This window comes from Panthera pardus, unplaced genomic scaffold, assembly GCF_024362965.1.
Source record: "Panthera pardus isolate Hobbes unplaced genomic scaffold, ASM2436296v1 HiC_scaffold_13, whole genome shotgun sequence".
In the NCBI taxonomy this organism is placed as follows: domain Eukaryota; kingdom Metazoa; phylum Chordata; class Mammalia; order Carnivora; family Felidae; genus Panthera; species Panthera pardus.
In genome coordinates this window covers 161,159,166-161,303,344 of record NW_026526688.1, presented here as the reverse complement: position 1 = coordinate 161,303,344, position 144,179 = coordinate 161,159,166, and the positions used below count along the sequence as shown (strand labels likewise).

Genomic DNA, 144,179 nt, shown 5'->3' with positions numbered 1-144,179 from the left:
GTCGTCAAACACTGCTCTCTTCCTTCTTGCCCCCCTCCCCACCTACCGTCTGCTTTTGGTCTCCAGTTGAGCATAAATGCTGTACTTTGGAATAAGACCGTAGCATCTGGACATTGCCTGAGGATGGAAGAAGGAGCTCTTTGGACGTGTATTAGTTAGGATAAGCTGCAGTAACAAATAGACCCAAACAGGTCATGGGGTCAATACAACAGAAGCTTGTTTCTTGCTCACACAGTCCAGAGTGGTCCAGTTGGGGGAAGCAGAGGGTGGCACCAGGGACTCTTCAATTACTCAGGAACCTAGAACCTGGTGCCAGCTCTGCTACCTTTAGCATATACCTTCTAAGGCCATTCAGAGGACTTTCATCTCAGGGCGTTGGAGGAGACACGCAGAAACTTATGAACTAGATTGGGAGGAGTACACATCACTTTCGCTCCACTCCCATTGGCTAGAGCTCAGTTACGTGGTCACTAGAGAGGCTGGGAAGTGAAGTTCAGCTGTGAAACAGAGAAAGAGAAGAAAGGTATTTTGGCGAACAGGATCTTTGACCCTCGTCGTCCCATGAACTTATGAAGCTCGGGGATTTAAGATATCAGCTTTCCCATGTGTAAGTGCGAGTTACAGAGAAGGAAGACAACCGGTTTCCTTGGTGTCTTTTCCTGTTTTTCACTTCCTAGTGTTGCTGGCACAACACTGGTTGGCTGGTTGGTATTTAGGATCAAAACTGGTAAAAGCTGAGAGTAAATTTCAAAGTCTTATAGGTTCCAATAGCCCCTCTTCCTTCCCCTCCATTTTGTGAATGAAAGGTAAGGGCTGGATACTAGAAAGCCTGCTGGTGTAACAGACAGAAGGTTTGGGTTCAAACCCTTCCACTTCCTAGCTGTATGACCTAGAGCAGCTCAGTGAACCACCCGGAGCCCTCGTGTCCCTGAACTGCAAACTGAAAATGCACCTATCAGTTCCACCAAGATGTCTGGTCCCAGAAGGTATAGATGTCTCCTCCATCATTTCCCATACACGTGCATACGGGACTGCTTCTTGGAGGATTTGATTCAGGGATGAGTTGGGATTATTCACACAGAGTGACCGGCGCTGTTTTGGGGCTGGTGTCGGGGGAGGGGGAGGAAGGCTAACTGAAACACATGGTCAAAGTGTCACATTTGAATAGGGCCATTTCAGCCAGTCATCTATCTCTCCTTGAAAGTTCGTTGAAGGACAAATGTTTCTATACATTTTATATATACGTTTTGCCATTTTCCAAGCCACTGGTGGTCTATCTGAATTTAGACTCATTTTGTGTTTCAGTTAGTTCTTAAATTAAGGTACGATGTAGGCCATGGATTTGGGGAACAGGATTATGCGTGGAAAAATCCACGCAGCTGGTGAAATACCATGAACTAGAGATATATTCTTATTTCCCAAGATAGGCCAAAATTCTGGATAATTGCTTTTTTGCACTTGTGGGGTCAGTGATTATTATTTTTTTTCGTATTAAATATACAGCACTGATTGAATACAAATAAATACTTTAAATATTATTTTCACGTCCTCAGACATCCTAGTGGGAATTGAGAGGAAAGGGTATGATAAGACTGCTATACTAACACAGTGCCTTTCTCCCAGTAGATTCTAAGAATTGCGCTCATAATGCAGTTTGTCCTGGACAAAGTGAGCCGATGTCCAAACTATCTCAACTTCATAAATGGAAAACCTAAAGCCCAAAAGATTTTTGTAGTTTATCAAATATTATGTGTTGAAAAGCCATAACACAAGACTCAGATTTTCTGACTTCCATTCTGTAGTTTCTGACTCATTTACTGGTTCATGCACTCAGTCACTCTCTTACTTTTTCATTCATTCATCACATCCGACGGACACAGGGGCTCTGGAGGACGCCAGAGAGACAGAAGACAATTCTTGGAGTCGAGGATTATGCTCTAGTTGGAGGGACAAAACCAACACAGCAAAAGCAAAAAGTAACAACAAACCAAGTCGGAGGGATTAAGTGCCTGGTACCCCGGGTCAGAGAAGTGCCCGAGGAGTTCCGCGTGCCCCCCACACGCGTGAGCTGGCCTGTCAAAGGCGTTTTGCAAAAAAGGTGGAACTTGGTCTCAGAAATCAAGACAGGGTTTGTTGTTGTTGCTGTTTCCAGTGGGGACAGGAGGGTGGCAGGGTTACATCTGTCAAAGAGGAAAATGATGAGCCAGACAGTAGAAAAGGCAGAAATGAACAGGCTTTATTAAAAGACAGCGGGAACTGGTTTAGACGAATCAACATTTCTCCTGTGATAGCAGCCGCCGAGAGAAGGGAGAGAAGGTCAGGAGAGGGAACCTAGAAGGGGAAAGGAGACAAGGGTCTGCTGCATCTACCCTTGACTGGCATTCAGAATTCACGTTTGTTGCCTCCTACCAGACACACGGTACAGCAACAGCTGGGCGCCAAGACCAACATTCCCACACATTTTCCCTTTTCTGGAAGGCACGGTTGTGGATGTGGACGGGGCTCCAGCAGCCGGGCCAGCTTCTGGGTCTGGAACCCGTGCCCTCGCCTACATCCCTCGCTCAGAAGGCCCCCAGGTTTGGTTTCATGCTCTTTGGTTGCAGTCTTGAGACCCTGAATAATTTTCGCTTTGAGTTTGTGTTTTGTAAGTGAAGCCCGATGGGATGATGGGGCAGGTGCATGAGCAGAGGAGACACCCACGATAGGAGGGTCTGCTGCTGTTCCTTGCCACCCCACTCCCATGTGGGCACCCCACATGCACAGAATCCCGTAGGACAAACATCCACACGTGGGAGCTCAACAAAACTCAAAACTAGCACGGCGGGTTGCGGGGGGGGGGGGGGGGTTGGGGCGCCTGGGTGGCTCAGTCGGTTGAACTTCTGACTTTGGTTCTGGTCACGATCAAACCGTCTGTGAGTTCGAGCCCCATGTCAGGCTCTGTGCTGACAGCTCGGAGCTTGGAGCCTGCTTCAGATTCTGTGTCTCCCTCTCTCTCGGCCCCACGCTCTGTCTCTGTCTCTCAAAAATAAACATTGAAAAAACTTTTTCTTTTAAACTAGTACACGGTAAGTATGCTACCTGTACGACTGAATACAGAGTGCAGCCCCGAGAGACCACACTTCCCACTTGAGACAGAACCTTTCTTAGAACACAGACAGAAAGTAAAGACATTTAAAAAAAAAATTTTTTTTTTAACGTTTATTTATTTTTGAGACAGAGAGAGACAGAGCATGAATGGGGGAGGGTCAGAGAGAGGGAGACACAGAATCTGAAACAGGCTCCAGGCTCTGAGCTGTCAGCACAGAGCCCGACGCGGGGCTCGAACTCCCGGACCGCGAGATCGTGACCTGAGCCGAAGTCGGCCGCTTAACCGACTGAGCCATCCAGGCGCCCCTAAAGACATTTTTAAAACCATAAAACCCCAAGGTACCTTCATCATATCTTTTTTTTACTTGCATATTTTTTAATTCCCTGTATTTAGCCAACCACTTATGCTGAAAATGAAGACATGGAAGGAAGGGGAAGGGCAGGGCAGCCCGAAGCTCCTTTCTTTTTCTGTTCTTCCTCGTTCATCAGCAAGCTGAAGGCTCAGAATATAGGTGGGGTATGTGCGTATCCAAAAGTGAAATAAAACCAGATGAGTTAGTTGTGTGCAGTGTTTCCATTATTCTGGTAAGAACAAAATACACATGCATATCCAAGCTACAAAATACAAATTGTAGGATTTCGCTGATTCTACATGCAAATTAAGTGCTGTTATATTTGTATTGGAAACTGGCATTGCACAATGTAAAGATAAATGGTAAAACTCACGCTAATAATTTAAATTTTTAATTTTATCCTCTCTGAGGAAGGCATTAAATAGCAAATAAAAAACACTGTAAGTTGAAAGAGAGACCGCGGAAGAAAGGAAAAAGCTTTATTGTTAGTACCTCTACTAACACTTTTTTCCTTCTTTTTGAACGAAGGGTCCCCCCATTTTGCGCTGGGGCCCACGTATTGTGTAGCAGGCCCTGTCCCTCAGTGTGAGTCCCTCGTGTGAGATCAGAAAGGCAAACGTAGAGTGGGCGCCATCTTCCTTCATTGACTCAACTGCCACTCACTGCCTGAGGCCCGCCCCGTGGCTCTGCTCCGGCTAATAATGTAAATGATGAAGTTTAAATTAGGTGAGGTTCCCTACCCATCTCAAAGGCAATTCAAGGTTTTGGGTTTAATAGTATATTTTAAATAATTTTAATTCTTGGGGCGCCTGGGTGGCTCAGTCGGTTAAACGTCCGACTTCAGCTCAGGTCATGATCTCGCGGTCCAGGAGTTCGAGCCCCGCCTTGGGCTCTGTGCTGACAGCTCAGAGCCTGGAGCCTGTTTCAGATTCTGTGTCTCCCTCTCTCTCTGACCCTCCCCCATTCATGCTCTGTCTCTCCCTCTCTCACAAATAAATAAATGTTAAAAAAAAATTTTTTTAAATAAATAATTAATTTTAATTCTTACTGAGGCAATACATGTGTATAAATTAATATTTCAAAGAGTGTATGGTTTTAAAAATTATGTGTAGGGCGCCTGGGTGGCTCAGTCGGTTAAGCGTCCGACTTCGGCTCAGGTCACGATCTCGCGGTCCGCGGGTTCGAGCCCCGCGTCGGGCTCTGGGCTGACAGCTCAGAGCCTGGAGCCTGTTTCAGATTCTGTGTCTCCCTCTCTCTCTGACCCTCCCCCATTCATGCTCTGTCTCTCCCTGTCTCAAAAATAAATAAACGTTAAAAAAAAAAAATTAAAAAAAAAATTATTTTAATTCTTACTGAGGCAATACATGTGTATAATTTAATATTTTGAAGAGTGTATGGTTTTCAAAATTATGTGTAAATAATTTGCCTGCCATAAAATTCACCTTTTCGAAGTGTACAATTCAATAGTTTTAGTTTCACGAGGTTGTACAACCATCAACCGTCTAATTCCAGGATATTTTCATCACCTGAAAAAGAAATCCTGTACCTATTATTGGCCGTCCCTCCATATTTCTTTCTTCCCTAAGCCCCCGGCAACCACTAATCTGCTTTCTGTCTCTGGCTTTGCTTATCCTGCGTATTTTCTATAAACGGAATCATACAACATGTGGCCTTTTGTGTCTGGCCTCTTTCACTTACCATAATGTGTCAAGGCTTCTATTTGGGGCAGCACGGCATTCCTTTTTATGGCTGAATAATATTTCATTCTATGGGTATGCCACCTTTTGTTCCTCTACTCATCCTTTGAAGTACGATTGAGCCTCGAACGGCATGGGTTTGAACAGCACGTGTCCACTTATACACGGATTTATTTCAGTAAAAATAGTACAGTGCTGTACTTATGATGTTCTTGACAACGCTTTTCTCTAGCTTGCTTCAGGCTAAGAATCCAGCATATAATACATATAACAATCAAAGTTGTGCTCGTTGACTGTGTATGTCAGCAGTAAGGCTTCCGGTCAAGAGCAGGCTCTTCGTAGTTAAGTTTTGGGGGAGTCCAAAGTTGTATGCGGATTTTCAGCTGCTCGGGGAGTCAGGTATCCTGACCCTCCATGTCGTTCAAAGGTCAACTGTATAGAATTTAATTTTTTTTTACGTTTATTTATTTTTGATAGAGACAGAGCACAAGTGGGGGAGGGGGAGAGAGAGAGGGAGACACAGAATCCCAAGCAGGCTCCGGGCTCCGAGCTGTCAGCACAGAGCCCGACACGGGGCTCGAACTCACAAACCGTGATCCTGACCTGAGCCGAAGTCGGACGCTCAACCAACTGAGCCACCCAGGTGCCCCTCAACTGTATAGAATTTAAATGAAGAGGGATGGTTGGCTCCATTCTTTCCTTCTGCACCCTCCTACCCACTCCCCCCCGCAAAGAGGCCATTTTATACCATTTCAGTTATTTCTCGTGGTATGTGCCTTCCTGTTTCCATATATCATCTTTATAATTTGAGATATTTATTCTATTCCTACTTTGGAAGATGATCACGTGTCACTTTGATAACCCCACACATGCCTAGTCTTCCTTCTTCGTTTCCCTTAATACAGTTAATAACGGACAGTTATTGATGAAACCGAGAGTGAGCAGATTATTGTGACCATGTAAAATACCATTCACCCGCTGAGCCAAGAATTATACCATCATCACTTTTCCTTTTCTGAACCAGCAGAATCAGCTCTTTCTTTTTTTTTTTTTTTTTAATTTTTTTTTTCCAACGTTTTTAATTTTATTTTTGCGACAGAGAGAGACAGAGCATGAATTGGGGAGGGGCAGAGAGAGAGGGAGACACAGAATTGGAAACAGGCTCCAGGCTCCGAGCCATCAGCCCAGAGCCTGATGCGGGGCTCGAACTCACGGACCGCGAGATCGTGACCTGGCTGAAGTCGGACGCTTAACCGACTGCGCCACCCAGGCGCCCCATCAGCTCTCTTTCTGATCTTCCCCTGCTGCAGTGCCCCAGGGCCCTGGGGCCTTGGGGAACTTTTGGAATCTATTTACGACTATTTCCGAGCCATCCCCGTGGCTCTAAATGTTACCCAGTCGCTGTGACTCCCAAACTTATATGGCCAGCCTTGTCTTCAAGAAATTCTAGACTCCTGTCATCCACTGCTGACTTGAGATTTCTACTTGGATATCCAGCAGGCGCCATATACTTAACTTGTCCAAAACAGAACCTCCCCCCCTCCCCCTCCTCTGGAGCCACAACCACCCCCATCTCGGGAAATGGCACTTTGCTCTTCCAGCTGGTTAGGCCCCACATCTTGGAATTATCCCTCTCTCTTCCTCTTTCATGCCCTATATCCAATCCACAGAAAATCTGGTCAACTCGTCCATCGAAATCGATCCAAAATCCACCCACTTCTCACGGGCTCTGTTCCTACCACCCCAGGTACAGGATGCCATCGTCTCTCAGCCACAGTAACCTCCTGACTGGTCTCCCTGCTTCCATTCAATTTACACAGTAAATTGTCCAAACAGCAGCTGGAATTGTCCTTTTCGAACATGAGTCCTATCCTGTTATGTCGCTGCTCAGATCTCTCCAGTGGTTTCCTATCTCACTCAGATAAAAAGGTACTATAAGACCCGGCCCTGGGGCGCCAGTCGTTGAGTGTCCGACTTCGGCTCAGGTCATGATCTTCCAATTCATGAGTTCGAGCCCCACATTGGGCTCACTGCTATTGGCGCAGAGCCTGCTTGGGATTCTCTCTCTCTGCTCCTCCCCTGCTCACATGCACACACACATTCTCTCTCTCAAAAATAAACATAAAAAAAAAAAAGACCTGGCCCTGCTATGTCTTTGACCTCATCTTCTTTCAGTCTTTCCCTACTTACTCTGTTCCATCACTATTGGCTTCCTTGACATACATTGAACCCTCTAAGTTCAGCCTATAACCTCAGGACCTTTGCACTTGCTGTTTCCACACCTAGAATGCTTTGCTCCCACATAGCAGCACGGCTTGCTCCTTTACTTCTCTAGTGTCTTTCCTGCTCCAATGTCACCTTACTGGGGTGGCGATGCCTGATCAGCCTGTAGAAATCAATACCCTACTCTACTCCTTATCTTGCTTTACTTTTTTCACGGTATTATTGTCACCTGACACATTATATATTTATTTGTTTATTGCCTATTGTCTTCTCCTTGGAAGGCAGGGATTATCTTGATAGGTACTACTGTATCTCCATTGTGCAGAGTGCCTGGAATACGGTCAGCGCTCAATAAATATTTGATGGCGGAAAGAATTAATTTGAGTCAATAAATGCATGTATTCAATCCACAGGTTGAATTCGGAAGCAGAAGTTCATGTTCTGCATTAAAAATTCTATGTAGCTTCCCATCACAAGCTCCTGAGAGGAATTCTGAGCGTCTGGCACAGGGGTTGACCCCGAGTAAAATGTCTGTGGGACCGTAACAGCTTAGGGATTGAAAGAACTAACGGGTAGGGCTGCTCCCCGAGGTAACATGCGTACATCCCTCAAATATATTCAGGAGTGAACCCAATACATTTAAGACAGAGGACTCCACAACCCCATTCATCCATCCATCCATCCATCCATCCAAGCTTTTGATACGTATAGAGCACCTTCTCTTTGGAAGCTTCCAGTTCCTAAACACTTTTTGTTCTCGTCTCTAAATGACCTGCCCTCCCCCATCCCGGTCTGAAATGTTCTTTTTTGTTCTGCTGGGGAACAGCTGGGCACCAGCCTCTATTTCACCCTTCATCCCTTGGCAACAAGAGGGGTAGGGAACATTTTATGTACGGAACCTGAATTCTCTTCAGCCAGTATGGAGTAACAAAACAGGCGGGGGGAAAACATGAGGCCCAAATTGAAAGCAAAGCCACCGAATCACACAGGAAGGCTGTTTTGTAGTCTCGGGTCTTTGGGATGTCTCCACAAAGTCCCTGGGCTTGCCATACATTCTTCCAGACTCCTTGCTTTCCTTGGAACGAAAAAGCGTCCTTGGAGTGAGTTTCCTGAAACTGTGCTGTGTTATGTAAATAAACCTGTTTTACAACAAAGTGGGGGGGGGGACATTTTACTGGAGGGCTTTGTTTTCAGGTCAGAGGTCAAGAAAGAAGGGCAGTTACCTCTCAATATTGTTTTGCAACAATTATTCGCTGTGTTTTGTTAGCATCATTTTTTTTTTCTCCTAGAAGCAGAGCACTTAGCAGCGTGAGGGTACGTTTCACTCCAGGAAACAGGAGGCAAAAATTCATTCTAAAACAAAACCAAACAAAACAAAAACCCGAACCTAAGTCCTTTATCCCGAGAGGGGAGTCTTGGAAGCTGCAGGCTCTCCTATTGTATTTAAAACAATTCAGTTTGCACCAATGGGTATGCACACGCTCTCTCACTTACAATTTGATTTACCACCAGGTTTTTGTTTTTATTTTTATTTTTTTTATTTTTGCCACCTGGCTCGTCGCTGGTGCGTACAAGGAAACTCTAGCCACCCATTTGCACAAGGACATTAGTAGGGGAAATTGGCTCATCCCCTCTCGGAATAGCGAACAGGGATCTCAGGATATAAAACTGATTTGACCTGATTCCTATCGGGTGCATTTGCCTGTGAAGTGACCCATTCAGCTGTAATGAGGTGTGGCTATTGCCCGGGACGTTGGGAGACCGCCCGGGGAGTCCTCTGCACCCGCAGGTGGGGGGCGGGGGTGGGGCCGGTTTCTGGTAAGGCTCCTGGGTTAGGCTTCTTTTGTTTTCCTCTGGGAGGTTGGCTCCAGCCTCCAGAAACTTGCCTGTGGCTGGTTCTCCTGCCTGGTGACTCTGTCCTTGGGAAGGTGTGGGCTATGAATACAGGGACAGTTCAGTTAAGACACACGGTGTGTAATATTTAAGTGATGTTGAATTTCTTCAGATATACAGAGCCTTTCTCCAAAATCACTCTTTCCCCTTGACCTCAATCATAGAAGTGACTCTCTTGTGCGCTCTTTCAGGTATCCTGAGCTCATTCGTCTAACTTCCCAGCTTTTACCCTGTTGCCCATCTTACCCATAAGCCCCAGAGCAGAGTCTTCTACCCACCGGAGTCCTCAGTTTCCGTCGGAGCCCCACTTCCTCTTAGCGAGGATGTAAGGGGGTTTGGGAATCTTGTGGACCGAGTCCCTCAAAGCACGTGCCCGGTCCAGTCACCCATCGATGCCCAGGTAAACAAGCACTATGTCCGTGTTCGATGGGGTTAAATGATCAGGATTGGATAGAAAAAGCAAATTTCAGGGAGTGCAAATTCCTCTCTTAATTCCATCGTCAACTCCTTCTGTGACCTCCCGTTTCTAAGACTTATCACAACTACAGAGAACCTCAGATAACTTCCCGGGGCTGTTTTGAGTAATACACATTAACTGGTTAAGTAGTGCAGTGATTACAAATCATTTTGCAAATACAAAGCTTTCTATATACTAAGGAATTCTTGTATATAGATTTGATATATACAAGTGATATACCAAATTGCCTGGGTTGAAAACAATGGAGGGAAGTCCACGTTGTTCTAGAATAATATATAAAATGTATAATATATATAATAAATACCTTACCAAATTGCCTGGGCTGAAAACAATGGAGGGAAGTCCACGTTGTTCTAGAAGAATATATAAAATGTATAATATATATAATAAATACCTTATCATATGGTAAGAGCTAACAAATTGCCTGGGCTGAAAACAATGGAGGGAAGTCCACGTTGTTCTAGAATAATATATAAAATGTATAATATATATAATAAATACCTTATCATATGGTAAGAGCTAACAAATCTTAAGTCTTTATGTACCAGGTGCTGAGCTTAGATGATCTCTTAGTTTCCCCAACAACCCTTGCTGATCAGTACTTTCATTTTCCCCATTTTAGCAATGAGGACCCTGAGGCCCAAAGAAGTTAAATAATTTCCCAAGTCTTGCAGGCAGAAAAAGCCAGAACCAAGGTATGGACTCCGACATTTCACTTCCATGGGTCTTCTTGCTTACTCGGCGGTATAATACCCACCTGTGTCTGGAAGTCTCTCAAACCACCGTAGAAAAGTTTGGTAATTCTGTTTCGTTAAAATCTTCAGTTGCATTGGATGAAAATAATAATGAATAATTGACATGTCTTGAACAATGGCCTTGGATAATTACATATATTAAACCACTTAACGCTCACGTCAGCCCTGTGAAGTTGGTACTTGTATCATTCCCAGCTTATGAATGAAACAAAGAGAAGTAGAGAAGCTCGTGCACAGTCACGCAGTTAGCGAGTGGCAGAGGCTGGCTTTGAACTCTGGGCAGTCTGGATCCAGAGTCTGCGTTCTTCACCAATGAGGAGCCCGGTCAATGACTGAAAGCGTAGAGCAGCTTGTAGAATCCTACTAGGGGCCCAAGGAGTAGACTTGTGCGATCTTGGGCCTCAGTGTCTGCCAGCCCTGGAATTCTTCACGTTCTTCACAGCCCGTAAGACTTTCAATGTCTGCGCTTCTTTAAAAGTTTTTTTTTTAACGTTTATTTATTTTTGAGACAGAGAGAGACAGAGCATGAACGGGGGACGGTCAGAGAGAGAGAGGGAGACACAGAATCTGAAACAGGCTCCAGGCTCTGAGCTGTCAGCACAGAGCCCGACGCGGGGCTCGAACTCACGAACTGCGAGATCGTGACCTGAGCTGAAGTCGGACGCTTAACCGACTGAGCCACCCAGGCGCCCCTGTCTGCGCTTCTTAATAGGGGTCTGGAGCACAGTCACTGCAGCTTCAGGAGCAAGTGGATGGCCGACATTGAGGTTTTAGGAATTTGAAAAGAGACAGGAAGTCTGTGAAAGCTTGGGTTTTACTCAGGAGCCCTGGGACACTTGAATCCAGAGGTGCTGGTGAGACCCACAGGAGATAAAAGCACTTGGCAAGAGAATGGTGGTGTGATTCCAGGAAAAGTGAGAGCCGATGTGGGGTGTCGACGTGGTATACAGGGGCCCTGGGGTAGTCACCTGTAGAAGGAGGTGGGCATATGGTTTTTAAATATATATATATATATATATATATATATATATATATACACACATATTGACCTTGGCATTTTGTGAATTTGGACATATACTGGAAAAGGACAAGAAATGACAATTGTATCATTTTTAAAGTACAAGTCTTATAGTGAGGGCAGCAGGTAAATCGTAAGCCGGAGCGCTTGGAATGAAACCAATGTGGGTTTGTATCTGCCTCTGCCACCTTTTAGCAGATCCTGAGTAAGTGCCTTCCTCTCCTCCTTGATAAAACGGAGCTCGGACTAACACCGAGCAGAGACTCCATAAATGTTCCTTTTCCTTCCGGCAGGCCACAATTGCTTCTCTTCCCAGCTTCACCCCAAACCTAAGAAAGTCAATACTCAATTAACTCTTAGCCATGATGAAACGCTCTGATCTTAAAGAGGGATAAGGATGTCATACCTGCCCTGTTTTTCCTTTCAAGTTGCTTTTGGCTTCTCAAAGAGCTTGACCCTGATCCCAGAGAGAGGGGGGGCGGAACATGGTGGAAAGCAGCAAACCAAGCGCCCCCAGATCAGAGGTGACCACCTGGCTCCCCAGGGGAATGCAGTAGGGCTCCACTAGAAAAGTCACAATCGGAATGTGCCCTCCTCAGTCCCATGTCCTCACCTCCACCCTGGGTAGGGCCTGGTGTAGGAGCACCTAACTGACCTGCTGGACTGAGAGCTAACAATGTCCACTACTGTGCCCTGCACGGCCTGAGGACACAGGCGGTGTCACTCCCTCCCCATTCTCAGCACACGCTGGACAGGCATTATGGGGTGAGGGTTGGGAGAGGGGGGTGGGACACTTGGTGGCCACCACGGGTTGGATTCGTGGGAAGACAGACTTTGAGATTTGAGTGCAGGAAGTCCATTGGGCAGGGGTCTTAGGATCAACACCTGTGGGGGTGTGATGGGGGCAGGAAGCAGGACTAGGAGGAGGTGGACTGTGACTGCAGATGCAGCAAAGGCCTCAGCCTACCCACTGGGGGACTCACGGTTGACTCAAGGTAGGAACTTTCATACCTTTTTTTTTTTTTTTAAGTTTATTTATTTTTGACAGACAGAGAGAGAGAGAATGAGTGTGAGCCTGGGAGGGGCAGAGAGAGAGGGAGACACAGAATCCGAAGCAGGCTCCAGGCTCCAAGCTGTGAGCACAGAGCCCGACGTGGGGCTCGAACTCACGAACCGCGAGATCGTGACCTGAGCCGAAGTCGGACACTCAACCGACTGAGCCACCCCAGGGGCCCCCGAAACTTTCATTACTTTACATCCTTGTAAATGGGTTGTCTGGGAAGGGGCACGACATTGGCCTAGGTGGCTCTCTCTCCGGCCAAGGAAGAGATATTGGTAGTCACCAACCGGTCCAGCAGCTGGGAGGACAGATCCAAATCCTGCAGTGGGGACCCAGGGAGTGTATCACGGCATCCGCTACAGCAGCTAACCCTCTTGTCTTAATGAGTGAAGACCAGAGAGGAAACAGATGATGAGTCCTCGTGGGGCGTGTAGCTCGCAGGCTAAGAGACTGACAGCTGGTGCTCCCAAGAAAGTCAGCCTGACTTCCAATCTGACTTCTTCGTGTCCGGTGATTTGGAGACGTCACTTAACCTTGCTGTGTCTCAGCTCCCTCATGTCTCAGTTGAGGGTCATGCTATCGATCCCTGAGAATTGTCGCAAGGATTGAACGGAGAGTAAATGCAGAATTCTTAGCACATCTGATGGGTCCCCTACCTGTTAGATGTTGTGGTGAATACTATTCTCACGATCTCATCCCTACATCATCCCTTTGACACAAACCCAAAGGTGTAAGGCGTGAGCTGGAAAAGAGAGGGAAGGATCCTATAATAATTCTCATCATGACTTAACATACATGTCAGGAAAGCCAGCATGGGGCAGGGATTGAGGGGGTAGAGGGTAGGAGGAGGGGCGTTAAAGGCAGACACCTGCAGGCTTGCTGCTTAAGCGAGCAGCACTAAACCAGCTGTTTGACGTTGCAGGGCCATTGTGAGAACTAAAAGACGGAGTGTCAGGAAGCTGCTGGCCACCATAGGCATGTTATGCTTTTGCGATTCTCATCCTTAAACTGTCATGTCCACAGAGGCAACACTGAGGGAAGAAGCCGTTGATTCAGACCTTACAGGTTTCCCAGGATGTGTAAAACACCGGGGAACGTACAAGTTGAATTCCTAAAGTTGGCTACACGCTGTTTCAACTGTTAGGAGGTTAGCCTATACTAGCCTGGATTCCCAGGATTAAGCGTTGCATCATTTACAGTTGTAACAGGATGGTCAGAGGGGCTGGTGGTGTTTTCTTTGGTCTGACGTGGGATTGGCTGGAGAAGAGAGCTTTGGGACCAAGGACTCCGGAGATCGGCTAAAGGAAGTGGTGTTCTTTGAGAATCGTGGGCCTCCCTGCAAGGTAACACAAGGTATGGTAAGGTAGGCTGCACTCTTTATGCATTTACAACCTTTTCTTCATTCTTTCTTTCACCGGAGAAGTTAAAAACTTGAGGAATTTCAAACATCTCAACCCTAATAAATCTGCCATATTCTCTTGCATCAGATACTCCCCAATTTTCCTTTTTTAAAAATTTCTTTAAGTTTATTTATTTTTGAGAGAGAGAGAGAGAAAGCATGAGCATGAGCATGAGTGGGGGAGGGGGAGGGGCAGAGAGAACGGGAGATACAGCATCCCAAACAGGCTCCCCACTGTCAGCACAGAGCCCAGTGCGGGGCTCGAACTCATGAACTGTGAGATTATGACCTGAGCCAAGATCAAGAGTTGGACGCTTCACAGACTGAGCCACCCAAGCATCCCAGACACTCCCCCGTTTTCCTTCTCCCCAGCTGACACTTGTGCTGGGAGGGGTTGCAGACGACGGGAATGGTCAGGATGAAGTGGGGTTTGGAGGCAGAGAGAGTGGGTTTAGGAGAACATTCCCCACGCCGAGGGCCTGGGCTCCAGGCTCCAAGCCATCCTCCCCTTCCTCGTATCAAGTTGGAAAAAAAAAAACACCAGATATTTACTTTGATTTATCTTTCAATTGTGATTGATTTTCAAGCCCACCTTGCTGGGAATACCGGGCCAGGCTGGCTTGACTGAGTTCTTGCCACATGGAGTAAAAAAATAAGCCATGGGAATCCCAAGTCCCAGAGTGAGCCAGTCTGATGGACTTACTTAAACTTTCTCCAAGGCGAATTCCCCATTCCTTTTGTTTGGTTAAGAGTCACAGTGAAGTTTCTTCTGCAATTATGGTGTCAGATATTTTTTAAACAAGTAAGCAATAAAACAAACACATAAAATATCTTGAGAAGAGAGATAATCAGGCTGTTTGTATCTTTCAGAATCCCAAGAACTCCTAATGACCCAAGTTTTTGGCTTCAAGGGAGATATTTAGACAGGATCATGCCCTTGATTTTTATCTTTGTGGACTTAAAGGCGGGGCAACTCAGTTCACAGAGATGTCATTGCTAGGCCAGAATGGACCATCCGTTTCCTGCACCAGCTTTTCATATCAGAAAGCATAGTTGACTTTAAGCTTTTTTTATTTCTCGGAAGAAAATAAGAATAGGCCAACAGAGAGAGTCTTGGGACTTAAGGGGAACCCCCTTAAACCAAATGTATCTGAAATCTGTGTCCTTCTGTGTCCAATGACACTATCTTAGGGCACTCAACCATTATCTCTAACAGAGACTACTACTTATAATGGCCTCCAAATTGATCTCCCTGTGTCAGTGTTTGCCCAACTTCTGTGAGTTTTTTGCACACACAATGGCCATGGTGATTTTCAAAAAGTGTAAATCAGATCATGTCACTCCCCCAGCCAAAACTGTAGAGTAATTTCCCTTGCACCTAGAGCAAACTCGAAGTTCTTATTGAAGATACATGGCCCTGCTTTTTCCTCCAGGTTCAACCCCCTATCTGCTAGCCTCACTAGACTTCAGTTCTTTGAGTAAGCTCTTTCAGGCCGCAGGACCTTTGCACATGCCGTTTTCTCTATTTAGAAATCTTCACCCTACCCTCTCCTTTCAAGTGACTTTCTCTTCTCATTCTTCAGACCTCACCTTAAATGTTACTTCCTCAGGCAGAACTTCCCTGACTGTCTTCTCTAAACAAGGCTTCTCACTCTGGTCATTGGTCTCTATTTTATCATAGCATTTATCACGATTTGTCATTATTTTTACTTATTGTTACTAATTATTTTTCTTTTTTCCGATTTATTTTCTGCTTCTGACACTTGTCCACAGATGGCTAAAGTCATGTTTCTCTTGTTCACCATTGCACCCTTTCTGTCCAGCAAGGCACTTGGCACAAAGTAGGGACCCCACGGATACCTGTTGAATGAAGAGATACTTTATACTGATAGGGGGTTTTAAACGTGGCTGCATTTTCCATGAAGTAGTTTGCTTTTAGAGTTTTAATCTTATTGAACTCTATATGACATGCTAAAGTCTCTGATAAAAATCACCTAATTCTAAATCCCATTGCGACTGTCTCCATCATTCCATTTCTCATGTTTCGTTGTCTTGTCCTTTATGAGTTCCATGAAGATGAATGTATGCTAGAATGTAAGCTTCCTTTTGTCTGTTTTGTTCACTGCTTGTATGGTTAACAGTGTTTGGCACGTAGTAGGCATTATATACGTACAGCTGTTACTTAAGAGCCATCCAGGCTGCAATCTATAAGCTGATTTAGCATTAAGACCATAAATCCACAGAGCAATGGTTCTTGTAATAGAGAATTTGCAAAGTGGCAATATATTAGCTAGAGGTGTCTTAGAGAAGCATATTCTTTGACTCGGATAGTATTTTAAATCCTTTTAAGCCAGTTGCCTATGTTTTGAAACTGAGATTTCATATCAATATCCCAACGTCAACTTTTCTGGAAAAACCAGACGATCTAGCCACACAGGGGCTTTTTTGCCACATGGCATAGTGGGCAGAAGCTGCATAGCAGCTGCCTCTTATGGAGGTACACATCCCCTCTGTCTGCTTTTTCTACCAGTTTGTGTTGATGCAAGGATCCTGCCCCATTACCATTACCCTGAAAATAATAGTGGGGGGGGTTTTCAAAGTAGGTAAATACAGGGTTTCATCAGAAAGCCCACCGGAAACAAAGCACCAACTTAGGGAATATTTGTGCAAGATCGCGATGGAGTTAGGCCTGATTAGTCCTTCAGAGATTTGTTCAAAGCTCTCTGTAAGTGGTGTAGTAGGTAGTGGCTGGCATAGAAATGATTTGCCCTTGAGATCTTCTGTGTTGTTAAATTCTGGGCATGGAGTAAGAAGTTAAACTGGTTTCTTTATCTTAGGACCCAGCTAACTCAGTTCATAGAAATTATTCAAGGACGTCATGCCTCCAACCTGCATAGAAAGGAGGAAATGACTATAGGCATTATTTAAATCTGTTACTGGGCCACAGGCGTTGAAAACTGGCCAGCAGCTGGTGCCTGGAGAAGATAAGTCAAAGTGCATATTTTATCAATTGATGATGAGTTAGCAGCAGCAGAGTACTGACATCATCAGATCCTCACCAATGAAATCTGAGCGTTTATCTGGGCATTTGGAAACAAGCAAAGCCCCCATACAATACGAGCAACTGTTTGAACTCGCTATAAAGAGGCTCAAGTTACATTTCATCAGGAAACACTCGGGCTGTGCTGGCAATAAGGGTCAAAACAGCAAATGATTTTTTTGAGACCTAGAAAGGAGCAATTGGCCGAAGTCAATCTGGGCTGATTTTCCAAGTGATAATTAAGTTAATTATAAGCATTTTGTCTTTGGAATTTAATTTTTTGCCTCTATTCCCTTATCATTTTGGTCACTCTGGGGAAAAAAAAAAAATAGGCCTGATGAGGGCAAAAACATTCAAGTACCATGGAGTTTGATTTAGTCTAGCAATTAGATAGATTTTTACAAGTGCTACTAATTGTCCCTTAAAATAAACTGGAATGCTATGAAAATGGATGTTGCAGTCTAAAATTACTCATCTATTTTGAAATCTAATTCACAGCTTCCACTCAAATGTTTACAGATTATGGTTTAAAAAAAAAAAGAACTATTAAAATTATAAAATGTGTACGTATAATTTATGAGGAATCTATCATTTATGATTTAATTAAGTAGTTCATCACAGCTGTTCAGGTTCACGCTGGATTAAAAATATCTTGCACCCAGAAGTACTATTGAAAACCGAAAGTTTTACCACAACCGAACTAGCTTTTCTTTTTCTTCCTAAAAGTGTAAGACACAAGAATCTAGGAAATTGGAAAAGAACGCTTTTTAAAATATGCAAGAGGGGTGCCTGGGTGGCTCAGTTGGTTAAGCATTTGACTTCGGCTCAGGTCATGATCTCACGGATCGTGAGTTCACGCCCCGCGTCGGGCTCTGTGCTGACAGCTTGGAGCCTGGGGGCTGCTTTGGATTCTGTGTCTCCCTCGCTCTCTGCCCCTCCCCCACTCATGCTCTGTCTCTGTCTTTCTCAAAAATAAATAAACGTTAAAACATGGAAGAAATGAGTGTGTAGTCATTCATTGAAAGAGTCACGCTGCTCCAGGCTCAAGGGCTACAGGCTTGGAATGGGATCAATCTGGAATTCCTGGTCTGGTTCAGAGTTGACTCCCCTCCTAGTGTGGCCAAGCTTTAGACTCCTAGAAAATCACCAATGGACCTTAGTAAAGATATGCACGTCCCCAGAGCTTCTGATCACTCAGTTCTAGGAACCTGCAAATCTATCATTCTGAAGATTCCCTGGGTCTATCTGATGGTCGGCCACATTAGGGAAGGGCTGGTCTAGTTCCAGAGGATTTGAGAGACAATAGAGGGGCCTGAAATGGATCAGTCATCCTGTTGTCTTTCAAACTGAGTGAATTCTGAACCATGTTCTGAACCAGGCAAGAACCCTCCAGGCTGATTTGATCCTTACACTGCAATTGTCTCAGATTGAAGTGACTGATCAGAGGTGAATGATGTAGGGGGATTGACAATCAGAGGGCTGGGGTTCTAGTCATCCTTTCGCTCCCAACCAGCCGCGTGAAATTTCTCTCTCTTGTAGCATTACCGTCCGTAAAATGAGGGAGGTGGGCTCAATGGTCTCTAAGACGAGGATTGCCATCCGGGGGCCACAGGCCACATCTAGCCTGCAGACTGATTTTACTCTGACCTACGTGATGTTTGAAAATAAATTTCAGTTAGTTTCCCAATAGGGAGATTTCCCTCCAAATCTAGATTTTCAGCTTCTCTTGGAAAATTGGAAAATCTGGGCATCAAGGGGTCCCTTCATTCTTACCCAGCAGCTGTCACTGGGAAAAGTAGGGTTTGTTCCTTAATTTTTTTTTTTTTTTCCATTTATTTTTCAGAGACAGAGAGAGCACAAGTGGGGAGGGGCAGAGAGAAAAGAAGACAGAATCCCAAGCAGGCTCCAGGCTCTGAGCAGTCAGCACAGAGCCCAACGCGGGGCGTGAACTCACAAACTGTGAGATCGTGACCTGAGCCGAAGTCGGACGCTTAAGCTTAACCGACAGAGCCACCCAGACGCCCCACGGTTTGTTCCTTTTAAAAGGGCCACCAGGGGCGCCTGGGTGGCTTGGTCGGTTAAGCGTCCAACTTCGGCTCAGGTCATGATCTCACGGTCTGTGAGTTCGAGCCCCGCGTCGGGCTCTGTGCTGACCGCTCAGAGCCCGGAGCCTGTTTCAGATTCTGTGTCTCCCTCTCTCTCTGCCCCTCCCCTGTTCATGCTCTGTCTCAAAAATAAATAAATGTTTAAAAAAATAAATAAATAAAAAAATAAAAGGGCCACCAGCTCTTGTATTCCTACAGTAGTCATGTTTCCTACTGACCAGCCTGCTCCTAGATCGATGTTTCTGCCTGACACCCAGTGATGGTCTCACAGGTGGCTCTTGCAAAGGTCATTTGCCACACTACCACCCTTTGATTCTCTAGGTTACGTCGTAGGGGTGGATCCTTTATCCAGGCCTGTGCCTGCCTGACACCTCAGCAGCCGCTCACTCCCCCCTAATTTTTGAGTCAGGAAAGCAATTTCTGCTATTCCAGTTTTGGGGCCCAGGGGTCTTTAAGGAAGGAGCAAGGGAGTAGGAGCCTTGAAGGAATGTGGTGACTGCTTCTCCAGAAAGGAGCCGAAGAACTAAAATTTTTGTGTTTACAAATTCCTAAGTACAATATACCCAAGTGGGCCTTAATTTAGGCCAAATGTTTGTATCACTGGTTATGGGCAGTTCCAGCAAGAGTAAAGACATTGCTAAATTGCCAGGTTTTTGCAAATTGTAATGAAAATTGTATGGCACTGAGTCCAAAATCCTTGTATCAATATAATAATTACTGGAAGACTGGAATTACTGAAAGGAAGTGGCTTTTCTGGGAAAACACAAGTGGGAAAAATTCTTTTAGGTTTCACAGAAGCATCTTCAGCCTAAAGGTGGGCAGCTGGGATTGGGGGTCTCAGCAGAGGCCTTTGAACGGAAATAAACGTGATTATGGATTACTCAGATCTCACGGTTATCGGAGGGTCTGCCCTATTTGCTATGTGGTTTTCCCACCGCTTCTACCTGAATCCTTTCAAAATACACCAAATGTGAACAATGGCCAGTGTAGGGGCTCCTGGGTGGCTCAGGTAAGCATCTGGCTCTTGGTTTCAGTTCAGGTCAACATCTCATGGTTGGTGAGTTCAAGCCCCTGTGCTGACACAGCCTGCTTGGGATCCTTCCTGTTTCTCCCTCTCTGCCCTTCCCTCACTCGTTTCTCTCTCTCTCTCTCTCTCTCTCTCTCAATAAATAAGTACCCTTTTTTTTTTTTTAATTTTTTTTTTAACGTTTATTTATTTTTGAGACAGAGAGAGACACAGCATGAACGGGGGAGGGGCAGAGAGAGAGGGAGACACAGAATCGGAAGCAAGCTCCAGGCTCTGAGCCATCAGCCCAGAGCCCGACGCGGGGCTCGAACTCGCGGACCGCGAGATGGTGACCTGAGCTGAAGTTGGACGCTTAACCGACTGAGCCACCAGGCGCCCCAAATAAGTACCCTTTTAAGAAAAAGAAAAAAAAAAAAAAAAAAAAAAAAAGAGTGGCCGGTGTAGATCTCATTCTCAGCTTGCCAAGGCAAATTAGTGCCAAAAGCATACTGCCTATGGTCACTTGACTCAATTCACATTATGCACATGATTCTAGGTTACAAGGGATGAATCCCACTTAAACCGGGAAGCCGTTGTATGTTACAGGTAGCTGTGCAAGTGAGAAAAATTCCTATTGGCTGTTTTAGAGGACTCTATTGCTGGGAAAAGAGCAACAGGGAGGAGGGCAGCATTTAGGTTCCGCCTCAGAGGATGGGTTGAGTTGGGTGGTGAAGGGACAAGGAGCATTTAGGCAAAGGGCCTGTCAATAGGAACACGTGTCTGGGGAACCCGGGGGGGTCTGCTACCACCGGAGGGGAAACTTCCTGAATGATGAGATAAAAAGACGTGAGAACTGGCCGGAAATAAGGCTAGAAAGCTATAAGGCAGTCAGATCGAGAAGGGCATGCTGAAGCCTTGGATCATGATTTTTAGGTAATGGTGAAATGGTGAAAGCTTTCTGAGATGGGCATGGGAGGGATCACATGATCCCTTTTATTTTAGAAAAAAATAACTCTCTGCAGTGTGCAGCATGAATTGGAGGGGTTGGGGTTTGGGCCAGGGAGAGTCACAGTTATTTCAAGGGTGCTGAGTTGGGCTTGTTTCTATCTTCTGCCTTCAATCTAAACGAGAAAACGTATTAATTTACACTTGTTCAGTGCTGTGGCTTAATGTCAATTGAACGTTGTGTTTGCGTGAAAGCCCTAGCGAACTGAATTATTTTGTTCAAGGATACACGCATTATTTTGTTCCACTACACTCTTTCATGAAAAAGTAGTGTACGTGGAAAACAGAACTACAGTTCAGTTATTGAAAGTTATCCCTTCTTCTTCATGACTTTTCTAGGGTCTTTACCGCTGCCTCCTCTTTCCCCCTTCGCTGTGTTCTACTCAGTTTTGTGGTTTCTCTGGGGTAGAACAGCAAAGCCTGGGCACTGAAGCAGGGAGGGTCATGTTTCACATACAGTTTGGGTGTCTGAATGGCCCTCAGTGTCCCTGTTCTCGTTCGCTACAGAGAGGGGAGAGCATCAGAAGGTGTATGGGATGGAAACTATCAAATCAAACGAGGTAGTGAGCCAATAAACAAGAAGTCAGATTATGACAAGAAGGAGGAATGAAAAAGAAGCATAGCCTGCTGAGAAGGGGAAAAACATAACACACATACTAATATTTCTAATACGTTTTATATTGGTCTATTACGTATGGAACCTGTTTCGGCCTCATGGAAAATGGATGATTTTCGGTGGAGTCCACCAAGGACAGGCCTTTGGGGGTTTTGAAGAGAAAAGGGAGCCCTCCCGTATAAAATACAATTACAACCGTGTGAAATACCTTATTGCTGGGTCTGGTATTATTACCCTGCACTAGTAGAGACATACTTTAATGTTCAATTCTCGTAAAATATGGAAAATGACAGCTGATAAGGACTATAAGGCCGTTTCATGAATTTCACATAACTTGGGACACATTCTGCCCACTGATATGCATGGCTGAAGAAAAATCCCATGGAATGAGGAAAGGCTGAATTTAATATTTCCGGGTTTTTTTTTTAAGTTTATTTATTTATTTTGAGAGAGAGAGAGAGCACATGGGAGGGGCAGAGAGAGAGAGAGAGAGGGAGAGAGAGAATCCCAAGCAGGCTCTGCACTGTCAGCACAGAGCCCTACATGGGGGCTCAAACCCACAAACTGTGAGATCACGACCTGAGCTGAAATCAAGCATCAGATGCTCAACCGACTGAGCCCCCCCCCGCCCCCCCCGCACCCTTGAATTTAATATTTCATTACTTTGCCAGCCTTTCTATTATTTTAGAGAACTATTCGCTTTCTTAATGTTTTTATTAACTAGCGTTATTACTAACGATAACTCATTATCTTAATAAAAAATAATACAATGTCAGAATGTTTCAGTCGAAAGATGGTAAAGAGAGTAAGTACACTCACAGAGTTCACATTTTGGGCCAAGAGAAGAGTTGGAGCTTCGGTGTTCCTAAGGAGCGTCAGTGATGGATCTGTTATGCAATCGTAAAATCCACAGGGAATCCGACATTTTCTGCTTCTTTCCCACCAATATACAGTGTCAGGGTGAGGTCCTCCAGAGTCGGACAGGCCTGGGCTGAACAGTCGCCCTGCTGCTTACAGAGCTGCGTGGCTAGAAAGAGCTACCTAGCCTGCCCGTGCCTCAGTTTCCCCATCTGTAAAATGGAGACTGTACTGTCCTAGGGCCGTTTTTGAATGTTACATGAGATAACTCATCTAAAGCAGTTTATGAACAGTTTATTAACCTTAGCCCTGTTGACATTTTGAGCTGGATAACTCTTTGTCATGGGAAGGTAGTCCTGTGCAGCGCGAGATGTTTAGCAGCATTCCTGACCTCCATCCACCAACTGCCCATATCACTTTTCTTGCCCCACCCCCCCCTCGGTTGTGACAGTGAATATCTCCAGGCATTGCCAAATGTTCCCTGTTGGGCAGAACCACCCTCACCCCTCAACCAGTGATCTTGGTAAAGTACTTGACGCATAGCAAGGGCTCAAAAGACATTCTCTATTATTATTATTATCATTTTGTATTGCTTTTAAAGAGCAGCAACTTCGGCTTACAACATCTCTTTGTTTCTTTGGGCTCCGTGACAATGTGCAGAAAAACGGCCAAATGCAAGGAGTCGGAAAGGATGGGCTACAAACTAATCAGCTCCTGACAGTTTTGTTAAATGCAGTGATTTCTTTTTTTTCTTTCTCTTTTTCTTTTTTTTTTTTTTCTGCCACTAAGGAGAAGAAGGTGACGGAACCCTCGGATCCTCCCTGATATTTTCCAGATTTTATCAGATGCTTGAGTAAAGAGAACGCCGTCACTTTACCGGGGCCTGCCGTATGAGAAAAGGGAAGAAGATAATATGGTTAAGTCACTAGCATGCTATTATATGAGTTGAGCTCTGGTGCTGTCCCCGAAAGTAATTTCCATATATTTCTTCACCTCTCGCCTTCCAGCGTCGCTATTACTTAACCCACTGACCCAGATAGCTGCTTATTAACATTTAATACATGTTGAAGTGTTAGTGGGCTTTGAACAAAACATGAAGAAGTTTCTGACTTGCTTTTAGCTCTTTGCCCTTGAACCATTACATGAGTAATTCTTTAAAGCTCTGCTCTGCCATTGCTATAACGGTGGCATGGATTTTCTTTGAGATACAAATGAACAATTTATGAAAGTTTATCCCCCGGATGCATGCAAGCTTTCGTCCGTTCAACGAATGTTGATGAGCCCCCCATGTGCCGACCACCGTGCGCGAGGGAGGGAGGGCTCACAAACAGATGTGGTGGTTGTGTTCTTGTTCTTTATGGTGGTGAAGGCAGGGAGCAGAATGCTGGGAGACACAGGCAGGTATTCACAGAGAGTGAGAAGTGTGGGGACACAGACGTGTCACCGATGAAAGCACGTGGTGGGGCCCCGAACTTAGTCTTTAGGGGTTAGAAATGTGGCCTCCATTTAAAAACATATGAAAAGGGGCGCCTGGGTGCCTCAGTCGGTTAAGTGTCCGACTTTGGCTCGGGTCATGATCTCGTGGTTCACGGGTTCGAGCCCTGCGTCGGGCTCTGTGCTGACAGCTCAGAGCCTGGAGCCTGCTTCTGAGTCTGTCTCTCCCTCTCTCTCTGACCCTCCCCCCATTCATGCTCTGTCTCTCTCTGTCTCAAAAATAAAATAAACATTAAAAACATATGAAAAGAAAATTATCCCCACTATCCTTTCCTCCTAAATGAAGTCACACCAGTGAGAAAAAGACAAAATTCAGTCAAGGCAGGAAAACTGGAAGTTTGTGACATCTGAAGGGTGCAGCCCTGATCTATGCAAAATGCAAAAATATTTGAGAATAGGAATGTTTACCCTGACATAATAAATATTTATTAGTTCGTAAATTCATTCCAGAAGTTACTTGACGTAGCTAAATGTGGCCAAAAAAGCCCCACCTTCTTTCATTTTTATTTTTTTTTAAATTTCATTTCATTTTTTTATGTTTATTTTTGAGAGAGAGAGAGAGAGAGAGAGAGAGAGAGAGAGAGAGCATGGGCAGGGAAGGGGCAGAGCAAGAGGGGGACAGAGGATCTGAAGCAGGCTCTGTGCGGACAGCCGCAAGCCGGTGGTGGGTCTGGAACTCACCAACCGTGAGCTCATGACCTGAGCCAAAGTCACATGCTTAACGGACTGAGCCCCTTGTTTCATGTTTAACTTATAAAAGTAATACATGAGCGTACTTGGAGAAAAGTTCCAGCGGCACGGAAAGAAAAGGGACGAGGGAGTGAACTCGCCCACTTACCCTCTCTCTTTCCCAAATCCACCCCCCTTGCCAAAGACACTTGATGGTTTGGTGTGCATCCTTGAAGAGATAACAGTTACACGTATTATAAACCACGTGAAACCGCTGGTTTTACGGGTCACAATGGTCAAATGTGCACCACCTTTGTATATTTCCACCTAATATTTGATGTGCTTTGCGGATCCCACACACATCATTCCGCGACTCCCTCTTTAACCCCAGATCTTTCCTCTCCACGTGCGCACGTGGAGATCGCTTTTCCTTTTTTGGCAAGTAACCTTTCTAAAAGCGTTAAGAAAATAATCTCGAGAAGATAAATTAAGGCCCCAGAGAAGTGGAGAGGCTGACGATGGGAGAGCTGCTGGAAAAATTACTCATCCTATGCTGTCGGGAAAAGAAACTGGTCACTTCAGGTCAGCCTGCCCAGAAGGCTCGATTCTTTCCAAGGGGGGCTGTGTACATGGTGGCAAACAGAAGCTCCCTCGCGACCGCCCCCCCCCCTCCCCCGGGGTCCATTGCACTGTGCTGCCTGACTCCTGCTGCTTCAATTTACCTCTCAGCCACCCAGCCTCTCCGACGGCCCTGTGCCGGGCTCCAGGCTGTCTGGGAGAAGCCGCTGGCTGGCTCCAAGACCCAGAGGCCACGGGCTGCAACTCACGCTAAGTTTCTGTGTTAACAATAAATGTTAACTTAGTTTCTGATGACTGCTGGAGTCTTCGGGTAGTACCTGATCCGCCCAGATTGTTGTTTAGTATAATTTTTCATAATTGCTATTTTTCATAATAATGGCCTCGGAGGGCAATTTGAAAAGCGGGGAGCGGGGTTGGATTTACGGTCAGAAAACTTGCCTTTGTAAATGTCTGCTCCGTTGTTTATGAAAACCGAGGCACTGACTAAATCACTTCTCCTCACTGGACCACAATTAGTTTTAATAGCTATAAAATTAAGATTATAAAGAATATCTTACCGTTTGTTGGGTGTTCACTGTGTCCTGGGCACTGCTTCTAGCACTTTCCATATATTAACTCATGCAATTGTCATCGCAGCCCTGGGGGGTGACCCCATTCTTACCCCATTTTATAGGCGAGGAAACTGAGGTGCAGATGTTAAATGACTTCCCCAAAGTCACCCAGCCAGGGAGGAAGATGAATGGAAGCAAGAGGCACTGTGCTTGAAGGTTAAAGAGGAATGAATGGTTTGGGCATCTCTGTGTGGCCACCAGGGCAAGAAGTTGGTGACTTTTTTTCCTTCCACTATTGCCTCCGAATCAGAGAATCTGTAAACATTTTGGAGCTGGAGCGGGACCTCAGAAATTGTCGAGGGCATGGGGCACCTGGGTGGCTCAGTCAGTTAAGCGTCCGACTCTTGATTTTGGCTCAGGTCACAATCTCACAGTTCATGAGTTCGAGCCCCCGTGTCAGGCTCTGCATTGACAGCATGGAGCCTGCTTAGGATTCTCTCTCCCTCTCTCCCTGTCCCTACCCTGCTCACGCTTTCTCTCTCTCTCTGTCTCAAAATAAAGAAATAAAAACTTAAAAAAAATTTTTTTTTTAATTGTCAAGGGCAAACTTTTCCTTTCAAGAGAGGAAGACATAGGCCCAGAGCATTTAAGGGAGTTGGGCAAAGTTTGAGCTAATGAGCACGAGGGGGCATAGATTTTGCCTACTACCCTCAGTCATTCCCATGGTTTTCCCATTGGATTAAATATTGCAAGCAAGTTTTAAAAACCGTTTGTTGTGGATAAGGTTATACGTCAACAATAATGGAGGGGAACTCCTTGTCCCACATTCCAGCTTCAACAACAATCAACCACTCGGCCGATCTAGCTTTTTCTATGTTCCTGCCCACTCCTTGCTTTCCAACCCCCTCTGGATAATTTTGAAGGGACTTAGAGGTATCATACTCAGTATAAATCTAAACTGTAAGGGCTCTCTTTTTAATATCAGCACAATACTATCGTCGCATCTCAAAAATAACAATATTGCTTAATATCATCAAATAGCTTGGCAGTGTTTAAATTGCTCCCTTTACCACACACTTTGTTTTTATAGTTGGTTTGCAGCAAGCAAGCTTTGAACTTTTTTTCTTTTAAGGTTTATTTACTTTGAGAGAGAGAGAGCAGGGTAGGGGCAGAGAGAGAGGGAGAGAGAGGAATCCCAGGCACGCTCTGTGCTGTCCAAGTAGGGCTTGAACTCACGAACCAGGAGACCATGACCTGAGCCAAAATGGAGAGGCAGATGCTCAACCTGACTGAGCCACCGAGGCACCCCAAGCTTTGAACTTGTTAGCAAGTGTGAGACACTGTGGGGGACACAGGGATGGTTTAAAAAATGCCCACCCTTGGGTTCTGAATAGTCAGGAATGAATCTGAAAACCTATTAAGGGGGAACCAATGTGCACTGGGGTGCCAGAGAAAGCAGTACAGGATCGGCTGCCTGGGCCTAAGCCCACCTTCACCACCTCTTCACCAGGTAAGGCACATGGCCTATCGATGCCCACCTCTCCTTACCTGTTAGATGGGGCTGATAATAGACCGACCTCAAAGCGCTGTTTGGAGAAGAAACGCAACTGTACAGGCAAATACTTACGTCAGCACATGAGACACCATAATTATGCACTAAACACTAGATATTATTATGATATCCCACCATGGTTACGATGCACTAGGTCTTAAAGGCGCTTTGTAGTAGCAGGGTGGATAGTTTGGCTATTATGCCATGAATAATAATACGTAATAATAATTATTGTGGATGATGATGGTGATGGTGATGATGATGATTTTGGCCAGGATTTATTTTTTTAATGTGCAAGTCAATTAAAATTAATTGACTTTAACTGTCAATTACAAGTAATGTTCGAGTGTTTTTGCACTCATACTCCCTCTCCTCTCTCTCTCTCTCTCTCTCTCTCTCTCTCTCGATCTCTCTCTGTTCACACCTTCCTCCAAGTTGAGGTCATAAGGTCCATCCCCGAAGCCACATCTCCAAGGCATTTCTTCCCTAAAGGGCCTAAGGTATACAAAAGATCTGATTCCTAACTGGGATGGGGTAGCAGCAAAGAGGGTGCCATAATCCCCGTGGTCAGGATAACCATTCATCCTGGATTGCTTGGTTTGTGCCTGTTGTCCCCTTGCACTCCCCAAACCGGCTCAGTTCGGATGATAAATTATATGATCACCCCACCTATACCTAAAGCAGAACATCAGGCGTGTTTTACAGAACATATGGTTTGAAGTCAACCTTCTCCTATTCACATCCTTGCTCTCCGCCCCCGCCCCTGCCCAGTGCACCTGCCATCCCCACCCTGCCCTGCGTGCGTGCCCTGGTCTCTGCCGTCACCTTAACCCCTGGAGGCCTGTGGACAAGCTATGACCAGAGCAACTTTGTCCTATCACTGGGAATGGTTTGTGCTACAGTTTGGGGCCATGCTTCTGTTGCTATCCTTTCAATTATGGAAATAGTTTCTATCAACCAAGAATGAGGGGTGGGTCCCTATGAGGTCATTTAGTTGCAAATTTTAGGAGTCCCAAGCAGATTGAGAAAATTCTGTTTCCCCCTCCCTTACTAATCAAGAGAATTGATTCATATGTACTGTATGTCAAGCACTTTTTTTACTCCTTGTATTTACTAAACCATTTAATGCTTTTAATCTTCATTTACTTTTATTTTTTATTTTCTTATTATTATTTTTTTTTTTTTGAGGAAGGGAGAGAGAGTGCGAGCACGGGAGGGGCAGAGAGGGAGGGAGAGAAAGAATCCCAAGCAGGTGCTGTCAGCACAGAGCCCAAGCCGGGGCTCAAATTCAGAAACGTGTGAGATCATGACCTGAGCTGAAATCAAGAGTCTGATGCTTAACTGACTGAGCAATGCAGGCGCCCCTAATACTTTTAATCTTTCTCTTTAAAACGAATTTTTTTAATGTTTATTTATCCTAATACTTTTAATCTTAAAGCAAGTTTGTCTTACTCTGCAACTGGACTTCTTTATCAGATCCTTTGAAAAATGTAGAAAAGGTGAAAAGGTCATGGTACTCAGTATGAGGGTAAGGCAGATTTGGATTTCCACATTTATGACAACCATAATAAGGTGTTTTTTAAAGTTGAATTTCTTGGAACCAGAACAAATCCCGATAAAATAAAAATCATAGGAAAAAGCACCCAGGTGCATAATTTGTCAGTAATTCCATTTTGGAGACACGCAGTGTCTGCTGTGTGCACCGTGGCTTTGCGTGGGGCAAGCCCTTCGGCGAGCTCCACAGCGGAATTGTCGCACGGTTCCTTAAAGAATGTGTTATTGAGTGGAGAGGCTGTGGCAAGGTTACAAATGATCCTGTTACAAAGCGATGAAAGATATATGACTTAAGAGTTGTCTGAACCGTGGGCTGGGGGGATTTATGGAATACAGACAGGACTCTGAAGTTTAGAAACACTCCTAATTCTGGGAAGTAGCATGGATTTAGATAAGAGGTCCTACCGTGTTGTTTTTCTGTTTCTTTATTTTTGTACAGTGGCCCAGGCCTAGGAAGTTCTCAGCAGTGGTTGTTGATAATTACAGTAAAGTAATCTTGTGGTGTCGTATTTTAAGTACTATATGTAGAGTCATATAAGTTATACACATACGTGTAATACATGTACATATAATATATATGTATATATATATACATGTATATATATACAAATATAATATATATTATACATTCTGTATATGCATATATATATATATACTTGTATATATAGTACGTATAAGGTACTAGGTGCTATATAAATATATATACAGAAAACCTTGGATCGTGAGTAACTTGTTCTGTGAGCGTTCTGCAAGACCGGCAAACATTTCTAGTATTAATTTTAACTTGATAAACGAGTGATGTCTTGAAATACCAGTAGTACGAGATCCTGAACGTCGCATGATCATAACTGAGCCTATGGTTCTTCTTCCTCTCCCTCTCCCTCCCTCCCTCTCTCTCTCTGTGGGATTGTGGGTGATCATCTCCTATGCACAGATGCTCGGTGTTCGGCAGAAATCAGTGATGTTTCAGAACATTGGAAGGTGACTGCGACTGGCACTAGAGTATTTTTTGTCACTTCAGAGCACCTGTGGACAGTCCTTTACTTTTCCATACAAGAGTAAGCTTAGGGAATGTTCTACTTCCTTCTGGGTCATTGGATAGGTTCCTTGTTAAAGTTGCGCGAAAAGAAAAAGATTCCATTGAGCCAACAGATAGGAGTGATTCCGTTAGTGATAGTGGAAGTCGTCCTACCCAATAACCCTCCTCTCTCTTGTCTCCCTCACATCAGCCACCAAAGGTTTCAAAGGTAAGTGCAGGTTAATTTATTTTTCTTTATATTTATTATTTTCTTGATTATTTTGTATTATATTATAGTATTGTAATCATTTTTATATGAATATGTTTGGGTTGGGGAACGAATCATCTGAGTTACCATGATTTCTTATGGGGAAATTCGCTTTGATATACAAGTGCCTTGGATTACAAGCATGTTTCCGGAACGAATTATGCTCGCAAACCAAGGTTTCACTGTGTGTGTGTGTGTGTGTGTGTGTGTGTGTGTGTGTGTGTGTGTGTATACATGCATATATATATAAATATATATGTGTGTATACATATATATACATATGTGTGTGTGTTTGTGTACACACATATGTATAAATATATATATACATATAATATATATATGTGTATATATATATATATATATATGTATATATATATATATATACATACACACACCTCCTTGGCTTTAAATTGTTTCCACTTCCCCTTTCTAATCATCCTCCCCTGCCAGCTGAATCTTCAATATCTTTCCCTTCTGGTGCTTTCATCTCAGCCTAGGAACAGCTCCAGGCCCCCAGTCTCCCCTCAGTCTCTCACCCCATCCCCTCCTTTCTTATAACATTTCATTTCTATTTTTTTAGGTTAACTTATTTTGAGAGAGAGCGCGCAGGCTTGCACTCACTCGTGGGGGTAAGAGAGGGAGAGAATCCCAAGCAGACTCCCTGCTGTCAGTGCAAAGCCGGATGGGGGCTCAAAGTCAGGAACCTTGAGATCATGACCTGAGCCAAAACCAGGAGTCCGATGCTTAACCAACTGAGATACCCAAGCACCCCACCATTACATCCGCCTCTTTATTTTTATTTATTTATTTATTTATTTATTTATTTATTTATTTATTTTAATGTTTATTTATTTTTGAGAGGGAAAGACAGAGACTGTGAGCAGGGGAGGGGCAGAGAAAGAGGGAGACACAGGATCCCAGGCAGGCTCCAGGCCCTGAGCTGTCAGCACAGAGCCTGACACGGGGCTTGAACTCACGATCCTCAGGGTTGATGTGGGGCCGAGCTCACAAACCTGGAGATCGTGAGCTGACCCAAAGTCGGATGCTCACCACTGAGCCACCCAGGCGCCCCTGCACCTCTTTACTTTAAATGAATTGCTACATTCACTGCAGCCCTGATTCTGGCCCTGCAAACTCCGTGTGTCTGTGAGTACATGTGTGAGTGAGTGTGAGAGTATGTATTTAGTCACCAAAGACCTCTAGGTTAACCAGAAAAGTGAGTTATCACAGTGATTAAGCACAGGGACCATGGACTCAGCCGACCACGGGTTCAAATCCTGGTGCAAGTTATCTAACTTCCTTGTGCCTTGGTTTCCTCAACTGTATAGTGGGAAGGTCTTGTCTGGAAGAGTTACCGGGAAGATTAAGTGATTTAGTGTATACAAAGAATTCAGAATTGGCAAGGCATTGTCAGTTCCTATTATGGTTACAAATGCCACTGGAGACTTTTCTGTCCTTATCTTATTTGACCTCCCAAAGGGACAGATTACCCCCGAATGCTCCTACTTTCCTGAAAATCTCCTTTTGCCACTGCCCTCTCTGTTCTGGCCTTTCCGACCCCTGCTTATCAGGTTCCTTTGTGGAATCCTCTTTTTCTGCCTGTCTCTTAAATGTGGGTGGTTCCCCAGGGGCTGACCTCAGCCCTCCGCTTTCCTGGTGGGGTGCACCGTCTAGGGGGGCCTCATCTAGTCCTTGGCTGCAGCCACCTCCCTACAGCCTGGTCCCGTCTGAGCTCCAGGCCTGCATCTCTAGCTTTCAGGAAGTCCGCAAGCACCTTGAACCCGACAGGCTCAACCACCAGACCTTCACCTGCCATTCAAACCTGCTTCCAGGAAGCACACTATAGTTGACAAGGGAAACTGCGCTCACTTTCCTCAGCACTCTGATGGGGTCTCTTACTTTCCTTCTCCCTTGTCCGTGTCCCCTCTCACATTCTCCCTTCCACAAATTTGATTCAGCTCACTTTATCGCGACTCTTCAGAGTTCAGAGGATGAAGTTCACGTTTCTCGTTTCCCGGCATGGATGGATCTTTATCTCTTAAACAAGCTGTGCTGGGCCGCGTGACTTGGGGTTCTTCAGATTCCGGGTGCTCTTTCACGCCTCCGGCCCCTTTCACACCTGTGCTTTCTACTGTTGGAAACTTCTCCCCTCTCTGCTTCGTCTTCCTCTCCTTCTGATGCCTCAGAATCCAAGTGCTACCTGGGCGCCTGGGTGGCTCAGTTGGTTCAGCCACGGACTCTTGATTTCAGGTCATGATCTCACGGCTGATGGCTTCAAGTCCCACATCGGGCTCTGCATTGACGTGCGGAGCCTGCTTGGGATTCTCTGTCTTCCTCTGTCTCTGCCCCTCCCCCACTCATGTGCGCGTGCCCTCTCTCCGTCTCAAAAATGAACAAACATTTAAACATTAAAAAAAAAGGGATCTAAGAGCTACCTCTTTGGGGGAGCCTCACTCTACGACATGAGGTAGATGCTCATCTGTGTTCAAACATCACTCTGTGCATACCTCCCTTAGAGTACGAATAACGGTTAATCTTTGACCCCTTTACAGTGCGTGTCCCTCCTTTCTCTCCAAGTCCCATGAGGGCCACATCTGTGTCTTCTCTAACTTTGCATTCCTAGTGCCTCTGTAGCACATCTTGCACCCTGAGGGTGTTCAATAAGTACTCAATGAAAGCTGAGCCAACAACATATATTATTTTCTTTAGGTTTCATAAACTACGGGGTGGTTACTGTTAGAATAGAGTTGACCAATGAGGATCATATGTTCATTTCTTCCATTTTATGGACAAAAGACTTTTAAATAGTTACTGGAAAAGCAAGGACTATTAAGTAGCAACCTCAAAAAGGATTATACCCCATGGGTAGCAATTCCACATCTAGGAGTCCCTCCGAAATAGTCAGAGGCAGAAAAGCTTTATTTACCAAGATGCTCATTGCCAAGTAATCTATTTGTGATAGAAACAAAAATGGAAAAAAGAGACATAATGAAACACCCAGAATTGTGGTAGATAATACAATTAAAATTATACTGCCATTATACACTGTTTCCAAAGAATTTTTAATCATCTGGGACAATGCTTATGGTATGATTAGTAAAAAAGATGGATAGAAAACTAACAAACATTGTAAAATCTTAAATTGCATAAAGGAAAAACATTTTATAAAGAACAGAGAAAAAAGACTTAAAGGAAACATACCAAAATGAACTCTTCAGTAATTATATATCGGGTGATTTTTGTTTTTTATGGTCTTTTGTATTTCCTAAATTTTCTTTTAAAAAAAATTTTTTTAACTAATTTTTTTTAATGTTTATTTATTTTTGAGACAGAGAGAGACAGAGCATGAATGGCGGAGGGTCAGAGAGAGAGGGAGACACAGAATCTGAAGCAGGCTCCAGGCTGTGAGCTGTCAGCACAGAGCCTGACATGGGGCTCGAACTCACGGACCGTGAGATCATGACTTGAGCCGAAGTCTGACGCTTAACTGACTGAGCCACCCAGGCGCCCCTTAAAAAAAAATTTTTAATGTTTACTTATTTTTGAGAGACAGAGACAGAGCATGAGAAGGGGAGGGGCAGAGAGAGAGAGAAGGAGACACAGAATCCGCAGCAGGCTCCAGGCTCTGAGCCGTCAGCTCAGAGCCCGACGCAGGGCTCGAACCCACAAACCATGAGATCATGACCTGAGCCGGATGCTCAACCGACTGAGCCACTCAGGCACCACTGGTATTTCCTAAATTTTCTAGGATAGACATCTTTACTTTTACAATCAGAAATATAAAAATTTTCAAGTTAGAGATTTTGACTGTGTGACTATAATAAACATCTTTTGTTCTATTTGTGCAGTGTTAGTACTTTTTCCTGTGAGAATAGCTCAGTTTTTCTTTGGGGACACATCCTTCTTCATTCTTAGACCTCATAATGTGGATGAAATCCACTTCCAACCCCTGGCTCCAGGGATGGGCATGTGATCCAGACCTGGCCAATCATCATATTCTATTGGTCAGGCCTCAGCAACTGGTTCCAGATCGGCATGTGACTTAAATCGGGGCAGACCTTTCATAGGAGGGTTTCATGGGGGCAGAGAAGCTCTGCTCACACTGGAAATAATAAGCTGTAGGTCTGAGTGCACGGAAAGTACTGCTGAAGGATGGATACGGAGGAAAATGCATGTGTATGCACACACACGCACATACTCCACACCACCTTCAAGTTGATGACTCTGAATTCTTGACTCTAGCAAAGTCTAAGATGCTATCGTCACTGGACTTTGCAGTTATAAGAACCATTAAGGTTTAGGTTTCTTTGTTTTTTGCTTAGGTCAGTTCGAGTTGGGTTTCTACAGGTTGCAATCCAGAGTCCTCACTAATACAGTTATGAAAACAATAAAATATGTAAAGTATAATTTATAAGAGGCTCCAGGGCTGTCACAAAAAAAGAGTACAGAATCGGTCCTATGTATCCTACCTGACAATGTAAAACGTTTCCATTGCTGTGTTTCTACTGGACATGATCTAAGAAATACAGTTTATTCCCATAGCACATCACTTAGAGCACCTTCTACGTGCCTCCTTTTAGTACATAGCTGCCATGAGGTATTACTAAAAATAGCTAGTAACCCTGGAGGCACAGGGATGGAGGCTCTTTACTATGCCCGACATTAAGCCTTTAGTTGCTGGATCTGAGGAGATTTGGGGGTATCTCAAGAAAGGAACTGGAATGAAGGGGCACTTAGGTGTTTAGGGGCGTGGCTTTTTTTCCAATCAGTACAGAAGGATTTCAATATTCTCTCAACCAGCGTGGCCAACTTGACGTGTATTGGTTGAACACAAATCCTGTTAGTAAATATTAGAATATCTTTTTGGGTATCTGCTTACCCTCTCAGACTGTGAATCCGCCTAGGCAAGGACTTCGTCTTTATGATTTTTGTAGGTCTTGTGCCTACCAAGGTGCTCAGCAGATATTTATTTGTTGGATGGTAAACATGACTGACAGTCCAGCATTATGGAATTCTCTATTCTGCCTTTTTTTTTTTTTTAAGAAGTTTCCTGCCTAGAATTAAATTGCAATATGGTGTCTTTTCACCCACTCTCCTGAAGACTTGTTATCCTCTCCAATATCAGTTGATTGAAGAAGAAAATTGTAAATTTTCTCCCAGGCATAATGTTGATATTTTAACTCACAGTGACTTTTTTCCTTACTACAAAATGGATTTTAGAAATAAATCAAGATCCCAGAAACTTATGATTGCTCTGAGTGGTAGCTTTTATCTCTGTCATCCTAAGAAAAAGACATGGTCAGTCTGATGGCCCAGAGCACAGAGACCTTTGAATTTCAGTTTTCCCATAGCTATATGACTTGACACATTTCCTAGGACATTTGGGTGGGGGTTCCCACTTGACCATAAGGATTGTGGCAGGGCCCATATCTGTCTATTAGCAATGGTACTCCCAGTCCCTGGAGTAGATACTTAAATGCTTGTTGAATGAATACATAAATTTAAGGAGAGGCAATCATACGTATTGATCTAAGTGACCGGCTTTAAAAATAATTTAAAAAACTAACTCAGGTCCTAATAGGTCAATGTTAAACAGGGGAGCTTTCAATATTAAATAAAGCGGAGTGTCGGAGCTGATTAATTATAAATTTTGAATGCAATTTTAGAGAAGAGTCGAGGTGTATCTATATTATTCCACTGCTTTTTCTGATGGGCTCCTCCTATTTATTTTCCACTCTTAAGCTCTCTGGTAAAGTGTTTTAGTGGTTTATTAGAATGCATAGGGAAAGGTCATCATACCTGGAGTCAGTCTTAAAATGACTGGTTCTCCCCTCTATTTGCTGTGCTATCTTGGGCCACTTTTAAAACTCAAATAATACACATTAGGCTCTACCTACCGCACAAAGCTGCTGTTGTGAGCATGAAATAATATTCAGAGTAAGGAATAACTATAAAACCCTATACAGATACTGTTGTTACCTTGGATAAAGCACTTCCCAGGGAGTGGAACCTGTTTTAAGAGAATAATTTTCCTATAATTTTGCTCCTGGTACAGGCTAGGGCAGCTAAGAGGACGGCCGAGACCCTACCGCCTCCCCCCCCCCCCCCCCCCCCCCCCGTAACTGTTCCCTGATACAGGGGAAGAGAAACCTTACAGGGGGTGGGGGTGGGTACGTTCCCAGAGGGCTTAGCACAACGATTCTGGCGCAAATGGGTTTTTAAAAAACTCGAGCTCCCAGAGCAAACTTCACTAGGCTCTCTTCCCCACTCGAATGCCAAGCCCGGTTCTCCAGGAAAGTCTCAGCAGGAGCTTCTTTGGCGGAGACCACGCCAACCAATAGAAACCAATTGTGTTATTACGGTTAAGAGCAGGTGGAGGAACTGAGCATAAAGAATTACCTACAGTCCGGCTCAGCATTTTACCATGGTGCCAGGCGCCTCTCTTGGGCCACTCGATTAACAGAAATGGAGAATGTGGGGGCCTAATTCGTAATCCCCGCGCCCCAATTCCGGTGGGTTTCCGCACCACCTCCGCCACCAGCGGCGTCCCTTCTCTTCCCTCGGGAGCGTGCTCGAGGGCCTTGCGTTGGACCTTTATTGTCTGGGGAGCACCTGCCAGGTGGCGGGCTCGTGCCCTAATGTGCACTGGGTGCCGGGCTTCACAAAGCGCTCGGGCAGCACCTCCCTCGTCCGGGAACCGCCTCTGATCGCCAGACCACATCACAGGGGAGCAGGAGAGGTGGAGAGATGAAGGGGCTCCGGGGTCAGGAACTGGCGGCGAGGGCCAGCGTGCCCTCCTCCTCCCCGCCGGCTCAGCCCCCGGGGATTAGCACGTCGAAAGAGCAGAAGCCAGACGCCGCCAGGAGGGAGCGAGACCCAGGAGGGAGGGAAGGAGGGGAGGCAAGGAGGGGCGCGGAGAAGGGGCGTGGCCGGCGCGCAGGGGGAGGGCGCTGGGAGGAGGGGCCGCTGCTCCGCGCTCGCGGCTCTGGGGGCTCGGCTTTGCCGCGCTCCGTGCACTTGGGCGAGAGCAGGAACGTGGAACGGACCTCCGATCCCAGCGCAGCCACCGCGATGAGAGGCGCTCGCGGCGCCTGGGATTTTCTCTGCGTCCTGCTCCTCCTGCTCCGCGTCCAGACAGGTGGGAGAGCGCCGCGGACAGTGGGGCCGCGCCCCCCCCACCCCCCGCCCCGGAGCAGCCTGTGCCCCCCAGGGCTCGAACCCGCAGGGGTTCGTCGGCAGAGGTGGCTGACGGCCCTCCGGTGCCCTTGTTTTTCAGCCTCCGGGAAGATTCGAGGCGTCCCCAGGACTCTCCTGCGCCCTGCCTCGCTCACCTGTGCAAGGAGCCCCTGCCGCTGGTGGCGGGGGCGCTGAGCTGGGGGTCTTCCGGGAAGGAGGGCAGCTAGGGGGCTCAAGAGTGGGTGAGGTGCGGCCGCAGGCTGCGTTCGAGTTCGGGGTTGCTTTTGTGCCGGGGGTGCGCGGGGGCACAGGCGGGCGGGTCCCGGGTCCGCACCCAGCGCGTTATCTCCGCGGTGCGAGGCGCGGCCACTGCTTCCTTTTGTTAAAAGTTGCGCGTGTGTGACCGGTGCACTGGAGGAGCAGCCCGCAGGTTCTCTGCCGCGCCGAGGGCAAAGTTGGAGAGCCTTTTCTTTGCTCTGTGGCTGCCGCTTTCCAAACCGCGGGCGCTCTTTGTGCCCCAGAGCTGGGGACCGACCCGCTGCCGCCTCTGCTCGCTGTGTCCTCGGGCCCTCCCGTTAGGCATTTTGCCTGGGAAGCGCGCTGTGTGCGGCTCTGGAGCCGGACCCCGCGAACCTAGAGGTGGCGGCTACGGGGACAACTTGGGCTGGGCGTGTGGAAAGCAGCCGCTAGGTTGCAGACTTTTTGCTTTTGTAAATCCCATGCCAAAGGCTCGCCCCTTTCCGCCGCGGTGCCGTTTCTTTCCTGCCACGCGCCTCCGAGCGGCTGGTGGCCGCGTTTGCCGCCTGCACCGAGAGGAGGCAGGGACCTTGCGCTGGAACGCTCAGGTCTTCGACCTGGTCTCCTCCCGGGTCTGGCCAGAATGCCCAGACAGGCTGGCCGGCCTCTGCAAGCCTCTGGAATAGGTGTCTGCGACCCGTAATTGCGGGTCCCCGTTTTCTTTGGGAATTTTGAGATCTGCAACACCCCTTCCCACGTGATAGCTACACTACTTAAGGGCCGCCTGGGGCGGGGGTGGGAGATGGAGTGGAACTTTCTGCAAAATCTTACTTGGATCCTAAAGCTGTAGTGAAAATCCGGTTTTATCTGCGCGGGAACTTAGGTCTGAAGGTGGAGGAGGAGGATTTGCAGGCTCCTGAAAGCCCTCCGATTCCTGCCCCTTCTTCCCTTTTTTTTTTCTGGGTGTCGCTAGTGCGCGAGCGAGTGCAGATCGCCGAGGTAACCCCTGAAACCCTGCTCTCTCCCAGGTCATTTTTTAAAGACCTTCAAGGCTTACCTCGCTGATGCAGTGGGCAGAAAGTGAGTCTGAACTGGGATTCACGGGCTACAAAAGGAAGCATCGCTTTGTACTATTGTGGTACTATATTAACTACCGGTCAGTTTCCCATGAAGTCTCAAGGTGTAGCCTCTTCATTCACGGGCTTGAACGGCATTGTGAGGGCTTTCCGGTGGAGGAAGAGAAGCCTTGCATCTGGACCCGGGGGGGGGGGGGGGGGGGGGGGGGCGGGAGAGAGATTATAAGTGAGTGCCCAGATTCCGTGGCGGATTTGACCGCTCTAAGCTCAAATGACACATTTGGTCCTGACGTCTTTGTGCCTTGGCATTTTTAATTTCAGTTATGCGTGCGGACCCGAATAGGGCACTAGAAAGACAAGGGCAGAATAGTTTCCCCGTTTTTAAAATTAAAAGAATCAGTTGCTTCCTTCCTCCTCCTAATTATCCGGCTTCCTCGAACAGATTTTTGGCAAAGGGAATTTAAAGGTCTGGCTCCTGGGGGGCAGTATGGTATAGTGACAAAGCCTAGTGCTGCCCTTCTGGTTCTCCTTTTCCAGCCATTTATTAGCTGTGTGCCCTTGGCAGGTCGTTTCAATTCTGGAGATCCCAGTTTCCTCAAGAGGACAGTGAAGCATCTGCATCAGGAACGACCCTTTGGGTCCCACATTCTCCTCTTCCAGTGTTCTGAGTGTAGACTCCAATTTTTCTGAATTCCTTCTCCGATTCCTTTCTGTCTCCCTGAAATTCCTCTGCCTTTTCTGGTCACAGGGACCACGGGGGTAGTAGCCTACTGGTCCCCTGCCCCCGCTGAAGCGGGGAGGTGTGGTTTATCCTGAGTCTTCTTCAATCCACATGTGTGCCTGGTTTCCCTTTGAATTCAATCAAGGAGGTGCGGGCTCTGTAGGACCCCCCATCACTGCTCCCCTCAGTGTTTACAACACCTGTGCCCAGCAAGATAAGCCTGTAAGGAATAGTGAATCATACTTTCCCCTTGTTCCTGCAGGTGTGAGGCCAGAGTCAGAGCCAGAAGCTGGACACAGGACATTTTGGATGTGATCCTGTTGGGAATAACATGATGGTCTTGGAAAGGGATCCCAGAAAAGTCACATCCCCATTCTCGTCTTTCCCACTCATCCACACATTTTTTTCTTATGACTTGATAAATTATGTATGCTGTGTTATTACAACACATTTTTCTGACATGCCTTAACTTTCCCTTTATGTGTCTGTTGTACATAGTTGTTCTTTATTCAAAACTGGGCCAGGCCCATGCTGGGGCCTTTGCATGGTGTTTCTAGTCCTCTCAACAAGCCCTAGAGGTAGTGCTGTTACAATTCCTACCATTTCATAGCCGGAGAAACTGGCTGAGGATGAGTCAGTTACCCAAATAGTCAGTGGTAAAGCCTGAGATTAGCCCCATATGCCCAACTGTATACCATTCACATGCCTTAACAGAATCAGTTGTGAGATTCATTGGAAACTATTTGATGAGCACATATTATATGCCAGGTATCGTTGGAGATTCTGGGAATACAGGATGGTCAAGGTCATTACCTTCCAAATGTTGGTAGAAAAAGACCTAGAATTGCCTTTCTTAGGATGTGTGGGTGAAAGTGTTCTCAATTTGAGGGAAGTATTCACCAGGAAGGGGAGTCATTAAATGTAGCTTGTGTGGGGGGTATGCAGGCACTCAACCCTGGGCATGAGGGCTGTATGTGTTAGATGTGCCATTCCAGAAGCCCTCAGAAATGAAGATAAACTGTCTCTAAAACGATGGTGGAAAAGTCAGTTGAGATATTTTGCCATCCACCTTTCCAAAAAATAAAAATGGCCTTCGCATCATATACTTGGGGCATGCTCTGTGAAAGCGAAAACTCCCAGGAATGAGTTAACGCCACTGGTCATTCACCCCGGATGGGCACCATGAGATAGAAGGGCAGTTTACCCCTTAGAGATTTACCACCCAGACAGATCGTCAGAAATGGGCCAAGTGTTTTTGTGGGCTCCCTTGTAGAGCATTTGCGTACAGGTGTTGTTTTGATGATGGGTTTTGCTGCTGTTGTTGACAGCTGCTAGAAGCTGCTCTTAGGATTTTGACTCATTTCCTCAAGTCTCCCCCAGCTGATTAAAGAAGGACACCAGGAAATGAGCTGCGGTGCCCTGAGCGGAATTCTTGGAGCTGGCCTTGCAGGATGGGAACCCCTGAAAGGCTGTGGTCAAGGCTACAGCAGCATGATCCAGAATGAATTTAGTTTAACAGTTGACAGACTGCGACGTGGGAAGTGCTTTATTTTGCCGCATTCCTGTGTGTTAGCTTTCAAAACAAGGGATTGAAAGACATTTGAAGGGACCTTAAAGACGCAAAATTTCATATGCAGTTTCTGTAACCTGAATAGAGAGCTTCTGGGGCTGCAAATCCAGAGTGAGGAGGGCCTACTGGGGAGTTAGCAGAGGTACAAGTGTGAATCCAGGGCAAAGCCAGTGTAAATCTTTGTTGAAAGTGAAGGGACCGAGTAAGCCTGGCCTGTAGTACCTCTGGTTTTGGACATTTTGGACATGAAACAGCCCATCTTTTGACCTCAGATTCTGAATACGTAAGAGCTTACAAGCTGATAATCCATGAACCTGTTTGGTACCCCCCCACCCCCAAGTGATGCTTTATTAAGGAAACATCAAGGCAATACTTAAGAATCTGGAGAATTTATGTCAAGAACTCGATTTCTCTGTTCTCTTGAACTGAGGGACTGGTCCTCTTTAGGAGGCGCTAGGCAATACCACTCTCTACTGCCCTTAGACATTTAGGCATTTAGCCTTAGGCCCTGGTGAGTGCAGATGGGACCATGCTGGTACCTAGCCGACAGAGCACAGGCCTGGGGAATGAAGACAGCCTTGTGTTAGTCTGCTGGCCCCATGGCTGACACATTTGGGACCTTGGAGCCAGTCGGCTGCCCTGCTGAACTTACTTTTTCATCCTCATTTCAGCTGTGTGACTTTGGCAAATTACTTAACTTCTCTGTGCCGGTATACGTGCTTCTACATAATACATTTTTAGGATCGTGCTGCCTGGCACACTTTTAGTACAAACATAATACATGTCAGTCATAATTATTATCTATAAAATAGGAATTATTGTTATTCCAGAAATGGAAATAATGCCTACTCTAATATGATTGTCCTAAAGATTAGGAAGAGATTCTTGTACAGATGCTTGGCACAGGGTCTGGGATGGGACGGCACCTAATAAACGAGTAACCTCTGTGACTATGTAGAATTTGCCGGTTTCTCTCTGTAATCTTTGCAAGTAGGTACCAGTAAGTACTAACGTGACAGCTTTTAATGTGAAGTAAACTTTAATTTTTGAGTTTTATATGGCTTTTGACCTAACAATTCGGAATCACTACTCAGGGACTGAACAGATCTTGGCCTTTTTTTTTTTTTTTTCTCCTTTCTCCCAGAAAGACAAACAACCCAGAGGATTTCTCCAATGAAAGCATTCACATCTGCTGATTTTTCCATTCACCTTATGCTTTAGCCTTAACATTTTGCTTACGACACACTGTTAGGTATCTCCAGTGCATATCTTTCTGACAGCTAGGTTTTTGACGCTTGCAAACTTGAAGCTAAATTGTTAGCCAGCACGGGTGGCATCAGAGTTAAGAGCTCGGGGTTCGAAAGGGACAACCTGGGTTTTTACGCATTTGGCCCCTTGCTGGCCGTGTGATCTGGGAAGAGACTCTTCACTTCTCCATAAGCTTCAGTTCTTTTTATGTGACTCAGAGATGATGGCATGGGCTCCCGAAGAGAGTGAGTGAGGTCACCCACATAACATGCCTAGTATGGTGTCCTTGATGGGGACAGCACAGGGACTTCACTATTAGGCTGATTTTATTGTTCCTCTTGCAGGTTTGTCTCTCAGGAAAAAAAAAAATTGGATATAGTTTAAAACCAGATTATGTAGAGGAGTTTTTATGGTATAAAGATGAAATGTATACATTTAATGTCTAGTTTTTGTTTGTTTTTTTAAGTCCACCATTAGTAAGCAATGCCTACTTGCCTCCCTGGTTCTTTGTTTTGCCTTGTTCTTAGCCCGTTTCGGTGGATACAGATTAGATTTCTGGACGCAAGCTTAGGAGGGGAAAGCTCTGTAAAATGGCCATTTTCTCAAGGTGAGTAAGTAAGGGTAGCTCACATAGGGTCCATGAACCCTGTGTGATGCAGCATTGAAAGCACCTGAAGAGTGAGCGGCTTTTCTGTGACTGCCTTCCCTAAGAGTGAGGGACCCTGCTGAACTTGGCTGTTGCCCCAGGCCGGACACACAGTGGTGCTCCTGGGTTTAATATCTCCCTTTCTCTAGCACTTATAGGGTGCGTTGAACATAAGAAATGCTCAATAAACATGTCAGACTCCGTTTAACAAAGATCTATGATTCCCTAGGCCTTGGTCCTTGCAGGGACTGTAGGTGTGGGCTAGAGGTGGGGGAGGGATGGAGTAAGAGCACAGCGTCTGACCAGAATCGCATTTGGTGTCCAAAGAAGTGCAAAGTGCTCAGGCAGGATTTCAAAAGAGAGACGTTTATGTCTTGGTGGGCAGATGATAGCGATCAGCGATCTTTCAAAGTGTCCATGTGGGAGATAATATTTGAGATTCATTTCTGCGCGTTAGAGGGTAGAGTGTCTGTAGGTGAGGCTTCGATTGGGAAAATGGGGGATGTGGAACTAGGGGATAAGACATTAAGATCTCATTTGAGGATTGTCAGTCCTTGCACTTGGTGTGATGGTTGCCGGGGGGAGGGGATAGGGAGGGGAAGAGGCTGGAAAGGTGGCCTCTTTGATTCGCCACAAGGAGCACTGTAGGGAGGGGATATTTAATGCTGCATTTGGTCCAGATTCTGAAAAGAGCTTAGAGGTCAGGGCCAAGGTGGATCTGAGCCAGTAGTGGCTCTCTGGGCTTTGCTTACTAGGCCAGGACCGCTTGCTCCACCTTGCCGTCTAGTCCCCAACCTGCTCCGAAAACTTGGGCCACCTTGCTTGTAGGTAATGAAGACTGAAGGAGGTGTGTGTGTGTGTTTACCCTTTCGTAAAAGACACACATTAATATTTACTATCTGGATCATTTTTAGGTGTCCAGTTCAGCCGCGTTAAGTACATTCACATTGTTGTGGAACCCCATCCCCAGACCACTTTCCATCCTGCAAAACTGAAACTCTGCGCCCATGAAACACCAGCTCCCTGTTATCCCCTCCCCCAGCCCCTGGCAGCCATCATTCTATCTTCTGTATCTGTGAATTTGACTACGCTAGGGAATCATTCGGTATTTGTCTTTGTGACTGGCTGATTTCACTTAACATAATGTCGTCAAGGTTCATCCATGTTGTAACATATGTCAGAATTTCCTTCCTTCTTAAGGAGGGAAATGTATGTATATGTGTATGTATGTATGCATATGCATATGCACATGTATAAGTTTCTGCCATATTTTGTTTCTCCATTCATCCACCAATGGACACTGGGTTGCTTCTGCCTTCTGGCTGTTCTGAATAATGCTGATATGAACACGGGTGTACAAATACCTCAAGGAGAGTTTCTCAGGGGCCTCTTCCAGGATGGTTTGTGTCATGGCTAAGCTTTGTGCTGATGGGGAGGGGAGCTGGATAGAGGGACAGTCAGACTCTTTAGATGGCCTCTGGGTGTTAGGGTGCGTGCTCTGGAAAGAAGGGAAAATACTTAACGAGACACGAAGAAGATAAAGGTAGCCGACTGAATTCACTTGGCAAATTTATAGGCATCTTGGGTGTGTCAGACGTTGATGAGGTTGAGGCGAAGGGGAGCGGGAGTTATTATAGGCGTGGGTGACTGGGAGAACTGGTGGGACCATGGAATTGATGGAAATAAAGTCAGAGGAGGAGCATCCCGTTTGCGGGGAGGAATATGTTGGACACTGTTGTGTTTGTCTATTGACTATTTACAGGCTGCATGAACTTGAAACTCCATTTCCCAGACATGATGGTAGATACAAATGAGATTCTTCTTGGGCGGTCAGGTCCATGTGAGAGCAAAACTAAACCCCAAAAATCAACAGAACTTAGCTGTGTAATATCAATGGTGGGATATGGGGATTATGAAGAATTGTGCATTGTGTATCAGCCATATGATGAAAAGTAAATTTTCGTGAAAAGAAATACATAGCAGGAGGATAAGTCTGTCTTCATTCTTTGGGTTACACCTTTATCAAAAAGTTTATTTTTGAGAGAGAAACAATTGCACAAGCGACAGATAGGGGGAGAGAGAGAGAATCACAAGCAGGCTTTCCACCTTCAGCATGGAGCCAGATACGGGGCTAGAACCCACGAACCATGAGGTCATGACGTAAGCCGAAATCAAGTGTAAGATGCTTAACCGACTGAGCCACCCAGGTGCCCCGGCATTAAGCCATTTTTAAAGGATGTTTATTGGTTTTCTCAGAGAACAGAATGGACATTTTGGGCTTAGAAGAGGACACAGAGTTGATTAAAGCTTTGGGAAATTGGCCCTTTGAAGGCAACTTAAAGAAATTGGATTTATTAGGCCAGAGAAGATAAGGTGAAGAAGTTTTAGTGAATGACAGTCTTCAAATATTTGTAATATGTGAGTGAAGAATGGCACAATGAAAATAGTTTAAATTGCCCCAGAAGGAAATTGGGGGGTTTTTTTTGTCTTTTTTTTTTAGGGAAAATTCTTTGATTGAGGTTTGGAAAATACTTTATTGCATTACCAGAGCTAGTCATAGGGTCTTGGCTGCAAATATGAGGAAAGCCAAATAATTGTCATTTTGAAATGGTCAGGCCCTGCTTACCTCAGCTGGTTTGAGGACCCCTTTCCGGGCCTGCCTGGAATCTTTTCTGAATAAAATAGCCGTTTTTCCTGCTTCACTGCTTTGGCTTTGCGTCGAGTCTTCCCTAAATTCTGGTTCGACTCGAACATGATCCACCACTCTTCACCAGTTTTGGCTATGCCGAAAATAGCCAATAAAGAGCTCGCAGCTTCAAAGCGGGTTGTTGATCTGTTGGGGGTTGGGGGTATCTAGCCACAGATGGATCTTGCGGCGAGGTAACTTTAGCCGAGCGCCAAAGTAAGAGGAACGAAAGGAAGTTCGAGGTCTAGAGAAACTGGAATCGATCATAATTAACCCTCACCTAAGAAAATTGCTATTTGATCTCCCAACTGACGGATACTTTTGAGAGAAAGCCAGTGGTGCTGCGTGTAGGCGGAGAGATCTGTAAGGACGAGGGGAGTCCTTCTCCCTTGATTACTCGGGGGTGGATTGTTGGCTCTGTGGTTTACCCACCAGCCGGACTTCCCTTCCCACCTGTCCTTTCCCTTTGGTCATTTCATGGTCATGGCTCGATGTACGTATCAGGTCAGCCCGCCGTCCGGTAGGGGAAGGCGGTAGAAATGAAATTGCAGTTCAGCAGCTTCCCGTTGATCACACCATTTCACTTGTCATGCCGAAATATGTGATGATGTCTGAGATGTGATCCCTGTGTTTAAGGAGCCTAGGAGCTGTGGGAAGATAAGGGCTGGGGTGGGTGCTAATGTAATACGATTTGTAATAAGATTTAAAGAACAGCCCTGGTCCGGAAGCCAGGATGCATATTCATTACCACTGGATTAGAGGAAGAGACATCACTTCTGGGGGAGAGTGGCTGATTCAGAGGAAGATCTGGGGCCTGAGTTAAATCTTGGTTAAGGAACTGGTTAAAGTATGAATCCAAAAGGAAAGGGTTATAGTTAGCCAGAAGACTCCCATGGAAAGAATCCGCTGGAAGGTGAGATAGGGTAATTTCTTAGGATTTTTATTCTTCAGCAATTGCCGTATTTCCTATAATGCCATATGCGATGAGATTTTTGTTAAGTGTAATCTGGTCAAGCAGTTACTTATTCAGAGACATTAACTTTCCAAAATGGAAAAGTACAGACCTCACTTCTGCATGTATTACACATACTATATGTACAATGCAAATCCAGAGGAGGTCCACGGATATGTACTTTGAGTTGCTTTCAAGTCCGGGGCTGATTACCCTCCCTCCCCTGCCTGCCTCATCACCGCCAGCGAGATTACAGATTTTGTAGGCTCAAATTCCTATAGTGGCCATAGATGATTTTTGGTTCCTTGCTTATTAGCAGATTTTAAACGTCGAGTAAGATGATAATCCAGGCTTGTAGCCGTCTGCATAAATTCATTTGTTTAAAAAAAAAAAAATCCAAAACAATAACAAGCAAAACCCCCAAGCCTTGATAAGGGTCCTGGATGGTTTAGGACATGTTGAGATTCTGCCCTGGGTTCTACAGCCCTGCTTTATAGGGTAATTAGAAGGTAATTAGGGACACTGGTTACTGCCCTTCCCAAAGCAATGAGCAGTTGGGGTGGGGGGAAGGTGGCTGTTTGTGGGAGGAAAAGTCAATCACTTAAGGAAAAGGTATATATGGGGCGCCTGGGTGGCTCAGTCGGTTGAGTGTCCGACTTCGGCTCAGGTCATGATCTCACGGTCTGTGAGTTCGAGCCCTGCATCGGGCTCTGTGCTGACAGCTCAGAGCCTGGAGCCTGCTTCGGATTCTGTGTCTCCCTCTCTCTCTCCCCCTCCCCTGCTCATGCTCCGTCTCTCTCTGTCTCAAAAATAAATAAAAACATTAAAAAAAATTTTTTAAAAAGGAAAAGGTATATACAATGGCACCTGCCAGGGAATGTCTTGTTCCTAACCAAGTGGAAAAAAAATAATGGGAAAAACTAAAAGAGAAACCCTTACTCCTTTTCTTGTTATCTTAAAGTTCTTGAGTGAGGCAAAACACCTAGCTTCCTTTGGGTTTACCCCAGGTGACTCAGGTTATTTCAAAGGGTGTTAAAAAATTCTTCAAAAACAATCCCAGGCTGTCAGTAATTTAAATAGAATGACCTATGCAGGTTGGTCAGTAAGCAGAATTGCTTAGCAAGACTCAGAACAAAAGAGGGATTATCACAAAGAACTTTGGAAATTATTTGGTATTGTCTTTTTATTGGAAGGAAGTATTTATGGAAAGGAATCTAATATAGATTTGGCTTCTGGGGAAAACACTGGCGATTTTGGAAGTGCGAAGGGGAGTGGAGGGGAGGGGCATTGGCTCTCTGTTACTCTACTTGGCTAGTGCATGTTTAAAAGAAAACAAGACCGTGTTTAAAAAAATTGAGAATTATTCTACTTGGAAAGACTGTGGGTACTTTTAAAGTGACTCGGGATTTTAGTTTGTAAAATATTTTAAATGCATTTCCATTCTGACTTTCCCAGATTTCTTTTTTAATGGGTGATGTTGAGTCAGTGTACCTTGGGAAGATCTTCATTTTAAGAAAGGGCCTGGTAAGACCACACGGACTGGCCTTTAGGCTTCTTGTCATTGTTGAATTAAACCCGGATTCTTTTTTTAATTTTTTTTTTTAACGTTTGTTTATTTTTGAGACAGAGAGAGACACAGCATGAACGGGGGAGGGGCAGAGAGAGAGGGAGACGCAGAATCTGAAGCAGGCTCCAGGCTCTGAGCCATCAGCCCAGAGCCCGACGTGGGGCTCGAACTCGCGGACCGCGAGATCGTGACCTGAGCTGAAGTCGGACGCTTAACTGACTGAGCCACCCAGGCGCCCCTAAACCCGGATTCTTAATCCAAAAATATGTCGCTGGAACAGCCACTTGAAAATGGTTGATTGGGAGGTCGAGATGTTTTTTCTACTTAATGATAATATTGTCAGGATATTTACTGCAGGGAAATAGTAGACACATTCCCAGTTCAACCAAAATGCATCACTTTCATAAAAAAAAAAAAAAAAAAAGAACCCCCCCCCCTTCTGCTTTTTGAAATAAACTAGCATATGTAGAAGGGTTTATGAATTTTTTAGTAGATCTGAATGTGTAGCCTAATTTACATTTCTGCATTTTCAAGGGATATTATTTAAAATGATCACCTTAGTTTCAGAATGACTGCCTCCTGAAGAGAGGAGGGTATAACCGTGAACACACAGAGCAAAAATCCTTGTCGTGTTGGGGCTCCTGTTCCAGAGAATTCTTTTTGGTCTCCTGAGCCCAGGCCCACAAAGAACCCAGAAAGAAAAGTCTAGGGGTCTCTCATAGAAAGCTTAATTTAGATTTATTTAGATTTATTTAGATTTATTAATTTAGATTTCTTTCGGTTCCGCATTTTGGTCAATGAAGGAAGGAAGCAGAGACAGGTAAGGTTTCTCAGAGGGTCTGGGGGACTAAGTTCATGGGGAAGGAGGGACTGACTCAGGGAGAGCTTTTTATGGTATTAGTCCCTTGAGTCCCATCTGCCACAGGTCCTGCCTTCCGAAGGGCTGAGCTCTCACTTCTGTCCTAGCTTTTCTTAGCTGGAACAGAACAGTCTCCATAACTTCAGAGCCACTTGAGCAGTTCCTGGAAGGACTCACCGAAGGGGGCTGAACAAAGCATGTGAACACAGACAGGTGTCTTCGCTTTCAGGACATCGTGGAGCCTTTCCTGTGCCAAAGTGCGTTGTCAGTCTGCAGGCTTGGAACCGTTTTTCTCAGAATGTACCAGAATGCTTTTTCACAGCTGAGAGAGATGCTTCAGGGGTCCAGGCTGAGTGCTCCTCAGTGTGTCTCCGGGGATTAGAGGCTCTTCACCTCCTTTTAAAAAAAATTTTTTTTAACGTTTATTTATTTTTGAGACAGAGACAGAGCATGAACGGGGGAGGGTCAGAGAGAGGGAGACACAGAATCTGAAACAGGCTCCGGGCTCTGAGCTGTCAGCACAGAGCCCGAAGCGGGGCTCGAACTCACGGACCGCAAGATCATGACCTGAGCCGAAGTCGGCCGCTTAACCGACTGAGCCGCCCAGGCGCCCCTCACCTCCTTTTTAAATTCTTTCATCGTTGTCTTGTTCAAATCTGGCTGCCTTTGGGTTTAATAATAAGTACGATCCACGGATGGCACTTTGGGTCTGACTCAGTGCCTTTCAGCCACTGACAGGTGTTCTGTGAGTCATGTCCCACTCTCCTGTTCCTGTAGGTGGCCTGGGTGAGGGGACAGCACGCTGGCTTCATCTGATTTTTTTGCATCTTAGCCTGAGAGTGGCCTTTCAGAGATCCACGGTATGATAAGCTCTCCGGTTTCAAATCAAGCACTGTCCCGGTGAGGTTTGACCCTGGTGAATTACTGAGGACCGTAAAGTTCTTCTGTCCATTCTTGGGCATCTGGTAGGACTCTTGTTGCCTTTGGCATTGTTAGTGTTGATCCTCAGGAAGGAATCCAGGATACAGTCTGCCTAGCGATGGAAAGTGGTACTCCCTTGAGTTATAAGGGCAAGAAGGCATCCCTACTGACTACAGCTTCGGTAGAAGCCCATAAGGATTCCTCAGGTGCTTGGTAGGATGTCACCTAACAATTTTGATGAAACACCCCTGCTTCAGGAATACAAGCGTGGGTACTTAAGTAATTAGGAGATCAGTTGCCGTAATATGCTTGCTCTAGGGTGACAAGACTAGTGTTTGCGAGCCAGAGAATTCTTCTTACCCAGTGTAGTTATCATTGGTTAGTACTGACTGTTCTGAGTGAGAATTTCAGGGCCTAGTTTATTTATTTATTATTTTTTTAATGTTTATTTATTTTTGAGACAGATATTATTATTTTTTAGCGTTTATTTATTTTTGAGACAGAGAGAGAGCATGAACAGGGGAGGGGGCAGAGAGAGAGGGAGACACAGAATCTGAAACAGGCTCCAGGCTCTGAGCTGTCAGCGCAGAGCCCGATGTGGGGCTCGAACTCACAGACCATGAGATCATGACCTGAGCCGAAGTCGGACACTTAACCAACCAAGCCACCCAGGCACTCCTTCAGGGCCTAGTTTAAATAGACCCTGTTTAAGTTTGCGATCAGTTAACTAGAGAAGGGTTTAAAAAAAAAAAAAAAAGCAGGGGGCCTATGACTTAGATGAATTCCTTGGATTGTTTGAAAACCCAGTGGCAGCCATTTTAAGATGGAACAATCCAACCTCACATTAACTTTAAAATAAGTATATATATGGGGCACCTGGGTGGCTCAGTCAGTTGGGCAGCCACCTTGGGCTCAGGTCATGATCTTGTGGTTAGTGAGTTCGAGCCCCACATCAGGCTCTGTGCTGACAGCTCAGAGCCTGGAGCCTGCTTCGGATTCTGTGTCTCGCTCTCTCTCTCTCTGCTCCTCCCCTGCTTGCACTCTGTCTCTCTCTCTCTCTCTCTAAAAAATAAATACACATTAAAAAAAATAAAAAATATATATATAAATAAATTATGGGGACATATGAGACATAGCTAATAGTGTAATGAACTTTCATATGCCTATCATCCAGCTTCAACAGCTGGATCAACAACTAGTCTTTTTGCTTTATCTCTGTCCATCTCATCCTGCCGTTATTTTGAAGCATATCTCAGGCCTTACGGAATTTCGCCTACAAATGTTTTCAGCATGTAGTTCTAAGGTACAAAGATTCCCTTCCCCTAAACGTAATGGTAATGCCAGTGTCACAGCCTTCCAAGTCAGTATAATTCCACGATGTTGTTGATGATCCAGCATTCACATTTCCCCTACTGAAATATAATACATATAAAGATCTATGCAAATAACGTCAACATTTGATAGAATCCAAACAAGATTCACATGTTGCAGTTGGTTGATGTGGCCTTTCAGTCATTTCTTATTTATTATAGATCCTAGTCCCCCATTTTTGTTGAAGAAACGGAGTGCTTGCCCTATGCAATTTTTCACAGTCTCTCATGTGGTCAACATGCTGTCTGTTCCCTGTATTTCCTGTAAATTTATGATTTAGAGGTTTGATCATATTCATATCGAACCCACAAATCGTGAGATCATGACCTGAGCCGAAGTTGGATGCTTAACCAACTGAACCACCCAGGCACCCCTGTACTGATACCTTTCATATAATACCCTTGTTTTGCTCTTTCGGGTATGGGGTGGGGTGGAGGTTATTTTCTCTTGGTTTCCTGCTGTGAGTAACATTTAAATTATCTAGAAGCCTGTTCTTTCCTCTCCCTTTTCTCCCCCTAGCTTGGCATCTGAAGTAATATTCTTTCACCCCGGTTACTATCTGTACAATCAGCAAGCATATGCTACTTTTCAGATAGTCCTCCCTCCCCTAATTTTGCTGACAGCTGTACTGCAATTGCTTTATCATAATACATGGCAATCCTACCTTCTATTTCCTTTGTTACCACTCTTTGTAAATGTATGTTTGATCCTGGCCACTGGTCCTTATGTCCTGTCTTCCCTGGCACTTTGGTTTTCTGAAGCTCATCTTTCACTAGATGCCTCAGGAAGCACTCCTGGGAAGTATTTCCTGAATTCTATGTTCATAACAGCTTGTCTGTCGCTTTTATACTTCAGAGTCAGGTTGGCTGATATAAAATCCTTGGCTCATCTTTCTTTGCTCAAGTATCTTTAATATTTTACGGTAGCGTCTTTTGCCATAAAGTGTTGTCAAAGTCTGCTGACAATCTGATTTTCTTTCGCTCGTGTTTCACTTGGTATGTTTGCCGAGATATCCAAAGGAGTGTATTTTACTTTTGTTCTTTGAAGCCCAGAAGTATTTTACAGTGTTGGGTGCTTTGCATTGATTTTTCTAGGGACACGGTGCACCACTTAAATACGTACTTACCCAAGGAAGTTTTCTTGGGGCAAAGCTTTTGCTATTTATTCTACACTTTTCCGTTGGCTTTAGGAACCCCCATTATGTGTATGTTAGATCTTCTTTGCCTGTCTTCTATGTTAATCACTTTCTCCTAAATCCTTTTAGTGTCTTCATGATTCATGTAAATGTAAGAATTTCGTTCCTCTCCATATTCTGGTTAAGGCAGTATTCATTTTATTTGTTCTTGTGCTTTTTTTTTCTTTTAAATTTACCCTTCATTTCTGATTTTTTTTTCTTTTACTTCTAATTCTTTTCTTAGTTCTTTACCTCCAGTTTCAAATCTTCCATTTTCTCCAATCAAGTAACTTTGGGGTTTTAAAAATCCTGGTTTGTATGGTTCTTTATAGCTTCTTTGATTTCATGTATTTCAGCTTAGTTTGAAACTACTGGGTTATAGGTTTCATCTGTTCTCTTTCCTTCTGGCATGATTTTTATTGCCTATACTAGGGATGTCATTCTGTGCCTTGTTGTGTCTTTAACTATTTGGAATTCCACTGTGGTTCTTTTCTGTTGTTCACCATGAGTTTTCCTGTATTTCCTGTAGCATTTCTGGCTTCACAATTCTAGAGTACCACTTACGCTGTTTTCAAAGAGTGGTCTACTTTTCTAAAGTCTAAGGTCTTACAATTTTGGTCCCCATTCCCACCTGCCCACCCCAACCTTTGCCCCTGTTTTGCTCATCTTAGATTCATCCCCAGCAGTTTCTCCTCTCTATGAAGCTTTCTCCTTTCTTGTTAATTCATAAGAATCAGATGTCCCCCACCCCAGAACATTCCAGGACATCAGACACTACGTGGGTCACAATTCCCTCTGCACTTACTAGTGAAATTGGAACTCGCAAAGCCCTTTGCCAGTTTGTGTGGGTGTTCTCAGAATGGCTCTCTGAACATTCTAGTGAGCATCTAATGGCAATTTTTGAAGCTGTTGGTTGGTTGTCCTCACCTTCACATACATAGGGAATACCTTGTCTCCTGGTTTTGTTGTCGACGCTGTCCCTAGGTTTCTGGTTCTGCTCTGTTTGTCTGTTTTTATGGTTAGTATGGGTGTGGGTGGGGGAGATTCAGTAATTATGCTGCTGTCACTGCAGCACCTTTGCCAGAATCTCCGTAGACTTTTTTTTTTTAAGTTTATTTATTTTTAGAGAGAGAGGGATAGTACAAGCAGGGGAGGAGCAGAAAGAGAGAGGGTGAGAGAGAGAATTCCAAGCAGGCTCTGTGCTGTCAGCAAGGAGCCTGATGCAGGGCTCGAACTCACAGACCGTGAAATTGTGACCTGAGCTGAAACCCAGAGTCAGATGCTTAACTGATTGAGCCCCCCAGGCGCCCCTCTCTGTAGACTTTTTTTTTTTTAACATTTATTTATTTTTGAGACAGAGAGAGACAGAGTATGAACGGGGGAGGGTCAGAGAGAGAGGGAGACACAGAATCTGAAACAGGCTCCAGGCTCTGAGCGGTCAGCACAGAGTCCGATGCGGGGCTCGAACTCACGGACCGTGAGATCATGACCTGAGCCAAAGTTGGACGCTTAACCGACTGAGCCACCCAGGCGCCCCATCCGTAGACTTTTTAACATGAGATTTGGTAACCTTTCCGTCTACCAAACTGGGACCAAAGTAGCAAAGCCTTGAAACATTACATCATCGGTAGTTGACTTTATAAATCATTTTCTTCCAAAATAAGTTACCAAAAATGTGTTGCAGAGAGAAAAGTTAGTGGTTGTAACTATCCGAAAGACTGGAACTGAACGTTTTATGGTCTACCTAGCATTTGCTTTCTAAGCTTATTGTTTATGACAAAATGTAATGGTTGAAGTTATCAGACTACCAGGAAGCTCGTATCTGAGCTATTGTTTCTGAGGAAAATGTATAAAAAGTGACAGACTCTGCCATTGTTTGCTGTAATATCCCTTGAGTTCTAAAGGAGATCATGCTATTTTATGGTTTTAAGAGCATTAGACCACATTTAAACTTTTAATATCGGCTAATAAAGATAAAATCATTAGTTAATTAGGTGCATTTTTCACTGTCGGCTTTTTTCCCCCCCATGAAAAATTTGCATATCTCTAATTATAGTCATTTGGAAAAAATGCTACCAGGACTTGACATAATATTAATTCAGATTTCCAGAAATACTAAATATCCTTCCTCCAATGTGAGTTTCCTTCAATTGGCTATTGATTTAAATGATATGCTAAAAGGTGATGATTTCAGAATTGGCCTCTCCCTCCACCCACCTTTTTAAAGGAGTCATTATTCTAAAGTCATATAAGGAAGAAGTAAAACTTTCTCAGTGGGCGTATTGGAAACTTAAAAAAAAAAATTCTGGAAAACAGGGGTGCCTGGGTTGGCTCAGTTGGTTAAGCGTCCAGCTCTTGGTTTCAGCTCAGGTCATGATCTCATGGTTTTTGAGTTTGAGCCCCACATCAGGCTCCATGCTGACAGTGTGGAGCTTGCTTGGGATTCCCTCTCCCTCTCTCTCTGCCCTTCCCCTGCTCGCTCTGTCTGTCTCTCTCAAGATAAATAAACCTAAAACATTTTTTTTTTAATTCTGGAAAACAAAGTAAAGTCGTTTTCAGACATTTCCTCTAATTTTCTACAAAAAAGATTGAGAGGAAATCATTTTGAAAACAGAGCTGGTCAGTATGAATTTTTTGCAAAAGGATCGCAGGCCTAATGTATTGTTCTAAGTGAATGTCACCCAAGAAAAATTAAGGGAAAAGTGAACATTCATTAAGCAAATTGACCAGCAAGTGTTCTGATGAATGTCGCAACAAATTTGAATACACTAATTTTGTCCATTACTGTGCTTTTAGACCAATGTGATTGTTTTGGTCTAATTATTTTTTATTTTGTTTATTCAAATGTAGAATGGCTGCAGAATTTTGCAGCGGTTTTCCGATTAGCAGTTTAGCAAATTGGTGGATGGTGTGTGAGCTCCTCACCAAGCGATGTCTGTTCGGCGATAGGGCTGAGTGCAAGAACACTGATCGTCTTGGGGGAAGCCTGCACTGCTGTTTGCTCTGCTTTCCACCCCCCTGCAAATGGGAGCTCAGAGGCCTGCACTGGATTAGCCTGGGCTGTGGGCTTGGGCTCTGGGCCCTCAGATGGAGTGCACCAGATTGAGGTCTGATGTGCTGCAGAAGTTGTATTTGCCACCCAGTGTCACTATTCTGGAGTCCCGTAGCTGTGACTGGTGAATTCTGCAACATTTCCCACTTCTAAAGCTTGGGGATTCGAGAAATCTGTGCCCGAGCGGCTGCCAAAGCTTGTCAGGGGGACCCAGCGCGAGGCCGATTTCTAGGTGTAAAAGCCAGGCAGATTTGCTCACTCAAGAAAATCTGTTTTTGTAGGTTTGCTTTGACTTCCAAGATACAAATACTGGTAAAATTTCTTTTCTTTTCTTTCTTTTTTTTTTTTCTTTTCTTTTCTTTCTTTCTTTCTTTCTTTCTTTCTTTCTTTCTTTCTTTCTTTCTTTCTTTCTTTCTTTCTTTCTTTCTTTTTTTTCCCTCTGCTGCATGAGTGCTATAAGTTTCTTCTGGTAGCTGACCATCTTGTGGGGTTGGGGAGTAACTGCTTCTGTAAGTGTGGTCCCGGACCACAGCAGGGGCATCACATGGGACTTCTCAGAAAGGCAGACTCCCCGCCCTGCCCCAGACCTGCTGAAAGGGGAAACTCAGAGCAGGGCCCCGTGGCCCATTTTCACAGCTTTCTAGGTGACGCTGGTAGAAGCTGAGGTTTGCACACCAGTGGTCTAGTTCTCGGGCTTTGTCACAGTGTCAGGCAGTGATAATTGAAAAGTTAAAGCTCGTGTGGCCCCTTGAATGTCAGACCAGGGTGCAATTCTCCCTTCTCTTTCTGTGGTGCTTAAAAAGACAGATATGAATTTCGGTTAGTCCAGACAGGAAAACAGACAATTGCAGTGCCGTGGGCTGGGGCCTCAGTAGAGACTGCAAGGGGCCTCAGTAGAGACTGCAAGGGGCCTTTAGAGCATGTGCATGTGCTGGGGGAAGGAACGGGAAGGCCCCTTTAGAGGTGGTATTTAACATTTTTTTTTTTAAGTTTATTTATTTTAGATAGAGCATGAGTGAGCGAACACACGGGGCAGGGGCAGAGAGAGAAGGGGACAGAGGATCTGAAGCGGCCTCTGAGTTGTCAGCACAGAGCCCGAAGCAGGGCTCGAACTCACGAACCGAATGGGGAGATCATGACCTGAGCCCCTCAGACACTAACTGACTGAGACACCCAGGCGCCCCTAGAGGTAGTGTTTGAAAAGTACTTACTCTTCTCTGATTAACTCAGGTAGATCCCACTCAGGGCATCCAGTGTCTCCTTTGGATCTCTGTTTTGCACACAGTGCCTCATGCTTCACCGTAGTGCTTTCTTCACTCCTTACAGGTGTCGTGCTCCTTCGAGCTGTGGCTTCTGCAGGAGCCGCCCCTCTGCCCACTGCCAGGGGACCATGTTGCTCCCTGGTCTAGTGCACTTCAGGTCGCAACAGGCTTGTTTCCTTTGCAATCCTTTTCAACCCCCCAGGGTGGGTCAGGTCAGCTCCCACAGTACAGTGCGCTTCGTCATATTCATCACATTGTAATTATACAATTGTATAATTATTGGTTCATTGCTCATCGGTGGAGCTAAATATAAATGCCATGAGGGGGAAAGACCTTGCTTATTCCCTGCTGCCCAAGGTCCCAGAAGTAGCAAGCATTTAGTAAATATTTTTAGGCGAATGAATGAATGAATGAATGCATGCATGCATGCATGAATAGTGGTGGTGGGGGGGCGTCCCCTTTTTATCCCTGGGTCATGGGGCTGGTTAATGTATGCAGTTGGAGAGAGGTGTCACCAGAAAGTTTTATTCACGGGAGCAGTTGCCATCACCATCAAATCCTAGTGCCAGAAGGGCCAGTCCCTTGCACGGTGGCAGCAGAATCTCATAAGCTGATTCTCATTTGGGGGGTCTAGTTTTGGGGACACCCAAGAGAAGAGGTTCTTGAGAGTTATTATCCAGGCATATGGGAAAGGAGAGAAGTCCTCTGCTCTTGGACACATTCATAATACATGTGCCAGAAACCAGCAGCTGGAGTGGTCAAGGTGGCATCTGAGACGTTTTCAGGGAAATGGCTGTTGTCCCCACTCCCCTCAGAGTGTCCAAGAGGGGCTGCCTGCTTTGCTTACAGGATCTGATGCTGGGGCACTGTGTGTCTCCCACCCACTTCCAAATCCATTTAATAGAACAACAGAGGTGCCCTCCTTTGCCTTATTATTTTTTTTTTTTAATTTTTAATGTTTATTTTTGAGAGAGAGACAGGGTGCAAGAGAGAGAGAGAGACAGAGGGAGACACAGAATCTGAAGCAGGCTCTAGCACAGAGCCTGACGCAGGGTTCAAACCCATGAACCACGAGATCATGACCTGAGCTGAAGTCGGACGCTCAACCGACGGAGCCACCCAGGCATCCTTTGCCTTATTTTAGCCTGTTTGTCTTGACCTGGATAAAGTAGAGGTTTTCATTTCTGTTCCAGAAGGAGAAAGCATGGCATTTACTTCCCAGAGGCAACAGCTTCAAGGTGGGGACATGTGTCTCAAATAAGACACTAAGTGAGCTGTGCTGATGCTGTATAGGATTGCCAATAGCATGCACGTGTTTATAAAACTACAGATATTGAGAATGAGGGCTCAGGGTTTTGTGAAGACACAGTTTTCAAGACGTAGCGGGTAAAGGTGCTGACATGCTTATGGGAATCTTTTAATAGAACTGATCTGTTGCCTATTTATAAATTAGTTGATTGCTGTGGTTTTTTTTTTCTTTCTTTCCTTTTTTTACATTTGAGACACAACATACCCTCTCATACTTATTGTAAACCCCTTTTAGATTAAGTGAGTGTAATAAACGCAATGTATTTTGGAACAAAAGTCATAAACACAAATGCCCGCTCAAATAGCTACAATCAGAAGAGCTATGATCTGTGGAGCTGGCCAGGACCATGGATGGCGCACATGGCTGTAATTTTATGTTTTGGTGCCTGTGTCCTTTGTTTATCAGATGCCATTTTCCCTCATAACTGCAGTCCATCCATATCCCCCCGCCCCGCGCGCTTTCCTGCCCATCCTGGAGGGATGGATCCCAGCGTGGCTCTAATGCTTTCTTGGGTACTCCCTTATCCTCCTTCGCTGCTATCATGCACAGTAATTGTAGCGGTAGTAGCAGCAAGACCATTCACTGCGGCAAGGTACATGCAGGATTTGGAGGTGAAAGAAGAATCCTGAAATATTGTACCCCCTGCTAGAGATGTGAAAACCGAGGCTTGGAAAGGTCAAGTAACCTCCCCCAAGTCTCACATAGCTTGGATTGCGATCCGTGGTTCTCTGCCTCCGAAACGAACACCTTTTTTCATTCCTGTTGCTTGACTTGCTCACCCAGGCTCAGAGAAGCACCACCATTTCCAGGCTCTGAGCTTGCTTCTAGACTTTAAAATATTGCTAAATAAAGTTACAGAAGTTGCAAGACTGGTACAAAGAGCCCCTGGATACCCTTTACCTAGACTCTCTGATTTGTTAACATTTCGACACTTTTATGTTGTGTATATACATACTATTGTTTCTGAACCGTTTGAGAGTAAGTTGCTACTATGCACCCCTTCCCCTCCCCTCCTTCCCCCCTCCCTCCCCCGCCAAACTCATCTGAAGGAGACCCTGCCTCCTGTATTTTATGAGAGCACAGAGGCCACCCAGAATGAATTCCTTCTTCTGCCCTCCACCCAAGTGTGATCTTTCCCCCTTTCCTCTAGGGTGGGACCCTGGGCCAGAGAGGGACACTCTGGGCTTTTGCCCTCAACCTTAGTCTGAGCTCTTCAAATTCAACTCAGACCCTACAACTCCTCTGCCTTCCCGGAAATTGATTCTCTCTAGCACCTTAAAAAAAAAAAAAAGGAATCTCTTCTCGGCAAGGTAACACAAAGGCAAATAAAAGGGAGCTTTCTGAATGTTTCTACCTATTCTGTAAAAGGAGGAGAGAGGGAATTCCCCCTCTGCTTGTTATCCAAAGCTGCAGCTAATTCAAGTCTGTTTGCAAGACAGTTATCAATGCTGGTAACCTTTTTTTTCTGGTAACTGCCTCAGATAAAATTCCCTTTTTTAAAAAATTAATACTTTTGTTTTTACTTCCTTTGGTATAAACCAGCTCTGTGGCTATAAAGTGACATTTTGAAAGTGGAAACAGAAGGAGAAAAGGTTCTGTCTGCTCTGTGTATGGGATGGATGGGAAGGTACAATTTCCCTTATCTGATAGATACATTAAAAGCAGGATTTACAGGGACACCTGGGTGGCTCAGTCGGTTAAGCATCTGACTTCGGCTCAGGTCATGATCTCACGGTTCGTGAGTTCGAGCCCCACGTCCAGCTCTGTGTTGACAGCTCAGAGCCTGGAGCCTACTTCAGATTCTGTGTCTCCCTCTCCCTCTGCCCCTCCCTCACTCACACTCTGTCTCTGTCTCTCTCTCTCAAGAATAAATAAACATAAATTTTTTTAAAAAAAACAGGATTTAAAATTTATTCAAATGTATTGATTTACCCATTATGGTGAAAATTAGCTTAAATGTCTACTTAAGCCAAGCATAATGCCTAGCATTTTTTAGAACTAGAAAATCCGAGCGGTCTTTCAAAAAAGACCTTTGAAGACAAGGTTTCAAAGATGCCTTAGGAAAACAACCCACATGTCAGGATGAATGGATATATACAGACGGCCTTTGTGCATACAATGGAATATTACTCAGTTTTCAAAAGGAGATTTTGACACAGGCTACAACACGGAAGGAAGAGCCTTGGAGACATTCTGCTGATATAAACATAAAAGGACCGATATTTTATGGTTCCACATATATGAGGTTTCTAGAATAGCCCATTCATAGAGACAGAGAGTAGAATGGTGGTCGCCAGGGGCTATGGGGCAAGTGGCGGTGGAAGGGGCAGTTTCTGTTCAGTGAGTATAAAGTTCCAATGATAAAAAAAGTTCTGGAGGTGCCTCGTGGTGGCGTTTGCACAACATTGTAATGCCAATCAAGTGTAAAATGAAAAATGGTTACAATGGTAGATTTTATGTCCTGGATGTTTTGTCTCCATGAAAACCAAGTTGAAATGCCCCAGTTGGCGTAGATTTGTGTGTATATATAAATACGGACAAGCTGGCCCCTCACTTACTGGCATTTTATTTGATGTCATTAGAATTAGATGCTGTGGAAGTAGGACTAGCGCTTATGGTTGGCATGTATTATTATTAAAGTTTTCATGTGCTGCGAGCCCAACCTCATTTCCCCTCCTAAACCTGGGAGTTGGCATTTTGAGGAATTCTTAGTTCCCAGGAGGAGGAAATGGGATGGTGGTTAGTTAGCATGGGTGCATCCTCGGTCCTTACCGGCAGGCACTGCCACAGCCGCGCAGGGCAAACACTAATGTGAGGGTAGCTGATGCCCGACAGGTCCTTCTGCAAAGTCTTGCAAGGATCCCGCCTCTGTCTCTGGAGCATGCGCCTGAAGGTGAGCCACACATGGCACTCTGCCTTGGTGCTTGGCAGGACTTGGGGTAACACCGGCCTCTGGCTAGTATGGCTGACCTTCCCCAAGCTCTTTTTGCTCTTTTCACTTTGTTCCCAATCCTTCTTTAAGTTAAGGAAGTTAAAGTTGAAAGAAGTCAAGAGCTCCTCCTCCCCCACCCCAAACTTCACAGATGGTGAGGGTCTCCTGGTGGTTATTGTATTCAAATCCTTAATGCTTCTTATCAGGTTCAGATGTCAGCAAGTGCTTTCCAGAACTCAGAAACACGGAAATCTATGTATTTACAACAGGAGCTGTACTGGGCTGCTGGGGAAAACCCCCTGGAAATGAGAAAGTTCCTCTTTTCTGTTGCAGGGATGGATCCTAATATATTGTGCTTGTCAAATCCAGACCTTATCTGATTCCCCAAAGACCGACCTCATAATGGCGGAGAAGGGTTTCCTCTCCCTGTGTGTCTTTGTCTGAGATCAAAAGAGGAAGTCCTGCTTCCTCAAACATTGGGTTGTATTTTTCTTCGGGACGAGTGAGTAGGAAATCTATTAAGTAGTCCCATGACAGTTTCTGCTGCTGGTGAGGCATGCAAATCTAGAAGGAATCTTGCAAAATAATCAGCTGAGAAGGGTCCTTTCAGTGTTGAGTGATACTCACCTCTCCACACCTCTGTTCACATTATAAGAAGTTAAGAGCCAGGGATCAGATTCCACATTTAGGCCCTTATTCTGTGTTCACACATGAGTTTTATTTATTTATTTATTTATTTATTTATTTATTTATTTATTTATTTTATATTAAATATAATTTATTGTCAGAGTGGTTTCCATACAACACCCAGTGCTCATCCCAACACGTGCCCTCCTCAATGCCCATCACCCACTTTCCCCTCTCCCCCACCACCCCCCCATCAACCCCCAGTTCACACAGGAGTTCTAAAAGTGATTAGATATTATTTGTATCCTAAGAGAATCATTGTTATTCATTCTTGCCACAATTAGCGAGTACCTTTTATGTCCAGCCACTGGATCTTGACCCTTTTATGGCCTAAGTACTTGATTACAGATCCTAAACTTCGAGAGCTTTTGATGGCCTCTTTATAATTTTTCAGAAGAGGAAACTGAGGCCTAGAGAACCTAAGTGACTTGCTCAAGGTTTCTTTTTTTTTTTTTTTTAAATGTTTATTTATTTTTGAGACTGAGACAGACAGAGCATGAATGGGGGAGGGGCAGAGAGAGAGGGAGACACAGAATCCGAAGCAGGCTCCAGGCTCTGAGCCATCAGCCCAGAGCCCGACGCGGGGCTCGAATTCACGGACCGCGAGATCGTGACCTGAGCTGAAGTCGGACGCTCAACCGACTGAGCCACCCAGGCGCCCCAAGATTTCAAATCCAGAACTTCTGGATTCCCTACCATTACGTTTTTTTCTTCACACCCTTCACTAACTGCTGAAGAGGAAAAAAAAAAAAAAAAAAAGGCAGTTATACATTTTATCTAAAGTATATAAATATTATTTATCTTAGCAGAAACCAAACAATTAATAATCTTGCTTATTCCCCCCAACCTGAGAAAAGCTTTGACAGATGTCCTGTCTTTAAAAGGCATTTATTGGAAGCTTGAATCTTTGCTGCTCGGTCCTCTTTGTAAGTTTCCTGAGAAGAAAGCAGAATATTTAACACCTCCTTGATCTTGGGTCTGCTTTGCTCGAGGTCGGGGGTGTGGGGGGGGGCGGGGTGGTGGGGCGGGGGGAGGTCTTCTCCTGCCACCAGATGGCATGCTTGTGAATCAAGAAGCAGTAGAATGAAGGAATTGAAGGTACAGCCGCAGAGAAGCTCCCAGTTGTACCAGGTTGAGGAATCTGGGGAAGTGCTTTACAACAGAGGACGAGATGTGCATTCTTTCACCAGGGATCCCAATAACAGCCATGAGAGCAGGAAATGCAAGGACTGCAGATAAGGTGTGATCAACACAGGTGATTCAGTAGTTCTGGGTTTGTCCAAGCACGCACCTTACTGGTTCTGTGGTTAAGGCAGAAAATGGAGGAGCTGACTTGGCCCCCAGGAGGAAACCACTCTCCGTGGCAGAGGCAGGAAGGGCCCAAACCACAGGTGAATCCACCTAGGCTGAAAGCCCACAGAAAGGTGGTGGGTGAGAAGGTAGAATGGGGCGGGGGTGGAATGCAGCCTGGCCCTGCCTTCCGAGAGATGAGCACCCCTGTTTGTGGTGGGACGTCCGTTTCTAGCACTGGGGAGCCTGATGAACCTCTCTTCCCTGGACGTCCATGAGAAGGCAGGACCCACATGTGGTACCACTGGCCCCTTTGTACCCCTTTCCTGGAAAGAGCAGGTCCAAAGAAAAAAGACCTGGAGGGGCGCCTGGGTGGCTCAGTTAAGTGTCCGACTCTTGATTTTGGCTCAGGTCATGATCTCATGGTTCGTGGGATTGAGCCCTGCATGGGGCTTTGTGCTGACAGCACGGAGCCTGCTTGAGATTCATATTCTCTCTCTCTCTCTCTCTTTCTCTCTCTCTCTCTCTCTCCCCCTCTCTCCCCCTCCCCCTTCCCCTCTCGTGCTGTCTCCACCCCCCACCCCCAATAAACATTAAAAAAAAAAAGAAAAGGACCTGGACAATAAGCGTTTTCACCTTGGCTTTGGTGCCATTGACCCCCACATGGGCTCCTGCACCTTATGGCCACATTCATCAGCCCCTGAGGTCAGGCAGCAACAGCCCAGGAGCCTGCAGCAGGTCTGTACTGACCTTCTCTGCCAATCACTCCTCTCTCTGTCCCTGTTTCCTTTTCTTTCCTTCTTTGTTCTCCAGCCTCTGTGGCTCCCCTTCCCCGCATTCTAACTCAGCCCTCTAGGAGCCGCTGCCTCCCATGCTGTCGAGCTCCAAGAGTCCTCCTGCCCCCCCCCCCCCCACCCGCCTGTGGCTCCGAGGTTGCCGCCTTTCAACAGCACGTGCAGTCAAGGTTCCTCTTCTCCCACACCCACGACCATTGGAGATTCTGGTGCAAATTGGCGTAGGGTGGGACTGGGACGTTGGCGATTCTGGCGTGTGGCCAGCGTTGCAATGAGTGATATAGGCTAGGATGTGTCTGTTAGTGACCAGTCTTGTGTGCTGATAATTGAGGGGCTCGTTCTCTGTCCACTTCTGGTGTCCCACTGGCTGCATGCCCTCAGAGATTCTGGCATCCATCTAGAAGGTCCTCTGCACCACCTTATCTGCAATTTCTTGGTTCTCCTTTACCCACCTAGCCATGCCGTCTCTACCCTACTCTAGCCACCTTGTGTCTGTCATCTCCTTTTTGGCCCCTCTGTATTCTTCCTCCCTGGATGATTCTAGGGACCCGGCTGGTTAGCCCCCCTCCCCCAGTCACTTGCTGTGTGCTGGTGAGTGTGTTTGTGGTCCTGACACAGCCCCCCCCCCCCCCCCCCCCGCAAAGTTCCCGGACATTCCAGTGCCACCCACTGGTCCAAATACTTCTAAATCTTCTTCCTTCTCCAGGCTGTCAGCACCGCATCTCCCCATCACCTAAGCCAAACACAGGTGTCCTGTCTTCTTCCTCTCGCTTTTTCGCTGCTCAGATGCAGCCCACCCCAGGACCTTTACTCATCCATCAATACTATCCTTCACTGCTCCCTCTGAGGTCTGACCAGCACACATCAGTCGCTCCCCGTCAGGCTGGGCTCACCCCCTTCCTGTGACGAAGGGGGCCTGTGATGATCCTGCCCCTCAGGACCTATGGCGTCACACCCTGATGTTGCACACACCTTCCTAGGTCTGCCGTATTTGCTCTTGTGTTCCCCGCTCCTAATAGACCTTTCCCCTCCTCTACCCGGGGGCTTGGCCAGGTCACACAGCCAGGTCACATTCTTTATTCTGAGCTTTGGGAATCCTCTTCTTGCCCCGCCCCATTTCCCTTCTTGCTCTGCTGGCTTCATTCTAAGGCTCTGTATTCTCCTGGGCCCCAGCCCCACCCAGGACAAATAGTAGGAGCTCTAGTACCATTTCATCAATGAAGACCCTTTCAGAAGTGCCTGCTTTGTTCCCGTCCCTCGCTGCCACTGATGACTAAGGCTCCGGCTTTTGTTTTTCTGCCCATTAGTTCCCTTCTGTCAATTAGTTCATAATCTTTAGACCAACGTTGCAATATACTTAAGGAGCTGCTGTTTTCAAAAACTATGTTGCAGTGAAGTCTGCTTTTTACGATTTTAAACCGACTTTCAAACGGCTGATCGTTTTACAATGGTGTATTGCTATGGCTGGAAACCGTAAACTGTCTCAAATACGGAAACAAATTTTGTATAATCACTGCAAATCCTGTGCCTGATGTAGTACCAAGGCTGGGCGTGCAGATAGAGAATTTCTGTCATTTTTAAGAACTAAGTACAAATGTGCACTGTGCCAAGGGATTGGTTTTGAGGCCACGGCCACAGGAATATCGCCGTGGAAGACCTAAGACAGTGAGATTGTGTCAATTACTTGTTATTTATCTTGTGTCTAACCTGAGTAGATTTTAATAATGAGCTCTATCCCGGTAAGTGCTTTAATCTCGGAATTACAAGGTGAAAGATACAGCTGAACTCTCTCTTACCCAGAAAGTGCTTTGGAAATAGCAGAGTTGTGAATCTGGCATCATGTGATCCATTAGGACCGTTCTCCAACTTGTCCATGGAGGTGCCGTTGAAGGTTGGGGGCAGTAGGGATTTGGATGGTATGTTTGGGAGTATGTCGTTGTAAGGTGGTTTGGTTTCTTTGAAGGCTCGTGATTTTCCACCTGAAAAGTGAATTTATTTTACTTTCTATTTCATGATCTGTCATATAAAAGAATGTATAAAATTATCCGTCACTGAAAGAAATTGACCTGCAGGAAGACTGGTTAAAAAGCACTCTAGATCAGAGACACGCTGCTGTGTAGGATGATGTCCCCAATTACCTTTCCTGTCCGGCACCTCCACATTTAATACATGTAGTGATCCCTTCACCGTGCATTTTTTGTCACCTTCTGTATTCCTGGTGCTCTGTGAGGCTTTGAGCACAGAGAGAGATACAGACTTTGCTTTGGGTTCTGAGAGCTTATGTGGGAGTAAGGTAGGGGCGAGGTCCTTGTAGGATGAGCTTTTCCTGACTACCACACACACCTTCATACTCTGAGAACTTTGCCTTGCCTTTCCTTGAACACACATATAAACAGCGACACGTGCCAATGGACAAGGTCTTACTGGCTCAGCCCTCACGGCCCCTTCCTCTGGAACTTTTTTCATGGTGCTTTTGGGGAGAACAGTAGCTGCTCCCTTGGAGTCCTGGGACATGTTTACCACCTTTCAGTATTTTTATTTCATTTGTGTTGGGTTTGTCCCTGAGGTCTCCATCAGCATCTACTTCGCTACCATTGTAATAGTTATGCAGTGTTGAAGCAAAAGACTTGGGTACATATGGTAGCTTGAACCCAACAGTAAAGTGGGGGCCTTGCTGGGATCCCCCGTGGCATGGCTTCCTTCACTCTGGGTGATCCAGGATGGATTTACAGTCTCCCTGCCACTGGGCCAGAGCATTTTTATAAGGTTTGGTTTTCACTGAGCTCATGCTCCCCCTCCCTCCTGCTTTATTCTATTTCCAGTATCATCTACTTGTTTTTAAAGCCTCATGGGTGTTGCGGGCAATTACTAGGATCCTTTCAACTTGGTTTTCATCCAGTTTATTCCTGTGGGGATATAAAAGTATGTCAGAAAGAGTAGGATATACAAATCATTAGCCCCCCCCCCCTTTTTTTTTTATTACAAACTGTGGTTAAATAGTACTTGAACTAATGAGTAGTTAGACTACAGTGGGGCTTTGAGCTTTGCCTTAGTAGTGACTCCTCCTGCCCTACTTCCTCAAAACTAGAATAGGCCTCTCTACGTGGGTTTTCCTCCCTGCCGTTATTTTACCTGGTTCCTTATATTTGTGTCCAAAGAAAAGGTTTTGAAATGACTTCCTTACTTTTAACCCCAGCTGTAAATCCAGGCTTTGCAGCTTAGACATCTGTGAAGGGTGCAAAGCCCTCAGGAGGATCTTTGAGAATAGGTTTGTAGCAATGGTGGGAGGGGTCCAGCCACTGCTGGCGGGCCTGGGGAGAACCTTGTGCTCAAGCAAGTGGCTCTCACTTACACTGATCATTGAGAACCTTCTCTAGTAGAAGTGCAACCTGGACTCTCAATTCGTATTTTGTTTTAGTTTATTATTATTTTTTTGAGAGAGGGGGGCGCAAGTGAGCGAGGGGCAGAGAGAGAAGAGAAAAAAAGAGAAGAGAAGCTCACCCGGGGCTCATGTTTTACCCAAAGCGGGGCTCGTGTTGTACCCAAAGCGGGGCTCAAGCTCACCGATGTGGGATTCGAACTCACAAACTGTGAGATCATGACCTGAGCCACCCAGGCACCCTCAATTAGTCTTTTAATTCAGGTATACCTTGAATATTTTCTTTTCACTTAAGAAAGAAAGATGGGCGGATGGGCGACCACATTCTTTTTGGTGGAGAAGCAGAACCTTGTCTTTGAGTTTTGGTTGACTTTGAGTTCGGGATGACTGGCGGGAGTTCTCCGCATACACCACACCCAAGATGCAAGCAAGGTCTGTGGTTTCTAACTTGTTTCCTTAAATGTAATGCTCGTGAAACTGTTAGGATGCAGATTCCCCCCGCCAACCCTGTTTGTGACTTGGAGGCCCTCCTCCAATCGTCTCCTATTTTAGCCACATTGAATTTGACACTCCCTTTAGTTGAGCCGCCTTTAGAGTGTTTCTTAGTTATCAGAGAATCAACAGCCCTTCCCCCCTGCACCCACCTCCACATACATTTCAATTTTCATAACATGCACTTAATTTATATATATAATACACCACAAGTCTAACTTCCGTAAACAGGTTTGAGAAGTAGACCAAGTGACTCTGATAGTGTGAGTAGGAGAACAGAGGTGCAGAAAAGAACCTAATGGTCTTGAGTGCTCAGAGTCTCCTGGGTAGGAGTCCACATGTTTTTTTTATTTTTTATTTTTTTTAATGTTTATTTTTGAGAAAGAGACAGAGTGTGAGTAGGGGAGGAGCAGAGAGAGGAAGACACAGAATCCAAAGCAGGCTCCAGACTGAGCTGTCAGCACAGAGCCCGACGCGGGGCTCGAACTCACAAGCTATGAGATCATGACCTGAGCCGAGATCAGGAGTCGGATGCTTAACCAACTGCACCACCCAGGCGCCCCAGGAGTCCGCATCATTTAAAACATACAGCCTATTCAACCCAGAAGGTTAAAAGACCTTTTATGAATGCCTGCTTTGTGTAAGGTCATAGAGAGATCGTAGTCAAGATGCTATTCGGACCCTCAGGCACAACTGTGTGGAACAAGTAAAAATGACGACAATTAATTATTTTTTTTAATAATATGATATAAAACAAAGTCGGGGGGCTCACAGAGGCTGATACCAGTGGTCAGCTAAGAAAGATCCAGGGTAGCTGAGAAGGTTTGAGGCTTCACCAGCCAGGGCCTTTAAAAAATTGTGGTTTTTTTTTTTTTTTTTTTTTTTTTTTTTTTTTTTTAATTTTAGACATTTTTCTTATTGTGGTAAAATACACATGATATAAAATGTACCATTTTTTTTTAAGCGTCCAATTCAGTGCCGTTCTCATTCACAATGTTGTGCAACCATCACCACTATCCATTTCCAGAACTTTTTTTTTCTTTTTTTATCATTCCAAATGGAAATTCTGGACCCATTAAACCCATTAACGCTCCATTCCCCATCCCCCAGCCCTTGGTAGTCTCTATTCTCCTTTCTGTCTCTGAATTTGCCTACTGTAGGTACGTCATGTAATGGAATCATACAACATTTATCCTTTTGTTTCTGGCTTGTCTCACATAGCATGATGTTTGTGAAGTTCATCGATGTGGTAACAGGTGTCAGAATTTCCTTTTCATGGCTGAATAATAGTCCCTTGTATGCACATACTATATTTTGTCTATCTGTTGATGGACACTTGGGTTGTTTCTACGTCTTGGCTGTCGTAAGTAATGCTGCTGTGAACATGTGTTTGCAAGTATCTGTTTGTATCCCTGCTTTCAATTCTTTTGGGTATGGTTGAATTTTACACTAGTGAAAGAGGTTATTGAAGGTATGTTGCCATTTATCTTTTTTTTTTTTTTTTTTGGCATTTATCTTGATATTGTTAAAGTCTTGCAACATTATTGACTATGATGGCCCAGAGCCATCAGTCCCTTTAGTAGTTGGTCCCCACAATGGTAGGATTTGGCATTTCTTTTTTTTGGCTCATTAATTAACATGTGTTCAGGGAATAGAAAACAACTCATAAACTAGCCTTAGCCAAACACAATTAAGGAAGCACATTTTCTAATGCAAAGAGTCCTGATGTAGATAAAACCCAATTCAACAAACATTTGTTGAGAATTTGCTATGTGCCAAACACTTTCAATAATGTGTGATTTCAGAACAATTTCAAAGCTCAGTTGGAATACCTTATTGGTCTTGAATTTAAAATATAATAAAGGCAGGTAGATGTGTGTGTATACACTTTTTTTTGAAGTTTATTATTTTTTTAGTAATCTCTACACCCAACATGGGGCTCGAACTCATAGCCCTGGGATCAACAGACGCATGTTCTTCCAACTTGTCAGGTGCCCCTTGCATACCTTTAACATGTATCTCTGTTTTTTTTTCTATTGTGAGAACATTATAATAACATTCAAGATAGTTTGGAAAAAAGAGAATAAGTAATACACAGAGTCCCACTGTAATATAAGCTCTATTTTCCTTTTACAGGGTGAGTTAGAGGGTTGAACTTACAAATAATGTATTTTGAAAATAAAATCCTTAATGCTTCTGGTGGCAATTATTTTAAAATTTGTTTTTTAAATCTCTAGAAGGAAAGCCTACACCCGTGATCTCAAATTTGGAGGCTTCTTTCTTGGAGGTATCTGTAGCAGTTTAATGGATGAGTGGAGCCACTCCCTTATGGGGAGCCGCAGAAATGACACCTGTCCTCTTTTGGGGATAGATCGGTGGGCTGTTGACACCTGTTACAGGGGCTGGGTGTTTAGGAACCTGTCCTTCCTCCGATCTTTCACATGTTCAGGGATCGAAGGGAATGTTTTCATGACTGTGCCAGGGGAAAAACACCATTTAGGATTAGGAGGAGGTAAGACGTAGACGTGGACCACGTGTAAGCATCAGTACAAACCAAATGGGTGATGGGGCTGGACATGTTGGACGGATTTAGTGAGGACAGGTGATCATGGTGAGGGACTAACACCCATGAAAACAGGGCTTTCCACGTGGCATGAAGGTGAATTGTGGAGTTGGTGTGTTCTGGGGACATGGGCGGAAAGATGAGCCGAGCAAGGAATAGAGCGGTTTACGGGCTCCTTAGCCAGCCAGCCTAAGGATCTGTCTTATTGGAGAGGCAAGTAAAGGTCCAGAGGAAGCAGCTATAAATTAGTCCCATGAAAAGTGCTTGGCAAACCATACATGATGTCAGAGTTAGCTGCTGCAGCCTCTGTTAGGGTTTTTGAGGCTGGGAGTGGGGTTGTTGAGAGGTGGTGCTTTAGGGTGATAGATCTCAGGGTTATGAGGTTTGAGGAGCTGTGAGTGGGGTGGCCGGAGCCATGGAGATCTTTTAGGAGAGGAGGCCGTCTCTCTGTGAGATAATAAGTGGCCAGTCTGGGCGCGGGACAGCAGGCATGGAAAGACAGACAAGGAGGAGTGGCAGAAAGATTGCTAGGATTTGCTGCCAAGGAGGCAGAAGTCAGGCAGGAACCTGTTTGGGAAATGACGGAACCGTTTACATTCATAGAAAGTGAATAAGTCAGGACCGATTGGAGGAGTGATAAGAGGTTCTGTTTTTAGAATAATCGTGTCCAATATTTAGTCGTATTGTCTAGGTGCCCCCAGATGGTTCTGAGGGCTTTATATAACGGCCTTATGAAATAGGTTCTGTTACTGTCCCTCCTTTGCAAATGAGCAAACTGAGACCCAGTTGATGAGGAACCGGCCTAAGGATCACACACTGACTAATGGCAGAGCCAGGATGGACATTTAGACTGTTTTCAGTCCAAGGTCTTACCAAGTATACTTTACGGCTTTGCTGTAATAGCCAATGTTTATTAAAGGTGCCCAGTCCTGTGTTAAGCTCCTTACATGTATTTGCCGCATTTGATTCCCATAAGAATTCTGAGATGAGGGTATTTTTTTTTTTTTTATCGTTTTCCAGATGTGGAAACTTGGGCACAGAGAAGTTGAGTGGCCTGCCTTAGGTCACACAGTGAGGCTTAGCATACATTGGCATGGTAGGTCTCTGGAAGTCAGCAATATTTATTCAACTGGATTGTAATATCTACATATACCCTTAAGATCCACTCCCGAGAAAACTGAATCGATCGAAATATAGGGCAATACAAATTCTTTAAGAATTTTTGGATTGAATTTACTGTCCACGTCACTGCTATTTACTTGGAACTACTCCCTTTTCGCCAGGGGATAAATAATTGAAGTGATAGTGTCTTCATTTATTGTCGTGCCCATTTTCATTATTGAGCGTGCTGTATAACTTTAAAAATAATCCCAAGCACTTTGTTTTTATATCCCGTCTCCTCCATCTAGATGCTGAAGCCAGCAGGTATAGGTGGTCTTGGCCTATAGCACTTCTTACGTTGTTGGTGCTTAATAACATTTGATGATTATAATTGACCTTGTTATTACCGTCTGCGAATCCAAGTTGCTGAGTGTCTTTAATCTGGGGTGTACTTGGCATGATCTCGTGGAGCTGCAATTGAAGCCATGGTTGAAAGGTGCCCGGATGAGATCGTTTGTCTGGATGACAAATTGGAATCGAGACTGGTCATCTATGCGCACCTGCAGCAGACAGTTTGAGTGCTTCTTCGGAGCATCTTTGGTCCGTGCCTCTCCGCAGACTCTCTTCCTTCTATGCTCACATGTTAAGGGATCCCTTCTGTAACTTTTAGCCTCGTTTGACTACAGATCTGTTTCTCTGCCTTCTCTTGCTGTAGCTCCTCAGCAAGAGGTCTACACTTAGACTTTCACCTTGGAGCACACAGACACTCCCACTCACCCGAAATTGTACTCTCAGATTTCCTGTGATCTCTTTCCCACCAAAGGCAGGGACTTTTGTTCATGCCCTTGACCTTGCTCAGCACCTGCCTTAGGACCCGCCACCTTTTCCTTGAAACCGTCTGATGTGTTGCCTTCCCTCCCCTCTTTAGCAACTCCCCTTCCTTTCTGGTTGTGCCTTTTTGTTGTTTTTGTTGTTTGTTTGAGTTTTAAATCTTAGCTGGGAGGGCTCTCCAAGATTCGTACTGTGTGTTCCTCTTTTTTCCACAATCTCTTACCCTTGACTGTCTGATCCCGTCTTTTAACCCCACATGTTATTGCAGGGCTCTCGCCCCTCCTGTCCCCATCCCTTTATGATTCTGTCCCCATCTCCCCACCCCCGATCATGCCAAATGTGTAGAGAGTTTCCTGGTGTGGGATAGGCATCCCATTTCGCCCATGACCTTGCAGAAGTGATTGGAAGCACCCCAGGGAGTTCTGTTCCCCTGATGCTCTAGCCCACCTCGTCCAGGGACTCTTTCTTCCATCTCCCTCACCCAGGCTGTAGGTGAGTCCATCTTTGCAGCTTTCCTGGCACTATAACCATTGATGTGTTTTTCCTCTGGCGGTACATGGCATCCTTAGTCTCAAATCCTTACTGTAAGTCTTATCGCTTCTGCCTACCTGAGAACCATAGCTTTTCACTGATTTCCTTGACTCCAATTGATCTCTAGTATCTTACTATGCATGTCACCTTTCTACTGAAAACCGTATGGTGCCTCTGCACGTGGTCTCTGTGGTATATGTCCATGGCACGTGTCTCATCTTTGGCCTTTTCTGGCCCAGCCCACCTCCTACTTCTTCAGCTTAAAGCTAAAACTCGGAGCTATGTTTCACTTATTCTGACATGGAAGCAGTGTGTTCTGTAAACTCTGGAGTGTGTGTAAGAACCACGTGTTGCACTTCACGTGGACTTCTGCAGATCACAATTAATGCATTTATGCCCAAAGCTTTTGCAGATCGTAATTCATGCATTTATGCGACAGATGGATGAATGAGTTGACTGCTGCGAATTTTCTAAGGTTCAAGTTTCATATTCAGAGTCTAAAGTTTGCATCTTTAAACTAGGACGCCTGTCTAGGCATTAGTTTGATTAGGCTGCAACCCGACAAATGTCGTGAAACCTCTCATGGTCTGATCTTTCAAATGGGATTTTCATTTTCTGCCCTATGGCTTGGAACTCATAAATAGTTCTCCTTTTGATGAACATCACCATGTAAGGAGCACTGCATACAAATAACAGTTCACAGCCAAGCTGTGTCATGATCATGTACGTTTTGCCACAAGAGTAACAGGTCAGGAGTTTTTGTGTGTGTGTTTTTATAGTGCGAGGTTTTGTTTTTGTTGTTTCTAGGCTGGGTGTCAGTAAGTCAGTACCACGGCGATGGCCCCTATTCAGAGTGGAAACTTGACCCAGCTGGGGTGTTTAGCCCAGAGAAGGCCATGGCATCCAGTGAGTTGGTTGCATACCAAGTGCGACCCTCAGGATTAGTTGAGAGTTGCAGAAAATAATTCAGTAGATGAACTTAAACTTTAAACAGAACTCTTTCTAACTATAAATAGCCGGGCAGCTCTGTCCTATTTTTATTGTAGAGCACACAGAAGATGGAAATCAATATTGGAAGAAATGCTTTATTTCGCCAAGGAAAAAGATCATACTCAACACGATTCTGACTTTTCTTGGCAGGCTCTTCTCAACCATCTGTGAGTCCAGGGGAACGGTCTCTACCATCCATCCATCCAGCAACATCAGAGTTAATAGTCAGTGTTGGCGACGAGATTAGGCTGTTGTGCACCGATCCAGGATTTGTCAAATGGACTTTTGAGACCCTGGGCCAGTCGAGTGAGATCACACACAATGAATGGATCACGGAGAAAGCAGAGGCCACCAACACAGGCAATTACACGTGCACCAACGGAGGCGGCTTAAGCAGTTCCATTTACGTGTTTGTTAGAGGTAAACGTGTGGCTTTCTTTCACGCAATGCTTTGGAGAACTTAAGATCTTGTTCTTAATTATGGATGACATATACATGGCCAGCCATAGATAAAATGTTACTGGCTGGGTCTAGAAAACCTAAAACAAATTATTCTTAGTTAGTTTCCCCCACCCCCCCACCCCATCTTTTGACACATGGTGGCTGTGGTTATGACTCCAGCTGAAGGTCTGCAAGGCTGTGATGCTCTTCCTAATGAGGTTACAATATGGTGAGCCCATTTGTTCTGGAAGCTCTGAGTAAACCCTGAGAATAAATTGGGCCCTTTGGGAAAGCTGCATTTTAATGCCTTGAGATCCTAGATACTCCCACTTAGTAAAAACACTTCAGGGAACTAAAGGCCTCTAAAGGCCTAAACAGGCCAACACTTCAAAAGAATTGATCCACTTTTAGGGAGCAAATTCCGGAAAAATCACCCAGTCAGCTAATCAACCCCTGTCCCTCTTAGGTTCTTAATAGTTGTCAGTGGATTCATGTAAAAAAAAACAAACCCAAAACCCAAAGAACAGATAAAACAAACAAACTGTGACCTCTTAGAAGAAAAATATGATGGTTGGATTTCTGTACATTTCCCATGACAACCTCCATGATTCATCTGTATTTGTGCTTTTCACCTCCTTCTCCAGAGGAGGTTTGCTGAAGGGGGGTAGGCAGGAGAATCTTCTTGTTGATGTAAAAACAAGTACGTAAAGCTTAAGAGATATACCCAGGTTCTAGCAGGACAAAGAGAGTCCCAGTTCTGGTCCTGCGTCTGTACCTAGACTGGGGCTACCATTGAAAGAGGCTGCGTAGGAGGCCTCACCCGTGGTTATTGTGGAGGAATCATGAGTAAATTTGTCCTAGATCGTAGATCTGGGCAACCTCAAGAGCTTCAGGTTTTCATTGCAACCTTCAGATAAGATCACCTGCTCTGTCGTCCTGATGTAATTGTCTTTGAGGAGACCGCATTGTGCAAATTCTAGCTCTATCAAGGGTTAATACAGTTGACTCACCTAGTGCTCACTGTAGAGAAGGTTGCCATGAAATTCACTCTGCCTCTCCTTAGTTTATCTGTTATTCTTTCCTAGGTGGGTAGCTGAAAAATACACACTGATAAGGCGCAGCTTAGCCTCTGGGTATGATTCCGTAATTGTTGAGCTAACCTGTGTGCTGTTCTTTGACATTCAGGAAGGTACTCTTTAATTTTCAGGTGCTAATGAAGTATCATTCTGCGCATTAACGCAATGGGTAAACCACTGAATAAATGGGGACGACTGAATTCGCCAGGTCGGTCTGGCAGACTTCATGGTTTTCTTTAAAGGGAAAGTCTTCCCTAGTAACTTAGCCCTATGCTGAATTATTACTGATTTAAGATGTTTGGATACTTAAGTGATTCATGTTACAGCAATGAAAGAAATTGGGGCGTTGTAGGAGCTAGACTAAGCCACCGAGCAAGAGTAGATGTAGAAAAAATAAACCAAACAAAACAGCTATGGCCTCAGACCATAGTTCAGCCATCATGAAGTACTTTATTCATAGAACTAATTAGTAAGGCTGGGAGGTGCATAATTCGTTCTGGGAAATTATCTTTCAAAATTGGTCAGTATATATTTCAATGATGTCAAGTTGATTTTTGTGGAACACCTGAATTCCAGGTAGAAAGGACAAGTAAGAAACATTTTAAACATAATCTGTTGGCCCAACCGTGTATCTGTATTCTCTTTACACAGGAGAGGTGGCAGCATATTGTGTATACAGAATGAGGTTTGTCTTTGCTTATATGAGGTCCCAGTCTGCCTGAGGCTTTTCCAGTCCACACCTGGTGTCCTGGCGTAATTGTTAATAGCACTCCCCTTCACTCACAAGCGTCCTGGTTTGGATGATAAAGTGTTTGCCACCGCATTCCTGAAACTCATGAGCTCCCCTTGGGAATAAGGCTTCAGTTGATTTCCACAAGTTTGTATTAATATGTGTCTTTCAAGAGAGCATGGATAGAGCGGGACCCACGTGACATTCGTATGGGGTGGCCTGCTAATAGTTTTTGCAGATTCTATGCAGAAGCCAAAAGATTCTGGAGATTGGGGACTCTGGAAGGGGGTCCCCACAGAACAGTTAAGAGGAAGAATACCTCTCCTCTCTGATCCTGATAGGTATTATCAGACCGGCTTAGTCTTGGCTCATGCTCCTTAGAGTATCCTCTGTTGTGGAAAAAGAGTAAGTTTTGTAATAAAATATCCCCAGATTTTTAAGAGCCCAAGTGTGGTATCACTGCAGTTCGAGTTCTGCCCAGCCGTTTCTGGACCATGTCACTTTAGGAGAGTCCCTTTAAAAAAATATAATTTTATTTTTTTAATGTTTATCTACTTGAGAGAGAGAGAGACAGACAGGCAGACAGAGTGCAAGGGGGGTGGGGGAGTAAAGAGAGAGGGAGACACAGAATCTAAAGCAGGCTCTAGGCTCCGAGCTGTCAGCACAGAGCCCGACGTGAGGCTTGCACCCACAGACCACAAGATCATGACTTGAGCCAGTCGGACGCCTAACCGACTGAGCCTCCCAGGCACCCCTAGGAGAGTCACTTTTTTGAGACTTCAGTTTCTTCATGTATAAAGGGTGATGAAGATAGTGCCCTTCACTGAGGGCTGTTTTGAGGGTTAAATGAGAGAAAGCATAATGGTCCAAGCTTGGTGTCTGACACATGGAAAGGGACAAATGTTAACTGTTACTTAATTAGCAGTGTTTGGGTAAATTCTACTTTTGCTCGCAAAGAGAAACGTCGGAGTCATTTGAGATTTTTCAAAAATGTTTTCAACCATTCAAACTACTGATTTTTGACACGCTATAGATCCCGCAAAGCTTTTCCTCGTTGACCTTCCCTTGTATGGGAAAGAAGACCATGATACGCTGGTCCGCTGTCCTCTGACAGACCCAGAGGTGACCAATTACTCCCTCCGGGGGTGCGAGGGGAAGCCTCTTCCCAAGGACTTGACTTTCGTCACCGATCCCAAGGCTGGCATCACAATCAGGAACGTGAAGCGCGAGTACCATCGGCTGTGCCTGCATTGCTCTGCGGACCGGAAGGGCAAGTCCGTGCTGTCGAAGAAATTCACCCTGAAAGTGAGGGCAGGTAAGGGGAGGCCCTTCTCGCTTTCTTCTGGGAGGCGGAGCAGCTGTTGATGTTGATTGGTACATGACTTCTCTCTTCTCGCTGGTCCATCTTTCGATCGGCCGTCAGGCAGCTGGCTCTTCCTCACTCCCCCCGGCTTCAGACTACTGTCAGCTGCTTGTGAACTCTTTGTTGCATAGTCCCCACCCCACACAACCGCCCACGACTGCCTCCAGCGGGGCGCGTTGACCAGCGACTGGCATTTAGACCGTATAGGGGTCAGTAGGAGGAGGGGACCGCCGTGAAACCTACCGACATCGGGGCACCCCAAGTTTTGTAACCGCACGAGGTGTTCCTTCCGACAGAAACTCACTGGGAAGCTTCAGTTACACTATTTGAAAAGATTAGCATACACATTATTCACTCCTTGATTTAGTATTGACAGAGAGATTGACTTTCTCCTCGGCTGTTTAATTTTCATGCATTCCCAAACTCTTCACAATCTGAGGAGGCAAGTACCAACTGAGTACAGACTTTGTTGTTATCCTGGCGTTATGTAGATTGTTTTGGTAGCTGGAAGATGTCTAGATTTTGTATCTCAGATCATCAAATTCGACACCAGTTGACATTCAGCAACCGGGGGGGTTTTTTTAAGGCTTTTGAAAAAGTGTGCTCCTTGGCGTTAAGTTTGGTTATTTAAAATGGGGGTTTTCAGAGACGGACAACGTATTATTTTTACGGCCTACGGGAAAGATGCCTGTTCAGTTAAAAGAATTTAACTAGGTGCGGGTCACATCCTCATGAAACCATCAAGGTTGTGTGAGGTAAAGATTAATGCCAGGCCTGCCCGTTTCAAAATAGCATTGTCAAGGAGCGTTATAATCTCAAAGCAGACGGTCCTATCTTTTTCACCCGGTATTAATGAATTTGCTTGAAGGATACAAGATTTAATTGCTGATGCCTACAGATGTGCATGTACTACAGAGCAGTCAGTAGCATACCTGATATTTTATTTAACAGACCACCGAGTAAGCTGTGCGCATTTGAGGAAAAGTGGCAAGTGAAAATGGCATATAATAGAACAGATTATTTGAGGGTCCCGTTTCTTTTTATTCTAGCCATCAGAGCTGTCCCAGTTGTGTCTGTGTCCAAAGCAAGCCATCTTCTTAGGGAAGGGGAAGAATTCTCCGTGATGTGCTTGATAAAAGATGTGTCTAGTTCCGTGGACTCGATGTGGATCAAGGAAAACAGCCCGGTAAGTGGCTTGTTCCCCCTTTTTTTTTTTCTCCCCCAATCGATGGTTTTCTCTTTGTGGGAGATTTTAAGGGTTTGTTTTTTTTTTTCCTTAAAAGGGTCTATTAATTGTCCTGGGGAGGCTCAGCTGGTATGTCTGTCTGAGGTGGGACTGTCTGGGCGTGAGTCGAGATGCAGATTTCCCCCTTTCGTGACACCATATGTGGGTGTGTATCTTCATTATTAGTGACACATGCATGTCATTTGGTAAATTTACGTTGAGAAAATCAACGAGAGGACTCGAGACTCCTTTTGTTACTGTACCCGGTTTCTTTGACTTTCCTGGGGAAATTTTAAGAAAACTAATGATTGCGTATGCACCTTGATTTTTTTCAGACTATTATCAAAGCTACCCAGGGCAGATTATTTAAAATATTGGGAAAAGTTGTCAATGGTTTTTTTTTCCTTTCACGTTGAAAAAGAGTAAATGGCCTCAGATACTAACCAGAGAGCTCTTTGCTTTCCCACAAAGTGGCCTATCCATTTGAGAGCTGGGTTTCTTTTTTGTATTGATCTGACTCTCCCCTCTGAGGCTGGTTACCTGAGATCAAGTTGCTAATGGCTTTCTGTTTGTTTTAGTCACTATTAATAAAATGGTTATCTTTAATCTGAAACATTTGGACATGTTTAAGTTCTCATTCGTTTAACAAATGTGTATTGAATGTCTACTATATGTCAGGTACTGTGTTAGGCATATCTTAAGTAAATTTTGAGCCAGTTTTGGAAGTTTTTTGTTTTTTGTTTTTTTCCTCTCTAAATACTCCTTAATAGCAAGGTCTTTAAAATGTCTAAATTCCCAAATATTTTGTTTTCAAATTCCCATCGACTGAAGTTTCAGTAATTTTTATTTGCATAATGTTGGCCATCTAGTTAACTAGCTTTTACGGTGGTTTTTCTTCGTATACATATGTGCATGACATTGGAGGAAAGATATGATATAGTTTCCTTCTCCTCCTCTTCCTGTCCTCCCTCCCCTTGCTCTGTATTCAACATTGGTGATTTCATGCCTGTTTAAAGAATGCTTTGCTAGATAAGTAACCATGGTGATTAGTCTAATGCAAAGTAGTATGATGGTATTCACATAGACTTGTGATGGATGATCCCTTGCTGGTGAAGCCTATCACCACTGACTAGGAGAATGGATTGTACTAGACTTGTTCTTTCAAACCAATGGCTCAGAGAAACAAGTTTTCGTTTCCGTATCATAGAATTTAATAAAAACGGTAGTTTATGTATGGATTTTTGACTGACCTTATAGAACGCAATCCTATATAAATTGGCTTTCTGTAATCCTTGATTTCAGATGAGAGAACAATTTATACCATGTATATATTTGAGCCTCCGTATAACTTGAAAATTAGCTTTTTTTTCCTATGAGGAATTATATTGCCCCAGGCAGTTTTGTTCTGAACCGTTTTTCCCTGGAGTCTTACATGCCATTCCCAATTAATCCACCAGCATTGGAAGATAAGCCTTTGGTATTGGGAGCTCTTTGGGGAAATCCCAGTGTGTATCTCAAGGGTTAAGGAAAACCAAATCACATGCAAACAATATGTAATATGTGACTTACAGATGGGGCTCATGGCTCTCCGCCAAGGTTCATCCATGAATCTTTTGTTGATATCCTTTGGCTTAATTTGAAATACTTAGCACTCTTAGCACTATCAAATTATTTTAAAAATCCATGGTATTTGACTCTGACCCTTTGGAATAACTAACTCACAATGAAATCTAGGATAAAATGACCGTCCTAGAGTTTTTGCTGTTGTGTGTTTTAAAACGTAAGAGAGTCTTGGCATTTATTCAACCCTTGTGAATCTTGTTAGCTTTTCTAATGCTTTTAAACCCTTGTATTTTTTACTTTTAATTAGGATATTTGACAGTGTCCTAAAAATGGTCTTCAGGTTTGGGTGTTGGGTCTGCATCACTACTGAGGTCCAAGCTTTTCCTTCCCGCATTGACATGTTCATTGTTCAGGTTTAACTCCCTGTTAGAAGACCTTTGGGCTCTTGGGAGAACTAGAAGGAAGAGATACCATAAATCTAGAATGTGTGATGTTACCTGTCCATCGTCACTCTGCCTTTGAAGAGAAGTCTATGACATGATGGACCGGGAGAGGACAGAACAATGTCACCTCACCTTGCTATTACATCTTCTTGATTGATCTTCTGCAGCAAAATGGCAGATTCCTGCCAATTACTAGAAGAATCTCTGGGAAGGGAGTATCTTCTAATCTGCCTAGTGCTTCAAATTGGAAAGGCGGTTCAAGACCTTTCTTTAAAGACCTTCTCTCCTTCCCTTTCAGAAACAAAAGCTGGGTGGGGCACCTGGGTTGCTCAGTTGGTTAAGCGTCCCACTTCTGCTCAGGTCATGATCTCACGGCCGTGAGTTCGAGCCCCGTGTCGGGCTCTGTGCTGACAGCTCGGAGCCTGGAGCCTGCTTCGGATTCTGTGTCTCCCTCTCTGACCCTCCCCCGTTCATGCTCTGTCTCTCTCTGTCTTAAAAAAAAAAAAAAAAAAAAAAAAAAAAAAGAAACAAAAGCTATGACTGCTCGTATCCTTGACTTGCTCAAGATCTCACAGTTAGTTAACAAAGCAGGTTTCTCTTCTTTTTATTTCAAAACATTCAGCTTTGGCAGTCTGCTCTTATGTATGCTCATTTTAATGTAAAATTTTTTTTTCCAAAAATATAATAACATGAGGAAAAAAAGAGAAACAGATATAATTCTACCACTGCATGTAGCAGTGCTATGCAGTGGAAATATAATGTGAACCTCCTATGTAATTTAAAATTGTCTAGTAGGCACATGACAGAGAGTAAAACAAGTAAAATTGATTGTAATATATTTTATTTAACCTTGTATAGCTAAAATATTACCATGTAATTAACAAAAAGTATCAATGGGTTATTTTACATTACTTTTTTGATATTAAGTCTTCCAAATCGGGGACATATTTTATATTTACAACACAACTCAGTTTGGACCTCAAGCATCTCAAGAGCTCCAGTAGTGTTTATGTTGGCTGGTTTTTTTGTTTGAAATTTATTTCTATTTATTTATTTTATTTATTTATTATTTTTTTATTTATTATTTTTTTTAACCTTTATTTATTTTTGAGACAGGGAGAGACAGAGCATGAACGGGGGAGGGGCAGAGAGAGAGGGAGACGTAGAATCGGAAGCAGGCTCCAGGCTCTGAGCCGTCAGCCCAGAGCCCGACGCGGGGCTCGAACTCACGGACCGCGAGATCATGACCGGAGCCGAAGTCGGACGCTTAACCGACTGAGCCACCCAGGCGCCCCTTTATTTATTTATTTTAATCGAGAGAGAGCATGTGGGCAGTGGAGGGGGTGGGGTTGGGGAGAGAGGGAGAGAGGGAGGGAGGAAGAGAGGAATCTTAAGCAGTCTCTACACTCCCTGCGGAGCCCAACGTGGAGCTCAATCCCATGATCCAGGGATCATGACCTGAGTTGAAATCAGAAGTTGGATGCTGAACCGACTGTGTGACTGGTCTTTATAAACACTATATAGCCCACTTTTTTTTTTTCTTTTCATATTTCTTTTCTCTCTGCCCCCATGCATATGTATTATCACATGGTTGCCGTTCTAAGGTACACTCGATTTAGGTGTTTTAAGTAATATAAACATTTTTCTTATTTTCACATTCATGATTTTGATTCTTGGTAGACATTTAGGTCATCTCTGAGATGTCACTGCAGTAAATATTTTTGAGCTTTTTTTTTTTTTTTTAATTGAGTTATTTCCTTGAGATAAATTTGCTGAAATTGATCAGGGGATATGAACATACTGCCAAGCTGCTTTCCACAAGGATTGTTCTGATTTACAATGCCGTCAGAATGGTCTAATGCTAATAGGCTCACCATGGCCTGGCCAGCAAAAACCCTTGATCTCGCTCCATGTCAATATCAGCTCCTTTACTTTCTTTTTTCAGTTGTTATTTTTTCAATTGGAATGTGTTCATATTACAGAAAATTTGGAAGATGAAGAAAGCTCTTTGGTACTCCTTTTAATCTTTTCAGAGAGGAGCTATAGTTTATATTTTACTTTATTCCCATGATATTTTCCATACCAGAAATCTCTCCATGTGTGAATGGTGATATCACAAGAGTAAATTTGTAACTTTTTCTCTTCAGCTCATGCTTAAGTAATTTGGGTTTGGTCTTACATGTTTTACATACTTTGGGACCCTTTTTAATAGTTGCCAAAATTCTGCTGGGTAAGAACTGTAGGATGAATTTCCAAGCTAGCTTTAGACACTGGGATTCTACTTTTATTCATGAAAATAGTATAAATATTAATAGAACATGATTATTAGAGATGTGTTTTCTTTCAATCGCTAGGGTATAAAATTTAAAAAAATACATGTAACAGGAAATGCTGATATGATCTAACTATGCTGACTCATTGTAAAATATCAGTAAAATATCAGCATTGTAAAATGTGGTATTTCTTATGTAGTAACTTCTAAAATTTGGCACTGTTAAACAATATTTAGTGATGCAGAGAATTTGGAATCAGGTATGCCATGGTTATTAAAAAAATGAATTTTCATGTTTTTTCTAATAGTGACTATCTTTCAATATAATCCAGGAATATGAAGTGTTCCAATGACAGACTTGTCATGACGCTTTATTATTCTTACTTAAGTAGTGTATAATGAATGTTAATATGGAGAAGTTAATTGCTGCTATTTTTAATTTATCTAGCTAGGAAAGATCCTGAATATAAATTTTATGGTAATCTTTGATTTTTTTTTTTTTTTCCTCTCCTTCTGTAACCAGCAAACTAACGCACAGCCACAGAGTAATAGCTGGCACCAAGGTGACTTCAATTTTGTACGTCAGGAAAGGTTGACGATCAGCTCAGCAAGAGTTAACGATTCTGGAGTGTTCATGTGTTATGCCAATAATACTTTTGGATCGGCAAATGTCACAACAACCTTGGAAGTCGTAGGTAAATATCTCTATGGGAACGTATAAATTACTGGCAGTAGTGAAAGAAGACATTGCTAGAGAGTTTCCTTTTTATGTTAATAGAATGTTGAAGCGATTCTTAGAAATTTTATGATCACGGAATGAATGAATGAATGACAATGATCACGGTAGCCTTTTTCCAACTAGAGCCCAAGAGCAAATCCTATCAGTTTAATAGAGGGGAAGAGGAAAGATGTAACTGAAGCTGTTTCAATGGGCCATTTTCTGCCATCCGCCCTCCCCTCCCCACCACACAAAGTGTGACCTGGAGCTTTTTCAAAACTTCTAGTCCTTGGGGCGCCTGGGTGGCACAGTCGGTTAAGCGTCCGACTTCAGTCAGGTCACGATCTCGCGGTCCGTGAGATCGAGCCCCGCGTCAGGCTCTGGGCTGACAGCTCGGAGCCTGGAGCCTCTTTCCGATTCTGTGTCTCCTTCTCTCTCTGCCCCTCCCCCGTTCATGCTCTGTCTCTCTCTGTCCCAAAAATAAATAAAAAAACGTTGAAAAAAAATTTAAAAAAAAACAAAAAAAACAAAAAAAAAAACAAAAAAAAAACTTCTAGTCCTTGCTGAATGACTTGAGTTTAGAAGTGGGTGTAGACTTTCTCTATGGAGGAGAGCAAGTGCTGAGAGCCTACAGTATTTCTCTGCGTCTTTTAGGGAGGCGCCTCAGTCTTTGGTTTATCTTTTTTACCGCCCAGGGGTCTGGTTTATTTGTTGCAGGAAGGGCTGAATTGGGCCTTTTCTTCCTAGTATGCCCCTCACTTCACCCTGTCTTGTAGCCTTATAGGCCGTAGCATAAACCTTCAGGAAGGAACCCCACTGGGGTTAGTTAGGTCCTTGGTTCTACCTAGCATAAACTGGATCATGGTACCTATGGTCCTAAGCGCATCTAGCTAGTACATACTATGTAAAGGTTTAACCTTTTCTTCCCTCCTCTGGAAATCTCACCAAATCTTTATTTTCCAAGATCTACTTAATGAGAACAGAATGCAGTGAAGTACTGTTCTTGATTTCCTGGAAATAATAATAATTTTTAAATTACTTTGTTTACACTTTTTTTTTCTTTGGTCTTTTGAGTATTGTTCGAATTTAATCTATTTTCTTGTCTTTTTAGTGCAGTTATGTTCTTAGTGCTTGACTTTGATTAAGTACTTGCATGGTGGTGAAACTTCCTCATGAGCAATAATAAAACGATGTGATATTTGTTTTCATTTCTCCTCTTTCCCCCATGTTTCTTCAATAATTTATGAAGCAATGTTAGAGGTCTGTGATTTATTCTACAATAATCTCATATAATTTTGGTGTTTCTGCCCATGTTGTAATGGAAAGCATTACACACTAAATGTGGAAAAGACCCTTTACTTGCAATTATAGAGTCAGTGTGCAGAAAGAGTATTATTACTTTTTCCCTAAACGTGATTGTGAACCATTTATTAATTTGAATAGAAAGCTATGCTTTTAAAATATTAAACTCCATAAGTGCTAATTTGCTAAGTTGATTAGGGAGCATGTTGATATATCAGCTTCAGCTCCAGAAAGCAATTAGTAAGGATGTTTTGAGCATATTATTGTATGTAATCAGATTTTTAAAATCCATTCATCAATTTCCAAGAATATAACTGTATAACTGGAAGGGCTTGTGGCTGTGAAATCTGAATCTGGTTTTGTATTGTTTCGGGATGGGTTGGGACAGGACAAGAAAGAGGGAGACAAAGAGAAAAGCCATTTCTTTTGGGGCTGGAGGTCGGATTTGAATATGATGTGGATCCCTTCTTGGCCTTTCAGCTAAGATCAAGTGTGCGTATGACGTGCAGTGGCTTTGGGATAGTCCCCACCTGGTTTTGAATTGGAGCTGTGCCACCTGACTTTTGAATGCACCCTACTTTACCTCTGCCTGTATTTCCTCTTCTGAGAAGCACAGCCTCCAACTCCAAAGGCTGCAGAGAGGAGAAAAGGCAATAGATTTTATAGAAGTGCCTGGCATAGAGTTTGCACTTGATGAAACGTTACTGCGTCACCAACTTCTTAATGCAGAAGTATCTGAAAAAAATCATACTTTCTGTTAAAACAACGCTGATGGAGTTCTTTGATTCTAATAACTCTTATACTTCATGAATTTGAAGCTCTATTCCACTATAGGACATAAAACTATATTGAGCCTGTAAAGAACTCTAGAAAACTCAGGAAAACTTCGGTAGTATACCTATGTGGTGATAATGAGAGAACTCACTTCAGTGCAATTATTGTCTGGAATATTTGAGTGTTTTGCTTTGGGTGTATTTGAATTGATGACCTTAAGAACTGGAAACTGTAACATAGCATTTAGATGAAACATTTGTTCCCTCAAAATTAACCTAAATTTGCTTTAAAAATGACAGGAGGTTTTAATTTATGATTTGGGTATTAGAACAAGATGGTGGTTTCCATCTCCAACTTTGACTTGGATGAGTTTTTATTCTCACCTATGACAGATCCTTTTCCATTACTGCAAAGGAGAGTTGGACTCCACTTTTTCTTCTGAATCTATAGGAAAACCAAGAGGCAGCCAATGCTGTAATGACAACTCCTGGGAGACCTTAATATATGTAGCCAAATAGTGCCAAAAATAATGAAAAGTGTATTTAAAAGTTTATAATTACTAAATTTGGAAAAAGAATTAGAAGAATAAAATGAAAACTCTCCCATAATCCCACTAAATGTGACATAACCATTTTTAAGATTTGGTATATTGCTTGTATTTTTGTATGCAGCAGGGTTTCGGTGATGCCTACAAGCTTATTCTCTCTCTCTCTAACTGGAAGTATTATATGGAGAATCTAGGGATATGTTACAGTGAGAAAAGCCAAGCCTGGCGTCTCACAAACCTGTATTCAAATCTGGGCTCTGCCCTTGGGCAGCTAGCTCTTAAGCTTTCCAGGACTGGATATCTTTCATCTATACATTAGGAGTTATAAGCTTTCTCCCCTAGTATTGTTATGGAATTAAATATTTGTCATAATTGTTAATTAAAATGTAATGCCAAGCTACTTAAGGCAGTTCTTGGCACATAGCAAGCATTCCATAAATGGTGGCTATAAAAATAATATTGGCAATTATTTTATTACGTGTTTTTCAAGCTCTTTCTTATATTATTGTCATAGAACCATTTCTCACCAGTGCCCTGATTTTTAAAATTATTATATCCAAGGTAGAGAGCCGTTCTTTTTGCATGTAGCTACCCACAAAGAAGAATGCTCCAACGGAAATTACAGGGTTAAATTAGAGAATAGATAATTATAGAAAATCTATATTGCTAAATGCTTTCTGAAAGAGTTGTGCCAATTTACAGTGTGTAATTCAGCACGCTACTTTTACCACACTTGCAGAATTACTGAGTTTCTTTCAAATTAGTTTTGCTATTTTTCCATAGGATGGATAGACTTTATTTTTTAACAGCTTTATTGAAGTTTTGCTATTTTTAAGAAGTGAAAAGTGATGCCTTATTTTTAATTACCAGTTTAGGGGTGCCTGGGTGGCTTAGTCGGTTGAGTGTCCAACTCTTCTTGATTTTGGTTCAGGTTGTGAGATCGAGCCCCATGTTGGGCTCCATGCTGAGTGTAGAGACTGCTTGGGATTCTCTCTCTCTCTCTCTCTCTCTCTCTCTCTCTCTCTCTTTCTCTCTCTCCCTCCCTCCCTCCCTCCCTCTCCCTCCCCCTTTCCCTTCTCCCCCTTGCCCCTCTCTCCCTATTGGGCTCTTTCTCAAATTAAAAAAAAACTGATTTACTAGTTTAAATATTTTCCATCTATTGATTTTCATGTTCTTTTTCCTATTACCTTAATTTTACAGTATAGACATTTAAAAATGCTATGTATTCAGATTCTTAGGACTTTCATAATTTGATTTTGTTTCTTCTGTTGTTTCTTTTTTTTTTTTCTTTTCTTTTTTTTTTTTAATGTTATTTCTGAGAGGGAGAGAGACAGAGTGTGAGCAGGGGAGAGGCAGAGAGAGAGCGAGACAAAGAATCCAAAGCAGGCTCCAGGCTCTGAGCTGTTAGCACAGAGCCCGATGGAGCTCGAACTCAGGAACCACGAGATCATGACCTGAGCTGAAGTTGGATGTTTAACCAACTGAGCCACCCAGGCTCCCCTCTTCTGTTGTTTCTAAAACGTCTAGAAAACTGCCCCCTCTGTAGAAGTTTGATAGGAGTTAATTCTGTTGTCAGTTAAAGATACAGTTCGATTATTAAAATGCTGTACTTGGGGCACCTGGGTGGCTCAGTCGGTTAAGCGTCCGACTTCGGCTCAGGTCATGATCTCACGGTCCGTGAGTTCGAGCCCCGTGTTGGGCTCTGTGCTGACAGCTCAGAGCCTGGAGCCTGCTTCACATTCTGTGTCTCCCTCTCTCTCTGCCCCTCCCCCGTTCATGCTCTGTCTCTCTCTGTCTCAAAAATAAATAAACATTAAAAATTTTTTTTTTTTTTTAAATAAAATGCTGTACTTGATTTCATCTGTGATATATTACATGATGAGGAGGTAACAGGTTTATTTTTCTTCAAATACTAAATGGCGTTCTTTCAACACCTTTATTGACAATTTGAGCTCTCTTCCCCCCTCTTGACTTTTGACACCTTCTTATCACATATACAATTGTACTGGGTCTGGGTGTGGGCTAACCATTTAGTCCCAACACTTTCTAACCTAAGAAGTAGTTCTAGAAGACTTACAGGGTGGTGCTAGCTCTTGAAGAGAGTTCCTTAAGAGACAGAGAAGGGAGAATAAACATTTCAAGTGCATCCTTTCTGAAACCAGCCAGTTACTTTTGTAAGCCAAAGGTGAAGTTGGGTTTTCCGTTGGATGGCTGTGCATAATAGTTTCTTCCTGTTCTATTTTGTTATAATCAGCTAAAGGATTCATTCACATCTTCCCGATGATGAATACCACAATATTCGTGAATGACGGAGAGAATGTGGATCTGATTGTCGAATATGAGGCATATCCCAAGCCTGAGCACCAACGGTGGGTCTATATGAACAGAACCCTCACTGATAAATGGGAAGATTATCCCAAGTCTGACAACGAAAGTAATATCAGGTAAGAAAAGAGCCTTACGCTGGGGATCAGATGTTTTCCCCGTCTCTCCTTGGCTTACCAGGGCCTGTGTCTGTGACCCATAGATGTATGAGAAGACACCTGGTGTGGAAAGAAGTTTGGGCCTGCTTCCTGAGTCTTTACACCAGTATTTCCTTTCGCTTTGTGATTAGAGCACGCATGGAAGTCCGTGCCTCAGTTTTCTCATTTGTGAAATGGAAGATCGTTTGCTCCCAGAGTTCTGAGGCTAGTTCCGAGCAGTGACTGGCATGTGCTAGAGACACATTGAAATCTTTTTTTTTTTTTTTTTTTCCACAGAAAGAGGAGAGTTAGTGCCTTGAATCCTTTTTTTTAAAAATGTAAGGTAACTAAAGCCTCATTCGGTAGCTCTGGGCCAGGCAGTGAACCCAAGTTCTGTCATAACACACACCCCTCTCATTTGATCCTCAACAGATTTATGATGAAAATAGAAGCAATCATAAAATAGTAACAAGTAAAAGAAAACTAGTAAAGAAAAATAAATACAATAAAAATGATTTTAAAAATTAAAAGAGTAAACTAGGCAAAGTAGCTTCCTTCTTGTAAGCTGCAGGTGTTTTTGACTGTGTTGCACTGTTCTAAGTACCTGACATATAGTGAGTCAATAATTTTAGTCCTCCACAAGCCCCATGATCAGGCACTCTTATTTTCATCATTTCTGTAGAAGAGGAAACAGACACAAATGAGTTAAGTAACTTGACCAAGATCAAAATGGCTACCAGAGGTAGATGCCCACTTAGACTTTGTATTTTTTTCCAGTCAGAAACTATGGGCTGTTACAGCAATGTGGGTGAGAGATGATGTTGTCCTGGGCCAAGATGGAAGGGTGGGAAGGAAGGGAATGGATTTGGGAGGCATCCAGGCCGCCTCCACAGGAATACTCAGTGGTTGAGGGGGTGGGAGAGAGAAGTAGCTGCTGAAGATGTCCCTTCGGATCCTGTGTCCGTCAGCCACGTTGGATGGCGAGGGGTGATGCCATTCAAGGAGGAGGAAAGGTTGGCAGGGGCAAATACTGTGAGTTCGGCTTGGTGTTTGTTGAAATTGAGGTTGACCATGGGCTCTCTAGTAGATGTTCAGGTAGGAAGTATCCTAGGTCAGGTTCCCTCGAAGCAGAGCCTGAGACAGGGATTCTGGGTCAAGGGCTTCATTAAGGGGAAGAGAGACCTTCCAGGGAGTAGGAGAGCAGGGTGGGGAGGATAAAGGAGGAAAAAAAGGATATGGGTGAGCAGTAGGCTGATCTCAGGGGTCCTCTGGAGCTGGCTTTTTGTCCCTCTCCATGGGCGGTCACTCATTGCTGTAGACCTGGATGGCAGTCAACTTTCAAGTGGGCCTAAGTGCCCAAGGGCAAGACTTGGGAGGACGTCACAGGTGTGAGTCATCATTAGCTGTACCCACAGGGCAGGGGTTGGGGGCTTGAAAATAGCTCTGTAGAGGAGGCGTAGGACTGAGAAGTCTGAACTGGAGGTAAAGATTTGAAAGTTGTGAGCAAACAGCGAGTAGTTCGGTGCGAGAGTAGATTGCTCAGGGTCACGTTGAGACGGTTGTGTCCAGGGCTTCTGGCAGAACTCCACACTCTGTCTACATAGCCATATCTGCCGGCCCTGCCATAAAAGAGAAGCTTCAATGTCAGGTACTACGAAGGACTCTAGGAAGAGGTGCTGGGCATGGGAGGAAAACCAGGAGATTATGGAGTTGCAAGAAGGAAGGTGAGGGCCCACAGTGTCGACTTTGCTCTCTGCATGGAGACAACTCCGTGTAGATGCCTGCCAGGCTTGGGTCCTTCCAGGTGAGTGTTGTGAAAGCACAGCGGGGCAGGTGAGCTCAGGACACCGGTGGGGAGGAGACTGAGTGAAGGACCGTGGGCAGAGAGGGACCACGGACAAGAGGCCAGCCAGGGACCGGGAGGAGGCTGCATTGCCTCTCCCCACTCAGCACCCTCACTGGGCAGCCATTTTGTCCCAAGGTAAATATAGGTGTATATGTTTATATTTGCTAATGTGGATCTTGTTAATACTGAGTTAAGTGAGTCTTATTTTTCCTCAAACAGGTGTGTATTTCCAGACAGAAATGGTGGATAAAACACTCACTTGAGGCAGGCCCTTCACAAGTGATTGATTTATTGCCTTTTTTTTTTTTTTTTCCCTGTGTGTGTGTGTGTGTGTAGATATGTGAGTGAACTTCACCTAACCAGATTAAAAGGGAACGAAGGAGGCACTTACACGTTTCAAGTGTCCAATTCCGATGTCAATTCTTCCGTGACATTGAATGTTTACGTGAACAGTGAGTAAAACAAATGGGTTCTTATCTTTTTATTTTTTATTATTTTAAGTTGTGGCTCGTGTTTGTAACAGCTGCAGAACTGAGCTCATTGTGTGCTGTGTAAATAATGTTTCATGATAATTTTGACCTTAACAAAGACCCCGTGGTTTGGTGGTTGGAAGAATGTGTACGAAAGCCAATTCCTTGTCCTACATCTCACTGACCGCACGACCTTGTGGAGGGCGCTCGGATTCTGGGTTCTGCCTTTGAGGCAAACAGAGGAGCCCTAGAAGTTAAAAATAACTGTCGTTTGAGGGAAAACGTATTATTATTGATTGTTGAAATGGGGAGGCAGAGGTTGAATGAGACCTGGATTATGGTGTTAGTTGGGTAAGAGATGCTATCAAGCTCTGACATGATTTCTTTGTGACAGTGCTTTCTTTTTCGGGGTTGTGAGATTATTTGTGTTTTGATTGTTCTACTAAGGCGGAGGCAATATCGATCCAGCTCCATAGGACTCTCCTGCGTAGCACATGGGTACTAAGGAGAGGAAGCAGGTGGTTTAGGATGGGAGGCTGGCTTTGGACATGGGAACCGGAACACCTGAGTCCTGCCCCGCTGTGGCCCCCACAACATCTTGGAGAAATGTCTTTGCCCAGAGGTTGAGGCCAAGGGAGCATGCCCACCAGCTGGGGCTTCTGCTGTGTGCTGGGCTTTTCCCCTGGCTCTACTCTGGGGGCCTATCTGCATTTCCAAGGAAGGATAGCAGGTGCCTGCCATACCGCACCAGCCAGGGCACCAGGGCACGGGAGGGCTCCAAAGACACAGAATTCCAAGGAGTGGCCAACAAAATGACCCATCGGAATTAGCCGTCCTGGGTGCGTGTTGCTGGGGTGGGGGGTGCGGGGGGGATAAGGAGACAACCCAGAACATTCCCTAGGAGACAAGTTAGTCACTGTGCTGGGCACTTCCTGTATGCTGGTGAGAACAAAGAATGGGCGCCGGTTTCTTGTCCTGAAGGAGCTTGCCTGCTCAGAAGTGAGTTTACAAGTTCATTGATGCCGAAGCTCCGCGGTATGCGGCAGGTAGCATGATCCATTTCAAGGGTAGACAGGAAACAGCTAGTAAGTGCCATTTAGGGCAGGTTTTTGATTGCTCTTCTGGAGTCTTTTAACTAGACCTTCATTTCCAAGCACAAGATGTTCTTAACGTGTTTACATCAAGAGCGTCACGTCTGTGGAGCTAAACAAGTTTCTGAACTACAGGCCTTCTCAGGATCCTTACCGTGCTGGTGTGTGTTATGCCTCCCCAGGAGGGCGGGTAAAATGCTGTGTGCAGCCCAAGCTTGGTTGACCACAGAACTTGCCTCTTTTTTGGAGGAAATCGTGTTAACATCGCAGTTCCTCTGAACAGCTTTGATTATATGGTATCTCATTGGCCTGCATTCCAGGCATCTCCAGATTAATTCAGGTGTTAATCAGAGGAGTTTAGCATATTACACATGGGCAAAATGATCTGCTTCTGCAAAATCTCAATATTCAAGTAATTTAAGAGACGGTTGCAGGTAAATCAATATCCTTACAGGCTAATATGCACATTGTCCACACAAAACTAAATTTTTGGGTGTTCTGGTGCAGTGTTTCCCAAATATCTGTGGTAAAGGACCTTTCCTTTTTTTTTTCCAGTTTATTCTGGATCAGTACTTTCTGTAAAATGCAGCAAGAGCCAGGATGCCTGGGCGGCTCAGTCGGTTCAGCATCCGACTTCGGCTCAGGTCATGATCTCATGGTTCATGGATTTGAGCCCCGTGTAGGGCTCTCTGCTGCCAGTGCAGAGCCCATTTCGGATCCTCTGTCCCTCCTCTCTCTCTCTCTCTCTCTCTCTCTGCTCCTCCCCTGCTGGTTCGTTCTCTCTCTCTCTCTCTCTCTCTCTCTCTCAAAAAAAAGAAACTTGAAAAAAATATGGTAAGAGCCAGGCACTAGGAAAGTGAAATGAAAAAGAACAGACATATGCAAAACCCACATTTGATTTTTTTAAATTGTGAGATTCAATAGATAGAAAAATGACTGTCAGATTGCTCCTTGTAAATGCTTATTATCAGGTTGTGTACTTAACTCTCGTTGACCAGGAACAGCGGATCATGGCCATGGCCTGCCCCACAGACCTCACTTTGAGAAGCTCAGTAGTTGGGAATTTTATAAAATGAAGTGCGTTTTGCGTCTCTTCTTTCCCTGGCTTCAAGGTCAAGGAGACACTGAGATCTGTCTCTTTCCCCTTTTTCATGCTTCCATTTGCTAGTCTGGTCTGCCAGTTAGCCGTGAGTCATTGACCTTAGAAAGATGTCTCTGAAGTCACCCTTACTTTTCTCTGGTGACAAAATTGCTGCCATTTTACTTACCAGGCTAATTTGCCATCCAGCAGGATCAGTGTTAGTCACCTCTGCTGGTGAACTCATGCTTGTTTTGAAACTGGATAAGAAACGGCATTAAGCTTCGCAAATGAATTTTTTCTCGGATTCCCCGTTGGTGCAGAAGGCCTTTTGTTTCTGCTGGGGCCTGGGTCACAGACATGCACCTAACATTTCCTGAGCTTCTGCTTCATGACACTGGGCACACAGACAAGAGTGTTGTCTGACCCCGTGGGTTAAGGTTCTTCAAGAAATCTTTCATTGATGTCAGTTCATTACAAACACTTAACTAACAGTAGCCATTTCTTTTCACTGACCTTCCACATTGGATTTCCTTATCTCCCAATGCTTTGACAGAGGTAGTGTTTGTTTTTAAGTTTATTTATTTTGAGAGAGAGAGTGTGTGTGTGAGCAGGAGAGGGGCCAAGAGAGAGGGAGAGAGAGAGAATCCCAAGCAAGTCCCACACTGTCAGCAGGGCTCGATCCCACAAACTACCAGATTATGACCTGAGCCAAAATCAAGAGTCGGGCGCTCAACCAACCGAGCCACTCAGCTGCCCCTGACAGAGGTAGTATTTTTGTGTGAAACTCAAAAACATCAGGCCTCTTGTGAAGTATGTTCGGTTGCTGTTCACAGATCAAGTTAGCTAATTTCCTTGTTGATTTTTTTCTTCTTTGAAAAAGATTTTTTAATGTGAAATTTTAAAGGCAAACGCTAAAAATAGTTTTGAAAGTTTAAATTGGAGAGTTGTGTCCATTTTGACATAACACTTTAGCTGAGCCAAATCCATATGAAGATCTACTGTGTGATTTATTCTGTAAATAAGCTTAGCCCCAAGGATGAAAGGAATTGTGCTCTGCAAAAATTAGAATTGATAGAAATCAGGATAATAAATGCATGATATTAGTGCAGAAATTCAGTGACTTTTACTCAGTGGCATTAATGCATAATTGCGTAATAGATTCAGCTGAAATGCTTATGAAAATCCATGATTTTGAATGGTTCAATGTTTGATGGTTGAAAAATTCACTTGTTTTAAAAACTCCACATGTAGATTTGAGTACCCTGAGTGTGTGCATGTGTGTATGTTTTAATTGCTTATGTGGGAGGCTTTAAAAAATACCATGTTCTGTCAGTTTGTGTTAGAGAAAAATATGTAGCATATTAAATTTGAAAATGTTTTAAGTCTGTTTTTAACTTCTCTAACCAAGCCATGATTTACATGGGTCTGTTCTGTTGACTGTTGGCTCTGTGGTATTAAAAGTGATTTATAAAGGCAGGCAAGAGCTATAACATGTTTGCCATTTTTGAGCAGAACTTCCAGTGGAAACTGATGGGAGTTTTTGCTAAGACGCAACAGAAGAGGGGCGCCTGGGTGGCTCAGTCGGTTAAGTGTCTGACTTCGGTTCAGGTCATGATCTCGCCTTTTGTGAGCTCAGGCCCCACATCAGGCTCTGCAGTACAGGGTCTGCTTGGGATTCTGTCTTTCCCTCTCTCTGCCCCTTCCCCACTTGTGCGCTCTCTCTCTGTCTCTCAAAATAAATAAATAAACTTAAAACACACACACACACACACACACACACACACACACACACGAAAAGCCAGTGACTCTTTGCATTGAATTTGCATTACTATAATCACCCTTTAACTGCTTATTGAAGATGCATACAGAAATCAGATTCTTACTTCTCTAAAGAAGTTTGATATCTTGGGTGAGTTAAATGTCCATTTGTTTTCTTTGTCAATTAAAATTGGGAGGAAAGTAGCATTCTAAAATGTACAGAACTATCCAAACGTGTTTTCTTATATATATACGTATATATACATACATATACGTGTACGTATATGTATGTATATATACGTGTATGTATGTATGTGTGTATATATATATATATATATATATATATATATGAAGAGAAAGCACTTTATTATGTCATTGTATTTAGATACAATGACATAATAAAGTGCTTTCTCTTTTTTTTAAGTTTATTTATTTTGAGAGAGAGAGGAGAGAGCGGGGTCGGGGGGGGGGGGGGAGAGAGAGAGAGAGAGAGAGAGAGAGAGAGAGAGAGAGAGAGAGAGAATCCCAAGCAGGCTCCGTGCTGTCAGTGCAGAGCCCAACATGGGACTTGATCTCACGAACCACGAGATCATGACCTGAGCCAAAACCAAGAGTTGGATGCTTAACTGACTGAGCCACCCAGGTGCCCCAAAAGTGATTTATTATTTTTTTTAAATTTTTTCAACATTTATTTATTTTTGAGAGAGAGAGTGTGTGTGTGTGAGCAGGGAGGGGTAGAGAGAGAGGAAGACACAGAATCTGAAGCAGTCTCCAGGCTCTGCGCTGTCAGCACAGAGCCGGACGTGGGGCTCGAACTCACGGACTGAGCCGAGGTCGGATGCTTAACCAACTGAGCCACCCAGGTGCCCCCCAAAAGTGCTTTTTTAATAGGTACTACTCTTTCCAAAATTCCTGGAGGTATAAGAAAGATGACACCACTGAGATTCTATACATGGCCTGTGATACTCCATTGGAAACTTCTGGTCTCCTTGCCTACAATAAATGTCACACGGTAAGGTTTTTTACCAGATCCAGCACAAATAAAAGGCCAAATGTACATTTAACTCTAAATTATCCACTTCTCTTTTCCGTCACCACCCAATATTCTTGAATATTTTGAACCTTATAGCAGACTTAAGTGTTAATCAGTAATGTACATATTTTTTACGTTTATTTTGGCATACACTTTCAAATATCCCAGGTGAGTCCTGAAGTAACCTACACAACTGTGGAAAGAAAGTATGATTGATATGATCATCAGTTATGATATGTATCAGTTATGATCATATCAGTTATGATATGATCATATGATCAGCAGTTGGTTTTCAAACCTCTGGAATGATTTTAAGAAGGTCCAGTAACTTTTTTCCAGCTTTATTGAGGCATCATTGACAAAATTGTAAGATATTCAAAGTGTATATATGATGATTTTGATGAATGTAAACATTTTGAGAAGATTCCCCTATCCACTTAATTAACATATTCATCCCCTTATATATTTACCCTTTTTATTTTCGGTTTTCTGGATTTTGGGGGTGGGGGGAGAGTAATTTGTTTTGTTTTTTGGTGAGAACATTGAAGTTCTACTTTCTTGACAAATTTTGATTATATAATACGGTGTTGTCAACTATGATCGCCATATAACTCATTAGATTCTCAGACCTTATTCATCTTATACCTGCCCCTTTGTACTCCTTTAATACTTCTTCCTAATTCCTTCATCCCTTAGGCCCTGACAACCCTTTTGCTACTCTTTTTTGATGAACTTCATTTTTTTTTTAAATGTTTTTATTTATTTTTGAGACAGAGAGAGACAGAGCATGAGCAGGGGAGGGGCAGAGAGAGGGGGAGACAGAGAATCTGAAGCAGACTCCATGCTCTGAGTGGTCAGCACAGAGCCCGACGCGGGGCTCGAACTCACAGAGCGTGAGATCATGACCTGAAGTCGGACGCTTAACCGACTGAGCCACCCAGGTGCCCCGAACTTCTTTTTTTTTTAAAGACTCCATTTAAGTGATCCCGTGCAATATTTGTCTTTCCACGTCTGACTTATTTCGTATAATATAATGCCCTCTGGGTTTATCCATGTTGTCACAGATGGCAGGATTTCCTTCTTTTTTAAGGCTGAGTAATATTCCTGTGTGTGGGGTACACATTTATCCACTGATAAATATGTGGTGTGGATCCACTGAGCACTGGAGTGCAGATGTCTCTTGAAGGTAATGGTTTTGTTTCTTTGGGATATATACCAAGAAGTGGGATTGCTGGATCTTATCTATCTATCTATTTTTTTTTTAATTTTGTTTTTATATGTATTTATTTTTGAGAGACAGAGACAGAGCTCAAGTGGGGGAGGGGCAGAGAGAGAGGGAGACACAGAATCGGAAGCAGGCTCCAGGCTCTGAGCCATCGGCACAGAGACTGATACGGGGCTCCAACCCACGAACAGTGAGATCATGACCTCAGCCGAAGTCGGACACCCAAGCGACTGCGCCACCCAGGCACCCCTGGTAGTTGTATTTTTAATGACTTAGGGAACCTCCATGCTGTTTTCCAGAGTGGCTGCACCAGTTTGCATTCCCACCAACAGTGTGTGAGGCTTCCCTTGTCTCCATGCCCTTGTCAACATTTGTTATCTCTTCTCTTTTTGACAATAGATGTGCTAACCGTTTGAGTGAGACTTTCATTTTGGTTTTGATATGCCAGTAACCTTCAAATGCCTCTTTAACACATTATCTGATAACATTTCCAGACGAGCATTATGATTCTAAAATATGTGGTAAATGATATCTAGGGGCCATAAATAGATCTCTCTCCAGTCTTAAAGGTCTCCCCTTTCAGGACAAACCTAGCCAGTGGAGTCAGAGTACTGTGGTACTCAGGTGGAAGTAAAGTAAGGCAGACAGGACAAGTGAGATATGGAGAACTCTGGGGCTTGCCCTTCACCAGTGGGCATACGTGGAACACATGGAAAGTTAAGCTAGATTGGCTATCCAAATGACCTTCAAACTGTACCAAGTTAGCTCTCAAAGTTTCCAACTCTACATTATTTACAGCAGAGTGTTAACAGGGGCTTGAAACAATTTAAGGAAATGCTAAATAATGCATTATTTTCACATCACCGTATCATGTAATTAACATCCTGTCTGGCATGAGCAATTATTTATAGATCATACAGTGTACCTGTATCAGTCAAACTAGTAAATCATCTGGAATAAGGCCTCTTGAAGAGAAAGTTTCTCTTTGACCACATTTGCAAAATCTGGGCTGCCCTTTATGTGTTTTTGGTTATAGTTTTTAAAATTTTTTTTAATGTTTATTTATTTTTGAGACGTAGAGTGTGAGTGAGGGAGGGGCAGAGAGAGAGGGAGACACAGAATCCGAAGCAGGCTCCAGGCTCTGAGCTGTCAGCACAGAGCCCGATGCGGGGCTCGAACTCCTGAACCGCGAGATCGTGACTGGAGCCTAAGTTGGACGCTCAACCAACTGAACCACCCAGGCACCCCTGGTTATGGTTAAGTCTACTTTTGAATGGCTAAACTATCCTTCTTCTAGGGGAAGCCACTCTAAGGGTAACTCCCTGCAAACAAGGTACATGCCAGCACGTTCGCCAAAGGCGAGGGCAGACCTGTCAAGTTGGCCATGTAGATAGAAGGCTTAGACTGCCTGCCAGCAAGACCTCTGGGTCACCCACCCAGTGGGAGGTCTCAAGAACCTTCCCCCAGGATAAAATGGTAATATGGGGTGGCCTTCAAGGATTGCTCATTTGGGGGACTTTGGGTCTGTGCCTTTCAAGATCCCCAGGAGACAAGAGCAGTTACTAGAACTTTGCCTCTTTGGAAGGTGGAAATGTTTTTCTGCCTTCTAAACTGTCAGCCATTTTTTAAGGATTGAGATGACCTTCCAAACATTTGGGTGTCCAGGCCATACTTATGTTAGAGGCTAACCATTTTAAGGCAAAGCCTTGAGCGGCTTTGGTCTTTAGTGTTTTGTTTTGTTTTTCCTATTAGATAGATTCTATTAGGTCTTCTAGATTAAATTATTAGAATTCTTCTTTTAAATTTTTTCTTTTAACATTTATTTATTTTTGAGACAGAGAGAGACAGAGCATGAACGGGGGAGGGTCAGAGAGAGAGGGAGACATAGAATCTGAAACAGGCTCCAGGCTCTAGGCTCTGAGCAGTCAGCACAGAGCCCGACATGGGGCTCGAACTCACGGACTGAGAGATTGTGACCTGAGCCGAAGTCGGACGCTTAACTGACTGAGCCACCCAGGCGCCCCTAAATTATTAGAATTCTTAAACATTAAATAAAGCCAGTGCTGAATAGAAGTCTTTCTTGATTTATTTATTTGCTTTTGAGGATTTGCTATAAGGCTATCCCAGTAACCAGAAATGTAGCATGGCTCGTGCAGACATTTGTGTACGTGTGTTTTGAAATTAAAACAATTTTTTTAATTATAAAATATTGTGTGAAGCATAGTTCTAGAAAAACTAGAAAACGTGAATAAGCAAAAATAAGCACGTTTTAATTATACCTTTTAAAGTTCATTTACTTACCATTGCTAATATATCCCTTACTGTGTATATGTTCTTCGTGACCATTTTTTTAGACTTTTTTTTTTTTTTTTAATAAAACTGAGGTCCTACTGCTTCGTAAGCTTGTGTTTTGGTGCTGAATAGTGAATGCATTGTACACATCTTTCCACGTCATGAAATACTCTTCCGCAACCTTATTTTGGTATCTCATTGCATGGATAGTGCGTAATTTTTTTTTAACTCCTGTCTATGTCTGGTGCGATTTTGAGACTTTGTGTAGAATGGGGGATGGGACACGGATGATGTGACTGGGGTTTTAAAGAAACCCATCAAATGCTTATTTAAGGTTTATAATTATCTTGTTTAATCTCAAATGAGCGACCTTGCCTAAGTGCCTGGGAGTAAATAAGGTTATCATCTGTCATTATCTTTCATGCTCCCATGTCTTAAACATATGTCACAGAAGATGCACTGTGCTGGCTTTTGGGACAGTTCTAAATTAAGGAATAATTTTCAGATCTTAGCATGGTTGCTAATCCGTGTAAAAACAGTCGCTTGTCTTTTTACATTAATCTTTTTATAGGTAGTGTGTATTCATTTGCAATATCTGACAGTGTCTGAGCCCTGTTTTTATTTTCTCTTCCCGAATTTGAAATGAGTTTTTGTTGTTAAATCGCTTGGGAGTTACGAGTGTTGTTTTTGATGTGACACTTTAATATCTCCTTTTCCTAATTAAGAGGGTCTCTGTGGCCGCAAGAATTGCTGGAGACACTTAAGTGGAAAGAAAAAAGGAATATCATGGCAACTTCCTTTTAAAGTAGAATTGGATTCTCTTATATTCTAAAAAAATTTAGGATATGCATTGGTATCATTTTTCCTTCATGTCGTATAGGAAAGTTGGTCTGGTGGGGTGTGTTGCTAATTTGGGGGATCTAGTTAAACACAGCCTGCTTGAGAGCAGGCAACCTTCGGGGCGCCTGGGTGGCTCAGTCAGTTAAGCGTCCGACTTCAGCTCAGGTCACGATCTCACGGTCCGTGAGTTCGAGCCCCGCGTCGGGCTCTGGGCTGATGGCTCAGAGCCTGGAGCCTGCTTCGGATTCTGTGTCTCCCTCTCTCTCTGCCCCTCCCCCGTTCATGCTCTGTCTCTCTCTGTCTGAAAAATAAATAAATGTTAAAAAAAAAAAAAAAAAAGAACAGGCAACCTTCTAGACTGTTAAGGCCCTTTGTTCATATGATCTGGCCATTCTTTCATGTTTATGGTAGAAAAGCAGGAGAAACAGGTTTAAGTTATGTAACCATGTAAACTGCCAGAATTGACCCTGAACTGGGGGCACACTCTTCTAAAAACAGCATGAATTCCTCTTCATATTAGTGGAACTTCTCTTCTATGGAAACTTCCTTTCCAGTTGAGCCAGGGATGTTTTTACATCAAATTAGCCACCTTCAGTTATACATGTATTTACAGGTTCACCTATAGCTTAGTGTAAATTTAAGCAAACCCACGAAGAGGTGCATATTTTTCCCATGAGTTAGATGTCAGTAACCGTTCTCCTCCACTTCTGAATTATGTGGCAAAATGAATTCAATGCTTGTACTAACAATTTTATCACATTATCACATGCCTGCACTCCACGCGTGTGTCCACATCTGCCTGCCCCATGTCTGGGTCACATGGCAGTGGTACCCCTGTAAATTGAGCCTGGGGGTTCTGGTTGAGGAAGGCTTTCTGCAGGCAGTTTTATTACTTTTTGATTATTTTAACTTAATCTTTGTTAATCCCAATCTCAGGATTGGGAGATCTTTAATGGCTGTTTAGAACACAGATTGGCAGACTATAAGACCTGGGGCCAGATTCAGTCTGCAGCCTATTTTTTGAAGGGCCCATACACTAAGACTTTTTTTTTTTTTTTTTGAATGGTAGAAAAAAAATCAGAGCCTAAAATATTTATTGCCTCACCCTTTCATTGAAAGTTAGCTTACCCCTAGTTTAGAACATCACTTTGTTAGGAGAGTGTTTTTGCTTGTTTGTTTTGATTTCTGTTTTTAATTTTATTTATTTTGAGAGAGAGAGAAAGAGAGAGTGTTAAGGAGGGGCAGAGAGAGAGAGGGAGAGAGAATCCCAAGCAGTCTCTTCATTGTCAGTGCAGAGCCCGACACGGGGCTTGAATTCATGAACTGTGAGAGCATGACCTGAGCCAAGACCAAGAGCTGGAAGCTTAACCGACTGAGCCACCCAGGTGCCACTGTGTGTGTGTGTGTGTGTGTGTGTGTGTGTGTGTTAATGGTAGATACTCTGTTAAAGATACCTGGATACAGGCACCTATAATTGAAGTTTTATTTCATTTGTTAAACAAACTTCTATCAAAGTGCCCATCTGCCAGTTTCCGGCGATCTTTAAGAATGTGTAAAACAAAATATATTTTCAATATATCTATTCTGGGGATATTTTTAAGCAGAAGTAAAAGTTAACCTGAATTGTTTTCTACTCCTATTTTAGCTGACTTAAGTTCCTTTATCGTAACAGTGTGACGGCAGGAATATAGATTTGACCCAGGCACAAATAGTGACAGATTGCTACAAAGCATTGCTGTGTTGCCATTAAATACCAGCAGACCTACAGTCATAAAAACAAAATGCATCCTTATGAGCCCTCTTCATTTAGTTTCTTTATTGTTTGGGGACCTAAGTTCGTGTTCTTTGCTGATTATAGAGCGTGGGTAAATGTGCATGCATAGCAGGAGCCGGTCGAGGTGGTCGGGGGCGAGAGGAGTTCAACTCCAAAATGCTTCTGCACCGGTTACTTGTGTGTCTCACCCCCACCCCAGCTCCTATTATCTGTGCTGTGTTCTTAAAAATTTGTTTTGTTCTTGCTTTCCGTATGGGCCTGATGGTGGTAACAAGGAATATTTTTCAAGATCACATATTTCTGGGGTAAATCAGCAAATGGTTAGGATTTTTAATTGCATGAGCCATAAATTCTCAGTAGAGTCATTAAGCACTCTGAAATCAGCCTACAAGCTGATCAGTGTTGTTGGAGACACTGGAATGACTCAGGTCCATGAAGCTTTGAAAGGAGAAAAGGCTATTTTCTTAATCTCCGCAGGAAATACATAACTCATACAGCTCTTAGGCTTATCTAAACCTCCAACTTGGGAGGAATTAGGGAATGTGTCATTTGGTATACTGCTGATTGCCGAATATCTCAGAAACCACAGCTCAGATTTAACCTGGAGAATTGCAGAGTTATGTATCTTTAAAAGCAAAATGCATATTTAATGCCTTACACAGTGCATCGAGGCACTTACAAAATGCAGATGAGCCCAGATTTTCATTTTTAGGAATCAGATTTATACCTAGCTCATTCTTTATGCATTAAACATTTTCATAGTGCAACTTGCCATGTAGAGCTGAAACTGTACTCATGTAATTTAGCCTTTTCAAAATGAGGTCTGTCATCACCAATGTTAGGACAGGGCTGGGATTAGGGTGAGGTGCCTTGGGTGCAAAATTTAAGGAGGTGCTCGCTGACTGTGCCAGCCCTATATTTACAAACCTTGAGGAGGGTGAGTGCCTTCTTAAAATCCACACCCTATGTGTTTTTCTGGCCTCACCCTAGTCCCGGCCCTGATCAGGGTCTTTCGTAGGTACTTTAAGAAGGCACATTGCTGGGTCAGATCCTCAACTTACTGAATCTCTGGGATTGGGTTGGGGGGTGGGGGTGGGGAGCAGGAATCTACATTTAACTTCTTAGTGCTTCAAGTGCACATTGAAGTTTGGAGGCCTTCTGAGCTTGGTTGGCCAGGCTAAGGACCAGCTGGATGAAAGCTCCCTGTTAGCCTTAGGTTACAACTGGCCTGAGACAGTAACTTAGAAATCTGCCCAATTAACCAGCACACAAGAACAAGTAGGCCAGCCGGACCGTGCCACTTGCCAGGCCTGGCCGTTGTGTAACTGCTACCAGGTGTCACGCTGGAAGGCTTGGATCTTGATTGTAGCCAGAGCTAAATGTAACTGATTATGTAATTTTGAGCTGTTCCAATTTTTTTAATTAAAAAATGGTTTATTGGTTCATTATTAGCTCCGTGTTCATTGTAAAAAAAAAAAAAATGAGAAGGTAAGTCCAAAGAATGAAATTGACACTCTCCGTAACCCAGGGATAACCATTGTTAACATCTGAAGTATCCTTTCAGGGTTTTCCCCCCCCCCCACTGGATTTATATTTAATTCTACTGAAAGAATCTATCGTGTGGCATTTGGAAGGATGGGTGACAAAAAGAATGTTGGTATAAGGGCATCTGTCTTAGAATCTCGATTCCCGTCTAAGTCCTATCCAGTTATCTTTCCCATCTCTGTGTAGACCCTCCCCCCTCACCTTGAATCTCTGCGCTAAACAAAAATTCACATGAACAGGTAGATGTGTGGCTATCTTACGGCCCGCTATTGCAAAATAGTGGAAATGGTGCCCCCCACACAGGGAAGTCACCATTAGTCTCTTCTTCTAGGTCCCTTCTTGTGATTCTAATCGAATTCCTTTGACTCTGGGGACCTTGTTCTTTTGGAGGGGAATTAATTGTCCACGCAGTTCTGCCCCTGCTCCACATCCGAGGTACAGTCAGTAAGACGTGGTTCTGCCCTTGAGTACGTAGAGTCTGATGGAAGAGGCAGACCAGGATGTCGTATAAGAGGGTCAGGTACCCTAACATGCTGCAGGAACAGGGAGGAGAGACCAACCAACTTGGCTTTGGAGAGTTGAGCATGGCTTGAAAAAGGAGATGACACTTGAATGGAGTCCAGAGAGACCTGCCGTATGGCGCCTCCCGTCTCCAGCAAATAGCATTCTCCTAAAGTTCCACTGTTTTTTTGTGTTCTGTCCTACTTTTCAGCCCAATCACACAGTTGCCCATGATAATTAAATGAGACTTGCCAGATGGATGCTTTTGCAAGACGATGGCTCGTCTTCTTGCTCTATTTGTGAAAGCTGGCATTGGATCCAAACTCTCAAGGAGGCCCCTACCTTGAGATCGCTTTGGAGTGCCGCTCTTTCGTGCATATTAGCCAAATGGCCTGCCCATCCGCGGGGCCAGGCTGAGTGGCAGGTGGGTGTGCCATGCATGCAGACGCTCTGATCCCTGCCAAGCTGTTTTGCCTGCAAGGAGGTGAGGTGCCGAGAGGTGGTTCTATAACATTCCCTTCCTTTGAGGGAGTTAGCTCCTAAGCTTCCGATCTGTCCGTCTTAACCTTCTCACCACGTGTATTTTCCCAGTCAGTTGCAACATACTCGATGTCAGATTCCCAGTGCATTGAGTTATAACACATACATGTTATCACGTTATCTCAAGCAATTTGTACGTCACTGAAGAGAGTATTTAGAGTGGCAAATACAGTTAAATTAGGCGGTGGCAAACTTGATTCACCAAGGAGGGTTGGTTCTCTGAATCGAAAACGATAACTGAATCATTAACAAACTAATAACAAATAAATCTATTTCATTTCTGTGCATATCATTCTTCCTTCTTGGTGTGCCCTATCTCATTTAATTGTCATGGCATCGCTGTGAAATGGGTACTGTCATTATTCCCACGTTATGCACCAGGAGGCCTGATGGAGGGTGGGTTCCTGGTAAGTGTGGGCGCCCTTCTGCAGGCCCGGCCGCCACGTGTGCCGCCTCCCATAGTTCTGTGCCTGATGCTGTGCTAAGGATTCAGGGGGAGCATCCCCTCGTCCCTGCTGTCGGATGCTCACAGTCTGGCCTACTCGTTCTCAAAGGGTTAGCAGTCTTCCAATGTATCTCCAGGAGAACAACTGAACGTAATAAGTTCATTTTCCTTTCACTTTAGAAATAATCTCAAGAATTTGCAGTGCTTTAGGGCACTCTTGATTGAATACCAGTTGATTATTGTAGTTACCCAGAAATGTCAAATTAGAGCATGCCTGCTGATACAATTTACTTTTTCAGTGATTGTACACAGGTTTAGGTGTATGTATGAATAAAACTCTCGGGCTGGCTTCCTGTTACAATTTTCTGTCCATATTTTGCATTTGAAATAAAACTTCGGAGTTCAAAGCCCGTATTGTATTCTACTCTTCTGTTTGGGTTTCTCTGTAAATAGTATGATTCCGTTCTTTCATTCGCACCCATTCCCTTCTGTCCCAACCCCCCCCCCCCCCACCCTCACCCCCAAAAGAGGACCTTCCTGAGATGGGCAGAGCGGACTTCTTCTTTTCCTGGAACTCCTCTTAATTTCATCGATTCCAGTCCGTGCCATAACTGGAAATTCCTATGGCAGGTTCAGTGATGTGAAATTCTGGTGGCAGGAATCTTAAACGCGATTTCCACCTTCCCAACAGTCTGGCATCCTAAAGTTCGGATTAGAAGCCGTCTTTCCGATTGCCCCTCACAGGAAACAGAAACCCTGCCAGGTGGTCCTGCAAACCCCACTTCAGTCATCCCCGAACGGGGAGCTCTCGGGCACCCCCACGTCTGCAGTGTGGACAGTCCACGCTGGGGTTGGGCAGCTCTTTGTAAGCCCCTCCTGGTCTGATCCTCACTTCTGCCTCCCTCCCTGCTTCAGATTCTCTCCTTTGAATGTGTTCCCTCCGGGTCCTCTTCAAACCTCAAGAAAGTTCTAAGGACTTGAAAGCAAGGGAGGGAGGAAGTCTTGGTGAGGTTTTCCAGCAGTCTGACGTATGACCGTCTCTCTTTTCCTGCAGCAAAACCAGAAATCCTGACTCATGAAAGTCTCGTGAGTGGCATACTACAGTGTTTGGTAGCTGGATTCCCGGAGCCCACAGTAGATTGGTATTTTTGTCCAGGAACTGAGCAGAGGTGAGGTGATGATTTTGGGTACCACTTGACATGCGTAAGGGAAGGACTGTAATTTAGTTGAATTTCAGATATGTTTTCAGATTTTTTTTTTTTTTGGAAGCTTTGTTTATTTTGTTCTTCTCTCCACGTGGCTTTGTAGGGGGCACAATCGCTATATTTTTCGTGGGAGACATTAATTTTGTTTGCTGAAAAATGATTACTGAGCGACTTCTCTATTTTGGTGGTTATCTTTTGGATTTATCACGCAATTTCTAGCCTGCAGGTAGATAAAGCAATTTTCCAGGACAGAGTAATTAGATTTCCATTCTCTACACAGGAGGTAATGTGTGTGGGAAACGTGGCTGCAGTTACCATGAAAAAAATTACCTCAGAAGTTAATTGCCAAGTTACCAAAAAGTAATGATCGTGCAGTTACAACATACATATGGCATTTGTAAGCTGCGTGTTTTTAAAAGGTTTTCTCCTTGATTAGGTGCCCAGCCCCTGAGCAGAGCACATCTGGCATTGTGTTTTCCTCTCCCTCGCAATCTGCACTTAAGCCTTAAATTGTCCTTTCACATTACCTGAAGATGAAAATGGGGTCAACATTGCTGTTTTTATCCATCAAACGCTGTTTTGTGCTCAGGCTTTAAAAGCCCAGTGTAACATCACCATTGAATAGTCAGGATAATAATAGGAATTTTATTTTTCACAGAATAGACCTCTTTATCACAACGAGTTGGAAGAGATTACGTAGGATTGTTGTTTTCAGCGGAGTTTTAGCGGAATGTTTTCTTTGGGGAACAATAAGGAGGGCTCGAGACCCCTGGAAATGCCCCGGCAGTGGCAGTAACCCCAGCAGTTACTGTTATATGTGCAGCAAATGTTTCTGGAGGGCAGCTGTATGCTAGACACCGGTCTGGTGAGCAAAACACACCTGAGTCCCAGCTTTGTGAGTTTATGTCTAATGGGTAGGGGTCCGCGAAAGATGAAATGAACAGCTACCGTGATCGGGTGTTAAGTGCTAAGGGGAGAAATAAAACGAGGTGAGGGAATAGAAAGGTATTGGGTGTATGGAGTACATAATTTAAAATAGGGTCGTCTGGGTCTAGCCCCTGATGGGCTTTGCTGCCTGGAGTACGAGCCGATGGTACAGCTTCTGTCTCCCTACATGAAACCTGGAGCTTCAGGGTCTCAGCCGCTGGGGATTTGGGGGCCGCCCTGTCTTCATCCTTGTAGACGTTAACTCTTTCCTCCTCTAGGCTCTTCTTTCTCAACGCTCATGTACCGTTGAAACCGGTCATGAAACCGCTCAACGGAATAGGTGTTTGAATCGGGATTCGAACTCCTGTCTCACTCCCTGGATCTTCTTGTCCACCATGCTGTTCTTTCTCACTGTGCCAGGGAACCTAGTGCCCATCTGTCCTCCCGCTGTTGGTTGTAAAAGGAAATTCCTGATTATGACCTGCTAACTTAGTTTGAAAAGTATGCCAAACCCATTGTATTTCATGATGGTTGATCTTTCTGGGGTAAATCGGGTTGTTATTTTTCTTCCCTCTAGATGTCCTGTTCCAGTTGGGCCACTGGATGTGCAGATGCAAAACTCATCTGTATCGCCGTCTGGAAAACTAGTGGTTCAAAGTTCCATCGATTACAGTGCTTTCAAACACAATGGCACAGTCGAGTGTAGGGCTTCCAACAATGTGGGCAAGACTTCTGCCTTTTTTAACTTTGCATTTAAAGGTAACAGCAAAGGTATATTTCTTTTTAATCCAATTTAAGGGGATGTTTAAGCTCTGCCTGCCATATCAATCATGATTTTCAGTCCATTCCACCAATGGCCATGTCATTTCTGGTAATTTCTACATTGTACCATGCCGTCATCAAACTCACTAAGTTTCATTCTGCACTGTTTGTTAATAACACGTATGTAGTGATTTTAACTGCACACTTTATATTTACATGTGTCTGTGCACATATGTATGCATGCATGCACGTGTGTGTGTGTGTGTGTGTGTGCGCGTGTGTGTATAAAATGAATCGCATATTTCCAATCATTTCCATTTAAAGGGGGTAGAGAAAAAAATAGGGGAGTGTATTTACCGTATAGCCAAACATAACCAGAATTAGGGCAATTTAGAAATTTAAATTTAATTTAAAATTTTAGTTATTTAAAATCACATTTTAATACATCGCCAGGCACTATATCAGAAAGCTAACACTGCCTTTTATGAAGTCACGTCAGTAAACTATTTCTTTTTTTTTTTTTAATGTTTATTTATTTTTGAGACAGAGACAGAGTGCAAGTGGGGGAGGGGCAGAGAGAGAGAGGGAGACACAGAATCTGAAACAGGCTCCAGGCTCTGAGCGGTCAGCACAGAGCCCGACGCGAGGCTCGAACCCACGGACTGTGAGATCATGACCTGAGCCGAAGTCGGACGCTCAACCGACTGAGCCACCCAGGCGCCCCATGAACTATTTCTTTAATGTCTGCAAAATTTGAATCACGAGTGACTGACTACCTCTGCTAACATAAGTTAAATGATCCTTGTGGACAAATTGATGAATTGGTATGAAGTTAGAAGACAAAGAAACCGGGCGCCTACATTCTTAGGGCTTAGTTTTTGTTTTCTTGAGTTGGCAAAGATGTGTGCCAAAAAGTTGTGTGTTTTCAGTTTTGAGTAATGAGGGAAGAATCTTCCATTATTCTTCATCATAGATTTTTTTTTTTTTTTACTCAGGCAATGAAAGAACATTTTAAAAATGTTTTCTTACAATGTTTTCTTGGTTGTAAAAGAAATTCTTGCTCCATGTAGAAAATTTGGAAAATGCAGGGAAGCGTAAAGAAGAAAGTTTAGACCCTCCAGAAAGGAAACTTCTTAAAGCTGTCCAAAGCAGGAATTTGGTTGAAGTACAAAACTCACTCGTATGTTGTTTTTTGTTGACAAGCGGCATAAAATTATTCTTATGCTACAGAAATCTCAACCTCCACAGGAGCCTGGTTTAAGTTGTTATTTGAAAAGATTCCTTTGAATAACAAGAGTAAGATAATAAGCGAGGCAAGGAGGGAGAATGCCCATGGCTTTGAACCCTGCCATGGGCTGTAAAATGGGAGATGGGCGAGTTTGGGGTCACGTGGATAAAGATCCGTCCCTGCTAATAGATTGTGATTCCACATTCCCCTTTCATTTTAGAACAAATGCATCCTCACACCCTGTTCACACCTTTGCTGATTGGTTTTGTGATCGCAGCTGGTATGATGTGTATTATCGTGATGATACTTACCTACAAATATTTACAGGTAATCCTTCCTTTGCTCTCTCCCCTAATAAGCGCTGTAATGATTGAAATGTTCATCATTAAAAGACGATATACCTTTCCCTTTCTCCCCCGACCAGAAACCCATGTATGAAGTGCAGTGGAAGGTTGTCGAGGAGATAAATGGAAACAATTATGTTTACATAGACCCAACACAGCTTCCTTACGATCACAAATGGGAGTTTCCCAGAAACAGGCTGAGTTTTGGTCAGTATGAAGCCGGGGCTTTCCGTGTAACCTCTTTGGGTGCGCATAACAAAGACTTTAGGGAACCCCAATAACTTCCTTTGTTCTGTTGCACCTGAAACCGCGTTTTCTGTGAAATGTCACCACCTTTGATAGAGTTGGCCTACTGCACATTATAGGGAGATGTCATGGACAGATTTGTCCTTAATTCTGTAACAGTTCCTTAATTGTTGAGTTTGAGATTACGCAGGTGGTCCGTTGGTCCCAACACCACCACATGCTCTCTTCCCTTCCTTTCTGCAGGGAAAACCTTGGGTGCCGGTGCCTTCGGGAAGGTGGTTGAGGCCACTGCATATGGCCTGATTAAGTCGGATGCGGCCATGACCGTTGCCGTTAAGATGCTCAAACGTAAGCTTTTCTCCTGTAGGCTGCTGCATGCCCTCAACATTGGCTTGCCAGATGTACTTTTTGCTAAAATGAGATCTCTCTAATTTTAGCAAGTGCCCATTTAACCGAACGAGAAGCCCTCATGTCCGAGCTCAAAGTCTTGAGTTACCTCGGCAATCACATGAATATTGTGAATCTTCTCGGAGCATGCACCGTTGGAGGTAAAGCCATGACCAAATTACCTTTTATTATCTTTCAAATGATCAAAAAAGGGGAAATTTTCATACGATTTCGACAATGCTCGATTACAAGCTTCTTGCAAGATTTTTGCCCAGGTTGTTACCTCTTGCTCGATTTCACACCTCTGCTCCCAAAAGTGTTGTTCTTCAGAGTGTGTATTTGAGTTTTATCGTCATGGGTGGGACAGCGCAGGACATACCCTAGTTACTGTCACATATGTTGCCTCGACATTGACCTCCTGAGGATCTTGAGAATGTCTCCTCTCATCCAGCACGTCTCCCGATCTTGCAGGCTTTATACTTTGCTGGATCATTTGTAGTCACTAAAGGGTTAACATTCATTTGCACGTCATAATTAAAGATAGACTTCGAAGCCTGCCAGTTCTCAAATAATGCACCAAATGAGGCAGACACTTCACTTCTGCAAGAAAATAAATTTCCGGTCTGAAGCCGTTCTGAGGTAGAGCCTTCCATCAAGGATTTCTGTGATGTTTCCAGAAAACATGTTGGTCCAAAGGACCAGATGAGCCATCTTCCTCAAGATGTACAGAGATTCGCGGTCAAGTTGACGGCCTCCATAATTTCTTAAAACAGCCCCCGTGAAGGTGGCATCCACATCATGCATGGTTCACCAACATGTCTGCCCAAGTGAAATAGTTGCCTGTTAACTTCAGGGCTGCAGTTGTAGGCACGGTCACATATCAGCCGGCTGTTCCGTGTGGTTGCTTTTTCTTATTATGCAGTTTGTTCTCTGCATCATTTCCACAATAACGGTGGGAGAGGGTGTGGAGCCCCTGCAAACAGAAGTGAATCAAAGGATTCATGGAGGAAATTTGATAGTCGTACAACATTGAAAGCGGTAACTCTTTGTAAAGCCAGCAGTCATGCCTGGCTCCAGGCACTGACATCACTTAGAAAGGCAGGTAAAGGGGGCTTGCTTGTTCAGTTTGACCCCACAGAATGCTATTTTTTGCCAGCGGTGTCAATAGGTAGGATTGTATTGGTACTAAGTGGGCTTGTCAAACGAACCTGAATGTTAATGGTTATGATCACTCCTGAGTGTAATTATGGGGGGGGGGGGGGGCGCAGCATTGTCTATATATCTCATCTCTCTTTATTTAACCTTCTCTTATATGCCTGTAGGGCCCACCCTGGTCATTACTGAGTATTGTTGCTATGGTGATCTTTTGAATTTTTTGAGAAGAAAACGCGATTCATTTATTTGCTCAAAGCAGGAAGATCATGCAGAAGTGGCACTTTATAAGAACCTTCTGCAGTCAAAGGAGTCTTCCTGGTAAGGCTGATTTACATAAATAGCTGTTGACAGGCAGTTCGAGGGGTCATAAGGGTTTGCAATCAAGGCCGATTGTTAAAAAAAAAAAAACGTGAACAGAGATACTTCGAGGCACAAAATCAGAATTATTAAATCATTTAGATGTCACCAACAATTTAGAAAGTTCGAATAGTGTTTGTAAAGATTTGAATAGTGTTAAACTTAGATTTCCGTTGATTTTTTTAAATGCATCTTTCGTTTGTTTCAAGGCATTAGTTCTGTTCAGTCAAATGAATTCTGTACCTGTTTCTCTTATGACTCTGTTCTTGTGTGTCATTTCATTCACCCTGTCGGGCTTGTTACTGTATTGTTGAGTTGCCTCAGTAAACTTCTTGAAAACCTTTAACAGAGTGGCAGAGAGCTCTGAACGTATCTCTGCATGTAGGTTTCTCACCGTCTACCTGTGAATTATTTCTGTATACCTTGCCCTTTTTTAAAAAACTCATCATGCTATAAAAAGGCACAAAGACTAGCACATTTTTAAAAGTTCTATACCTTATTTTCATCTGTTTTATACTTAATATAGTTCTGAATTTGAATGATGTGTAAGGAGCTTCAAATTCCTTTAAGGAGGACGAATGTGGCTTACCAACCAGAATAGGATTCTTCTCTGCCATACCTTGCCCGTTCTTTCCAAAGGTTGAGATCCACCATTTATGAAGGTTTCCTAGATTCACCCAGAGGCCAGCAGAAATCATACTCCTCCCTTATGCTTTATATTTCTGAAATTGTGTATTGGATTTCTCCTCTGCCTTTTATTCACTCTGTCCCCCTGCATTTTGAGATGGCAAGACGTTGTCTTTCGAACTTGACTCCAGGCCCTCAAGAAGAGCAAATATTATTGGTGGACGGTTACCTCTTAAAGCCCTTTTCTGTACCTGCCCTGGCTAAAGTTTTAAACCCCAGGCGAAGGCTTTTTGTTTTATTTTTTTTTTTAGCCCAGTAAATTTGGGTAGTGTCAGGTGGTAGTAAAATACAGTACAAACCAACCACCTTTGGTTAGTTTCTCCAGAACATATGCTCTTTGTATAAATAAATGAGCCACTTTGCCTTATTTCTAAAAACCTTGGCCCCATAGATATTTTTCAACTTTCTGAAATAATGGCCTAAATTGTTCAATCCGACGTGGTGTTCTTTGTGCACTGGGATCCCATATGGGACTGGAACCACCAGCATAATCTGAAGGAGATTGTTGTCACAGTGTTTCTATGCTAATCAGAAGCAGGAAGTACTAGAAATCTTGAAGACTTTCCAGCCAAATGTTGCAGATTCAAGAGGTCCAGATGGTTCAGAAAATCATCCAAATTATTGGTGTTTATCTGAACTAAACTTGGTTTTTTTAAAACCTTCTTCCATCAGTCGCTATATGTTAACGATCCCTGCCTTCCCCCCATAACACATCTCAGAAGTTCTTGCCCTTTGTGTCTTGTCTCTTTCATCTTGTCTCTTGGGGCTAATTTAGAGAGTTTAAGGGGATGGGGGTTAATTTTTTTTACTCTCTGTTTCCCCATTAAATCCCTGGTGTCAAGAGATGGGGAATTTCTAATCCCCCATCTACGATTGAACACAAAACATGCCGTCTCATTCCTGGGGATTGGACCCTAATGTTGAATATTAAAATCCCCTATCTTATGAACAAGATTTTCTTCACTCAGACCTGGCAGTACTTTCTTTGAACAAAATCAGCCTGTTCTGTAAAGAAGGGAATGAGGGTATAGAGCCTGCCCCGTGGGTACTCCCCTTTTTCCCATTTTGTTCAGTCATGATTTGATGGATGGATATTTCCTCTCTCCCAGCAACGATAGTACTAATGAGTACATGGACATGAAACCCGGCGTTTCTTATGTTGTGCCAACCAAGGCAGACAAAAGGAGATCCGCCAGAATAGGTGGGTACCTTTTTCATTTCGAGAGGATTTCTCATACTGCTCTGAAATATCATACCGTGCCCCATGGCGACTGGTTCCCCGTTACAGTAGCCCCCAATAACAGTGCCAATGTTGAATGGCAGTTAAGGGTTCCAAGTGGGCATTGGGGTCAGAGCGTTTGTAACTGTGTATGCGCATCTTACTGCATGTATGAAAATATATGTGTATCACATATGTATTTTGCAGATCACAATGTATCAGATGCATGTTTTACATATCAAAAACATGAGGTTTTTGTATTAATTCATGATCCTGCTCCCCTGAGGCCCCAGGTGATGAATATTAACTTTGTGCTTGAGCACTTCCGTTTCCTCAGCACCGGGGAGATGACCTGCCTGCACGTTCACATCAGTCCCTTCGTTACCAGCCCTTTGGTATCCCTGTTGTCACCATCTTCTGTTTTCCTTGCTTTGAGGTTTAATTGCTAACAAAGTCCTTCTCCTCCTAACAGGCTCATACATAGAAAGAGATGTGACTCCCGCCATCATGGAGGACGATGAGTTGGCTCTAGACCTGGAGGACTTGCTGAGCTTCTCGTACCAGGTGGCCAAGGGCATGGCATTCCTCGCCTCGAAGAATGTGAGTGGGCGTGGTTCCCGGGAAGGCACTCCCACACCAACCCCCCCAGCCCCAACCCCACCGAGCACTTTGGAGCCATAGTTCGAATGCACAGTGTCATTTTGAAGTGCAGTAACCAAAAACAGAGGAGATTTAGTTTCTTCATATTCCAACTGCTGTCTTTTTGGAATTCCTGTTCTCATTTATAAGCCTTAAAGTGCAAGCCTGTCTAAATGAGCTTTCTATTAATATTTTTTTTTTATGCATTGAATTCATTTAAAAACTTTGGCTTTTAGGATACGGGAACTGCTCTTAGAAAATAGAGAGAATGATTTCATCAGCAAAAGGAAGGGGTACCTCATGCAGTTGCAATGCTTGGTGAAGCACATACTTGGGCTTTATTGAAGTTGGACCTCAAATATTATATGGTTTATGAAGTGTGGGGGAATAAAGGAGTCAGAATGATAAGCATTTGGGGAAAAGATGGGGATGGGAAGGGAATGATAGAATCAAAACAAGGAACAGAGTCTCTGGAAGGGTGAGAGGGGTGCCCTAGCAAATGGGACTGGCAGACTAGGAGGAGGTAACAGATCCTCCCCGTAAGTGTCACTGGTGACATTTCCAAACAATTACCAAACTAAAAGAGGATGTAGGATGGCTGAAATAAAGAGCCTCTTCCCTGTGTCCTTGGGAGACATCAAATTGAAGTTGCAAACACATTTCAGAAACTCTATAAAAGGACATTCAAAAAGAAGCATGCAAAATGAGTTTTCAGTTTAAAAAGTATGATGTGACTATTTATAATGTATTTTCCTGTGAATGAAAGCAGTCCTAAGAGGAAGAAAATGTATTCGAGTTGGTTTTGAAAGCGATTGTAGTAATTAAGGTCCTAACGATGCGAAACACACATCATTCAGAGCGTAATTTAGATGTTTATTTTTGGTGCACCGAATAGCTTCAGTGCGAAGCCAAGTTACTGGACCTGTGTGACAGAAGCAGCATCCTAACATTGCACGTAGTTTTCATTCTTGAGGAGTTTAAAATAAATGTAAATGGTTTTCTTTTCTCTCCCACTCTCCTAATAGTGTATTCACAGAGACTTGGCTGCTAGAAATATCCTCCTTACTCATGGTCGAATCACAAAGATTTGTGATTTTGGTCTAGCCAGAGACATCAAGAATGATTCTAATTATGTGGTCAAAGGAAACGTAAGTACCCGCTCTCTGCTTGACAGTCCAATGAAGGATGTTAGTTTCAAGTTTTTCTAAGAATTGCTTTTTATGAGTTTCGTAATGCAAATCCTACCTTTGAGATAGCATGCATTTTAGCAGTCAAATTAAGTGTCCTTCAGCAAAATTTGCATGGTATGCTGAACATTACTACAACTAACATTCCGATAATAGAATTCCTAATTCTAATTGTGTAATTATGGGGCATGTGAAGGAAACAGAAATAGCCTTAATTTTCATTATAGCCTGAGAATAGCAATGAACTCTGTTTTGTTCAAGTGAAACAAATGTGGGCCTGAAGGTCACAGCGGGGGAATTTTATCTGGAGATTGACATGCTATGTGAAAAAGATTAAAATCTAAGGTTATGTTCAGAATTAGGTATGTAGAATGTCAGATCTTATAACCAATAGAGAGCATATTAAATAGTTTCGTAAGTAATCATGGGCTTATAGAACATAGTGATTTTAGTTCAGAGTGCTTTATTTCGTTGCCAGTTTTCATTGTATCCTGAGAACAATCCCTGGGTGTTAGAATGCAATGTCTTCACTCTTTCAGAGTTGGAGAAACTAAAGCTCAGTATGTTTTATATGTTTTAGTAATAAACATCACTGATTCTCAGATGACACAGGTTGGTTAAAGGCTGAATCCAGAGCCCATGATCTACAAGCAGCATCCCGTTAGTGTGGGAAGCCATATAGTCCCGTGTATATATTCTTCTGCATCTCTTTCCTAGGCCTGTTTCCCCAGTCCAGATTTATTCCTGATGGTAGCTGTGTGTGTGCCTTAGGATAATGTAATATTTTGTCCTGCGTCACTGTGGCCATCTCTATGGGTAGGCTGTACTTGGCTTGGTTTTACAGAAGTGTTTCTGGCTTTCCTTCCTGATCAAGGCATGTATTTCTAATAAATCTCTTCTGACGCTGCACTTCATTATTACGAGGGTTAATGAAACCAAGTTCTCTCCATCCCGGTGCATGCACTACTGGAAGAAAGAATGAGAGGTAGTCCCCGATCCAGGCCTTGGAATAGTGACAGAAGGGCAAGAGGAGGAAGACGGCAGTTTCTGGACTGCCGTTGCCGAGCTCGGATCTGGTTCCATCATTTAATGGCTCTGTGATGTTTGGCAAGAATTACCCGGGGCCTCTCAACCTTGCTTCTTTTTCTCTTCTTGGGAAATGATACTGTCACCTGACTCATCAAGTTGTTAGGAGGGTTAAATGAGTGAATCTAGGTGAAGTGCTTAGAACTTTACAGAGTTCAGGTGCGTTGCAGCCAATATGCACGTGGCGGTCGTTCTTCTGACTGTTCTTTATAGATGTCTTATGTGGGATATAAATAATCATGACAGTGGTTATGCTGCAGCTTCTTAATAGCTTGTGATTGGTTCGCGACCTGTAATGAACAAGGATGGGTTAGGTCCCACCAGGCTTCTAGATTGTGGGCTCCAGCTCAAGTCTGTTGCACGAACCAATTACAGATCTCTCTTCACCAGGCTCCTGGGCAAGGAGGATTTATGGGACAAGTTAAAAGCAGGGAAACTCCCACAACATGTTACTGCCTCAGATTTGCTACATCATAGTCATGTGACATCTCCCCGTGTCAGCTTCTCAGAAAGTTCTTCCATTCCTCGTAGGTTCTTCGTCATATTTCTGTGGGTGAAGCCAGCGGATACCTTGTCAGAACATTGTCTTAAATGCATAAAATAAAATCTATAGGATTACCAAGAAAAGCAGTTAAATTGGAATATAGTTATCAAAATATTAAAAAAGGATATTTTTTGACATCAGTACGCGTGTTTCTTTGTTACACAGAATAACCTGTTCTAGCCGTGGGTCTAAAAACTGATTTCAAAGTGGTGATGAACGTAAACACTAATCATGATGGAGGTGTCTGCAGTGACTGTTGGTGATGGAATCACAGGACCTGCTGACATTACTGGGCTTTATTGCTTTCATCCAGAACTTAAGGAAATGCTAAACTTCATTTAGAAGTTAGTGAAAATAAGAATGTATGGCATTTTTTTCCCCCTTCCAAGTCCACAGGCCCCTGAGTTCAGGACACCTTCAATCTCAGGTTAAAGCTCCCTGTAGGAACTTAGGTATAAAATCTGGGAGGGGATACTGGAATGTGTCCTTCCTTCCTCCCTTCCATCCTTCCTTCCCTTTCTTTCTTTTTCTCTGTCTCTTTTTCTCTCTGTCTCTTTTTTCTCTTTTTCTCTCTTTTTCTCTCTTCCTTTCTTCCTCTTCTTTCCTTCTTCCTTCCCTTCCTTTTTCTTTCTTTTCTTTCTCTTTCTTTCTTCCTTCCTTCTTTCTTCTCTTCTCTTCTCTTCTCTTCTCTTTTCCTTTCCTTTCCTTTCCTTTCCTTCTTTTCTTTTCTTCTTCCTTAATTTCTTTTTCTTTCTTTCTTTCTTTCTTTTCTTTTTTCTTCTCTTCTCTTCCTTCTCTTCCCTTCCCTTCCCTTCCCTTCCCTTCCCTTCCCTTCCCTTCTTTTCTTTTCTTTTCTTTTCTTTTCTTTTCTTTTCTTTCCTTTCCTTTCCTTTTCTCTTCTCTTCTCTTCTCTTCTCTTCTCTTCTCTTCTCTTTTCTTTTCTTTTCTTTTCTTTTCTTTTCTTTTCTTTTCTCATTCCTGCTGGCTAAAATAACTTTAACACTAGAAAAACAAAATTGTCTTCCCAGTTTCAATCCTGAATGGATTAAGAGAAGGACTGAGTTAGCTTTTTGTGGTAGATTAAGATCCAGGCATCCAGAATGTCTGTAAGAGCAATAGTCCCAGCAAGTCTGACTCGATTTTAGCAGAGAGACTTCAGGATGTGAAGTTCAGCTGTTGAATGTAAAGACCAGTCTGCCACTTGCCACCTTGGAATAGTCCTAGGCACCATGAGCCGCCCCTATTTATTGTGTGCTCGCTTGTGCAAGGCAATCGTTTAGAGATTGGTCTGTCGGCAGTACTGTGGTAAGCACTTTTACCTACGTGATCTCATTTAACCCACCAAACAACTCATGAGATATGAAGTATTATTTTTGCTTTCTAGCAGACCATATTGAGATTGTCTTTTTAAATTTTTTTTTTTAACGTTTATTTATTTTTGAGATAGAGAGAGACAGAGCATGAACAGGGGAGGGGCAGAGAGAGAGGGAGACACAGAATCCGAAGCGGGCTCCAGGCTCTGAGCTGTCAGCACAGAGCCCGACGCGGGGCTCGAACTCACGGACCGTGAGATCATGACCTGAACCGAAGTCAGATGCCTAACCGACTGAGCCACCCAGGCGCCCCGAGATTGTCTTTTAATTACAGTTACTTGTGACCTCCCCAGTGTATTCATGAAGGATTGGTTTGGGTTTCAAAGGACAGAAAACCCAAAAGAAAAGTAAAAGAAGTGTAGTAGCCGCAGGCCACGGCTGGTGTAGAGGTTCTGTGAAGCACTCAGGACCAAATCCTTTTACCCTTCCATTTTCTTACATCTCTGGTGTAGCCCTCCTGTTCTTGGCCCAAGGTGGCCACTGGATAGCCAGCCACCACAGTCGGAAGGCAGGGTGGAGGAGGGATGAGAAGGGAAAGAGCAAAGGGCACATGCCAGCCATCTTTTAAGAAGTTCTTCCTATAGTTGCCGTATCATACCTACAACCTGGTGTCCAGATTTGAGTCGCATGGCTACACCAAGCTGCAAAGGAGCTGGGAAATGTCGTTTTTATTGTGGGAGGCCATGTTTCTATCAAGGAAAAGGGAAAACACATTCAGTGGTAACTCACAAACCTCTGTTACTCAAGGCCAGTGGCAGAGCCAGGATTTGAACCCATGTGTCTGCCTCTGACGGCTGTGCTCTTAACCGCCATGCTGTATTGACTCAATGTTCCGCTTTTGAAAATGGGGATAGGATCGTGTGAGCCCCCAGTTTCAGAGGTAGTAGGAGTCATCTGAGGTCCTAGGGGAAAAGGCTTTTGTGAGATGGCGGGCAGTCAACTTCTCACCCTCACCCCCTCAGCAGGAGCAATGTCTACAGGAATTTTTTTTTTTTTTTTTAACTTCTTAATTAACCTGGCCGAATCTGTTGTGCTTCCATTACAGGCTCGGCTACCTGTGAAGTGGATGGCACCTGAAAGCATTTTCAACTGTGTGTACACATTTGAAAGTGATGTCTGGTCCTATGGGATTTTTCTGTGGGAGCTGTTCTCTTTAGGTAAAATGCCTTGCCAAAGGCACCTTGGTTAGACTCAGCATCTTCTTTAAGGTTCGTCAGTGTCCTGCTTGCTTATTAGTAACACTGATTTGCAAACCGTTTGTGCCTCAGGAAGCAGCCCCTACCCTGGAATGCCAGTCGACTCTAAGTTCTACAAGATGATCAAGGAAGGGTTCCGAATGCTCAGCCCTGAGCACGCACCTGCTGAAATGTAAGGGCCGACACGTTTTCCTTCAGATAGTGCTTCCCCTTTTATTTTCCTTTACGAAGATAGAAACCCAGATGTTAAGGGTTTTCACTGGTACGGTTTGAAATGTCAATGTCACCTGATTCCTTTTTATGACATCTTGATCAAATGTCATTTTTGTAGCTTATTTTCATAATCTCTTGTCACCAAATATGCGGAAAGTTTCAGCCACCTTTCACATATACGGTGTTTTATTTCATCACGCACGTGCCATTCAGTATGTCCGTTTGCACGGCCCTGGAATTTGAGATTGTCACATGGCATACGCCGTGAGAAGCCAGGTTAACGGCATTGGGGGGTGATAGGAAATGGCTTTCTGCTTTGCAGGTATGACATAATGAAGACTTGCTGGGATGCTGATCCCCTGAAAAGGCCAACATTCAAGCAGATCGTGCAGCTAATCGAGAAGCAGATTTCAGATAGCACCAATCATGTGAGTTCCCTCTGGCCAGGCGTAGAACCTCCTTCCTTTCTCTTGGTTCCAGATGCACCCTTCTGAGGCTCTGGGGGTGAAGACCTTTACTCATCCCTTCTCTCCTTGGCTTAGGTGGCAAACTGGGCTTTGGGCAGCCACGTAAAGCAGTGGAAACAGTTCTTTCTGCCTGGCTCCCCTTTCTGAGCCTAAACACATGAGATGAGAAGGAAAAAGAGTGGAGGGCTTTGCATGCAGAAATGTGGAAGCGGAATGTTTCATAAGGATGCACCGTGTTTCCTCCCCCACCCCAAGTGCCGGTCATGGGGTCGGCGTGTTCTCTGTGTCACGTGTCATGGCCCTTCAGCCTTTGGACAGTGGGGTAATGTGAACTAGAATGAAGGCATAGAAAAGACAGCTTGTTACTGCAGTGAAATAGACCTTCTGCTCAAACAAGCATAGCCAGAAAATGGTAGCTAGCTGTCATGCCCACAAGCCATATAGAATGAAGAGCTGTTTGAAGTTGGGAGATCCCTCCCAGTGATTTGGGGAGGGGGGGGGCGTTCAAAACTCAAATCCATTATTTCTTCTCCTGCTCTTAAGGAAGAATTCGTGATCCTTACTATAACTTGGATTTATTTAAGCTGCTTTTTTTTAATGGATCGTGGCTCGGAGCTACCTTTTCTATGAGCACACCACTGATATTTTTGGGTTAAAGCTTGCTTTTCCGGGTGTCCGAGCAGATTTCAAATACAACAGCATTTCCCACCCCTGGAAGGGCCACCGATTTCCCAGCAAATGACATCAGCCATTGGGTTCATCATTGGCCTCAGAGGTTTATAAAGCTTTTTAATAGGTTAGATAATACTTGCTCCCAGATGCATCCCAGCACATTTTTTTTGCCATCACTTTTTATGTATCAGACCTGGGGGGAAATGAGGGCTAAAACAAAGCTTGTGTTTCCTTTTGTCAATAGGATTGGGGTTTTGGCTGTGAAAGTCTTGTAAATCTCCTCCCTTTAAAAGGCCTTGTAAGTTATTTGCGATCCCGAAGCCCAAATGGGCCCCTTTGTCGTTGTGTTCGTGGTGTAGGGACTGGCATGTTAACTGTGGGCTTGTTTTCCTCAGATTTATTCCAACTTAGCAAACTGCAGCCCGAACCGGGAGCGCCCCACAGCGGTGGACCATTGTGTGCGGATCAATTCTGTGGGCAGCAGCACATCTTCTACCCAGCCTCTGCTGGTCCACGAGGATGCCTGAAGCAGGAGGAGCGCCGGGGTCTCCCCAGGGAGAACGATCCCTCTTCTTTTGGTTCCTATCCTGGTTATTTCATTCCCCCTTCAACTCGCATCCTGTTCCAGGGTAGAGGACACCCCGCTGTAATCCCGTCTTTACAAGCACACTTCAGTGGCCAATGATTTTTGTCATCAGCCACCACGCTATTGTAAGGGTTCGAACTGCACATATCCCCGATAACGAGGCAGCCCCCATTAACGAAAACAAAACAAAACAAAAACAAAATGCAGACTTGGAGCAAGGGAGGGTGGGATGGGCCACACACCCTGGGGCCTTTCCAAGGCTTCTCCACTTTCTGTTTGAAGAGCAGAGTTGATAGTTTATTTGAATAAATGGCAGTAGTCGCCTTTGGGCCTCATAACCATCCATAATGATACGATGACGCAGCAAGATTAGAAGCTGAAACCTGATCTCTTGATGTGGAAAATGGAATGTTATTAGAACAAAGGGCAGAAGTCTATGACTATCTGGGCTTAAGAAATCTAGGATTTTGTGCTGAGGAATGAGACATAGGCCATGGAAAAAATGCTCCCCGAGCAGGAGTATAAGACTCGCTGCTGGGCATGAGCCTTTTTACTACTGACCTGGTCTGTAAATAGAGTTCGCTATTAGGGCGCTGAATCAGAGAGAAGGCCTCCCCAGCCAGCATTTGTATATACTCATCTATAAATTGTACATGTTCATATATTGAGGAGAGAAAACCCACAAGATGTAGTTTCTGGATATGACCCTGGCTCAAGTCTGCTGTGTGTAGAAATAGATTAAGGGCCAGACAAATTTGAAGGAAACAGTGCTTTTTTTTTTTTTTTTTTTTTAAGAAAAAAAAAACCCATAATTGCCAAGCACAATCTTAACAAAGATCTCCTTTTGTAGCCTATGAACTTGCTCTGCAGATGCTCCAGAACAAGCCTACCAGCTTCAGAATGGCATTGTGCTCAATGGATTGGATGCCATTTGAGAAAGTGACTGACTGCATGACTCCCTCGGGAGTGACAAAACAGTGCTGTTTTAGTTTGGATCCTTCTGTAGCCAGACATTAAGTTTAGATTCAGCCTCCTCTGCAGGCATATCCTGGACGCCGGGCCAGTACCTATATAAGTGTGTATGTGTGTGCGTGTGTGTATGCTTGTAGACAAATATTTTGGGGGGTATTCTTGCCTTGAGCCCAAGAGGGTCCTTCAACACTCAAGAAGCAGCTTGGCCTTCATCATCAGTACTGCTCTTGCTTCTCTTCACCCAGCTGTCCAGAGGAGCTTCCCGAAAGCTTACATAGCAGCCATGTAGGAAGCAGAGTGCTTGAGTACTTATTTATTTGCAATCCACCAACACTTAAAGCACTCTGATGTTTATATACTCAACATACTGTATCCGTTCCTTAGACGTAAGGCTACTCTCCCGCTGAAACATATTTAAATTGTACCCTTTGGGCTGTAGCCTGGATATTATTCTTAGAGTTGACTTTTTTTTTTTTTTTTTTTTTAATAACTCCCTGCCCAACCGTCAGAGGTCCCTGTGTATGCGGCCATGTTTGTTGTCTCGCGAGATTCAGGTATGCCGCCTTCACGGTTCCCCCTCCTGGGTCCCTTAGACTACATTTAGAGAACTGTGGTCGTTTAGCTGGAAGTAACCATTTGCACTGGAGTTCTATACTCTCGCACCTTTCCAAAGGCAACAGGTTTTGGGGTTTTGTTATCATGTAAGAGATTGTCGCTATTTGCCATACTTTGTCAGAGAATTTCCTTTGTGTTTCTATTGACTTTGATCATAGTAAGATAAGTGGCTGTTGATTGTGGGTGTCTAGGTACTTCAGGGGCACTTCACTGAGAGTTTTGTCTTGGATATTCTTGAAAGTTTATATTTTTATAGTTGTGTTGTTTTTGTTTTGTTTTTTTTTTTCCACATTGGATGTTTCTTTGCAGTGGCTTAATGTTTGAAATTATTTTATGGCTTTTTTTTTGTAAATATTGAAATGTAGCAATAATGTCTTTTGAATAATTCCCCCGCCCATGAGTCCTTGAAAATATTTTTTATATATACAGTAACTTTATGTGTAAATATGTGCGCGGTGCAAGTTTAAAGGATGTTGATGTTCCATGTGTTTTTTTCCTGGTGTATTGTCCAACTATTGACAGTTCTGAAGAATTCTAATAAAAATGTACATATATAAATCAAGTGGAACTTTTTTTATTATTTTTTCAAGCTTAGTGAAACTCAGCTTCAAAGTGTTAAAGGGCATTCAGCCTGACGTTAGAAAATTTGTACCTAGGGGTGCCTGGGTGGCACGGTCAGTTAAGCATCTGACTTTTGATTTCGGTTCAGGTCACAATCTCACCGTTCATGGGATCAAGCTCTGTGTTGGGTTCTGTGATTCTCTCTCTCTCCCTCTCTCTCTCTGCCCCTCTCTCATGCTTGATCTCTCTCTCTCAAAATAAACAAACATTAAAAAAAAGTTTATACCTGGTGTGCGTAAGATACAACCAAGGCCATCAGATCACTGGGGTTTATATACTTGAAGATTCAGCAAACACTTATTAAGAATTTAGTATGTGCTATATAGTCTCATTTTGTTTTTACAACCCAAGGTCTCCATTTTATTTTATTTTATTTTATTTTATTTTATTTTATTTTATTTTATTTTATTTATATTTTAATTTACATCCAAGTTAGCATATAGTGCAATAATGATCTCAGGAGTAGATTCCAGTGATTCATCCCCTATGTATAACACCCAGTGCTCCTCTCAACAAGTGTCTCCCTTAATGCCCCTTACCCATTTAGCCCATTCCCCCCACCCGTAACCCCTCCAGCAACCCTCAATGTGTTCTCTGTATTTAAGAGTCTCTTATGTTTTGTCCCCCTACTTGTTTTTATATTATTTTTGCCTCCCTTCCCTTATGTTCATCTGTTTTGTATCTTAAGTGAAGTCCTATGATATTTGTCTTTTTCTGACTAATTCTGCTTAGCATTATGCCCTCCAGTTCCATCCACGTAGTTGCAAATGGCAAGATTTCCTTCTTTTTGATTGCTGAGTAGTACTCCATTGTCTATATATACCACATCTTCTTTATTCATTCATCTGCCAATGGACATTTGGGCTCTTTCCATGTTTTGGTTGTTGTCAGCACTGCTACCTACATTTGCACTACTAGGTATATATCCAAGGGATACAGGTGTGCTGTTTCAAAGGGGCACATACACCCCACGGTCTCCATTTAAATTGAAAAATACGTATATGAAACATTTTGAGAATACTACACATTGCTACAATTATTATTAGGTCGACTTGTGTGAAATGACCAATTTTGTAGGCAAAATGATGGTGAAACAGCGACAGTGTTGTGTGGTCCAGTCTAATATAACTGGCCTGTTTCCTCCTAAAAGAGATTGTCGAAAAATTAACGTGAACTGTAAAGTAATTCACAGGGTTGACATGAGGCATCCCAAGAAAGTGGTTTGTGTTCTTGTTGGCTTGGATTTTGAAGAGAGGTTATTCCGTTGTGAGATGTTCATGCTCCACCCTTCGACCTTATTCTCACTTGCTTCTGGAACATTAAGTTCTGTCACTTGCTTGGAGGAAGCTGATTTGTGCCAGGTGGTTGGGTACTGTCTTGTGGCCAGAACATCCTTTGTGATCAGGAAGTTCCGTCCAGAACCTCCACAGGGTCCGAGAGTCCTCCCAGCCTGAAACAAAGAACAACCACTAACCACGCGATCTTACTAAAAATGGGTTAGGCACATAAAAGATCATCAGTTTTGATTTTCTTTATTGACACGGCATCTATACCTATAGTAGAACCTCCAGAAAGGAAAGGGGAGAGGGCTGAAAGGTGACTGTAAAGAAGAGGAATCCTCTTAAAATCAGGGGGGAATTGTGTGGCTAGGACACGTCAATAGATTGAAATACAGACCCACATTTCTGTCCAGCATTTTCCACTGTTACAGGAATGAAAGCTGGTTGACCACAGAACAAAGGAGTCCTTTCTTTCTGAATGTTTTCAGTGTCACTTAGACTTTTTCATGTGTGTGAAATCTTGAGTTAAAAGCAGTCAATGGCAAGGGAACCTAGATGGCTCAGTCGGTTAAGCATCCGACTTGGTTTTGGCTCAGGTCATGACCTCACAGTTTCATGAGTTCGAGCCCCACGACATGCTCTGCGTTGACAGCATGGAGCCTGCTTGGGATTCTCTCTCTCTCTCTCTCTCTCTCTCTCTCTCTGCCCCTCCCCGGCTCACGCTGTCTCTGTCTCTCTCAAAGTAAATAAGTAAACTTTTTAAAAAAAGGAAAAAAAAAAGCTGTCAAAGGCTCCTGTATTACTAGCCTCTAGTTATCCCCTCACTGGCCCAGCTTTTAGTCACAAAGTAAGTATCATGTGTTTGTCCTGGCTCAAACTAGGTTCAAATCCGAGTTCCAGCCTTGTCTCGACTACTTACTGATGTGTGATATCGGGCAGATTGGCTCTGGAAATCTGGTTCCATAATAGTGGGATCTGTCTCAACATACTAATATGAAGCTATCAAGACCGCATTCATATGCCTAATACATAAATGTTCCTCACAAATGGTAACGTTTGTCATGGCTAATTTGGCTCACTAGGAACGAAGAAGATGCTCCTGTACCAGCATAACCCAGTTGGTGTCCCATGTAGATTTTTGCCAGGAATTCAGGTTCCCTGATCAAGCCTTCCTTTCCAGCTTCTCTCATATTACCATAGACCCATGAACACACTGCATTCTTTCTGCCTTCACCCATTCAGACTTCATATGGTCTCTTCCCTTCCAATCAGCTCCCACCTTTCAAGACCAAGGAAACGATCTCAATTGGAAGTTGCCTCTCAATTCCCATGGCATTCTGTACCTGTACTTCTTACTGCTCTTAAAATCTATTCTGCTTTGGGGCGCCTGGGTGGCTCAGTCGGTTGAGCGTCCGACTTCAGCTCAGGTCACGATCTCGCGGTCCGTGAGTTCGAGCCCCGCGTCGGGCTCTGGGCTGACGGCTCGGAGCCTGGAGCCTGCTTCGGATTCTGTGTCTCCCTCTCTCTCTGCCCCTCCCCCGTTCATGCTCTGTCTCTCTCTGTCTCAAAAATAAATAAAACGTTTTAAAAAAATTTTTTTAAATCTATTCTGCTTTATGCTGTAATTATTTTGGTTCTTACATCTGCTCCCCACACCCACCTTCTCCTGTCTTAAAATCGATTAGCATAAAATACCTGTATGTGCTAGGATCACTAGTTTTATTGGTTATCATCTACTTGTCAAAATGTTTACCCAAACATTCAGGGGTTAAATTTCTCAGAAGGTCGTGAGAGGTTGAGACTTGCCTAAGTTCACTTAGTACAACATGGAGCCAGAATTTGAATCCACATCGGAGTCTCTGTACTTCCGTGGTGGCAAATATCACGGGTCATCCCATGCTGGTGTCCCCCATTCCGTGTCCACATGGACATCACTCATCTATCTATCATTCCTTCTCACAGAGCCACAATGCCTTAGAAGTCCCGATCTTCTCCGGGAAGCCCATACAAATCCACTGGAGTTAGCCTCAGGCGAGACTTACCCATCACCCTTAGATGATTACCACGGTTCACATCAACACACAAGTGGTCTCTGTCTCACACACTCCTGAAGCTTCTAGCACAGTGCCCATGAGTGATTAATTAATATCTTTTAATGAATACTTAAACATTCCATCAGCATGGACCAAGGAAGAGTCATCTGGGAAGAAATGGGTCCAGGAAAGACAGGAAATATAAGACAACACAACTTTTACCCAGAGTGGGGCCTGGGTAGGCAGCTTCATTTTACACTCACTGGGGGTGAGGCCTGGGGGAGAAGGGGAAAGGGGAACTAGGAAAGTTCTTTTGGGCAGCCTTGTTGAGGCATGCACACCTGCTTTGTGGGAAGGAGGACACGAGAAGTAGACAAAAGGGGTGACTCGGAAGGGTAGGGAGGAAGGGAAAGTGGCAGAACTTCTCTTCCTTGGAGTGGGGAGAGACACTAAAGTTGCCAGTAGGTCCCCGTGCTGGAAGTATAGAAATTGCAGACAGGAGACCTCTCCCAATCAAGGCTTGATCTTGGGAGCAGGTTGTTGGGGGCAGCATCTGCATGGAGAGTCACCCCCCCCCCTCCCAGGAGGGGACCTGGGGCTACCTGGGCTGTATCTGGAAGTACCAGCTGGTCAGCCTTCTAGGGAAGTTTTGTGAAGCAAAGTACTCGTCCACCGGGGCTGTTGGAACAAAGCACTGAGCACTGGGAGTGGGGATGGGCGTGAACAACAGAGATGTGTTGTCTTACTGTTCTGGAGGTCAGCTGTCTGAGAACAACTGTGTTGGTAGGGTTGGTTCCTTCAGAGGGCTGCCGAGAGAATTTGTTTCATGCCTCTCTCCCAGCTTTGGGTGGTTTGCTGGCAGTCTTTGGCATTCATTGGCTTGTAGATCTCTGCCTTCTTCACATGGTGTTCTCCTTCTGTGTGTATGTCTGTGTCCAAATCCCCTCTTTTTATAAGGATACCAGTCATGTCAGATTAAGGGTCTACCCTACTCCAGTATGACCTCACCTTAACTAATTGCATCTACAATGACTTTATTTCCAAATAAGGTCACTTTCTGAGGTAGTGAGAGTTAGTTACCATTATGACTTCCATATGAATTTGGTGGGATGTAATTCAATCCATAACAGAAGGGATTGTATTGTAGCAGGTGGCCTGGTCATCACTAGAGTAGGAAAAATGGCTCTCTAAAAGCTTTAAGAATATAATCTCCAAAGTAAAAATTTAAAGCATCCTTTTCCATTTTTCTATTGCTTATAACAGTGTCTAGAACAGTACCTGGTCTGTAGCAGACACTCAATACTCATGGAATGAATGCAGCTTCATGCAATGGGAAACCTCCTCGTTGCAACTTGCCTTCTGGCCTGCCCTCCCTGGTCCACCTGTTTTCCTTCATCACCCTTTAAAGTCTGGAATGCTGGGTCTGGTCCTTTATTTGTCTGTTTTCATTTGACATGCTCTCCCCAAGCTCTGGTCTATCTCATCCAGTCCCTGGGATATGGATGTCACCTACCAGCTGACAATTTCCAACAATATCTCTGACATCTATCCCCTCAGATAGACTGTGGTGGCCAGGTAAAACAGACGACACCCAGTTACATGCTCTGTGTGCCATTTGGGACTCACAGATACTAAATATTATTTACCTTAAATGCAAATTAAACTGGGTATCCTGTATTCTGTTTGCTAAATCTAATCACCCTGGTCTAGATTTGGGGCATCTTGAAGCTAGGGACTGCACCTAATTGTTGACTATTCAAGGCCCAGCCCATGGAAGAAATGTAGAATTTCAGTGATCTCTCTCTCTCTCTCTCTCTCTCTATCTCTCTCTCTCTCTCACACACACACACACACACACCAACAACCCAAAAACCAAAAACCAAAAAAAAAACAAAAAACCAAAAACAGGAAGAATTTGATTTTCAGGAAGGTCTGCAGGTGGCAAGCCTTAAGGGGATTATTTCTCCTTTATTCTTGAACAGTGTTTTCACTGGAAATAAAATTCAAGGACAGCAATTCTATTTGGTTCATTCATTTCAGCACATTTATTCCCACTCTTTTCTGATTTCCATCATTGACGTTGAGAAGTCAGATCAGTCTGTTCTTTTGAAGATAGTTATTTGTCTTTCTTTGTTGATTCTAACATTGTCTCTTTGTCTTTGGTCTTTGTAGTTTCACTATGATATGTCTAAGCTCAAATTATTTTTATTTATCTTATTAGGGATTCTTTGACTTCTAGAATCTGTGGATTTGTGTCTTTCATCAATATTGGAACATTCTTAGCCCTTTTTAAATTGCCTCTGTCCATTGTGTTTCTCTTCTCCTTCTAGGATTCCGATTCAGTGCACCATAGAGACTCTCACTCTGCCCTTGTGTCTTTTAATCCAGCTTTCATATTTTCATCTTTTTGTCTTTCCATGCTACATGCAAAGTAGTTTCTGTTCTTCCTGTTTTCTGAATTCCCCTTCAGCTCCTGTCCATGGAGAATATTTTTCAGCAATTTTATTGAGGTATAATTAACATATCATAAAACCCATTCCCTGTACGTATATAATTCAGTTATTTTATTAACTTTATAGAGTTGTGCATCCATCCCCTTGATATAGTTTTAGAAAATTGCTATCATCCCCCAAATTTCTCTCATACCTGTTTATAGTTAATAGATATTCAGATAATTTTGATGAGTTCCTTTTCAATATTCTTCCCTTGTAAGATGACACCACATATCTGACTCTCTTAGAGTGTACACATGCTCACTGAGTCTGACTGTCTCTGGGATCTTTCTAGATGTTTTGGTCATATAACTAATAGGTTACCTTATTTGGATAATTATCAGTGATGATGATGGTGATAACGATGATGGTGATAACTATCATTTATTGAATGTCTACTATGTACCTGGATGTACATTGGCTATTTTACACTTATTTCCTTATTTGAGCCTCAAGATAACACCAGGAGGTAGATATTACTTATCTCCATTTGAAGATGAAAAAACTTTACCTCTCAGGCTCACTGTCTTGCCCTAAACCTCATGTTTAAGAGCAGTGGAGCTGAAACGCACACACTAGTTTGTTTGACCCCTGAATCCTAGGATTTTAAATGGTAATGTCACTGGTCTAGTTGGTACACGGGCAAGCCCTTTATTGTCCTTTTCTGGGCTTTGGATGATATTTTAGCCATTTTATTCACCTTCAAAAATGGAAGAAAAGGTAAAGAAATCAAATCAACCACTTTGATACTTATTACCAACGCTACTAAATTTGGGTGAGGATGATGGTTGAAGTAAAAATTAATAATGAAGTTCCAGAATTATCTATCGCTCTCACAGCTTCGTGATCTGTCCGCTTCCTTATATGCCATGTGAACTTCCCCGCGTCCTCCAGGAACGTTTCCCCTTTTCCCTCTGTGTTTCAAAGAACAGTCTTGTTCATCTGAGCCTCGTGAGAAAAACAAAACAAAATGTTGGGTTTGCAGAGGGAGTGGGGTCTGAAGTGCAGAGAAGAGCATCAGAGGGAGGGCAAATCCAAGGATTTCGGTTCAGTGAGAGTGGGGGTGAACACAACACTTTGCCTTTGCTTCAACAGTTGTTATTGTTGGTTATAAATTAACAAGCTGTTACCCATATGTCTCCTTCACTGTTGATTCCACTTTTGTTGGTTAAATGCAGCTTTTATGATGTGGGTTCTTCTATGAGGGGTTTAACCTCACAAGGGCTGGGTCCTCAGGGTAAATGTTCCTAGTTGAAATAAACATTCTCGAGCGGCTTGCCTATGTGTCTCCGTCCATGGTTGGCTTTGAAGTGTGCGTGCTTTTTCAAGCACATCAGCAGGACTGTGGTGTAGTTTATGAGACTGACCTTTTTCTTTGTGGTCTGTGGCTTAGCAGCCGCTCTTATTCTATAGCAAATGAAGAACGAAGACAGGCAAAGAGGACGTTTTCATGGCTGCTTGCCTCAGGATGTGAATAAGCATTCTGGGGCAGCTGAAAACATTTGTGTCCACACAACAGGCTGCCCGGCCCGAGTGTCCAATCCCCCTCGTATGGCATCATTTGCCCCTAATCAGAACACATTTTACTTTGGGGGAGGGTCTGGTAGGGAAACCTGGTATGGGTGAACTGTCTCTACTGCTTACCGCTAAATATTCCAGTCGACGTTATAAATACGACGCGAAGGTAGTTTTCGTTTGGCGAGCTGATCAATTCACAACTACGTGAAGTGGCTTTGTTCAGAAAAATACAGAGACCTCAAACAGATTCAGTGAAAAACAGTGCTGTCACTGACTTATGGCTGTAGGGACATGGGTATGAGAAATGGAGCATGTGTGCTAATTCTTCTAGATCACACTTACATAGCTCTTATGTTCTCAGTGCTCACATACATTAACTGATCTCATCCTCTCAACAACCATATGCAGTAGTTATTATTTTATGGATCAGGAAACTAAGGCACAGAGAGGTCAGGTAGCTCGACCAAGGTCAGGCAGCTGGTAAGTGGCAGAGGCAGGGTTTGAATCCAGGGAGTCTGGCTTCAGAGTTTGGGTTCTGAGCACTATGTCAAACTGCCTCGCTGTGTATTTATTATCCTGTCTTCATCAAGACAGACTACCTGGGTCAGTAAAGGCCTTGTGTTTTGTCCTGGTCTAGGATGAAAGAAGGGGTCTTTCCCATAACGCTCACTAGGCCTGAGTGAGCTTCATGTCCTGTTGGCCTTCTTTCCTCCGAGGCTGATGAGCAATTAGGTTGGAACCTTGCAAAATGAGACAGCTTTTTCAAAAAGGGAAAGAGGAAGTCCCCAGGATGAATAGGTGCTCAGAGCACATGCTGGTGACCATTTACCCCAGGTCTCTGAAATGCTTAATATCTAAAGGTGACAGGGAAAATTGAAGACAATGGTCTAGTGGAAGGCATTCCAAGCCCGCCATTGCCCTGTGCCTCTATTTACCATGTGGCTGACTCCCTTTTTTTTTTTTCCCTTTAAGTGACCACGTATTCAATACTAAGTGCCTAACTGCATTATTTCATCTTATGCTCATAACAGTCCTAGAAGGTATAAATTTATCTGCGTTACACAAATGGGGAAGCTATGTAAGAGCGAGATTAAGTAAATTGTGTTTGACTCCAAAGTCCCTCTCAATGGAATTGGAAATTCTCGACTTCTTTTGTTGCTGTCACTGCTCCAGCCCAAGGTACACGAGAATCCCAATAAGCAAACCCATGGCAAGGGGGTCCCAGAAGTCCACCTGCCAGGCTCTCATCCCCCATCCCACGGCTACCCCCAGACTCTCTAGTCTTTCACAGACCACATTTGGAAGCACTGAAAGTCCCCTGCATTTCAGCAGCTTAAAATCCCATCCTGCCTGCTGTGGTTGGCTATGGCTCATGCCTTCTCTTGCTGGAAGACTTCCTGGCCTGAAGCACTTTGGGGGCAGTCCCCAGCCACTTAACCACAGACTCCCCTTTTGACTTAACAGGGAAATAAGGAAGGAAGTACACCTTCCTTGTCTGCAGGTTTTCCAGTCTTCTCCAGCACCAATTTGTTTCCAATTTTCTTTTTAATTGGTAGGTAATATACTACCATTTTGAAAAGATTTGTTTAACTGTTACTCTTCCTTCGGTAGTCAATAAGTTTGGTATGGTTCCTCCCATGCCTTTCTACCTGTCTATCCACCTATTTCTGTTCTTTAAAGAAATGGGAATATTATTGGAACTGCAACTTACATTTTTAAATTCTCATGTATTGTGATGATCATTCCAGAGCATCACACATAAACTGAACTTAGGATTTCCTATAGTATGGAAATACCAAAAACCTGATGTTTTCAGATAAGAACTTATCACATTGGCTACTGGAAGTCTAAGACCTAACATTTCTGGTCCACTCATAACAAATGTAGAAGGTGGCATGCATTTGTTTGTTTGAGTTTGAAGCTAAATCAAGGGGAAGTATGTGATAATAGATCTTAGTCAGTGTATTAAATAAAGATGATCCATCGGAGAGGGTACAGAGCAGTGCTGGGCAGGTACATGTGTTCATTAAAGGTTAATGAAGTCTGAAAGTATAATATACTTCAGTAAGTTAAAAAAGGACTAAGAAAGTAGAAGGAATATTAATTGGTCTGGATTGGCTTTTAGTCAATGTATTTTAATTTTCTTTATGTTTATTTTTGAGAGAGAGACACAAAGAGCATGAGCAGGGGAGGGGCACAGAGAGAGAGGGAGACACAGAATCCAGAGCAGGCTCCAGGCTCCGAGCCATCAGTGCAGAACCCAATGCGGGGCTCGAACCCAAGGACTGCAAGATCATGACCTGAGCCAAAGTCGGACGCTCAACCGACTGAGCCACCCAGGCATCTCAATATATTTTAGAAGATTATTAGCTTTTCTTAGATGTCTAAAGGAAATTGGAAGAAAGGAGTTATTTCTCAATCATACACATTTCTATAGCTCAGTTGCCTATGATTAAAATAAAGGCAAATCATGCCAGTGTTACATTAGATACGAACTGTTCAGACTATAAAATAGGCTGTCACTTTCTCTTCGGACTGCTGTCCAATGATTACAACTCCCCTACCCCCAAGAATATCAATCCTTATCCCTCTTTGGGCTGCTTAGTAAAACTTTAGCCTGCTCTTACCCAATGATGAAAATAGCTGCACTCCGGGTACTTGTCAGGCAGTATAACCTCCAACTCCCTGACATTCAGAATCCATTAAAAATCTCGTTGATAGAAACCATGCTTATGCACAATTGTCTAAAGAATAATTAGTTCATCTCGCCTCTTGTTTAAAACTCAAGTTCTATCCATGAACAGAAGAAAGCTGCGTGCACAGACTAGGTTGATACTATATCATAACCCCCAGAAATGCTTTTGCTGAATTCTACTTTGGGGTATCCCATCAGTTTCCACTTTAGATTAGGGATATTGTAAAAAGAACATTATTGTGGCTAATGTTTCGAGTTAAGAAGACTCTAGTTTTAATCTCAGCCCTGCCATCAATTAACTATAAGATTTTAGTCCAGTCATGTAATTTCTCTGAGCCTCAGCTACCTCATCTATTAAGTAGAAATAAGAAGAGCTCCTAGCTCATAGGCTGTTCATAGAATTAAATGAGATAATCCGTTTTAAGTTTTGGCAGTACGGTACTCAATTCTGGTGTTAACTTGACATGACTTTCACCAGAGTGCTCTAGACCCTCTGTGGATTGTAGAGACTGATGTCCAGACCCACTGGACACTCTGACTCAATAGGGCTATTCTCCAGTCTGTCTGCCCTCTTGTGCTCATGCCAGCCAAGTTGTCTTGTTGCAAACATATTTATGTCAGTTGAACTTATAATAGTAGTATATTTTGATATTTATATTCATTACCCCAAAAAAGTATGACTGGAGTTATTTCAATAAAAATCAAGGGAAATATTTGGAAAAACTTCATAAAAGTGAGTGGCCAAGAAAAATTGCTCTCAAAGTAGATAAGGGTATAATAACCACTACAAAAAAAAATGGGAGAAAACCTATAAAAAACTTAGAAGAAATACATACTCACAATGTTTCACAATTTGTTTAACTTCAAATCATAGATGATATATTGTGGATGTGATTTATAGAAGAGAGAAATGGCAGCATAACTCAAATCAGGTTTTGGAATCAAAGAAAGAGCATCGCCCTACCAAAAGATTGGGGAATGAACTCATATTCATAGGATTAATTTAAATAAAAGGTGTAAGATGTGCCTGTATCATGATGTTTTTGTAAATAATTGCAACCACTTTAACCAGTGTTGGCTTTTTGTTTTGTTTTTAAATCAATTAGTGAGTTACTGTGCCCAGATCACCTCTACTATATTATTATCATTCACAGCATTTTTAAGACCCATGAGGGAAATTTCTTTCTCATCCTGGAACACGTGGTGCTTTTCCATGAAACGGAATGTTTTGGCATAATGGATTTTGTAAGTCAAATAGTTGTTTTTCCTCTTGGTAGTCACCCGTAGAAAGGTTAGAAACCAAATTAGTGATCTACCCTCTGCAAATGGAGACACTTTGATGATACACACTTTGTACTGATATCATGGCTTGTTTCCCTCTCATTTCATTTTCCAGGATGTTTTTGCAAGGTTTATGTGATTTTACGGAACTTTATGTATCATTCAAGGTACTGATACAAAACCTATAACTATTCTATTTCAAGCAGAGAGGGATTTAATATAGGGGATTCAGCGCTTATGCATGGAAGGTGGGCTCTAGACTCGTCCTACAAATATGCCTCCTGTAAAACACTACCGAACTGACCCACCAAAGGAGCTGCGGTCTCTGGAGCAGCCAGGAAATGAAACTCAGGAGGCTACCACTGGAATTGTTGACTTCAAAAGCTCATCTCAGAGCTGCAGTGCAGGGATGAGGAGATGGCTATGGCTGGATTGCTGCTACTGACTTTCATACCCATGCTGCTAGGGGCTAGACAAGGACACTACAGCAGAGAAACATGGCCCTGTACCCATGTTAGCCAACAGCAGCAGCCAAAGCAGGAGGGAAAAGGTGGCCCTGCTCACTTCCACCTTCTCAACCTCACATCAGTACTTCAAACAGGTGGAACCGAATTCCCAGCCAGAACCCTAGCTTCAAGAGAGCCTAGGAAATACTTTTAGCCAAGTACTCTGCAGGGCTGCAAATCACTGAAGAAGGTTGCAATGAATGCCCAGGGCCAATTCCCGACACTGCACTTTAAATATTTTTGTGAGTCACCATACATCCTTCCCGGTACAAGCTTGAGGGAATCTAATTAGAAAAATACTCCCACCCCTTTCCTTTCTTAAAAATAAGAGTAGCAGTTTCTCCCATGACATCGTATCCGATATGCCTTCTCTTTCTGAGACAATCTTGGAAGTGCTACTCAAAGGAAAAAAGAGAAGACTCCAAGCTCCCCCTCTTTTTATTTTTTTTTTAATTTTTTTTTTTAACGTTAATTTATTTTTGAGACAGAGAGAGACACAGCATGAACGGGGGAGGGGCAGAGAGAGAGGGAGACACAGAATCGGAAGCAGGCTCCAGGCTCTGAGCCATCAGCCCAGAGCCCGACGCGGGGCTCAAACCCGCGGACCGCGAGATCGTGACCTGAGCTGAAGTCGGACGCTTAACCGACTAAGCCACCCAGGCGCCCCTAAGCTCCCCCTCTTAATAACTGTGGGACACTAAACCACCCCGAGAGCCAGTTTTCTCCTTGAGAAAATGAGAATAGGAACAACATGAGCTCTAATTACCCTACGTGACAGTGCGGAGATCAAAGAAGATAATGCGTGAAGCATATTTGGCCTCCTCAAGTTTGTCTACGACAAGGATCTTTTTGTCTCTAAAACACAGGTCACAATGAACTTTTCTAAATCAAATTTTATCTGCTCCCCACCCCTATCCTACCAAGCTGGCAAGGGATTAATCTTAAGTGTTCTCACCAAAAAAAAAAAAAAAAAAAAAAGGAAAAGGGCCTATGTGAGGTGATCGATGTGTTAATTAGTTCAATAGTGAGAATCCTTTCACAATATATGCCTATATCAAATCGTCACCTTGTATACTTCAAATATAGTGCAATTTTATTTGTAAATTATACCTCGGGAAAGCTGGGGAAAGAAAGTCACGCACGGTCCCCTGGAAGCCAGGCATTCTTGCTGCTTTGGTGCCCACTAGGGGACTGACCTTCGCCTTGGGTCTGGCTCTCCTGTCCGTTGAGGACTTGCCTCCTCTCGGAAGTCTGTGGTGCTGTTGAGCACGAGTCCTAGCTATGTGCCGTCCCACAAAGCTGCTAGGCCCTGCGAGTCCCAGAGAGCCTCCCCAAATACCCCTAGCTCCCCTACACATCCCCAGCCCCTGCCTCACCCCTTCTGGGCAAACCTGTGTAAGGCCTTCCGCCTTCTGTGAACCCGGCCTTTAGAAAACAAGAGACAAAAGGGAGGGGGTGCTGATGCTGTCTTCTGGCAACATTTGCCTGTCACACAACTTACTCTTTCAACAAATTACGCCGCCACATCCGAAAAAGTTTTCTGTCAAGTGCTACACAAGTGCACGGAATAGACATCAGGGCTTCCCCGTTTGTCTAGTCTGGCTGTAGGCTGGTTGTAACAGGCAGCAGCGTGCCAGGCTTCAGAGAGTGGCCTGAAAACGACATACTAGAAAATACAGAGCACCGTTTTCATCACTGTTGTTTTTTTTTTTTTTTCTTTTTTAATGTTTGTTTTTGAGAGACAGAGAGAAAGAGAAAGAGACAGCGTGAGCAGGGGAGGGGCAGAGAGAGAGGGAGACACAGAATCCGAAGCAGGCTCCAGGCTCTGATGAGCTCTCAGCGCAGAGCCCGACGCGGGGCTCAAACTCACTGACCGTGAGATCTTGACCTGAGCTAAAGTCGGATGCTTAACCGACTGAGCCAGCCGGGTGCCCCTTCATCACTATTTTAGTGGATTTGTATTTATTAGAAAAGAAGCAGAGGGACAAAATGGGGGAAACTCTTCTTCAGATCTGGTGAATCCTACCTCGAAGCTACACAGCACCTAGGTCGCTTCCTATGGGTCACGTAAGCTCTGTGGGGGTGGAATTCACCAGCTTTCTTTGAAATGAGCGGGTCATGAGATCTCAGTGGTTTTCAGAATGCTCAGTGATGTGAAGATAGGAGTGGGTGGGATTCTGAGTCTTTACCCTTGCTTTAACCGGAGCTACCTGACGTTTATCTGGTGCGTATATCTGGTTAGAAGAGAGTCCCGCTACTCATAGCAAGAAAGAGGTGTTACAAACCACCGAACTGGCTGATCTCTGGGGTCTGTGATTCTGTGAATGCCGCCGGATCTGCTGAGAACAGAGGAACCTTTCTCTTGCATGTCGCCCCCACCAGGCCCTCTCTTAGACGTGAGCAAACGACAGCTGAAGCCCCCGCTAACGGCTCGCAACCCAGAGACGCATCGCATCGTCAGCACTGAACCCTCCCGGGAGGTGCTCAGCTCCTGCCGATGCGATGCCTCCTACCCCAGCTTTGGTGATTTTCTCCCTTGCTTCCCCCACCCCGCCCCAGTCTCGCCTTGGGCTGCGCAAGTTTGAGGTAAATGAATCAGGACACAGACGGGCAATTGCACACTGCCTTTCGGACTGCCTTTCGGACGTATGGCATTTTCCATACCAACCAAGGGAAGCCTGCAGCTCTAGGATCTGAGGCAGTACCTCCAAACTCACAGCAGATACCATCAATAAATCAATCACTCCTTATCATCCAACATTTTCTGAGGACCTGCTCTGTACGAGGCCCAGGACTGGGTGCCACGCACCACAATGAGGAAGAAGGTCTAACGAGTGCCCTCAAGCAATGTTAGGGCTCCTGAGGGAGGCAGGTCACACAGGTACAATTTATTACCGCGGGACCCGGGGAATACACAACACCTCGGGAGCACAGGGAATGGGGTAATTAGCTGTGTCTGGGGAGGTGGAAGGGAGGTGAGGGTGCCTAGAATAGAGTAGCTCCTCACTATTGAATGAAGGGATGGTTGAGAAAGATAGACTCTGGAGCTAGACTGTTTGGAATTGAACCCCAGCTTCTCAGATCATCAGATGTGTGACTTCTGGCAAGCTACTCACCTCTCTGGGTCTCAGTTTTCCCATCTGAAATATGGGGCCTCTTGCACTGGCCTTCCATCATTGGGTGGTTGCAAGGATTAAGAGTTACTACAGGGAAGAGCACCCGGGTGGCTCAGTGGGTTAAGCATATGACTTGATTTTGGCTCAGGTCACGATCTCACAGTTCATGGGTTCGAGACCCACACTGGGGGCTCCACAACACGGAGCCTGCTTGGGATTCCCTTTCTCTGCCCCTCCTGCGCTCTCTCTCTCTCTCTCTCTCTCAAAATAAATAAATAAACTTGAAAAAACAAGTTACTACTTGAACTTGGAGGTGGTCCTTCAAGCAGTGTTTGGTGTGCATAAATGCACTCTCTGGGCTGGCTCTTCACCATGGGGGTTGGACAGGAGTCTGTAGGGGAGAGAAAGGAGGGAAACACAGTGCACAGGATCCAGAGTAACCACACAGGAGTTGCTTCCAGTAACTTGCTGAGGGAAATTGCTCTTACTGGAATTTAAAAAAAAAAGGCGACGTGAAACCCAGTTTTCTGTACCTGTCCCACCCTTTGGTCTGAAGCTCTCTTCCTCCTCCCACCGTCTCTTCCTTCCCTTTCTGCTCTTCTCCTTTCCCTCCCTCCATCCTCTGTCTCCTCTCTGTTGCATTTATTTATCCCTTCGCTCCAGTTCTGCCCTCTGCGATCTGCTCTTTCTCTCCTCTCTCACTCCCCTCTTGATTTCCCTGTATCTGTGTTCCTCCTCCCCGTGCCCACCCCAAACAGGCCGGCCCTGTAAATATTCCTCCAAAAGCCTGAAAAACCAGATCTCCCTCTTCCCCCTTCTCCAGCAAGAAACATACTAATAGGATTAGGACAGACCAGAGCAAAGAAATAAATCTTTTTTGTTACTGTTGCTTCTCAATGGAAAGTACCAGTGGGTGCCCTTTGTTGCCAGCACAGCCAGGGCTCTCTTGGTGCCATTTGTAGCTTGGGGTGGCCGGGGGGGTCTTGGCTTTCTAACTTTTCCCTGTCAGACACGCCGGCAGTTTTCCGAGTTTAAATGGCAGTAATCGACATGGACAGAAGCACCCCTGCTGGCACCCCGAAGGGGGGATAAAGCCTAGATCCTCAGAAAGAAAAAATTCACGAGTTGCCTACACTCAGAAATTAATGCTCCAGCATGAAGAGTGAGCCCTGGAGCAGGGCAGAGGGCCTTTGAGGAGTCTGGCCCAGGCGCTTCCTATGGGGGGGGGCCTTCACTGTTTTCTATTCTGCAAATGATTCCTGCACACCCTGAGTCAGACACCATTCGAGGTTCTGGGGGTGCGGCATTGACAAGGCAGAAAAGGTCCCTGCTCTCCCGGGATCACTTCTGATGGGAGAGGTAGACCATAACCGTGTAAAAACGTGAACAAGGCACTTTTCGATAGTGACAAGTGCTGTGAAGAAAATAAAATGACTAATGAAGGTCTCTCGGTGGAGAAGGGATTGCTTTAAGTCACACAGTAGGAAGAAAGTCCTTCCTGAAAGGAGCCCTTTGAGCTGAATCCTCAATGACAAGAAGGAGCCATCATGTAAAGACCCAAGAAAGGCCAGGTGCCGAAGACCCAGGTGACAAGAGTTTGGAGAAGAAAGATCCAGAGAGGTGGCGAGTAGGGACCAGTGGGGGAAGGGTAAATGTGATGAAACTGGGCAAGGAGGTAGGGTTTATGAGGCTTATCAGCCACCTTTACAAGTCCCTTAGTACGTCACAGAGACTAATTGGATGATCATATCAGAAAAAGAATGTATTGAAAGGCGTTTAGGTACTTTTGCCAGGGACAGATGTGGAAGAATGACAAGAGAAAGGGGGTGGCATCCGGATGCGGTCGATGCTGCCTCTCCTGCCAGCACTGGTCACCGGACACTTCCCTGGATGTCAACGAAGCTGCTTCAACCCACCCCCGGGACAATTCTCCCAAGTCGCCAAACCCAGATTCAAGTGTTGGGGGTATTAGGGTCCTTCAGAGAAACCGAACCAGTAGGATGTTATGCTTTATTGTGAGTTAAGTTGTTTCCCTTCAAAAAGATATGTGGAATAGCTATTCTGGGCTACCTGTGAAGGTGACCTTACTTGGCAAATAGGATCTTTGTTGACGTAATCAAATCAAGATGAAGTCATGCTGAATTAAGGTGCCCTCTACCCCAGTGCCTAGGGTCTTTAGAAGAGAAAGGAGTGGGAGATTGAACACAGGGAGACAGAGACATGGAGACATGCAGAAAGGGGGGAAGACAATGTGCTTGATGTCAGAGGCAGAGCCTGGAGTGAGGGAACTGCAGGACAAGGAATGCCACGGGTTGCCTGCAACCACCAGAGGCCGGGAAGAGGCAAGGAGGAATTCTTCCCTAGAGGCTTCAGAGGAAGGCTGGCCAGCCTTGCCTACATCTCTACCTTTAACTTCTAGCTTCCGGAAGTTTCCAGCCACCCCGTTTGTGGTACTTCATTATGGCAGCCCTAGGAAACTAATGTAGCCCCGTTTTGTAATTGAGGATGCCAGAGCTCAAAGGTGTACAACTAGCTCAAGTTCACACAGCTAGTCATTAGCAGAACCGTAAGTCAAAGCAAAGCTGAGTGGCTCCAAGGCCCATCCTGCCAATTTCTCTCTCCAACCTTGCATTCTCTCCTACATCATACCTGCAATACCCGAATGTCTGCTTTGTAGTGTGACTGGATGACTAATCGGCACCTCTTTCCATGTCAAAATTAACATGTTAGAAATGAACTCCTGTTTCCCCTCTTTTTCCCCCCCGACTCCCCATCACGATAACTTAGGTCACCCTCCACCCAATTTCTTCATTGAAAAACTAGAGTCACCCCTGACCAGCCCCATTCCTTAATCCCTTACATCTAGTCTGTCACCAAGTCCCGCTCATTTCACCACCAAACCGAATCCCCGGTCTAACCGTGTCTTGTTACTGCGACCGAACTGGTCCAGGCCGACATTACTCCAGCAGCAGCCTCCCGCTTTCCCTCTTGCCCCTTACAATCTGTCTCTACCTAGCAGCCGGGGTGACCTTTGAAAAGTATAAATCAGATCACATCACTTCCTGGTTGAGGTCCTCCAGTGACTTCCCATGGTGCTCAAATAAAAAGCCAACTCTTGCCCTGGTAGAGGGGACATCTGTCATTTCTTTGGGGACTCAGAATCCTAACCCACTTCCTACATTTGGGAAATTCCCTGATTTCTGAGTTTTGATGGGTGGAAAAGTCTACTTCCCACTCAAGAATACTTCAGAGACTCGTATGCCCGGCTGCTTTGTCCCCAAGACGTGGGCAAGCGACCACTCGGCTAATGGGCTGCACTTGCCCACGATGATGATTAAATTTGTGTGTCAACTTGCCTGGGCCAGGGAGTGCCCAAATACGTGGTTAGATGTTCTTCTGGGTGTTTCTGGCTGAGATAAGCACTTGAATCGGTAGACTCCGTAAAGCAGATGCTCTCCCCAGCGCAGTTGGGCCTCACTCAATCACTGAAGGCCTGAATAGGACACAAGGCTGAGGGAGGCTGAATTAGCTCTCTCTGCCTGAGTGTCTTTGAGCTGAGATGTTAAGCTTTTTCCCTGCCTTCAAACTGGGACTCAGGGACTGGTACTCACACCATTGGCTCTCCTGGGTCTCTAGAACGCCAACTGCAGATCTTGGCACTTCTCAATCTCCCTAATCATGGGAGCCAATTCCTTATAATAAATCTCTTTATCTATCTATACACGCATATGCACATACGTCCAACATCTTAAGTGTCTGGTACGCAATAATCTCTCCATAGATGAGGATTGTTTTAATTCCTTTTGTTCTCTTTGGTACGGACCCCATGGGCAGCTGTTGTGGTAGGCGACTCTGAATGTATTCGTAGAAGGCAACAACACACTTCCTTCCTTAGCTCAGTGATTCTGGATTCTTGAACATTAAGTAGACAGACTTTTTATAGCTCTATTGTTTTTGTATTTAGTTGTCTTTTGAAAACTTTTGCGTTGTATTGAAATCCAGTCAATAAGCATTTGCAAAATAAATATTGCTTGGATTATAGTGTTCTTCTCTTGCTACCTTCTTACGTTCCCTTTTGGAGTTCAGGTAGCATGTATGTTCTCTACCTTTTAGCCTTACCCTCAGTGCCCTAAAACAGAGCCTGGCACATAGTAGGTGCTCAATGATCGAACTGATAAATGACAAGAAAAGTTATGCAAGCATCGCAGACATTATACTTTCCCAGATTTAAGGGATATTAAAAATGACTCGTAAGTCATTGCTAATTCTACTGGGGCCACCTTGGTCATTAAACCAGGCTGGGCGGCTGGGATTGGAGTACTTCTCAGTAATCACATACAGCAGGCCGTACAAGCTATTCAACCATTTATTCAGTTGTTGGTAACACTTATAAACTCAGAAACCACGTCAACTAGTGTCGGTACAACGAAGGTAGCCAATAAGCCACTGGAATTTTGAAAGCTTTGTGTTTTGAAATAACTCTTAACTTGGAGAAAATATGCTGGCATAAGAATAGTACATAAAACACAGCGAATATCCTTACCCAGATTTACCAGTTAAGTGCATCTGTATGTGTGTATGTAAAATATTTTTTCTGAACTGAGAATAATTTACATTCATCATGGCCCTTTATGCCTAAATATTATCGTGTAGATTTAACAAAAATACTGCTGTTTTCCAGTTAGAGCTTTTGATCTATTCTATTCCTTTTGCACAGAATGCACAAGTATGGCATTTTGCTGTTATGTCCCCTTAGTTTCCTTTGATCTGGGGTGTTTCCATAGCCCTTCTTTGTCTTGCACGATACTGACACTTTTAAAATGGATTGTTCCTGCTGGGGCGCCTGGGCAGCTCAGCGGGTTAAGCTTTAGACTCTTGATTTTGCCTCAGGTCAGGATCTCAAGGTTCCTGAGATCAAGCCCCACCCCTGATTGGCTCCTCACTGAGCCTGGAAACTGCTTGGAATTCTCTCTCTGCCTTGCCACTCCCCCCGCCCCTCCCCCTGCCCCCGCTCCCATGCACTAGCCGTCTCCCTCTCTTTGTCTCTCAAAATAAATAAATAAACATTAAACAAAAATAAATAAATAAATAAAATAGATTGTTCTTCATTTGGGGTTTGAGAGGTGCTGCCAGGGTTAGATTCAGATTTCGCTTTCCAACTTACACCAGCAATGTGCTCTTCTCAAGACTCACGTCTGAAAGCAAAGGAGGGCCGCCTGTCCCACGTTGGCAAAGTAATTGTTTAATAAACATTTTTATGGAAGTATAATATACATGCAGAAATGGGCACAAATAATAAATCGCCATTCTGTTAGTAATCTCAAAGTGATCACGGCCATATAATCTCCACCCAGATGGTAACAGATTAGTCGCAGCCCCCACAGCCCACACTGTGATACTCGCAGTTACTCCTTCCTCTCTCCCCTTCCTGAAGCTAATCTCTAATCTGGCCTCTAATATCATAGAGCAATTTTGCCTATTTTCGAATTTTTAGAAACAGAGTCCTACATATGTTTTG

General features: G+C 44.0%; 1 protein-coding gene across 2 annotated transcripts; it reads left to right on the top strand.

Annotated features, from left to right (window-relative positions):
* The first annotated feature begins 37,259 nt into the window (after positions 1–37,259).
* On the top strand, positions 37,260–123,681 carry KIT (KIT proto-oncogene, receptor tyrosine kinase). Of its 2 annotated transcripts, none has more exons than XM_019469682.2 (21): positions 37,260–37,416; positions 73,846–74,115; positions 76,976–77,257; positions 78,355–78,491; positions 83,332–83,503; positions 88,404–88,593; positions 90,794–90,909; positions 106,107–106,221; positions 107,762–107,943; positions 109,395–109,501; positions 109,599–109,725; positions 110,008–110,112; positions 110,202–110,312; positions 111,474–111,624; positions 113,460–113,551; positions 114,042–114,169; positions 115,234–115,356; positions 119,444–119,555; positions 119,667–119,766; positions 120,130–120,235; positions 121,342–123,681. In XM_019469682.2, the coding sequence occupies exons 1-21, from the start codon at positions 37,350–37,352 to the stop codon at positions 121,471–121,473; spliced, it is 2,925 nt and encodes a 974-aa protein (XP_019325227.2). In that variant the 5' UTR covers positions 37,260–37,349; the 3' UTR covers positions 121,474–123,681. The 2 variants fall into 2 exon arrangements, with proteins under 2 accessions (XP_019325227.2, XP_019325218.2); XM_019469673.2 differs by having other exon boundaries at positions 107,762–107,955.
* Positions 123,682–144,179: the final 20,498 nt, after the last annotated feature.

Bases quoted from the DNA above. Each gene is read 5' to 3' on its own strand.
- KIT (XM_019469673.2), top strand. From the start codon at position 37,350: ATGAGAGGCGCTCGCGGCGCCTGGGATTTTCTCTGCGTCCTGCTCCTC. The intron at 77,258-78,354 runs GTAAGGGGAGGC...TTTTTATTCTAG, and splicing joins CACCCTGAAAGTGAGGGCAG to CCATCAGAGCTGTCCCAGTT. The intron at 110,313-111,473 runs GTAAAGCCATGA...ATATGCCTGTAG, and splicing joins CGGAGCATGCACCGTTGGAG to GGCCCACCCTGGTCATTACT.